The sequence below is a fragment of the Marmota monax genome, unplaced genomic scaffold (genome assembly GCF_021218885.2).
Source record: "Marmota monax isolate L192 unplaced genomic scaffold, Marmota_monax_Labrador192_F-V1.1 WCK01_AAM20220418_F8-fsc00028, whole genome shotgun sequence".
NCBI classification, from domain to species: domain Eukaryota; kingdom Metazoa; phylum Chordata; class Mammalia; order Rodentia; family Sciuridae; genus Marmota; species Marmota monax.
Window position 1 is genome coordinate 4,464,450 of NW_026694779.1, and position 131,957 is coordinate 4,596,406.

The following is a 131,957-nucleotide window of genomic DNA, read 5'->3' on the forward strand; positions in this document are numbered from 1 at the left end:
TTGGATCATTGGGTATATCTATTTTTAATTTTTTAAGGCTCCTCCACACTATTCTCTATAATGGCTGTACTAATTTACACTCCTACTAACAATGTCTAAGAGTTGTCTTTTCTCACCAGGTATGATGATACATGTCTGTGATCCCAGAAATTTAGGAGGTTGAGGCAGGAAGATCACACATTCGAGGTTAGACTCAGCAACTTAGCAAGACCCTATCTCAAATGAAAAATAAAGGGGTCTGGGGTTGTGGATCAGTGCTAGAGAGCTTGCCTAGCATGTGTGAGGCACTGGGTTCAATCCTCAGCACCACACAAAAATATATAAAATAAAGGAATTAAGTCCATCTACAATTAAAAATATTTTTAAAAAATACAGTGCTGGGGATGTAGGTTAGTGGTAGAGCACCCCCAAGTTCCATCCCAAGTACCATCCCCCCAAAAAGTTCCCTTTTTTGCACATCCTCACCAGCATTTATTTTTGGCTTTTTTTGGACAATAGCCATTCTCCCTGGGGCGATGGTGTCCTACTGTGGTTTTGATTTCTATTTCCCCTACGCCCAGTGGCAATGAACTGTTTTCATATATTTGTTGGCCATTTGTATTTCATCTTTTGAGAAATGTCTGTCAGCTCAGTTGCCTATTTAAAGAATTGGATTGTTTGGTCTTTTGTTGTTGAGTTTTTTTGAGTATCTTATAAATTGTCAACATTAATCTTTTGGCACATGAATAGTTTACAAATATTTTCTTCCAATCTGCATCTCTTCATTCTGTTGAAAGTTTTTTCTTCTGTGCATAAGCTTCTTAGTTTGATATAATCCCGTTTGTCCATTTCTGCTGTTGTTCGATGTGTTTTTGGAGTCCTGCAAAATACCATTGCCAATACTAATGATCTGAAGTGTTCCCCATGTTTTCTTTTTCTTATTTTTTTTTGTTGTTTTGTTTTCTTTTTTGGAAGTGTGGATTAAACTTCCCCATGTCTTCTCAAAATTTCGTATTCCAGGTTTTACATTTGATTTTTGAGTGGATTTTTATATGGGATGAAAGGTGAAGATCAAGTTTCATTTTTATATGTGGATATCCAGTTTTCTCAGCCCCATTTTTTGAAGAGGTTATGCTTTATTCATGGTATATTCTCCTTCGTTGAAAAGTAGTTGGCTATAGATGTGTGGATTTATTTCTGAGATTGTTTTGTCTTCCATTTATGTGTCATTTTTTATGCCAGCAAATCAGTAATCTGCTTTAATCACTACAGCTTAGTATTCTTGTTAGGTTGTCAAAGAGCAGTAAAAAGCATAGCAGGGTCACAAGTGTTCTTTAAATTACTTTAGGGTCTTTTTTTTTTTTTGGAGGGGGTACCAAGGATTGAACTCAGGGGCACTCAACCACTGAGCCACATCCCCAGCCCTACTTTGTATTTTATTTAGAGACAGGGGCTCACTGAGTTGCTTAGCACCTCACTTTTGCTGAGGCTGGCTTTGAACTTGCAATCCTTCTGTCTCAGCCTCCCAAGCCGCTGGGATTACAGGCATGCACCACTGCGCCTGGCCTTTAGGGTCTTCTTTAAAACTACTTTCAAAGTAGACAAGAAAGCAAAGCATGGTAGTTAATTTGTAAAAAATAAACAGAAGTAAAGGAACTAATGGGAAAATACATCATAAGAAAAGGATTAATGGGACTAACTCTTGATAAGGGTCCATTGATGTTGATGTGAAGCTAGGAATTATGGCTATAGGTGTCTCCATTTGTCTGGGAAGAAAGATTCCTTTAGTAGTGCACGTGCTCTACAATAACTTCTGACCAGCTACTGACCCCAGTGCCTGCATATGAATAGGGGATTGACTTGTAGGTGAAGCACCTCTAAATAGTATGGCCACCATGAAAGTTCCAGAGGGGACCAACAAAGGTCAAAAACTCCACCACCCAACGTGAAGGAGTTTAACACCTGATTGTCACAGAGCACAGAAGGTGGTCTCTAGTTCTCCGGATAAACATCAAACACTCATAAATTTAGAGACAGAGTTGTCTCCTTTGTCATTCTCAGCTCTGAGACAGCACTCACTCTCTCTTGAGAGTGCTTTCTGCTTAAGCCTCACTTTGTTTTTTACTTTACTTTCACTTATAACTAAGTTCCCTTGCATGACTTTTTGTGTCTGACTTTAAATATTCTTTCATTGGAACACAAGGACCAAGGTTTGGAGTTTCAGCTTCCTGCTTTGTTCTGGCAGTCTGGCCTGAGATCATGTTTTGTGATTGTCTGGTTTAGGCATTTGGCATATGTTACCTCTTTAACTCTCACATCACGTAAGATAAGAACTTGCACCAAATAAAGTTTAATTTATTTTTTGTAGTTGGTACCGTGTCAGAAGTAATTATTTTGATGGCATCATCCTTTTTCAATCGGTTCTTTGTAGTTACACATGAGAGCAGAGTCCATTTTGATATATTGAACAGATAAATGGACATCTTCTTTTTGATCCTTCTCATGAGTCAGAGTCACCCCAGACTTTATAAAAGAAAAAAAAAAATCAGAGTAAGGGTGAAAGGCGAGTGACTCACCCAAGACAGAGATTCAACCAAGAGATTTTATTGGGGGGCTGCCGAAGGGGAAGAAAAGGAGAGGAAGAGAGCAGAGAGAGGAGAGGAGGAGGGCAGAGAGAGGAGAGAAAGAAGAGGAAGAGGGCAGAGAGCAGAAAGCGTGAGATTGCAAGTTTTGGCTTAAGAAGGGTTGCGTAGGTGATGTGGCGGGTGCTGATTGTCAGGGTGACTCAGGAATGGCAAGTGGACATTGTGGGTATTGGTCAAGAAAACCTTTGAATTTGGCTCTCTTCGGCTTGGCGCCCTTCAGAGAGGTTGGGGAGGGGTAAGGGATTCGTGATGTTCTCGCGAGATGGAAACTTAACTTCATCCGGGAGTTTCCCACACACCCAACAAACAGAATTCTGGGAAGATGGCGGAGTAGTTGAGGTGGTTTTCCCAGCTGCTCCTGAAGTGAGACCAAGATAGCAGATATATAGCTTCTCTGTGAGGTGGGTGAAAGAGGGATTTCACTGGGATTTAGTACTGGACACTCAGAGCAGCTTGGGGACTCAGAAGGTTGGAGATAATAAAACAAAGAAGGTGGTCCACTGTTGCTGGGGGCTGCCGGAGCCAACCCTGCGCAGGCGAAGGTGGTGGGGGGTGGGGGGCAGCTAGAGAAAACCACATTTGAGGCGTCAGTGGCACCCTCGGGGGTCTCCTGTGGAGAAACTTGAGACCAAAAATACTGCCTGCAGCTGGGGATAGAGCTCAGTTGGTAGAGTGCTTGCCTAGCATGGACAGGGCCCTGGGTTCAAGCCCCAGCACCACCAAAAAACAAACAAACCACTGCCTGAACTTATCTGAAACAAGAGGCAGCAAACCCTGAGGGTCCTTGACAAGCACGCTCAGGTGTTAAATAAGCGCATGCTGCCACCTGACTGGTGGGGAGAGCTGAGGTGGGAACCATCTTGGGGCAGTTGTGCCTACTGTGCTATCAGGAGATCAGAAAACAGAACAAAACAAAACACCCTCCCCCGCCAGCCACAGTATCCTGGCAGCTGCCTAGTGAGGGACCTAAGTGTTATCTAGCATAACATGAGAGGTGTGTGTGTGTGTGTGTGTGTGTGTGTGTGTGTTGGACTGTCCCTAGGGTGACTTGAGTTGGAAAGGCCAAGGATAACTTGGCAGCTCATATGACCAGCCGAGGAGGTTTGGGAGTCAGAGTGGGCAAGGGTGATACACTCAGACACTACCTCTGGGAAAGCTGAACTCCTGGGCAAAAGCCAGTGTGGGATTGGCCCCCCGTCCCACAAAAGGACTTCTCTGAGAACCAAACCCATAGAAGTGATTGGCCAAAGTCTGCCCTATGGGCTGATTAACCTTGTCTCTCCAAAGAAGGCAGCTTTCAAGCTAGCCTGACTAGACCTGAGGCCCAAACAGATCTCAGTGCCACCTGTCAGATGTCCCTTCACAGAATGTGCTGCAGAACCTGTAGCCTGGGAGTGCTTGGATCAGGTACAAAGGGTAAAAATGCAAGACAACTGTGCATCTTAACCCATCCCACCTCATAATGGCAGGAAGGGAAACTGAGTCTTATATCAAATAGATTCAATCTTAGGCCACTCTAATTGGTAACTCAGAGAGCCGCACAATAACAGGAAGGGGTTAATAGCCCCCACCTCTTTTTCTATCAGTACTTTACTCAAGAATAATTGATAGCAAAGACTACTGGACACAGATAGTGACCACGCATTCTGGTTAAATATTTCGACCACTTCAGTGGAGAAGGTCCCTTTATTGTACAACAAGATATTGTACTTTTTTCCTTCTCTTTTTAGTTTAATTTTTTTTTTTTTTTGCACCAGGAATTGAACTCAGGGACACTCAACCACTGAGCCACATCCCCAGCCCTATTTTGTATTTTATTTAGAGACAGGGTCTCACTGAGTTGCTTAGCGCCTCACTTTTGCTAAGCCTGGCTTTGAACTGGTGATCCTCCTGCTTCAGCCTCCCGAGCTGCTAGGATTACAGCATGTGCCACCATGACCGGCTTATTTTTATTTTTTAAATACATATGTATCTTTTAATTAATTTTTTTCTTATTCCTTCCGTGTGTGTGTGTGTATGTGTGTGTAAGTGTGAGTATGTGTGAGATCATGTGAATTCTGGCTGTCCCAATTTCTTCAGGGACATTTGTCTTTTTTTTTTTCTCATATTCAGCATTTTTAAAAAACATAATTACATTTTTCTAGCACAGTCTTATGAGGGTTTGGGATCATTGAAATCTTAGTTTATCTTAGTATGTCTTAGTTTGATTTTGTATTATTTTCATGTGTTTATTTCTCTTTCAATCTTATCTTCTGCTATTGACCTAATTCTGTTGTTCTTTCTCCCTCTCTCTCAATACTGTTCTTCTATTTTTTCCCTCCTTTTGTATAAACATTGCCTGCTACTGTTCTTCTGCATTCTCTGTTCACTTTGTGAAACTATAAATTCTTTTGTAACTTCCTAACACATTTCCTTTCCCTCATTAATTGTATTTTAACCATTATTCAGAACTAAATGGTTTATATGATCCCTGCTCCCACCATTAATACAAATCATTGCCACTGTGTGTAATATAGCTGATCCTTGTTATTTGCTTTAAAGCCAGAGCTAGTTCATAGTTACTGTTTTTACTGCTCACAATTGCTAAACCCACTATTCCTGTTTATTGGTGACAATTAATGTTGAATACATTAATAAATTAATTACTCATAGCAGGAGGGGCTGGGGTTATGGGTCAATGGTTGAATGCTTACCTGGCACCTGTGAGGCACTGGGTTCCATCATCAGCACCGCATTTTAAAAAATAAATAAATAAAATGAAGGTATTGTGTCCATTTGCAACTAAAAAAATATTGAAAAGTCCTAGGATCTTTACTTTAAACACTGTTTACTTTTTGTTGTTTGCAACAGTTTTTACTATTGTTCACTTTGCCCCCATTCTTTGAGGTATTGGGAACCTACAGGGATACTAAAAGGTCACAGGTTAGAGATTTTGCTGCAGAACTTAACATTCCCTCACATTATTCCAACTCAAAGAAGGGAGGAGACAAAAAGCCCCCAACCATCAAGAAGGACCTAAGGAGGAACAACCAGATAGGAAACTTAGGCCCTACCCATTCACATCTACTCATACTTCAAAAACAGAAGTCCCAGAACAAATAATCAATATACAAAAAGACATGTACAAAAAATAGGTAAAGGAATCCACTTCAATTGATGTGCAGGACCAAGACCTCTGAAAACAAGAGTTTATAGGCAAATATCTTCTCCAAATTCACAATCCTCCAAGGAAGGAACCCACTGATAATAAGGTAGTTGAAAACCCAGAGAAAGATTATGAAACATTGATTATCAAAATGTTTAATGAACTAAAAGAAGATCTAAGAAAAGAATTAAGAGCAATTACAGGAGATGAAAGACCACTTTAATGAATAAATAGAAATAGTGAAAAATCAATCAGAACTCCTAGAAATGAAAGATAAGATCAATCAAATTGCAAACTCCCTTGAAGGCATCAATAATAGACTAGATGGTGTAGAAAACAGAACCTCAGCCCTTGAAGACAGAACTTCAGACATTGAAGACAGGCTATATGATCTCAAATATACAGAAGGCCAGTAGAAGGAAAGAAATTCTAGAACATGACCAGAATATATAATAACTCTAGGTCAACTTGAAAAGACCAAACCTGAGACTCATTTGGATAGAATAGAACATGGTGATACGAACTAAAGGCTTTATAAAGAACATTTTCAAAAAGAGTTATGGAAAACTTCTCCTATAGCAGAAACAAGATGGATTTCCACATGCAGCAGCCTTATAGGACCCCCAAATAGACCCAGCCAAATGAGAACCTCACCAAGATATATCATAATCAAATGCCTAATATAGCAAACAAGGAAAGAATATTAAAAGCCAGAAGAGAGAAACAACAGTTCACATTTAGAGACAAACCAATAAGGTTTTCTTCTGTTTTCTCTGCTCAGACCCTAAAATCAATTAGGGCCTGGAGTGCTACATTCCAAATCCTAAAAGAATACAAGTGTCAGCCAAGGTTACTAAACCCAGCAAAATAGTTTCAAACTTGGTGGGGAAATAAAAATATTCCATGACAAGAATAAACTGAAGGGGCTTCAATTGTGGCTCAGTGGTAGAGCACTTGCCTAGCATGTGTGGGGCACTGGGTTCAATCCTCAGCACCACAAAAGTAAATAAAATAAAGGTATTGTGTCCATCTACAACTAAAAAATGTTTTTAAAAGAATCAACTAAAAGAATCCATGAGCACCAAACCAGCACTACAAAGAATACTCAGAGTAACTAAAAATCAATTCCCAAAGTTCACAGAGGAAGTTCAATAGAATAATAACCACCAAAATGAGATAATCCAAACAGGATAAAATATAGCAAAGAACCAAAATGACAGGAAACCACCACACATATCATACTAATGCTGAATGTTAATGGTCTGAACTCCCCAATTAAAAAACACAGATTAACTGAATGGGTCAAAAAATAAAATCTTACTATATGCTATTCATCAGAGACCCATCTCATAGGCAAAGACAACCCACAGGCTGAAAGTAAAAGGATGGCAAAAAAAAAAAAATATTCCAGGCATGTTTTCCAAGAAAACAAGCAGGAGTATCTATTCTCCTGTCTGACAAAGTAGATTTAAGCAAAATTTAGAAGAGACAAAGAAGACCATTTCATCCTAGCAGAGGTAACAACCCGACAAGAATAGATAACCATTGTAAGCATTTATGCCCCAAATATCAATGCACTCAATTACAAGGAAAATAATACTCCATGACGTTAAATTACACATAGATCTAAACATAATAATACTGGGGGTTTCAATACAGCCTTATCACCAACAGGTCATAAAAACAAAAAAAAATCAACAATAATATCTCCAACCTAAATTAAAGGCCTAAGGGATAACTATATATTAAATGGTCCTAAGGGACATCTACAGAATATTCTACCCCAAAACAGCTAAATTTACCTTTTTTTTTCCCAAAATAGACCCTCCTCTAGGTCGAAGAGCAAATCTTAGCAACATAAAAAATTGATTTAATCCCATGTATCCTATCAGATCATAATGGAACGAAACCAGAAATCAACAGCAAGAAAAGTAATAGAAACCACATAAACACATGGAGATTGAACAGTACTCTTTTGAATGCAGAATGGATCAAACATTGAATGGATCAATCAAGACTCTCCTACCTAGGTCATGAAAATCATGTCTGAAATAGTTTATTTTCTAATAAAAAAAATAAGAACTTCACAATGTGGAAGATACTCATGAAATCTGTGAACCTGAGCATCAGAAAAATTTCACTTGGGAAGAGAATAACAAATAAATTCCAGAGCATTGTTTCATCTGATTTTATACTCAAATGCTGAAAAGATGGCTTGCTGAGAAAAATAAAAGTTTCAAGGTTCATTCATCATCGAAAAAGGAAAATTGTGCTCACCACTTGTTTATGCATGCTCCATTTATAAAGAAACTGTTCCCAAGCCCTGCAGACCATGCCTTCAGTTGGTGATATTTGTGAAGCATAGTCAAAATTCTTGGAAGTAATGGGCTTAGAGAAGAGAGAAAGAGAAAGGGAGATTGGGCATATTTTTTGTTGCTATTACAGCATCACTTGGTTCAAGATCAACATTATGGCCAAAGATGCAAAAAAGGCTTAATTTTTTAGGGTGTCCTGTCACTGCCCAGCATTGGAGTAGAAAACTCCATTACAGCAGCTCACTACCCACTGTCCCCCACCAAGATCCCAGCCTGGTGGAAGTCCTGTGCTGAAGGCACCAGCCTTTTCATGGTGAGGTATGAATGCTGATCCCAGAATACCCAGGTGCTTCTATTGCCACGGGGATATTTAACTTGGCTGCAATGAACAAAGACCACAGTTGCTCTGAGTTTGGGAAAACCAGGAAAAGACCTTTCCAATTTTTCAAAAATGTTAATGTTCCCTGTAGCTGGGTATAGCAGACACTCAGGGCTCTTTACCTACAGCTCCCACGTCTCCTTTACCAATTACAAATGTTCATCTTACTGGTGTTCCTGCTTCTTCTTTTATCATATACTCTGTGTGCAGACCATATATATATATATATATATATATATATATATATATATATATATGAATGAATGTGTGTGTGTGTATACACACATATATATATGAATATATTTATATGTGTGTATATAGTCACAGTTATATATATGTATTATGTATTACATTCCACCCTCAGTATCTGTGAGTTCTCCATATAACAAAACACTGATTAAAAATAATCAGAAAGGTTGCTGGGCACAGTGGTGCAATCCTGTAATCCTAGCAGCTTGGGAGGCTGAGACTGGAGGATTGTGAGTTCCAAGCCAGCCTCAGCAACTTAGCAAGGCCCTAAGAAACTTAGTGAGACCCTATATCTAAGTAAAAATAAAAAGAGCTGGGGATGCAATTAAGTGCTCCTGGGTTCAATCCCTGGTACCAATTTAAAAAAAATCAGAAAAAAAAGGGCTGGTACTGTGGCTCAGTGGTAGAGTGCTTGCCTGGCACATGTGAAGTGCTGGGTTCGATCCTCAGCACACATAAAAATAAATAAAATAAAGATATTATGTTCAACTACAACTAAAAAAAATTAAAAATCAGAAAAAAGGTTGCATCCATATTGAACCTTTGTCATCATTTCCTAAATAATGAAACATAATAGCCATTTACACAGCATTAAGTTGTATTAGGTACATTAGTCATCTAGAAGTCATTTAAAGTTTACAGGAGGATGTGCATAGTTTCTATGCAAATGGTACACCATTTATAAAGGGACTTGAGCATCCTCACATTTTGGTGTTTGCAGGGAGGAGGAGGGAGTATCCTGGCTCCAGTCCCTCAAGAATACACAGGGATGACTGTGAATTTGTTTTAAATTGATACATAATATTTGTACCTGTTTATGGAGGTAAAATGTGATGTTTCAATACATGTCTATATTGTGTCATGATTAAGATATGTTATCTGCATATCTATCACCTTAAACATTTATTATTCCTTTGGGGTGAGAACATTAAAAATTCTCTTTCAGCTGGGTGTGGTGGCGCACGCCTATAATCCCAGCAGCTCGGGAGGCTGAGGCAGGAGGATCATGAGTTCAAAGCCAGCCTCAGCAAAATTGAAGCTCTAAGCGACTCAGTGAGAACCTGTCTCTAAATAAAATACAAAATAGGGCTGGGGATGTGGCTCAGTGGTGGAGTTCCCCTGAGTTCAATCCCTGCTACTAAAAAAAAATCATCTTTCAGCTATTTTGATATATAGGACATTAGTGTTTGGTATATGTGCCCACTATCTTCTTCCAGGACCATCTTTGGGTTACTAGGATCCCTTGTCTATGTCCCTTGGCATGGCCATAGACAATGACTGTAGGGGCTGGGTATAAAAACCTCTATAAGCCAGCTTCTTCAGTGGATGGGTGGGGGGAAGCATTTAGAGTATATCTCACCTTCCAGAAATAGCTGTCTAACTTGGCTTCCCTCCTTCCTTTGCCCTACTTCCTCACTCCTTACAGGTTTCTCCACTATAAACCCCTTACAGCTGCATCTTCCCCTAGAATTTGCTTCTTGGGAACCTGGCCTGAGATAGTTGACCTACTTAGCAAATGCATTTGAAACTTTGAGAATATTGATTGAGAAATTAGAAGAAGGAAACACACACCTCATTTCTCAGTATTGCATAGGTCAAGAGATTATAACATATTTATCTATAGATATATCACACAAATATTAAGCATTTCTTTTTAGTGTTTGGATTTGGTGGTGTTCTTGCTTTCAAGGAAACAAAACTGAGTCATCTAATGTGCCTGCAGGATAGATTCAAGATGTACTTTCCCCCCCCTGACACTGCTATGATTTGAGTGTGTCCCACAACAGTTCTTGTGTTAGAGCCTCAATTCTTCCATGTAGCAGTGTTGGGAGGTGGAGCCTAGTGGGATATATTTAGGTCACAGAGGCAGAACCTTCATGAATGGATTACTGCTTTTCTCCCTGAAATATGTTAGCTATTGAGGGAATGTAACCCCTTTTCTTCTCTGCCTTATTTCCCTTTCTGACTTCAGCTGCCAAGACGCATCTACCCCATCTTGGACTTCCAGCTTCCAGAACCATGACCTGAATAAACTTCTTTCCTTTATATATTACCCCATCTTGGGCATTCTCTTATAGCATCAGAAAACTGGTGAAGATAGATATTGAAAATCATGTTTGAAATTCTGCAAGGAAACCCTTTCTCACCAGCATTCTATTTTTGCCAGATTCCCCAGAGGTATTCTTGGAACTCAGGTTTGACTAAAGATTCTTTGGAGGTGAATTATCCCCTTTATCTTTGAACATAAGTAAGCATCCATTGTACATCATTTCTCACAGTAGTCACCATTAAAAAAAAAAAGATAAGTCAATAGCCTTAATGTTAAAAGTGATGTCACCTGCCACTTTTGATCAAAGAGAGAGGACTTGGGGCATAGAAACAGATTGATAATATGTGAATAAAATAAAGATTCTATTCTTCTTGTAGGAAAAATGCAATTTTTGTCTAAAATTGCCTTAACCTTGTTTCACTTGAGTTATGATATTTAATTTGTTCAAACATTTCATGTAACAATAAAGGATGTGGATATTTTTTGTTAGGTTGGTTTTTCTTTAGGTTAATGGTTTAGAGGTTTCCCTTAATGATCTCCATGTTCATTTTCTTCTTAGCAAAGATTTAATCTCAGACTCAGACTGCCCTTTTCCTTAAGTAGGAGTTGTTGAGGAGGTTACATTACATTTTGGCTTCACCGTGGAGTTTGGTTTCAACAGACGGTGCTAATCAACAGTCTTCTTTGATTGTTATGGATCCTAAGGGAGAGAAAATGAATCAATGAACCAGGGTACATTTTCGCAGTATTTTCTCCCTCTCTCCAACATCCGTGGTTCCTCCTTTCTTCCCCTTATTCTTTCACTCCTTTTCTCTGACTTCATTTTCCTAATAATTTTGCTTGTCTACTTTTTCTCTTTTTCACTCTTTCTCTTGTGGTAACGGAAATGTACTATTCCAAAGTAATTGCCGTCAGCTGCTGCTTATCTTTTTGACATAAACATTGTCGAAGGTCAAAGCAAAAGGACCCTCATAGTTGAAAGTGAAGTGGAAATCCAGTAGAAAAGAAGCAGCAGTATAGAGGGCAGGAATGGTTTTTTTATTATTTATTTTTTAGGTGTAGATGGACACAACACAACGCCTTTATTTTTATGTGGTGCTGAGGATCAAACCCGAGTCCTGCCCTTGCGAGGAGAGTGCTGTACTGCTGAGCCACAATCCCAGCCCCAGGAATGGTTCTTATTTGAGGGTTATTAACAAGAAGGGATTTTGAAAGGGTGAGGTGTATAGACATCTGATGCCAAAGAGAATACATTCGCAGTGTATTAGATGACAGTTCACATTCAGAAATGACTTGCAAGAATAAGAAGATGCCGTTTTGAGAAATGTTTGAGTTGAGTCACTATTGATCTTAACTATTCTTTAGTGACCTCAGTTTGCATTTTTGTGAATTGGGAGCAATGATATTAATATCTTTCCTTAGGTTGGAGGTAGTATAGAGGTGACTGGACCATTGGCAGGTGACGTGGTAAGCAGACCGGGGTCCTGAGCCAGGAATCAGGAGTTGGGGCTTAGACTCTGCTCTGCTGTTCTCTAGGTTTGTAATGCTCAATGTGTAAAGAACTTTGGAAGATCTCAGTTTCCTCATCTGTGAAATGAGACAGTTGGGTTTCTCAAAATGGGATGCATTTCCTCCATTCAAATATATCCAAATACAGTTTTGCCCCTCCAAATTTTTGACTAAATGTTTATAAAAAGCAAGACCCAGCTAGGGTATGGAAAAAAGCAGTTGCTTAGGAATATCCTGGGATGAATGGATGGATGGCTGCTCTCAGTTAAGGCCTTCAAGTGTGGTTGAGCAGACCATGCCATATGCAGATTCAAGGGAGAAGGGAGACACTTCTCATGAAGATGATAATGGGAATCAATGTCCTTGGAGTTGTGCAATATGGTGGCCTGCTCCCAGTGAACAAGCATTCAATGACCTGAAATTGCCTAGAAAAATGTGAGGCTTGGATTGTGGCTTAGTGGTAGAGCGCTTGTCTAGCACATGTGAGGCACTGATTTCTATCCCCAGTACCACATTAAAAAAAAAAAACTAAATAAACAAAATAAAGGTATTGTGTCCCTCTACAACTAAAAAAATATATATGTATATTTTTAAAATGTGAGGCTCTTGGGAGATGTGACATCCCCTATATCCCTCCATCACTTCATTTTCTGGGAGTTGCAAAACAAACCTTGTGTTCTCCTGTCTCTCTCACCCTGTGGGAACAGGGTAATGCTTTCTATGTTGGCAGCAGCCACAGAGCTCTGGGACCTGCAGAGAGCTCCTGCAGGGCATGTGGGTCAGCAGATAACCTTCCAGTGACACGGCTGGAGACTTTATTAATTAGAAGCTGTTTTGGAAGTTAAAAAAGCCCCCAAATCTCTCACTTTCTAACCAGAGAAAAAACATACCCAAGTGTTTTTTGTTTTGTTTTTGCCAATTGCAGCTAGAAGAAAACACAGTTTTCTTAGGATACTCAGAATTAGTTTTAAAATCTTGGTAAGTGCACCTCCTGCAGTTATTTTGTGTGTCCTTACTGGTACTCCTGTGACCCACTCATCAGGTAACCCTGTAAGAGCATCTCTGGGTGGAAGACTTTGGGCTGAGGCTGCTTAATCAGTTCATAAATTCATAGCACCCCCTGGTGGACATCACTGCTCTAACTGACTGGAATTCTTGGACTTGACAGAATTGGAAATAACATTTCCAGCCAAGATACTAGCCACCCCCATGCCACTGCTGTGATCCCCACCCCACCCCTGCTCTCAAACACAGCTTCTTCATTTCCTCTGCATTTTTATATCATTTTGTGCTTGTTTCTAAGTCCCCGTGAAACTATCAGAGAACAAAGAGTGAGGGGCACCAGTCCGGATTCAGTTTAGGAGTTTTGATTTTAGGACTTCCTTGGCCTCAGTACATACACTGTGGTTGTCCCACCCTTTGTTCTTCTGTGTGTTGAATGAGAGGGGTAGCTGATTCCCAAGGCTCCTCGTGACAGAATGATGTAGTGTGATCAAGCTTTGGCTTTGGACTCAGGCATGCTTAGAATTTGAGGCAAATTGTTTTGCCTCCATGAACTTTAGCTTTCCATCTGTAAAATGGAGATTTTACAGATGGAGGTATGCCAAGGCTCAAATAGAATTACTATGCAAAGCCCAGGCTGGTACATTTTTTATCATGCTCAGTTTGTGGCAAGGGCTACTTTTATTAATACTGCTATGATCTTCCAATGCTCTGGTTCGTGAGATGCCTGTTGAAGAGAGTACATGAATTTCTAAATGATAATAGGAATAGTAGCCTGGATATGGCCTTGGGATTTATTTTGCATTTGGAAAGAATCTCAAATGATTCATTTAGCTCTTGTTGTTTTTTTTTAGTGGGTTATGATTTGCCCCAAATCAGGACCACTGGAACCTGGGGACATCTTCAGCCATGTGGATATCATCCCATCCCATCTGTGATTTGGGATAGCGAACAGAATCAATGGTGTGGAAAATTGTATCTGCCTAAGTGGTCCAGGCAGAACAGGGGGAAAGGAGGGCTGGGTGGCCAGTGATGTTCTCTGACTTTTTGTAGCTGTAATTCTACTGCCTGTTCCTGAGAAGTGCCAGGCCCTTCCTGTCCGTGTACTTAGCTTCTCTCTCTCTCTTTTTTTTCTGTTTATGTGTCCTTTCCCCCTTCTCTCTCTCTTTCCTTCCTTCCTTTTTGCTCACACCTATAGCACTTATTGTGTGCCCACCAAAATGCTTTACAGGGATGAGCTGTCTTCCCAGTCACCTGGTATCACTATGCCCCTTTCACAGATGGGGACAACAGGGTTACCCTGGGTCTCAGCATCCCCTGGAAGGCAGACCTCAGGAAGCTCAAGGCTCTGGCTGCTTTCTCAGTACTGATATTTGGTACTAGGAAGGCAGACTGAGACCCAGGTGTGTATTTCACATTTAATACTCACCCACCAGGTTACATTAGGAGACAGTTCCCCACGGGCCTCTCTCATTTCAGCACTTCTTACAAGCAAAGGCATGTTTGTGCATACTAGCCTCCCTTGGGAGACAGGTAGTGTCTCCCACTGGAACAAAAAGCAGGTGTGCTTACTTCCACTTGTGAAATATTTGAGTTCATGAGGCCATCTTGCTCTCCTATAACACAGCTCACTGCATATACAAGTATTATCTAGCCCTCTTCAGTCCTGTAGGGATTGGGGCTCAGGGAACAGGTGCAAAATTGCTGATCATCTAGCTACTGCTGTTGCTGTGAATAATAAAATCCTCTGTCTCTGACCCTTCTGCCAGCATCCATGGAACTGTCAGGTGAATATGCAAATTGGATTGCCTCAGCCCATTCACACTTCTTCTCAGGTTCAAGGTTCATGACTTACAGGAGGCAGAAGTTCACATTTTAAAGACGAATCAGCCATTGCCCCCAACTCTTTGCTCAAAGACTAGTGAAGCCAAGTGCAGTGGCACACGCCTGTAATCCCAGTGGCTTGAGAGGCTGAGGCAGGAGTATTGTGAGTTCCAAGCCAGCCTCAGCAAATTAGTAAGATCCTCAGCAACTCAGTGAGACCCGGTCTCTAAATAAAATACAAAAAATTGGTCTGGGAATGTGGCTCAGTGGTTAAGCGCTCCTGGGTTCAATCCCTGGTTAAAAAAAAAAAAAAGTGGAAATGAAGGGCAAGAAGACACAGGAGAGAATGATATAAGCATTAAAAGATAATTGTATACCAGCAGATAAGGAAAAGGCAGAGTTTAAGTGTGCCTTGCAGGGGAAATAGGATTTTGATGGACTAGGAGGTTGGGTAAGAAAGTCCCAGACAGAGGGAACAGAATAAGTGAAGGCACAGAGGCGTGAAGGCCAAGGGTGGATTCAGGCGACAGTGATAATCCATGAGCATGGGAGCCACGAATGCTGACCAGATGTGCAGGACAGCTCCTCCTGCCCCTCCAGAGTCACTCTTTACCCTCCTACCCTGGCTCACTAACCTGGTTCCTTCTCTCTGGCTGGGTTGGCCCAGTGGTGGGGAACTACCTGGGCACTGGAGGTGGAAGGAGAGTGAGGACAGGTTATGGAGCCCCTTGGCTCCCTGCTTTTGAGTTTGCCTCTGGCTGCCTGTATCCTTTGGCAGAAAGCCACTGTTCACTCAAGGGAGACATTCCCCAGCTCTGTCCTTCTGCATTACTGTAAACATCCCCTGCTGGGAGCCATTAGCCAAGTAGGTATGACAATTTCCTTGCCAGCGTACCCCATGTTGCTGACATGTTGCAGTGACATTGAATGTAAGTGACCTTGCTCAAGGACCAAGGCAGATTAGGGTGTTCCCAGTTTTAAGATAATCTTGTTTAGGGCGTTCCCAGTTTAGGTTCCAGGTTTAAAGTTTAAGATTATTCCTGCTGGGAATAGGGCGTATCCTGCTGCCTGAGTTCCCCTTGAGTTCTCACGGGATTCAGACAGTATATTTTGGAGATAGAAGCCCAGAGAAGGTGGATTTGGGCAGAGAACGCGGATTTGGGAGAGAACGTGGATTTCCCCAGAACGTGATTGTAGACGGCTGGTGTGAGTTCGGGAATAAAGAGTTGCTGTTTGAATCTACAAGCTGTGTGGTGGCTCGTGATTGTGTGCCCAGCCAGACTGCGGCATTTGTGCCCAGCCAGACTGCGGCAATCCCCCATCTTTTCAGGGGGTGGTAACATCTGCATTGCAACTAGCCAGGTGACCACACTCTCCTCTGTGTTTCCCCCACCCACCCCTTTATTAATGATTGTCTCTATGAAAACAAACACTTATGGTGGCATCCTGATGGCAAGCCAGCTTTCCTTACTGGGATCCAACTGGTACGACAGTTGAGGGGTTGAGTTGGAGAGGATGTTAGGTCAGACCTTAGAGGAAATGTCTTTAGGCCTGTCTGAGGAATGGCCTCCTCATGTCACCCAGTTAACCTCCATTAAAATCCAGCTCAGGTGTCTCCTTGGCTGGGAGGACTCCCATGATACCTTTCCTCCCATACCATGTATGGACTATATTTTTAATTCCCTCTTCCTTCTCTGTCTCTCTCTCCCCTGTGATTATAGGTTTATGGTTAATTTCCATATCTTACACTTACCGGCAATAAATACCAATTAGATGAATAGATAAGTGGATGGGTGGATATGGATTGGTAGTACTTGGGTAGATGGATGAATTTGAGTGGACACACTGTAGCACCATGGCAGTTCCTGCCCTCCTGCACCTTCTAACAACCCAGACGGGAAGATATGGCTTGGACCTGTGAAGTCTCTAACCTCTAAGTCCTCGTCTGCTGTGGTGTCCCATGTTCCTCGATGGTGGGTGGCACAGGATATCAGATAGGAAGGAACCCTCTCTGCTCTGGGCAGAGTCGGGGAATCAGGCAGGACTGCCTGGCAGAAGTGGGGCTGGATGGGGAGAGTTAGATGGATTGAGAGGAAGAGGGAACAGATGGACCCAGGTAAGACAGGAACAAGAAGACCAAGAATTAAAAGTAAAGATGTTAAGATTTTTGTCAGAAGAAGAGAGGAGGCCATTGAGGTAGGAAAAATGGCTCCAGGAAGCTATTAAAAATGTTTCAGTGCAGTTTGTTACTTTAAACAAAACAAAGAAAAGCAGGAGATAGCCAAGCTTTCTTCTCTAAGGCATCAGGAGAAATGAGTGAGGGAGGAGCCCAGAGTTCAGAGTTAGGGCCGATTGGGCTTAGATGACCACCTTGCTGATTTTTAACTGTGTGACCTTGAGAAGGTTATGTCACCTCTCTGAAGTTTGATTTTTCTCTTCCTGAAGAGGGAACTTGTCATATGCACCTCCTGGGGCTGCTGTGATCAGATGACCCTGTGAAAGAAACGGGCCTGCCGTGGCATTTTATGTTATGGTAAATGATCTGTTTGTATTCCTGTAACTACTGCCGCCTTTTCAAGTTGTGTTTTGTTTGAGGGAACGTGACATTTCAGAGTCCTGTGCATTGTCCCTGGTGGTACTGGCAGCTGTGATGGTGGGTAACAGAAGGGCAGATGCAGCCACAGAGCTTTTTTTCTTTCTCTCTCTCTCTCTTTTTTTTTTCTGGCCTGAAAGAATGAGATAGTGAATTATTAATACCGCAATCTAGAGTCTGACACTGGGGCCTGGCGGGGGCTTGTTTTTACTGCCCAAAATAGTCTGGTATTTGCCTTTCCAGTGGGCAGGCAGCCAGGCCAACGAGTGAGTAAACTATCCAGCCGAACAAAGCAAAACTATTTTTACCCTGGGGAGCCCAAGAATGTATCATAGAGTCCCCAAGAGCCTGCCCCACCCAAGCCAGTCATCAGTCACCAATAGAGGCAAATCTGCAGGCATCCAGGGGCCAAGAGGCCAGAGATCCCAGAAAGGCCCAAATGCTGCTCTTCCTCCCTCTACTGGGAGCGAGGTACCAGAAACTCTCCCTCAGAGCACTTCTGAAATGGTCAGGAAAGAAGCAGTAAGGATTTAGTGTTGTCCTCAAATGCAATAGGAATAAAAGCAATCCAGTTAATAGTAACCCCAACTTATTGAGATCCCACCATATACCAGACACCGTGTTGACTTTGTTCATGTCCCTTATCCCATAATGTTTCTATGACAGACATCCCCCTTTTCCAGTTGTGGAAACCAAGGCTCAGAGAGGTGAAGTGACTTGCCTAGCATCACCCAGCTAGGAAGCCGATATGTCCCCAAGCACACTGACTGCAGAGCAGGTCTCCTTGGTGCCTCCTCAGCTGCCTGTCCCTGTAGAGGGATGAGAGCAGAGAGGAGTAGGGGCAGCCACTTCAGACCTGGTCCTGCCCCTGATGCAGATCTCACCTCTCGAGGCTCTGCTTGCTTCAGAGTTTTGCTGGGGAAGCATGGAAGCAGAGGAGAGATCAGAAGAGCCCCCGCAGCATGTCCAATATGCTCCAGGGTGACAGTGTCACTACACATGATTCTTTGGAAAAGAAGAGACAGGTTGGGTGTCAGGAGTCTGTAGAGCAGAGTCCTCTGTGAATGACTTCAGGAAAGGCATTTTCTCCTTCTTCTCTTCCTTTCTCCCTTCCTCTGTACTCTCCTCTTGGTGGAATGTGGTGGAAAGGGCATGGTGTTGATACTCAACCTTCCTTCCCTCCTCTTCTCCATCTGTCTAACTCTTGCCATCCTCTGTACTCCTCTCTAGCCCCACCTCCTCCAGGCAGTCTTCCCTGACTTCTCCCCTGCTGAGAGCAGAGTGGGGTCTCTTGCATCTGACTTCCTGTTTTATCTTTACCCACTGTCTGTTAAGATGGGGTTGCTTAGTGGCATTGGCCTTTAGAGATATTTCATGTGTCCGTGCTGGACCTTCCTAACTGGATCAAAAGCTTCTTGAGGGTTGAGATTGAATCTTGTGCTTCTTTAGAGATATTTCGCTCTCCTTCTCCTAAACCTTTAATGACTCTTTACTCTCCATAAGTTCCATCTATTCATCTATTCCCCATTGACCCATCTGTGTGTCTCTCCATCTACAAATCCATCTATCCACCCATCTGTGCATCCTCCCACCAACCAGCCAATCATCCATCCATCCTATATACTCACCTATTTTTCTGATCACCTGTCCACCCCTCCACCCACTCATTCAACAAATACTCACCAAGTGCAGCATTAGGGGTGTGGAGCTACATTAGACACCACGGAGTCTGGAGTTAAGTGGGGGAAGATGGATAAGAAAAGAAAGCGGGGCTGGGGGTGTAGCTGAGTGGTAGATCACTTGCTAACCACATGCAAAGCCCTGGGTTCAATCCCCAGCACTGCACAAAATAAAAAATAGAAGGAAGCAATTACAAATTAGGATAGTAAATCCTGTGGAAGAGGAGGTACATAAGTTGTGAGAGCTACAGAAGCCTACATTCTCATCATGGCGCCATCATTTCCAAGCTATAAGAACTTGGTCCAGTCTCTTTTCTCCCCATGCCTCAGTTTCCTTATCAACAAACTGGGAATCATAATTACTCTCATCCCACAGGGTTGTAGTGAGGACTAAATGAGATATGAGTAAAGCTCATGGCTCTTCCTTTTGTGACAGTTCCTTCCGGGAAGGGGCCATGTCTCCCTTGCTTCCTACAGCGTCCTTGGCCTTGGGAGCCCGAGGGAGGGCAGGATTACTGTTTGTGGAATGGCTGCTTCTTCATCTGTGAATCACAGTCATCACTTCCGTCACAGCCTATCATTGTCCAAAGGGTCCAGATCCTGAGCATTGGAATGAATGTTCAATCAACAAACATGTTTTGTGCCACTATGACCCCAAATACACCCCGACTCAAACTTCACCTGAAGTGTTCCATTTCTCATCCTCTAGTTTGCATCATTTATTTGTCTATCTATTTACTTATTTACTTTTTGGTGGGGGTAGTTTCGGGAGTTCGCCTTCCCTGACCCAGCCCCAAGCTTCATGTCACAAGCAGAGAAACTGAAGCCGAGAGCAAGAACCAGGATTGAGAAAAATGTAGAAAGCTGTAGAGAAAAAGGCACACTCATATATTGCTGTTGGCACTGTAAATTGGTACAACCACTATGGAAAGCAGTATGGAGATTCCTTAAAAGACTTGGAATGGAAACACCATTTGACCCAGCTATCCCACTCCTTGGTCTAACTTAAAATCAGCATACTATAGTAACACAGCCACATTAATGTTCATAGAGGCTCAATTCACAATAGCTAAATTGTGCAACCACCCTAAATGACCTTCAATAGATGAATGGATAAAGAAACTGTGGTATATATACACAATGGAATATTGCTCAGCATTAAAAGAGAATAAAATTATGGCATTTGCAGGATGGAGTTGGAGAATATCATGCTAAGCGAAATAAGCCACTCCCCAAAAACCAAAGGCCAAAATGTTCTGTCTGATAAATGGATGCTGATCCATTATTGCAGGAGGGGGGCATGGGGAAAATGGAGGAACTTTGATTGGGCAAAGAGGAGGGTGGGGAGAGGAGGGGGCGTGGAGGTAGGAAAGATGGTGGAATGAGATGGACATCATATCCTAGGTACATGTATGACTGCACATGTGGTATGACTATATGTCATATACAACCAGAGAAATGAAAAGCTGTGCTCCATTTATGTACAATGAATTCAAATGCATTCTGCTATCATGTATAAATAATAATAATAATAATAATAATAATAATAATAATAATAATAGAGAATCGGGATTGCTACCCAGCAATGTTTAATACTTGGATCCCAGTTCTGGTTCATCATTTGCTCTTTCTGGAAGATGATGGCAAAATCACCAGGGGCTTAGCTGTTTACATCCCTGTTCTCCCTACCAACTCCTTTTTTCCAAAGGACATTCACCCCACCTGGGGCCCAAACACACTGGGCCACAGCTCCCAGTACCTGGAAGGCTACCCACTGTGACTCGGGGAGTAAGCTTGAGGAAGCTGCATGCTGCAATTTTGGTTCATTTTTGGAATTACACCTTCTAAATGAAGGGTAGGAGAGTGACTTGTGGTCCGGAGCTATGGGAACAAAGAGGTCTGGGGACTCAGGACAGGGGAGTGATGGTGGGGTAGAAGAAGAAAGTGAGGTTCTAGGAGGTCTCACTGCCATGTGTTCTAGGAATAAACAGAAAATGTGTCCTAGACAGACCCTTTGTTCCATTTTCTTCTAGACTCACTCATGGGAAGTTTGTTTCATAGGCAATGAAACAGGGGGAGGCATACATTCCCAGAGGTTTAAGTTTCTAAATTTTGAGCCTATATATGAGGCCTTTTGAGTTGTATCTTCCATTCAAGATTTGCATAAACCTGGTCTCTCTGTCTCTTTTAAACTCTTGTTTCCATGATTTTTGTCTAAGTGGAACATGAATTATTAAAAACAAAACCAAGCAGGGCACGGGTGGTGCATGCCTGTAATCCCCGTGGCTGGGGAGGCTGAGACAGGAGGATTGCAAATTCAAAGCCAGCCTCAGCAACATTGAGGTGCTAAGCAACTCAGTGAGACCCTGTCCCTAAATAAAGTACAAAATAGGGTTGGGGATGTGGCTCAGTCAAAGGTCGAGTGTCCCTGAGTTCAATCCCTGGTACCCTCTCCTACCACATTCCCCCGCCAAAAAACCAAAAAAACCGAACAGCTGAGAACCTTGTTCTTGTGGCAGCACAGGCTTATATTTATTTAGAATAATATTCCTTTGAAACTAAATTTCCCCTGCTCCAGAGTGTTACAAGGGGAAGAAAAAGAAGTGGGGAAATGTAAAAATTTCCCAGCGTCTTGAAACTTGGAGAAGAACAGATTGTACTTCTGAAATCATGGCCTGTGTTTGTCTGCCCCGAGGCTTCCTGTTACCCATCAATGGGGGTCTCCAGCTTCCAAAACCATCTAGCATTTTGCTGACAACAGCTGAATGGCTACCAGGCTGTGTTATTGGGTGCCCATTCTGCTGTGCGCAAAGGAATGATAGTGTTGTCTCTTGAGCTGTCAGATTGCTGATGTCACTCAGAAATTGGTTTGAGGCATGATTGGGATACTAACTAGAGTATGTGTGACTAATGCCAAGTGAGTTTTCAGTGGAATCAAGCAAGGATAGTAGTGTAGACAGGCAGGGATGGAAAGTCAGGGACCTCTGTTGCTAGCTCTCTATGCCACCCACCCCCTGTCCCTTGGGGAGGTTCCCACTGTGACCGTGGAGAGGCTGTGTACTGAGACCTTGAGGTGTTCATTTTCCCCTGAGACCCTGCACCTGTCTGGCAGTGAGGCAGTCACAGCAATTCATTTTATACTCACCTGCCCTGTGGAAACATGTTCACATGTTCAGGACTATGTGTAAGGGTAGTTTAAAACTCCAACACTATAGTTTGAAAAAGTGTCCATTAAGAGGAGACTAGTTGGGCTGGGGTTGTGGCTCAGTGGCAGAGTGCTTGCCTGGCATGTGTGAAGCGCTAGGTTTGATCCTCAGCAACACATGAAAATAAAAAAAAAATCAAAAGCATTGTGTCCATCTACAACTAAGAAAATATTTTTTAGAAAAGAGAATAGTTCAATGCATCCTAGTATATTTCCACAATGGGATACTAAAATGGGTTAAAAATAAACAAGACTGAGGCAACATGAGAGATTCTTACAAACATAATGCTGAAGCCAGAGCCTAAAGAGTAGGGCTTAGGGGCTGAATTGTGTCCCCCCTCCCGAAACTCATACGTTGAAGCCCTAACCACCACGGTGGTGAGGGCATGGCATTCAGAGGTGGGGTCGGTCTTTGGCAGATAAGCAGGGTTAGAAGAGGTTGTTGAGGTGGGACCCTCGTGGGGTTAGTGTCCTTAGAGGAAGAGACCAATATCTCTCTTTGTCTTTCTTTTGATGTCTCTATGTCTCTGTCTCTTTCTCTGTGTGTGTGTCTCTGTTTAGATAGTGAGAAGATGGCTGTCCGAAACCTGGGACTGCATCCCTCACCTGAACCTGACCATGCCAGATCCTGACCTATAAGAAAATAAAATTCTGTTGTTTCAACCACCTAGCCTGCAGCCTGAGCTGACTCTTGTAAGTACCTACTGTGTGCATCTGCATAAAGTTCAACAGTAGGCAATTCTGAACTATGGTGTTTTGAGTCAGGGGAATGGTTATCAGTCATGGGGGAGGCGGACAATGGAAAGAGAACCAAGATGGGCTCAGGATTCATTCATGTTCTGTTCTTGATTGGTGTGTTGGTACCATGGGTGCATTTACCCTTTGAGAATTTATCATGTTGTATGATTAGGATCTGTGCAGCTTCATGATAACATATTTCAATAAAACTTACAAAACTGCTCGAGTTGGTATTAAGAATAATTAGGAGCCAGCTGGACGTGGTGGCTCACGCCTGTAATCCCAGTGGCTTGGGAGGCTGAGGCAGGAGGATCCTGAGTTCAAAGCCAGCCACAGCAAAATCAAGGCGCTAAGCAACTCAGTGAGACCCTGTTTCTAAATAAAATACAAAATAGGGCTGGGGATGTGGCTCAGTTCAGTGGTCAAGTGCCCTTGAGTTCAATCCATGGTACCCCACCTCAAAAAAAAAAAAAAAAAACTTACAAAACTAAAAGAATTCCTTCCAAATATAAAATAATGATTATCAATAAAAGCAAAAGGCTTGTGAGTGATATTTTAATTATTTCTGTGCCTAGTGCCTGGACTTTAGCCAGGTGTGGGCTACATGTAAGATTTGCTACCAAAACAGCCACAACATGAACAAGGTCAAACCATATATATATGTTGACAGAGAAAAATATATGTAGCATTTTTTCGTTTTTTAAACAAAAGATTCCAAGCAGTATTTATAATATATCATTTGTGGTTTTTTAAAATTTATTTTTTAGTTTTTGGTGGACACAAAATCTTTTTTTTTTTTTTTTTAGAGAGAGAGAGAGAATTTTTTTTTTAATATTTATTTTTTAGTTTTCGGCGGACATAACATCTTTGTTTGTATGTGGTGCTGAGGATCGAACCCGGGCTGCACGCACGCCAGGCAAGCGTGCTACCACTTGAACCACATCCCCAGCCCCAACACAAAATCTTTATTTTTATGTGGTACTGAAGGTCAAACCCAGTGCCCTGCACATGCCAGGTGAGCGCGCTACCGCTTGAGCCACATCCCCAGCCCCTCATTTGTGTTTTTAAAAAGGCTAGGTGTGCAAATAAAAATAATGCAAGTATTTATACATTTATAATGTAGATCTACATGCAAATTTACATATAAATTTACGTTAAAGTCAGGTGGCCATTATTGTTTAACTTTTAAACTTTCTTCTGTTTGACGTATTTTATAGTATTAGGGTATTTATGTAAATAAAAAAGAATAGTGAAGATAAATCCAAGAGGAAAGGAATAAAGAGTTTGGAGCAGATGGGCAGGTGACATCTGAGTACCCCCCTCACCTTTCTCTGGGGTCTGTGATTATGTGGAACCCCAAGTCCAGCAACATTGATAGGTTTGAGTTGGGTGGCTACAAAACTCCATTTTTGGTTCTTAATCTAGAGCTGCAGATACGTTTCACCTCGTCCATTTCTGTGGCTGTCATTTTGGGGTTTTGTTGTGAATTCCTTTTCTCCACGTCAAGTGTGATGTGGAGCCAGCTCTGGAACTGAGACATAATAGTCCAGGGTGTCCATTTCAGGTAGTCGATCTCTAGGAGAAGTTGGAGACAAAGCAGGAAGGAACCACAGGAGGGAGGCTTCCCCTGGACTCCCAGGAGTGACAGTGAGTTACATGCTTGTTGTTGGCATAGTTACCGCCATCTTCCTTTCCCCACCCCCACTTTATGAATACTGTTCTTATTCTCAAGAAATAGAAACTTGCCTGAGATAAAAACTTACCGGTCTGCAGATGTTTCAGTCTCTCTCTTCTCTCCTTGAAATATAAAAGACCTGCCCATCTCTGTTCCCAAGAAACAGAAACTTGCCTTCTGCAAAATCAGGTGATGCTTGCTAGGCCGGTCACAAGGGCTAAACCTGCCCCAACCGGGGGTCCATGATTCTGGCTTATAAAAGGTAATGCTCAAGGGGGAGCTGCTCCTGCTCCCCCTCTCCGGCTGCTCTCCTTTGATTGCTGCTCTTTCACTCATATCCATAAATAACACTCCTGTGAACAGTGGCCTAGGGACAGAGCAGATAGAACAATTGGGTCTGCTTGGGGAAATCAAGGTTTTCAAGGGGAAGGGGCTTGTGAGATGGTCCTTGCAGGATGAGTAGGAGTTTGACAGAAAATAGAGAAGGAAAATGTTCAGAATAGGGGGAACTATATGCACAAAGGCTTGGGACTGTGATTGAGTGTGCATGTTGGGGGCGTATAGGACTGTGTTGTGAGTAAGCACTCAGGGCATGGGTAAGTGACTCAACAGAGAAAGGAAAGAGTGTTTAAAAAAAATTTTTTTAGATGTTAATGGACCTTTATTTAATTTATTTATTTATATGTAGTGCTCAGAATTGAACCCAGTGCCTCACTTATGCTAGGTGAGCGCTCTTCCACTAAGTCACCACCCCAACCCCAGGAAAGGATGTTTTGTATCATCCTCTAGAGCCCAAGTGTAATGATCTCTGGTTACTCCATTTTCCTTCTAGTGATGGATCATTTACCTCCACCTGTTCCTGGTCACCACCTGCAGATTAGAATAGCTCCTCCTGGCTGGAGATACTAAGCAGATAAGTGGAGGCAGAGGGCCAGGATGCTTTCTGGGTGGTGAGGCCCAGCAGGAGGCAGTCACCATGGAGATGGAGGGAGGGGAGATTGGCAGGCGGATGAGCAGAGGCTTCCAGTTGGTGTGGCTGGTGAAGAGGAAAGGAGGGGTTGGCCTGCAGAGGAGAATGAATTTGTTAAAGCCATTGGGAACTCATCCATCCTTCCTGAGTGCTGTCTTTCTAGTTTGACATGAGACAAGAGGTCTAATGTAAGATGGGAAGTTGTTTCTTACCTGGGGACGTCAGTGCAAAATGCAGTGTATTTATGTGGGAGAAATCGTGGCCTGTGGCTGGCTACTCGCTGCCATGTAACCCTGGGCAGATCCCTCCCTTACCTTCTATCAGCTTGCATTTTCCCTGTATACAGTGAGAAAGTAGGACCAGAGGATTTCTGAGGTCCCAGCAAGTATCCTCCACCTGGGGTGATGACCCAGGGCAGACTCAAAGCATTTGGAAGAACCCCCCCGCCCCCTGCAAACATAAGGCTTGAAGCTGGTTCCATCTGTGCTCTGGAAAGATTGTCGGCGCCTTGCAAAGCAAATTGAATTTGTAGTTGGAAATTTAAGTGACCAAAGAGACTGGCCTTTTAAAATTCCAAATTGGTTTTGGAGACAAATGGATCAGGAAGGGAGGGAGAAATGGAGGGACAGGGCAACGTGGGTGGAATGGCTGGCAGGCAGCCTTCAGCCTTATGAGATTAGCATCTCTGGGTTGCTGGTGACAAGCCACTTTGTTCTCCTTGCCTGCCAGCAGCCCCAAAATGCAAACCTCCCCCATTTCCTAGACCAGCGAGGAGAGCAGCCAGAGCTGTAGGAATTGGCTCTGGTTGATTTACAATGAAGTGCCCAGGCCGGGCCTCTAGTTGGACCTACCAAAAAGCAAAATGAGCAATGGCCTTCTGAGGCCATGGTGAGGAGCTGGAGCTGTCACAGGACGGTTTTCAGACCCTGCAGGAGCAGAACTTTCCATACTCCCAGCTTCTAGCGAGGAAGCATCCTTAGTCAAGCAAGTGAGTCCCAGGCCACTCTGAGTTACTTTCTGTTGTCCCTGTGTAGAGGCACTCTGAGACTGGATCCCTGTTTTTTGGAATCATGAATATCTAGAAACAGGGATATTTGAAAGTTATGGATAGTCTTTATTTTCCCATCGCTTCTGTTCAGAAATCCAGGACAATGGGAAGATAAAGAATCCAGATAATATTATAGAATGCATTTTTATTCTGTTCATTACATGTTTCCAGAGCATCTCTTATCTGCTGGGTCCTGTTTAGGTATTAAGTGGATAGCAGGCACTAAATGGACAAAAAGTTATTGATTTTTTGGCCTATATTATGATTATAGGGTGGTGAAAAACATATTAGGCAAAGCAAATAGTAAGACAGTTGATGGGTTGGATCATAATAATTCCTATGAAGACAGACAAAAGCTGGAAAATTCCCTTGTTGGGGACTTAGTAGTGGCAATGTGTTCAATTTTAAGCAAAAGGGACAGAACTGAAGAATGTTATGAGACCATCCAGAAACATAAGGAAAACTATGACATGCACCTCTCACATGTGGAAGCTGAGAGTGGATCTTCAAGGAGAAGGAGTAGAATAGTGATTGCTAGAGGCTGGGAAGGGAGGAGGGAAGAGTCTGGAGAGAGGATGGATAACTGGTACCATGGCACAGTTACATGGAAGTAAGAAGTTCTGGTGTTCTGTAGCACCAGTTCTATGTGATTCACCAGACACTGATACGTATTTTATGAAGAACTAGAAGAGAGGGGCTTGAGTCTCCAAATATAAAGAAATGCTAAGGAGAGAGAAAGAGGTTCATTTTTTTTTTAAGTTTAATTTTTTGTTTTTAGTTGTTGATGGACCTTTGTTTTATTTATTTATGTGTGGTACTGAGAATTGAACCCAGTGCCTCACACATGCTAGGCAAGCGCTCTACCACTGAGCCACAACCCCAACCCCAAGAGAGGTTAATTTTTGATCAGTGCACATTGTATACATGTATTGAAATTCCACCTTATGTCCCACAAATATGTACAGTTATTCTGTGTTAACTTAAGAGAGAAAATTAAATGAAAGAATTTGAATAAAGGGCCAGGAACATCTTCACTGGGAAGGTGACACTGGAGCAAAAACCTGAAGGGGACAAGGGACCAAGTCATTTGGAGATCCAGAAGGGAATTCCAGACAAATGGCACTGCAGAGGCACTGAGGTGGGACTGTGCCCAGTGTGGCTTAGAGCAAGGAGGAGGCTGCTGATGCTGGGTCGGGGGCAGAGGGAGAGGGGGGCAGAGACCACACTGGGGGAGGGAGGCAAGGCTATGACAAAGACTTAGTTTTTCTTCCAAGTGAGATGGCAGCCGGGAAGGGTCTGAACAGGGTGAGTTTGTCATCTGACTTACAACTTTAAAGGGATCAGTCTGAGCTGGGTGTGGTGGTGCATACCTGTAATTCCAGCCACCCAGGAGGCTGAGGCAGAAGGATCTCAAGTTTGAGGTCAGCTTCAGCAACTTAGTGAGGCCCTAAGTAACTTAGTGAGAACCTGATTCAAAATAAAAAAGGGCTGGGGATGTAGCTTAGTTTAGTCCCCAGTACCAGAAAATCCATTGGAGCTCTGTGTTGAGCAGTTTCTATCAGGGCAAGGGAAGCTGCTGGGACACCAATGAGTAGCCACGGCAAGGACCCAGGTGAGAGGCTATGGGGCTCAGATGGTGATTCAATCTTCTGACATTGGATGGAGGTATAGGAAACCCAGGGGAATTGGGGAGGAGGATGCAGCTCAGGAGCACAGTGTCAGACAGGAGGGGTTTAGGATGCCTGTTGGCCATCCAAACGGCAATGTCCTAGCTACTGGAGGAGTTTGAGCTCAGAATAGAGGCCAAGCAGAGGTGGGATTCTTGAATTGTCAATGCACAATGTTGGGTGAGTCACTGGGGGTGTAAGCAATGATGGAGACGAGCTGTGTCCAAGCACCCCAGTGTTAGAGATCATGGGTAAGAAGGTCCACCCCACTTTATGCACCCCCAGGAACTGAGGGTGAGGAGAAGTTTGGTTCCTACCCTCTTCCCACCTATGGCTGGATATGGTGAAAGATCCTGCCACAGGCAGCATTCCCTGGAAGGAAGAGTCCGAGGAGGAGGGGATTTAGTTGGGGAGATTTAGTTTGGTTATATATAGGAAGTTAGTTGGGGGTACTCTTGGGGTCAAGTCCTATGAGGGAGCAAAGGCAGCAAGCAGGGTTGGTGGAGGAGGATGTTGAATCACAACTTAGTTGCTACAAAGACCTCAGTGGATTCTGTGGATGCTGAGGAGCTGGGGCTCTTCAGACAGAGCAGCCTTGCATGGACGAGTCATTGGCTGTGGGCATCCACGAAGGGGTGGGCAAAACCTTGGCAAGGCAGCTCCTTTGGGTCCAGGGCAATTTAGAGAAGGACATGGCTCTGGTCCTTGACTGGCTGATGATGCTGGGAGCTTAGCAATGACTGTTTCAGTCCCCAAAGGGATGACCCAGTGCTCATTAGGCCTTTATAAGAGGGTAGAAGGTCAGGAGCTATTCAGAGAGGATGGGATTCCCTGGGAATTCAGGATGGTGGGATCCAGGTGCTGCAGGCTGAGTTCAGGTTTGCGCCCCAAAATCTTCCCCATTGAATTTTGGGAAGCCAGACTTGGAGAACGGGCCTCACTTATCTCAAAGTGGTGTGGGAAGAGGAGCAGAGGCCTGGGGGGGGGTGGTGGTCAGAGAAGAGGCTAAGAGCTGCAGAGCACAGTGACAGAATGCAGTGGTGCATGGGTGAGCACTTCTCAGGAGCTTCCAGAAAGACTCAGGAGTTGATACCAGCTTAAGCGTGGCTTTGCTATTAATGATGATGTGGTGCAGACTCTCACTTGCTAATAAGGCGAAGAGAGGAAGGATGACTGTCCTGAATGCCAAGACCCTGTGGACACCAGAATTTCACAGCTTTCCTCCATTGTTTTCCTGTTCAGTTAATTGGGTAGTAGTCAGACTTACCAGGGTCCAGCCCTTTTCTAGGTAGGACAATGAAAACCATGTCATTCCCCCTTTCCCCAGCTTCTTATAAAAACATAACTGCACAAAATTATTGGTAGTCTGCATTAGGGCCTTGATGCTAACAGGTCTTGCTTAAATCCTGGCTCTGAGCTGTGTGACTTTGGGGAAGTCATTCAACCTCTCTGAGCTGTTTTCTCACATTTAAAGATAATGACATCTACTTTATGGGGTTGTTGTGGAGGCTTTGTGTGGAAGCACCTATGAAAGCATTTCATTTCATCCCTGGGACTTGGGGAGGTGTCAAAAGATCTCAGTCCCTCTTCCATCCAGGCAGTTAGAAGCCCCTAACTTGGGCCTGAAGAGATATGCCCATTTCCCTGGCTCCAGAGAAAGGAGGGTACTTGGGGGCAATTTCCAGGAATCTCCACTTGAACAAGTTTCTTATTTGTGCCAAGACCATTCTCTTGTTCCTGCAGGGCTACCACTGACTGCTCTCCATGCACCCAGCCTGCAGATAAGCCATTACAATGTTATCTTGGCTGCCAGGCCCTGCGGGCAGAATTCCTTTGTTGGGCCTTTTGGCTTCTGCAGGCATTCTGGGTGGATCTGGGTTAGTTAGAAGGGCAGCCTGGCGGTCCTGGGGCGGGACCTGGCTCCTAGATGCCCAGGGAGTGCTCCCTGGAGTGAGGGACTCTGCTCACCAGAGGAGGCTCAGCCTGGCTTCCTGCTGTGTGACCTTGGGCAAGTCACTTAACCTCTTTGAGCCATTTCAAATGTTTGTCAAGTAGAGACAATAATAGCAATCTGTGAACAGAAAGACAGGTGTGGGTGGCCATGGAGAGATGTTGGAACTGCTGGGCACTCTCAGTGGGAATACAAAGTGATGCAGCTGCTCCAAGAAAGAGTGTGGCTCAAAAAAAAAAAAAAAAAAAAAAAGGCGCAGGGTTATCCTGTGACCCAGCAGTCTCACTACTCGTTATCCAGGCAAAAGAATTGAAAGCTGGGTCTCCAAGAGATGTTGGTACATAACATTTATGTACATATCATTTATCATCATTGAAAGACCCCTTAGTGATCCGGGTTCACTTAGTATCTCACAGCATGTTCATAGCAGCATTATTCCCAAGAGCCAAAGGGCAGAAGCCACTTGAGTGTCCAAAAATAGAGAGATGGATGGATAAAAACATGGTGTATACATAAAATATATGGTGGGCCCTGGTGACCTTTGAAAATAAGTAAAATAAAACCAAAAGCACAAATACCGGGTGCCTCCACTTAGATGAGGCCCCTGGGGTAGTCAGACACACAGAAAAGAAAGTGGGATGCTGGTTTCTGGGCGTTTGGGGAAGGGGAGTGGGAGGTCATGTTCAACGGTTACAGAATTTCAGTTTGCTTTTTTCTTTTTTTGATACTTGGGATTGAACCCAGGGGTGCTTGATCACTGAGCCACATCCCCAGCCCTTTTTCTTTTTAATTCTGAGACAGGATCTCACTGAGTTGCTGAGGCTGGCCTTGAACTTGCAATCCTTGAGCCTCAGCCTCCTGAGTTGCTGAGGCTGGCCTCAAACTTTTGATCCTCCTGCCTCAGCTAGGATTACAGGCATGCACCATAACACCCAGCAGGTGGTCTACACTTTAAACACTGCCATAGGGAATCTGTTCAGCACAATTCAACAACGTAACTTTTTATTTCTCTGAAGAGTCATTTTGACAAGCAACCAATAGAAGTTTGACAAGGTTGATGCATTCACCATTTTGGATTTTTTTCCTTCTTTATGGAAGGGACTTTCTTGGATCCAGATGAAGTTTTCTTAGAATATTCTGTGAAACACTTTACTTCTCATTAAAGCACAGGGAGAACACCTTTGTTTCCCTCCTTCAGAACACTAACAAGGATAAAAATAATAAAGAGAATTGGAGAAGAACCATTAAATGTCTCAGTGGGTGACAGCTTCGGTTTGAGAAAGTCTAGGACATTTGAAGAAAGATGCCAACTATTCTACGTCTCCTCTCACTCCTGACCCCTTAATGCCACCATGACTATCTAATAAGTTGATGGCATTGTGAATTCACCCAGAATTTTCAACTTTTTCAAGATTTAGCCATTGATATTATAAGTTGGCAGATGGAAAGTCTCAATTCCAATAAGTGATCCCCATAAAATTGACTGTGTATATATGCACTTTGTAAAAAAAAATGATACTGCAATAAAATGCACATAACATTTATCATCTTATCATAACATTTTTAAGGGTTCAGTTCCATGCCACTAAGAATACTCACATTGGGGGCTGGGGTTGTGGCTCCATGATAAAGTGCTTACCTAGCATGTGTGAGGCATTGGGTTCTCAGCACCACATAAAAATTTAAAAATAAAATAAATGTATGATGTCCCTCTACAATTTTATATATATATGTACACACACACACACACACACTGTTGTGCAGCCATTACATCACTGCCACCCATCTCCAGAACCTTTTCCAGTTAAAAAACTGAAATTATCAACCAGGAACAATGGCGCATGCCTGCCTGGGTCCTAGCATTAGTGATGGTTGCTCCTGTTGATGGCATGAATGCATGGAATGATGGCTACATTATTTGTCTTGAGTCATGCAAGTATAATGTTGCATGCAATATTCCCGTACTGAGGCCTAAGCACAGCTAGAAAGGTCTAGAAGTTGCTTAATTCATCTCCCATGCATTTTATTTTATTTTATTTTTATTTTTTTAATTTTTTATTGTGGGTTGTTCAAAACATTACAAATTTCTTGACATATCATATTCCACACTTTGATTCTAGTGGGTTATGAACTCCCACCTTCACCCCATACACAGATTGCAGATTCACATCAGTTACACATCCATTGATTTACAAATTGCCATACTAGTGTCTGTTGTGCTCCGCTGCCTTTCCCATCATCCACCCTCCCCCCTCCCCACCTCTCCCCTCCCCTCCCCTCCTCTCTCTCTACCCCCTCCACTGTATAACCCTGAGGGTCTCCTTCCATTACCGTGCAATTTACCTTCTCTCTCCCTTTCCCTCCCACCTCTCATCCCTGTTAAATGTTAATCTTCTTCTCCTGTTCTTCGTCCCTACTCTGTTCTTAGTTACTTTCCTTATATCAAAGAAGACATTTGGCATTTGTTTTTTAGGGATTGGCTAGCTTCACTTAGCATAATCTGATCTAATGCCATCCATTTCCCTGTAAATTCTATGATTTTGTCATTTTTTAATGCAGAGTAATACTCCATTGTGTATAAATGCCACATTTTTTTTATCCATTCGTCTATTGAAGGGCATCTAGGTTGGTTCCACAGTCTTGCTATTGTGAACTGTGCTGCTATGAACATCGATGTAGCAGTGTCCCTGTAGCATGCTCTTTTTAGGTCTTTAGGGAATAGACCAAGAAGGGGAATAGCTGGGTCAAATGGTGGCTCCATTCCCAGCTTTCCAAGAAATCTCCATACTGCTTTCCAAATTGGCTGCACCAATCTGCAGTCCCACCAGCAATGTACAAGTGTACCCTTTTCCCCACATCCTCGCCAGCACTTGTTGTTGTTTGACTTCCTAATGGCTGCCAATCTTACTGGAGTGAGATGGTATCTTAGGGTGGTTTTGATTTGCATTTCTCTGACAGCTAGAGATGTTGAGCATTTTTTCATGTACTTGTTGATTGACTGTATGTCCTCCTCTGTGAAGTGTCTGTTCAGGTCCTTGGCCCATTTGTTGATTGGGTTGTTTGTTCTCTTATTGTCTAATTTTTTGAGTTCTTTGTATACTCTGGATATTAGGGCTCTATCTGAAGTGTGAGGAGTAAAGATTTGTTCCCAGGATGTAGGCTCCCTATTTACCTCTCTTATTGTTTCTTTTGCTGAGAAAAAACTTCTTAGTTTGAGTAAGTCCCATTTGTTGATTCTAGTTATTAACTTTTGTGCTATGGGTGTCCTATTGAGGAATTTGGAGCCCGACCCCACCGACTGTAGATCGTAGCCAACTTTTTCTTCTATCAGACGGCGCGTCTCTGATTTGATATCAAGTTCCTTGATCCATTTTGAATTCACTTTTGTGCATGGCGAGAGAAAGGGATTCAGTTTCATTTTGTTGCATATGGATTTCCAGTTTTCCCAGCACCATTTGTTGAAGATGCTATCCTTCCTCCATTGCATGCTTTTAGCCCCTTTATCAAATATAAGATAGTTGTAGTTTTGTGGATTGGTTTCTGTGTCCTCTATTCTGTACCATTGGTCCACACGCCTGTTTTGGTACCAGTACCATGCTGTTTTTGTTACTATTGCTCTGTAGTATAGTTTGAAGTCTGGTATCGCTATACCGCCTGATTCACACTTCTTGCTTAGCATTGTTTTTGCTATTCTGGGTCTTTTATTTTTCCATATGAATTTCATGATTGCTTTCTCTATTTCTACAAGAAATGCCATTGGGATTTTGATTGGCATTGCATTAAACCTATAGAGAACTTTTGGTAATATCGCCATTTTGATGATGTTAGTTCTGCCTATCCATGAACAGGGTATATTTTTCCATCTTCTAAGATCTTCTTCTATTTCTCTCTTTAGGGTTCTGTAGTTTTCATTGTATAAGTCTTTCACCTCTTTTGTTAGGTTGATTCCCAAGTATTTTATTTTTTTTGAAGATATTTTGAATGGAGTGGTTGTCCTCATTTCCATTTCAGAGGATTTGTCGCTGATATACAGGAATGCCTTTGATTTATGCGTGTTGATTTTAAATCCTGCCACTTTGCTGAATTCATTTATTAGCTCTAATAGTTTCTTTGTAGAGCCTTTTGGGTCTGCTAGATATAGAATCATATCATCTGCAAATAGTGATAATTTAATTTCTTCTTTTCCTATTTTTATGCCTTTAATTTCTTTCGTCTGTCTAATTGCTCTGGCCAGTGTTTCGAGAACTATGTTGAAGAGAAGTGGAGAGAGAGGGCATCCCTGTCTTGTTCCAGATTTTAGAGGGAATGCCTTCAGTTTTTCTCCATTCAGAATAATGCTAGCCTGAGGCTTAGCATAGATTGCTTTTACAATATTGAGGTATGTTCCTGTTATCCCTAGTTTTTCTAGAGTTTTGAACATAAAGGGATGCTGTACTTTGTCAAATGCTTTTTCCGCATCTATCGAGATGATCATATGGTTCTTATTTTTAAGTCTATTGATGTGGTGAATAATATTTATTGATTTCCGTATATTGAACCAGCCTTGCATCCCAGGGATGAATCCTACTTGATCATGGTGTACAATTTTTTTTATATGTTTTTGTATCCGATTCGCCAGAATTTTATTGAGGATTTTTGCATCTAGGTTCATTAGAGATATTGGTCTGTAGTTTTCTTTCTTTGAAGTGTCTTTGTCTGGTTTAGGTATCAGGGTGATGTTGGCCTCATAGAATGAATTTGGAAGTTCTCCCTCCTTTTCTATTTCCTGAAGTAGCTTGAAAAGTATTGGTATTAGTTCTTCTTTAAAGGTTTTGTAAAATTCTGCTGTATACCCATCGGGACCTGGGCTTTTCTTAGTTGGTAGTCTTTTGATGGTTTCTTCTATCTCCTCAATTGATATTGGTCTGTTTAGGTTTTCTATATCCTCCTGACTCAATCTGGGCAGATCATATGACTTAAGAAATTTATCTATGCCTTCACTATCTTCTAATTTATTGGAGTATAAGGATTCAAAATAGTTTTTGATTATCTTCTGTATTTCTGAAGTGTCTGTTGTGATATTGCCTTTTTCATCCCGTATGCTAGTAATTTGAGTTCTCTCTCTTCTTCTCTTCACTAGCATCGCTAAGGGTCTGTCGATTTTGTTTATTTTTTCAAAGAACCAACTTTTAGTTTTGTCAATTTTTTCAATTGTTTCTTTTGTTTCGATTTCATTAATTTCAGCTCTGATTTTAATTATTTCTTGCCTTCTACTTCTTTTGCTGTTGTTTTGCTCTTCTTTTTCAAGGATTTTGAGATGAAGTATGAGATCATTTATTTGTTGGTTTTTTCTTTTTTTAAGGAATGAACTCCAAGCAATGAATTTTCCTCTTAGAACTGCTTTCAATGTGTCCCATAGATTCCGATATGTTGTGTCTGTGTTTTCATTTATCTCTAAGAATTTTTTAATTTCCTCCTTGATGTCTTCTATAACCCATTGATCATTCAGTAACCTATTGTTCATTCTCCAATTGATGTATGCTTTTTCCTTCCTTCTTTTATCGTTGATTTTCAGTTTCATTCCATTATGATCAGATAAGATGCATGGTAATATCTCTACTCCTTTATATTGTCTAAGAGTTGCCCTGTGACATAATATATGATCTATTTTTGAGAAGGATCCATGTGCTGCTGAGAAAAAAGTGTAACTGCTTGATGTTGGGTGGTATACTCTATATATGTCAATTAGGTCTAGGTTATTAATAGTGTTATTGAGTTCTATAGTTTCCTTATTCAACTTTTGTTTGGAAGATCTGTCCAGTGGCGAGAGAGGTGTGTTGAAGTCTCCCATGATTATGGTGTGGTGGTCTATTAGACTCTTGAACTTGAGAAGAGTTTGTTTGACGAACATAGCTGCACCATTGTTTGGGGCATAAATATTTATGATTGTTATGTCTTGTTGGTGTATGGTTCCCTTAAGCAGTATGTAGTGTCCCTCTTTATCTCTTTTGATTAACTTTGGCTTGAAATCTATTTTATTTGATATGAGTATGGACACGCCTGCTTGTTTCCGAAGTCCATATGAGTGATATGATTTTTCCCAACCTTTCACCTTCAGCCTATGTATGTCTTTTCCTATCAAATGCGTCTCCTGTAGGCAGCATATTGTTGGGTCTTGTTTTGTGATCCATTCTACTAGCCTGTGTCTCTTAATTGGTGAGTTTAAGCCATTAACATTTAGGGTTATTATTGAGATATGGGTTGTTCTTCCAGCCATATTTGTTTATTTCTGTTACTAAACATTGTTTGTTTTCCTCTTTGATTGTTTCCCCCCCCCCCCTTTACTGTCCTACCTCCCACTGTTGGTTTTCATTGTTATTTTCCATTTCCTCTTCCTGTAATACTTTGGCTAGGATGTTTTGAAGAGATGGTTTTCTAGCTGCGAATTCTTTAAACTTTTGTTTATCGTGGAAGGTTTTAATTTCATTCTCCATCCTGAAGCTTAATTTCGCTGGATACACAATTCTTGGTTGGAACCCATTATCTTTCAGTGTTTGAAATATGTTATTCCAGGATCTTCTAGCTTTCAGAGTCTGTGTTGAAAGATCAGCTGTTATCCTGATTGGCTTGCCCCTAAATGTAATCTGCTTCCTTTCTCTTGTAGCTTTTAAAATTCTCTCCTTATTCTGTATGTTGGGCATCTTCATTATAATGTGTCTAGGTGTGGATCTCTTATGATTTTGCACATTCGGCGTCCTGTAGGCTTCTAGGATTTGGGATTCTGTCTCATTCTTCAAGTCTGGGAAGTTTTCTTGTATTATTTCATGGAATAGACTGCTCATTCCTTTGGTTTGGAGCTCTGTACCTTCCTGTATCCCAATGACTCTTAAGTTTGGTCTCTTAATGTTATCCCATATTTCTTGGATGTTCTGCTCATGGTTTCTTAACAGTCTTGCTGAGCTGTCTATGTTCTTTTCCAGTTGAAATACTTTGTCTTCATTGTCTGATGTTCTATCTTCTAAGTGTTCTACTCTGTTGGTAGTATTCTCCATTGAGTTTTTAAGTTGGTTTAATGCTTCCTGCATTTCTAGGATTTCTGATTGCTTGTTTTTTATAACCTCTATCTCCCTGTATAGTTGATCCTTTGCTTCCTGGATTTGTTTGCGTAATTCGTTGTCGAAGTGATCTTTCATTGTCTGATTTTGCTGTTTAATGTCTTCCTTGATACTCCAGATCATCTGAAGCATGTATATCCTGAATTCTTTATCTGACATTCCATCTGCTGCAGCTGTTACCTCTTCTAAAGTTGCGTTGACCTGCATTGCTTGTGGTCCTTTCTTTCCTTGTCTTTTCATACTGCTTGCGTATCTTTCCTGCAGGTGCGGGCGGCGGCTCTGCTCTCTCCTTATTCCAATTGGGGTGTCGTGGCTACCACGCCGGCAGGTCACTGGGCCTGTTCTGGGAGCTGGTGGCGGCTCTGTTCTGCCCCTACTCCAATTGGGGTGTCGTGTCTGTCGTACCAGCAGGCCACTGGGCCTGTCCTGCTGGTCGGTCGCAGATCTGCCCACCTTTCAGGCACGAGTGGAGGCTCTGCTTTGCCCCTATTCCAATTGGGGTGTCGTGACTACCCCGCCTGCAGGATGCTGGGTCTGTTCCTGGCAAGGGAGGCGACTCTGCTCTGTCCCTACTCCAATTAGGGTGGTGTTTGTACCCCGCCGGCAGGCTCCTGGGCCTGATCCGCTGGTCTGTTGTAGGTCTGCCTACCTTGAAGGCGCTGGCGGCGGATCTGCCCTGCCCCTCCTACCACGCCTGCGGACCCCTGGGCCTGATCTGCAGGTTGATCACTGGTCTGCTCACCCTGCGGGCACGGGTGGCGGTTCCGCTCCACCCCCACTCCAATTGGGGTCACGTGACCACCACACCGGCAGGGCCTGATCCGGGCGTGGGATAAGGATCTGCTCTGCCCCTACTCGAGTTGGGGTGACGTGTGTACCACACTGGCAGGCCACTGGGCCTGACCCGCCAGGCTGTCACAGGTCTGTTTACCTTGCAAGCGCGAAGGGCGGCTCTGCCCTGCCCCTCCTACCACGCCCATGTACTACTGGGTCGTGGGTCTGCCCACCTGGTGGGTGTGGGTGGCGGCTCCGCTCCGCCCCCTCTCCAATTGGGGTCACGCGGTCACCACGCTGGCGAGCCGCTGGGCCTGCTCCGGGGGCTGGCGGCGGCCCGGCTCCTTCCCTCCGGCTCGAGGACAAATTGAGGAGACTCGGGTGACTGAGCCTCACCCCCCTTACCAGAAGACCAACTGCTTATGTCACCGCTGGTATTGATGAAGATCTCTCCTCCACCGCTTTCTGCTGACATCAGATCTCTGCCATGTTGGTATCCTATGCGAATGGCAGCATTTCGTTCCCCTTGCCAGGCAACCCAAGCAATGGGTGAGTCCTGACCTGCCCTCAGCAGGACCCGGACCGAGACACAGTTTCCGCGGGCTCCTAGCCCCGGTCCAGGGAAGTTCCGGGAGCCGGAACTCGGCCGCTCCGTGCTCGGTGTAAGCTCCTATAAGTGTAGGCTCCAAGAAGCAGCCCCCGCGGGCTCAGTTCCGGGAGCCGGAATTCGGCCGCTTAGTGTTTGGTGTATGCTCTGATAGTAGCAGGGTCCAAGAAGCAGCCTCCGCGGGCTCCGCAGCCCTGAGCCAGGGCGGTTCCGGGACGGTTCCGGGAGCCGGAACTCGGCCGCTCTGTGCTCGGTGTAAGCTCCTATAAGTGTAAGCTCCAAGAAGCAGTCCCCGCGGGCTCAGTTCCGGGAGCTGGAATTCGGCTTCTTGGTGTTTCGTGTTTGCTCTGATATTAGCAGGGTCCAAGAAGCAGCCTCCGCAGGCTCCGCAGCCCGGAGCCAGGGCGGTTCCGGGACGGTTCCGGGAGCCGGGACTTGGCCGCCCCGGGCTCCGTGTTCACTCCGATAAGATCAGATTTTAAGAAGCCCCCAGGCGCTGAACCCTAGCAATCTGTCTGCAAGCCGCAGGCGAATTGCAGCCTGAAATTACCTGTTCTATGGCTGAATGAGCTGCGGTCAGTCAAAAACAGGTGTGGTGACGTCAGTTTACCAACATGGTGGCTGCTGGCCTCCTCTGTGGTCTGACCGGTGTGGAGAACCGAGATGGACCGCTTCCTTCCCCGTCTCGAACCCAGAATTCAGCCCTGAGTGCGGTGCTTGCGCGTCTGGCAGAAACTGCAGCGCTGTAACCCTGCGTCTCTATCCCAGCGCGCTGCAGACTCTAGCCGCGGGGCGATTTGCTGAATAAGCAGTGTTACCCTCCGTGCGACAAACCTCTCGCGTTTGAGTCCCCGTAGCCGATCCTCATGCGATGGAAATCCTTCCTCCAGGTTCCGGCGCACCCCACTATTGCTGGAAATTCCTAACAAGATATCCTTTAGACGTCCTGACTTGTCATACTCCCACACAGTGAAGCAGCACACGGGGGTAATGCACTCCCCTCGCCGCCATCTTCCCTCCTCTCCAGTGCTCCCATGCATTTTAACAGCTATTTATTAACCTACTACTATGTGGTCTAAATAATGTGAAGGATGTTTTATTCACTCAAATCACTCAATACAATTTCACTCTATAGGTTTTTAATCAAGAAAATGTCAATCCTTAGTGCTAGGCAGTGCCATAGACATAATCAATTCACAGCAAACAATTCTAGATTAATTCTAAGCATTGCAAACACACTTAATCATGACAGGCTCATGACATACATTCCCTCTGCATGCTAAGTGTCAGATCAAAAGACTCAAACCTTAGACTTTAAGTCTAGCAGATGCACACTCATTCAGACCATGGTGATCAGGTCAAGAACCAAGGCAGGCTTCTCCTGGGGTGGAGCTGACAGCTGGTGGAGGAGAGGGTCATAGGGAGAAGTTGCAGCTCTCACCAGGGTCAAGATGTGGCTGTAGGGCTTAAGAGCGGTGAGGAAAATGCAGAGAATTAGGAAATGAGGAGAAGAGTTGGGATGTCAGTCCAGGTCCCCATCAGGCTCTCAGCATGAGGGCCTCAATGTCAGCTGGCTGAATGTTTGTTCATTTGCTCCATTATTTATACCAAATTTTGGGGGCTTTTGACCCCCCCTTACAATCCCTATCAGCTGCCACCGGATCTCTCGGTTATGTCATTTACCCTGGGGTTAAAACATCTGGTCTGGTGGTCCCTACCCTGATTTTCTTGCCCTTCCCCCTTATTGGGGTCAGGACAACATGCCAGAGACTTCACTCTGAGTTTATCAGGGTGGGGAGAATTGACTTATTTGTGCCTGAGGGCCATACTGGAGGGCTCCGTTAGGTGTGCCTGGTGAGACTGCAGGTTTCAAACTGGAGTTTTAAAATGGAGTTGCTTAGGCACAGGCCTAAGGCCATCCTTACAAGGAGTACTGCTCCTCAGTGAGAGGGATGAAGGAGGGATTTCACTGAAACTCCATATTGGACAGAAGTGTCTTAGAGACTCAGAAGTTTGGGTATAAATTTAAACCAAGACGAAAGAGTACATTGGAACCCAGGAGGTTATGGCCATGGCATGGATTTAGTACAGAAGGTGAGAGAACACAGAAACACAGATTTGGAACAGAAAAACCTGAGATCAGAAAAAAAAGGCCTGAACTCAGCTGAGCTAGAGGCTGCACTATACACCAGTGCAGGAAAGGTGCCCTGTGTTTCCCAACTGGCTGCAGAGAGCTGAGGTGAAGTCACCTTGAAGCCGCTACCTGCAGCTGCTGCTGCGGAGCCCCGGACAGCCCAGCAAACACTGCCGCGCTGTTACCAGCAAGCATGGTCTATGGTGTATCTAATGGAATGGAAGTGAAACAGGCTCAGAGGAGATTGTACCCAGGAAAACTCAAGTCAGAAAAGCAAAGCGTGGTGGTGCATGTCTGTAATCCCAGCAGTTGGGGAGGCTAAAGCAAGAGGATTGCAGGGTCGAAGTCAGCCTCGGCAACTTAGCGAGGCTGGAAGCAACCTGTTGAGACCCTGTCTCAAAATAAAAATAAAAGAAAAAAAAAAAGAAAAGGTCTGGGGATGTGGCTCGGTGCTTGGGAGGCCTTTAGGATCAATCCCTGGTACATCAAAAAAAGAAAAAAAAAGACATTCGAGCATAGATAGTGACCATCTATTCTTTTTATTTTTCTTTTTATTTATTTTTTGTTGTAGATGGACAGAATGCCTTTATTTTATTTGTTTATTTTTATGTGGTGATGAGGATTGAACCCAGTGCTTCACACATGCCAGGCAAGCACTCTGCCACTGAGCTACAGCCCCGGCCCAACCATCTATTCTTGTAGACTATTTTGATCACCTCAGTGGACATGATTCTCTCATTTTTCATTATGAATCTTTTTCCTTTTTTTATGTGTGTATATATGTGTGTTCCTGCTGTCTGATTGGTTAATGGACACATAAATACACACACGTACATATATTTTTTTTTATTACTTTTAGCATTTTCTAGAAATGTAGTTATTTCTTCTTACCTTGTCTTTTGAAGCTTTGAGTTTTTCGTTTGTACATTTTGATTTTGTTTTATTTGACTGTTTCTCATTTATCTTTTCCCCTTTTCTTCTGCTGATAGCCAAATTCTATTGTTCTCTCTTTCTCCCTCCCTTTGCTTTGTTTCTCCTATTTTTGCTTCCTTCTTTATAACCATCAATCATATCCTACATCTCTTCTTTGCTCTCTCTGCTCACTTTTTGAAATTGTAAATTCTTTCACTATCACATTTTTTTCTTAAGTAACTATATTTTTACAATCTTTTTTTTTTTTTTTTTTTTTTTTGGTGGATGGGGTTGAACCCAGGGGTGCTTCACCACTGAGGCACAACCCAGCCCTATTACTTTTTATTTTGAAGCAGGGTCTCCCTAAGTTGCTTAGTACCTCCCTAAGTTGCTGAGGCTGGCTTTGAACTGGTATCCTCCTGCCTCAGCCTCCTGAGCCACTGGGATTATAGGCCAGCACCACTGAGACCAGCTATTTTTACCATCTTTTAGAACTAATTGGTTTAGGGGCTTGGCATGGTGGCACACACCTGTAATCTCAGCAACTCAGGAGGCTGAGGCAGAAGGACCGAATGTTCAAGTTCAGCCTTAGAAACTTAGCAAACTAATTGGTTTATATATTTCCTGCCCCCACCATTCATGCTGTTGAAATCATTACTGCTGCGGATGACATAGTTGTCAACTGTTATTTGCTTTAATGCCAGATCTAATTTATGGTTACTTATGTTTTTACCATTGGCAATTGCTGACCCCACCATGTTTGTTTTTTGTGGAAGATGTCATTGTAGGAACCAGGCATTTAGCTGAATGTTATATGTTGTTTGCATTGGTTGTTACTATTGCTTGTTTCTTCTTATTCTGTGAGATTCTGGAAACCTACAGGGACACTACAAATTCACAGGTTAGGGACACCACTGCTGAACTAAAGTCAATCGGAAGTCAGTGCACCTTGCCCCACAAACAAATTAATGACACTCTATCTTTAGCTATACTTCAATACAAAGAATAGAAAAGACAAAACCCCACAGTACCCAAGTAGAAACAGCTAGAGGGTGGGCCCCCAGGTTCCACCTATGGATGGAGACATCCATGACTACAGCAAAAAACAGAATTAACACAAAGACTGTGGATACCATACCTACAAAGGGGGGGTCTCAATCTGGATCATTCTAGGACACTTTGACAAGTGAACACTGTGCCCTAATAAGGCCCACACATAAGAGTGGAAGAGAAATCCTTCCCAACAGATGCATACAAACCAACAAAGAAATATGAAAAAAAACAAGATGACATGACACTTCCTAAAGTTCATGATTTATTGGCACCTGACCCCAAGATATTGAAGTGGATGAAATATCAAACAAATAATTCAAAAGAATTGTCCACAAAATAATCAATGAATTCCAAAAGAGCACAGAAAAACAATGAAAGGATTAAGGAAGTCAGTATACAATATGAATCAGAAATTCAGTGAGGAGGTAGAGATATTGAAAAAGAACCAAACAGAAAATCTTGGAAATAAAAGATAAATAAGTTAAAATTTATTTATCCACAGTCTTTGTGTTAATTCTGTTCAGTTGAAAATCTCTCTAATAGAGTAAACTGTGCTGAAGACATAATCTCAGAGCTGAAAGGCAAAGTCGTCAACCTTGAACAGTCAAACAACATTAAACAAGAGAAAATAAGTAGCCATGATCAGAATATACAATAATTCTGGGACAACAAAATTTAATAACATAATTGAGGAAGGGTGTAAGATGCAGGTTAATGGAATGGATAACCTTTTCTGGGAAATAAAAGCAGAAAATTTTCTAAACCTTCAGCATGAGATGGACATCTAGATACAGGATGCATTCAGAATCCCAAAGAGATAAGCTTAAAAAGATCCTCTTCATGACACATTTTAATTAAAGTGCCTAAGCTAGAGAACAAGGATAGAATTTTAATATCCTCAAGAGAAAATGTCAGGTCACATTTAGAAGCAAGCCCATCAGAATCACTTCTGATTTTTTGGCGTAAACTCTAAAAACTAGGAGGGCTTGGAATGATGTGTTCCAAGTCCTGAAAGAAAATAACTGTCAACCTAGATTGCCCATATCTATCATTAAAAATTGAAGGAAAAATAAAAACCTTTCATGATATGTAGAAACTAAAAGAATTCATGACTACTAAATTGGCACCACAGAACTTACTTAAAGAAATGCCCTTCCACACAGTAAAAATAAAAAGCAAACCCCAGAGCTCACAAATGAACAAAATCTCATTTGAAGAGTAATTAAATAAATTATAAAAAGGACCAAATGAAATATAATAAATAAATCAAAATGGAATTAATCACATCTCTCTATATAACATTAGATTTAAAGGGTCTCAACTCTCTAATGAAAAGAAATAGACTGGCAGAACAGATTAAAAAAACAAGACACAACTAAATGTTGTTTGTAAGAGACGCACTTTATAGGCAAAGATGGCCATAGGCTGAAAGTGAAAAGATAGAAATTGATATACTATGTGAATGGAGACCCCAAAGAACTAGAAGTAGCTATTCTCATATCTGACAAAGCAGACTTCAAACTAAAATTGATCAAAAAAGACAAGGCTACTTCATACTGGTAAAGGAAACAATACAACAAGAAGATATGACAAGGTGGGTGCAATTAATTATACAAAAGTGACACCACTCAGCTGGGTGTGGTAGCTTATGCCTATAATACCAGCAGCTTGGGAGGCTGAGGCAGGAGGATTGCAAGTTCAAAGCCAGCCTCAGAAACTTAGGGAGGCCTTAAGCAACTCAGTGAGACACTGTCTCTAAATAAAATACAAAATAGTACTGGGGATGTGCTCAGTGGTCAAGTACCCCTGAGTTCAATCCCTGGTACCAAAAACAAACAAACAAACAAACAAAAAAACAACAAAAAAAGGGACCACTCAAATTGAAGCATCAAAGAGACCCCAGTACAATAATACTGGGTGATTTTGACATACCTCTCTCACCATTGAATAGGTCACCCAGTCAAAAACTTGGTAAATACTGTTCAGACCTGAAAAATATTATGAATCAAATGGACCTAGCAGACATCTGTTTCATCCAATAACAGCTGAATACACTTTCTTTTTAGCAGCTCATGGAACCTTCTCCAAAATAGATCATATTTAGGCCACAAAGCAACTCTTAGCAAATACAAAAAAATTGATATAATTCCTTGCATCTTATTAGATCATAATGCAATTAGAAATCAACAGAACAAAACTCTGTAGAAACTTTATAAGGACATATAAAGACATAAAAACTTTATAAGGACATATAAAGTATTTTGCAATGGAGATTACAAAATACTCTTTTGAATGGTCAGTGGGTGATAGAAGAAATCAAAGGAGAAATTGAAAAATTCTTGGATTCAAATGAGAATAGTGATACAACACACCAGAACCTCTGAGTCACCATGAAGGTAGTTCTAAGAAGAAAGTTTATAGCTATGAGTACCTACGTAATAAAATCAGAAAGATTCCCAAATAAACAACCCAATCATGCATTTCAAGACCCTTGAAAAAGAAGAACAAACCAATTTTAAAACCAGTAGAAGGAAGGAAGTAATCAAGCTTGGAACTGAAATCAATGAAACAGAATTTTTTTAAAAAAAACAATACAAAGGATCAAAGAGTTGTTTCTTTGAGATGATAAACAATATTGATAAGCCCTTAGTCAAACTAGCCAAAAGAAAAAGAACATCCAAATTAATAAAATGAGAGATTTAAAAAGGAAGAATCACCACCGACATCACAGAAATCTAGCAGATCTTTATGGATTATGTTGAAAACGCATACACTAATAGATTGGAAAACCTAGAAGAAATGGATACATTTCTAGACTCCTACAAACTGCCAAAATTTAATCAAGAAGACATAGAAAACATAAACAGACCAATAACTAGTGATGAGATAGAAGCAGCAATAAAAAGTCTTCCCTATGTGACCCCAGTTTTCCTTAAGGAGCATCATGGTACATCTCCAGTAGCACATCTGGGTTGGAGAGTCTGTTTAGACTCATCTGGAGGAGAGTGATGATCTTCCAAGGGTTGCAGTTGAAGGAATTTCTCCCCTAATGCAAACGGCTTAGGAAAAGACCTTTAAAACTTTGCATATGGGGCTTGGGGCTGTAGCTCAGTGTCTCTTGGCGTGCATGAGGTCCTGGGTTCCAACCCCAGCCACTCTGCCCCTCTACAACCCACAGATTTTTCCTAGGGCCCAGGTGGGTATGGAGCCAGTAGTAATCCACAGATACGATGGTGGATCGTGCATCCTGGGTTGGCAGCCAGCTCTTGTTATGATGTGCTATGTGGTTTTGGAGCCTCACTTCATAACCCCAGCCTCTAATGAGAAAAGAGGTTGGTGCCCAAGACCTCAGTCTGGGTTCCCAAATGTTCTTACCCCCTTGGGCAGGGGATCTGCCTGTGGCTATTAAATTTTTCTATATGGCCCTGCCCATACTTGGAAACCTGCCTCCCCCAGATGTACAGTGTGCTTGGTGGTCAACTGGAGAAGCAGGTAGTCAAGGCTTTGAATCCCAGATCAGAAAAATGAGCAGAATCTGAGTGTCCCTCACACAGAACTGCAGCAATGGCCCAGGGAACTCTAGAAGCATCCAAAAGCAAGTGGCAAGCCAGAGGCTCTTGTGGGGAGGAACCCCAAGCACCTGTGGAGTGGGTGCCAGGCAGCCTCTCTGATGGACACGGTGGCTTTGCCTCTGTTGTATGCAAATCAGGTAACAATGGGCCTGACGTTCTGGGAGGGGCCCAAGGGTGGCCCCTTAGATTCCTGCAGCTGGCCTTCAGGAACGCAGACACTGTCTTGACTGGAGGTCTAGACCATGGACAGGGACCTGAGTGAAGAGGACAGTAAGTAGAGGGTCAGGGATGGTGTGGGTGCATGTCCTCTGTAGCCAGCACTGAACAAGACCCTGTGTCAGCCCTGAACATGTCTCGGGTCTGGGTCTGCATTGCCAATAACTTCCTTCTTTTCCTCCTTCCTGCTGTCATGATAAAGCTCATTTGCAGCCTGCAACCTCTTCTTCTATTGTGTGCTTCTAGACAATGAAGAAGGACCGGCAAAAATGAACAAGAACTTTTAACAAGGACCTTTCTCCCTACCCATTGGGATGATGTGCAGCCTCGTGCTCTTTCTTTTTCCTTTCTCTGGCTCTCACCTCCCCCCAACCCCAGCCAAACATAAGCCTGAATATCGGGGTTCTTACTTCGATCACATTCTTAGATGAGGTTAATTTCGTAGACACGGTTAATTTTTGTAGTAAAGTCTTTATGTAGGACCTGCCTGTAGCAAAAGTCTGCTTGTTCATGAGTGCTGGGGAAACACAGCCCCGGTGACCCCATTCTGTCATCCCTAGGACAGAAGTACAATGGAATTTAAAGACTAATTTAAAACATAAGGAAGGAAATGGTATTTTAGGAAGAAATGTGCTATGTTTAAAACAGGAAATTTTTCATACTGTTTTGGAATGGGTAATGAGACAGAACATAAAGCACGGACACTGGGGGACTGGGAGGCCAGGTTCAAGTCCTGGTTCTGATTTAAAGGGGTTCTGTTATCTTGGGCAAGTCATTTTACTTATCAGAGTCTCAGTCCCCCCAACTACAGAAAGGATCAGGAGTCCTTAATTTGAGGACCCCAAGGGTGGGGACAAGATGTCATGTAAATGTAGTATTTGCAGAGTGTTGAGGGGTCTGTGTCTTTCATCTGAATCCTACAGGGGCCTGTGACACAAATACATTGTCATTGTCACTGGACCTGATGACCTTGAAGGTCCTTTGCAGGTCTGACACTCCATTGTCTTTAATGTTGGTATGTTTTAAGATTGAAGTAGAGCCAGGTGCGGTAGTGCATGCCTGTAATCTCAACAGCTCAGGAGGCTGAGGCAGGAGGATCAGGAGTTGAAAGCCAGCCTCTCAGCCAAAGCGAGGAGCTGAGCATCTCAGTGAGACTCTGTCTCTAAATAAAATACAAAAAAAATAGGGCTGGGGATGTGGCACAGTGGTCAAGTGCCCCTGGGTTCAATCCCTGCTCCGCCCCCCCCCCCCAAAAAAAAGATTGAAATAGAATGTAAAGTTAAGCTATGCTAATCTTGGAGATAACTCAGTTTAAATTTTGTTGGATTCCTTTTTCATATTGAACTAGGAGACAGTATAGAGATATTTTTCCAAGTATTTGAGGAAGACCTAACGTAATCTCTGATCTACTGAAATGATGTGTCCATAGTCTTATTTTGATCAGTTTGTGGATGTTTATTTTACAAATATTCTGATGAAATCTTTTATCTTCAAACCATTTTTCATTAGCAGATTTTTCAAGGTATAATTGGAGTTTCTCTTAGTATCCATGGACTACATCAGATGTAGATTCCAATTCAAGCTCTTCCTCCCTAATGGTTGGGTAACTAGGATCAAGTCATTTAACCTCTCTGAGCTTTATTTTCCTTAACAGAAACAGAGATGGTGTCATTCTGCAGGGCTGGTGGAGGATTCATTGGTTATAAAGTGTCTAATACATCACCAGGGCCAGAGTAGGCATGGAGTAAACACTGACTGTCAGAAGTGACCAGATGATGTCCCCAGAGCTTCAAAAATTAAACTGCTATTAACAGCAATTATTATCACCTGTGAGGTTTTTGTCTGGGCCTCACACCTTTTGGTAGGCTCAGTGAGAACTAATGAAGGATTTGGTTCCCTCATTGTCCTCCAAGCCCAGGGTCTGTCATAGGGTTGCCCTGTATGTTGGCTTCAAACACCATGGGGCTAAGGTCAGAAGTTGGGGTATCTGGGTTCACCCAGAAAAGATTTTAGAAATAAGTGGGTGAATTATGAAACTAGGCACTTTTTTCCAGGAAGGGGACCCTACTCTAATACTTACGTATGTGACTTTTAAGGTGAGCAGTGTATCCCAGTTCATCTTAGGGCTTTCCCTTCTTGTCACTCAGTATTTGATCCCTTAATTTGGGGGTCCCTAATATAGGTGGCCTCAGAGAGACAGGAAAACTTCCTTCCTTCAAAGTGGATATGGATGAAGACATCCTGGGCTGTGGCATCCAGGTGGAGATTGCCCTGAAGGCCTTTTAGCCTCCCTGCCTCTCTGCAGCATCCCTGACCAGGGCAGGTGCCTTCCTCCAGTGGCTGCCACATTCCATTGCTGAGCTTGTCCCCCTCTTATCTCTGAGAATATTTCTTTCTTAAATTGGAGTGACATCTCTTCTACTCTTGCTCTTGATCTTAGGTGTCAAGGCTACTTGGAACAAGGGTGTTCCTTATTTAAAACAAGAGCCCTTCAAAGTCTTTTCTTCTGCTTAACTTGTCACTGGTGACTTCAACAACTTTTGCTTAACCAGCTCCTGCTTCTTCAGCAATCCCAGGTGGGAAGTGGTTTTGATTTCTAAGAGCACCATGTCCTAGCACAGAGCACAGGAGGAAAGATCTCCTCCCTTATTTTATACACCATATGTCCTATAATATAACTTCCTTTGTTGCAGACTGAACACCCCTCCCCAAAAATGGAGAACAAGAGCTTCTTCAAGTAAGAGAGGCTTTCATTAGAGCCCCTGGTAATTTTAGGAGAGGGCTTCTCTGGCCTATAAGACCTAGGTTGTACCTCCTGACCTCTGGGAATTGGTCCCCTGGAGGAGGAGAGGTTTTGAAGTCACAAGTGACTGACCTGAGGCCACCCCACCATCACCTTCAGTGGCCCAGTGCTGAACAGATGGGGCTCTCCCTTTTGGATCACAGGCCAGCTCTGTTTCCAAAAGGACCAACAAAATCCTGAGCTGAAGATATGAGACTGGATTTGAGGCTGCTTGTGGTGGGAAAGGATGCTGGACTTCCCACAAGGGGCCCAGAGGCCAGCATCCCTGATGACTGACATGGGGCCTCAGTGTTTTGCACACATCCTAGTGATGGAGCCACAGCCACCAGGAATCCTGGCCTCACCTGCTGGGTCAGCCATGGCCTCATGGGGCCTGTTCAGTGTTTCCTGCACGCTGCCACATTGCTGGAGGGGATGGTGGGTCCAGTAACTCCTAACAGCAGGATAGCACATCTGACCTGCGAAGCCTGTAAGAAATAAACAGCTTGAGTGAAGTCATATAGAGCTTAGCAGGGCTCTCCAGGTCAGCTGTGGAGCCCTCTCTAAGGGCTGTTCCTGCCAGTATTCCCTAAGACTTCTTTTTAGGGAAAGGAAATTAAAGCCCTAAAATTAAATGACTTCGCCCCCAACACTACCTGGTGGGCTAGGTATTTTGCGCTAAGCTCGGGTCTGCAGAATGAGGGTAGATCAAACACCTCCTACCTCACGGTGCTCAAAGTCTGGTGGGACCGGACCCCAAGTGGACATTTTATAAAGAATGTGTTGGAACAAATTATGAGCACACATGAACTACTATGTATAAATTAGAATGTGCTGATAAAATTGTTTTTAAAAAAAGAATTCTTAAAAACCATCTAGCAAAAGCAACAACAGGAAGGGAGAGAAAATACTGAAGGGGTGCCTGGGGGCGCCAAGGACAGGAACAGCCAGAGCAAAGCTGGGAGGAATGGTCTGCATACCAGTGAGGGCAAATGCAAATGCCAGTGTCACAAAGTCACAGATCACTCTTGGAAAAGCAGGGACAGACCATAGAAAATCCAGCTGCCTCCTCCATGGCCCTATCTTGGCAAAGTGGAGCTCTTTCCAGTGCATGGGTTTTGCATCCCAGATAGCTGTAAAGCAGCTGCAAATCATAATCCCAAATAATTTTTTAAAATCACAAATCATGAGCATTCATAATTAAAACAAAATATTGTGATGTTTGCCTCGTTTTCTCCTGCAGTTGCAGAGACCTACCCAGTGTAGAGCCCTTGTCTTAGTTCCCCATTTCTCTTCATTTTGCTCTTGGAATTTTGGTCTTGCCATATGGTGGGCATTTGCTCCTGAAAATGTTTTCCCGGTGTCTCCCACCCCAAAGCACCTACACTTCTCTCTCTGGCCTCAAGCAAGCCTACCTCCCTCCTTCCATCTTTCTGCATTTATCTTTATTGCCATCTCCCTTTTCCTCACCCTGGTCTGGACAACGTAGGAAGACTTTTCCCTGGCATGTGGACAGATGAGAATCCCCTTTTCCTGTCCCTAGGTAGGGGCCCAAGTAGGGGCCTAGGTAGTGTCAAGCTCAGGGGTTCAGTAATCATGAGCCTCTGCAGGGTTCAAATGAAGGGGTGCCGTGGTCAGGTTTCTTAGCCTCTCCAAGAAGTCCTTTAAATATCGTGGCTAATCGTTTGCTCATTTGTTCTTCTTTGCAAAACAGATCTCCTTTCTTTCTTCTTCTTTTTCTTTATAATGTTTCAATCATTGGAAATCTGCTTTTAAAATCATTTTTATCTGTGGTAAAATATACACAACATAACTTTTGCCATCTTCGCGGTTTTTTTGTTTTTTTGGAGGGGGAGGGTTTACTGAGGATTGATGTGGCTCTTAACCACTGGGCCACATCCCCAGCCCTTTTTATTTTTTATTTTGAGATAGAGTTTCACTAAGTTGTTGAGGGCCTGATTAAATTGCTAGGGCTGGTCTTGAACTTGTCATCTTCCTGCCTCAGGGTCCCAAGTTGCTGGGATTACAGGACTATGCCACCATGACTGGCTCCCATCCAGTTTTAAAGGTAGAGTTTAGGGCATTCACACTGTCCATTTCTAGAAGGCTTTTTGTCTTGCAAAACAAAAACTCTGGACTCATTAAACAAAAATTCCCCATTCCTTACCCTTCCCCCAGGCCCTTGGCAACCACCATTTTACTTTTCTCTCTGTGAATTTTTTTTTTATTGTTGTTTATTTGTTTGATTGATTTTGCTTTGGTACTAGGAATTGAATCCAGGGGTGCTTAACCACTGAGCCACATCCCCAACTCTATTTTGTATTTTATTTAGAGACATGGTCTCAATCAGTTTCTTAGGGCCTCCCTAAATGGCTGGGGCTGGCTTTGAACTCGCCATGCTCCTGCCTCAGCCTCACGAGCTGCTGGGATGACAGGCATGTATCACCAGGCCCAACTTCTCTGTGAATTTGACCATCAGACTATTTCTTGCACAATTTTAAGTATAATTCAAGTCATAACGCATTTTTGAACACCAGCTGAATGTCCACCTTGTTTGACCCTGTGTGCACAGAACACTTGTATGTCTCTACTGCATGCCTACCCTTTGTTGGGGTATACAAGAGAGGCCTCTGTCTCAAAGGGGCTGTCATACCTGTTAAAGGAGATGAACTATGAAACAAACTAGAACAAGATGGTAGTGGTGGGGCCATTGGAGCATGATGTCAGTGTTTTTAAGATGATTAGTTTGAAATCAGGGGCAAAGGGCATGGATTCCCTTTTTCATCTGAAGGAAAGACAATGACATTTTAAAAAAGAAAAGGTTAAAGGAGTTATCCATTAATTATGTCTTCCCCACAAGAAAAAAAATCCTTTTATAAAAAAGAAAAATAGCTGGCGACTGGTGAGCAGAAACACTCCCTTTTCAGATGTCCTTGCAAAGTTTTCTCAAAAACCACTTGATGCCATTGCCATGGAGACTTGGAGACACACAGAGTGAAGTTCAGTAGCAAGGTCTTTGGGCTTGGAGTCAGGTCTGAGTTCTAGACTCTATTTCTGTCTCTGCCATGAACGTGCCAGCTAGTTTAGCCAAATCACATCTCTGAGCCTCTTTTTGTTCTTCTCTGAAATGGGGGACACTGGTGACCTTGAAAGTGCAGAAGAGGTCATATCTGCAGCCTTCCTCTGTGAGCCACGGGTTGCAACGTCTATTTCAGGGTGGGGTGGACCAACTGGACCACTGCCCAACACCATGGGTACAGTGACGTGGCTGGAAGCCCCCATCCGAGTGCCCTACGTTAGGAGTTGCACAATGGCCAGTGACGTCCACGGTCCTGTTGTGCCTGTTGGTTTTTGCACAGGAAATGACGCATCCTTCTGGGGGTCAGTCTGGAGTCCTTTATTTTTGCACATAGCATAATGGTGAGATTAATTTAGCTCTGATGAATTGCAACTGCCCCAGAGGTTAGGGCGGCTCCTGGTTGATGGATAGAGCTCTGAATTTCCCACCCCTCATTCTTTCCCCCTTCCTGCTTCTTTTGTTTGGTTCCCAGCCATATGGCATTTCTCAACGATAGTATTAATACCCCAGCCAACCCCAAGACTGCTCTGCAGGCAGGAGCCATCCCAGGGGATGTGATTGTCTTTCTTTCTACACTTGACATTTTCTTTGTTTTCCTCTGATTTAAAAGAACACAAAGAAAGAGGAAGTCCCACCCTCCTCAAATCCAAGGCGTTCACTGAGCACTGCTTATACGCCAGGCACGGGACTAGAGACGGCTCAGACATCGACTCATTATACGGCACAAATGTGATTTGCTCCATTATAAGGTCCAAAGTCTGAAATATTTCCTGCCTGGCTCTTGACAGCAAATGGTTGCTGTCAGGGTCCCCTCTAGCTGCATTTCTTCAAATGCTCATAAGATCACTCAAAGCAAACAGTATAGAAAACCAAGGTTTTAATAAAAATTCCAGAAGAATGATCATGTTGGGGACTTTCGTGTACATTGTCTGGCCTCCATGTGAGGTTTTGGGATGATGTCACTTTGCATCACCATCATACCTGGTCCTGCCTAGAAAGACTCTCTCTTTATCTGCAAACGTTCTTCTTCTCACTTTCATTGGTAGGTTTCCTGTAAGAGAAAACTACCTTCTCAATGTCAGAGGACAAGGGCATTCCTAACTTTGAAGGGGCGGCTGAGGGGCCGTGTTCATTTGTCTTAACGACAACTCCTCTTTCCTCTGCCTTCCCCCCCCCCACACACATTTCAGGATTTCAGTCTTCCTCATTCCTTGACTTTCAGATAAACCTGGGTTGCTCTCATTTAGAACAAGATCTGCTGATTAGTCTGACCTTCATTTTTACTAAACTTGAAAGCATGGGGCATGCCATTCTCTTATTTTTGTGGAAGTAACGATATGTAGGCTTTCAAGCAGGGGATCGGCTGGGAAGTGCATCAGGTAGGGAAGTCTGACCTGAGTATAGTAAACAGCACCTCCATTCCACAGCCCGCTCTTTACAGGCCTCGTAGTGAATTTCCTGTGACCGAGTTTCCTCCAAGAGCCAAGGGATTCTTGCCCCCAGCACAAGGGCTTGCGGGAACATTTTTGAGAGCTGTTCAGTGGGGCAGGCATAGCACTAAGTTCCCCCTCTAGCCCCACAGCTGTGTGATCCAGGAGTTCTGCAGTAGCCTCTCAAGTAGAATCAGAAGTCCCTGCCTTCCATTCCCCCAGGAGGCAAAGGTGTGGCAGGTGCTTCCTGAGCCCGCCATCACGTCTCACGACTTGCCTTACACTTGCCTCTGTGGACTCTGAGGGCCATCTGGATCCATGCCACATCTGGCAGGTCACCATGGGGCACTGAAAGCAGATATACATGGAATGATTTCTTAATAGTGTTTCACCTTATGAAAAGTACCCAGAAAGAGCTGGAGCCTTGGTTTGGATCAGTGCCACTCGCCGCCCGCTGGCTGGATGATCTTGGCCGAATCACAGCTTTTGGTGCCTCAGTGTCCTCCTTGGTAGAATGGGGGTGGGGGTAGTGCTCGTGTGTCAGTCTGGGTCACCTGAGGTGCAGACACCACGGTGACATGAGGCATGCCAGCAAGTCCTGGGATACACTCATGAAAGGAAAGGGCAAGGAGGGTCTTTGTACTTCAGTTGGACACCTGCAAAGGTAGAGAGGGATGGAGGGGCACTGAGCAGAGGGACCTCACACTGTAGTGTGGCTCCTAGGCAGCCTTGGCCAGGTCTGTGGGGAGTCCCAGAGCAAGGACTGCCCACTGGGAGGAGCTCAAGGTAAGCCATTGCACATCTCAGAGCCTTCAGGCAACACTGGGGTTATATCTCAGGATTTTGTGGGTCAGGAATTTGGGCAGGACCCTGCTGGGAGATTCTTTTGCTCCATGTAGGGTTGAGTAGCGTCACTCAGTGGTACTCACAGGCAGCTGGCTTGGAGGGGCCCAAGATGTTTTTGCTTACATGTGTGGTGGCTTAGCAGGAGGGCTGGACTCCAAGAAGCCTTCTCCATGCGTCTCAGGGCCTCTCCTCGTGGTTCTCTAGCAGGACAGCCTGCCTTCTCCAAGGCTCAGGACCGCTCGCTATCTTTCCGCAGGTGTGAACCTGAGTTTCGAGGCCGAGAGTCCTCTGGCACCCCCTGCTGAACTCCTGGAGAGGCTGCCCAGCTATGACTGGCTTCTTCATGGGGGCGGTGGTAAGTTCTCTTTCTGGGGCTCACGCTGGTTGGTGAGGACAATTCTGGAACAGGTTGGCTGGTGCTGAGGTAGCTCCTCTTTCTCCTGGTGGGGCTGGGAAGCCCCACATCATGGTTGGGTGGAAGCAGGCAGAAGTGGGGCATAGCCCTGTGATTATGGACGTTCCTGACTACAGCCCAGCGTACGGCCTGAATGAAGCTGGTCTTGGAATCCCCATTTGTTTGCATCAGATGCACTAAACGCCGTTCCTTTCCCTCATGTTCTTGCCCACGCTCAGGCTTTCCTCCTTTTGCCTCACAAACATCTGTTCCTTGGAGCTGCACTGTGCAGCCCCCTGGATCATTTCCTCCCTTTCCTCCAGGGCAGCAAATATTCTTCCCACCTTCGGAAGCCCCGGTGAGACCCCAGGAACCACCTTCCTGGTCCTCATTCCTGGAACACAGGTGACTTTGGGGTTCTATGTCTGCACCTGTCACTGTTGCCCTGTGAACACCCTCTGGCTGGGGTGTGAGTGTGTGTCTTAACCGGAGAGTGCATTAGGATCCATTGGATGGATTCTCTTCATCCCAGACCCGCTGAACCAGATTCTCCAGGGAAGGAGCCTTGCAATATACATTTACCAGGTTTTTCAGGTCATTTGCCTACGAAGCCAGATTTGAAAATCATAATCAATACCACAAGTTTGCAAACTTCAATCTGTGGGCCAAATCCAGTCCCCCCATTTATTTATTTATTTATTGGTACTGGGGATTGAACTCAGGGATACTTAACCACTGAGCCACATCCCCAGACCTATTTTACTGTATTTTATTTAGAGATGAGTCTCACGGAGTTGCTTAGTGCCTTGCTTTTGCTGAGGCTGGCTTTGAACTCGTGATCCTCTGGTTTCAGCCTCCTGAGCTGCTGGGCTTATAGGCATGTGCCACCACATCCCCCCGCCCCACCCTCACCATTTATTTTTATAAGTCAAGCTTTATTGGAACACAGTCACACTCATTCATCCGGCATGGTCTATGGCAGCTTTTACACTCTGATGGCAAAGTGTAGCAGTTGAGGTACAGACGATGTGGTCCATGAAATTAAAATATTTGCTAGCCGGCCCTTGGCTGCAGGAGTTTGTAAGCCCTGGGGCTAGACCCCTCACGGCCTACCTGTGTTGATTTTGAGAGTTCTCGGGTAGAGCTCTGGGTTTCTAGCCAGTTTTGTGCAGAAAGAAGGTGAAGCCCCAGGGGGCCCCTGCCCACTCTCTGGGTCCAGCCTCCCAGCTGGGCAGTTATGGCCTGCCAGATAGGAGTCTCCTGAGTGTTCCTGGTCCTCCTGCAGCCACAAACAGCTCACCTTCTCCTCTGAGCTGCCCAGCCTCTGTGCCCAGTACAAACCCTTCCTCTGTGGAGCTGCCTCTGGCCTCTGCAGCCCATGGCATCTCTGCTGCCCACTGATCTGAAGGCACATGCTGGGCCTGGTGGGTACTGGAGACACCAGGTGTCCATGTCGGGTTCAAATGGCTCCAGGGTTGCCACGGAGATCTAGCAGAGGAAGATATGAGGGCAGAGGAAGGAGAGGCCTCCTTCTTACTGGAGGGGGTGGGGACAGGAAGAGCTTAGCCAAGGACGTGGCCTGGCCTCAGGAGAGGGTTTTCCAGGAGGAGGGGAAGCTGTTCAGACAGAGGGCAGAGGATGGGCCCTAGATCTGCTTCCCTCCCTGTCATTATCCTCCAGTGCTCTGCTGCTCCAGCTCCTCCAGTCAAGGTCAAGGTCAAGGTCAAGTTCTCTTAGGGCAGAAGCCTCATCTTTTTTTTGTGTGTGGATGTTCTGAGATTCTCTGAGTCCCTCTCCTGAGCCACATACTTTCACTCACATGGCTTTGCTGTCCTTTAGAAAGACCTACCACTTCTCGCCCTGGGCATCCATTCATGCTCTTTTGCTCCAGTCACTGTCCCCAGTTGGACTCCTTGGGGCTTCACTACCACTGTTGACCTCAGGACTCTTCCCTGCTCTCTGGGCCCTTGGTGCCCAGTTGTACACCGAGGGGGCTGGCCTGGATGAGCCTGAGGGCCCTTCCCAGACCTCTACCTCTCTGGTCCCCATCAGAGTCCCTGTGGTGACAGAGGAGGTGGCCCGTGAGGCCCTTCTCAGCTTCGTGAACTCAAAATGCTGCTATGGCAGTGCAGCCGCAGATGACCTCATCATCCGGGAGCTGAGGCAGCAGACTCTCTGCAGGGTAAGGGGGCTGGGCTTAGTGGAGGCCCTGGCTAAGGGGCTGGGGCCTGGGGACTTTGGGACAGGGGATATTTATGGGAAGCCAGCCAGGAGCAAGGAGTCCTGGTGGGGGGTAGCAGGTGAATGGTAGCGACGTCCAATCCCTTCTGCACTATCTCTGGTCTGTACCTGGGAATCATAATGAAGCGAGTGAGCGCTTCAATCATCATTCAGATGTGCTGCACCTCATGGAAACGCATGGCATCAGTGTGTTGCCACACTCTCCTGGCTACCCTGCACTCTAGCCTTGTTGTCAACAGCTTGGAGAGGAAGGTGGGAGTCCTGGACAAGCAAAGTGACTTACACAGGAACATGCAGTAGAAGGGACGGAGCCTCAGTCCACACCCAGGTTGCTCATCCCAGAGCCTCACTCCAGCCTTCCACCAGGGGCGGGCTGAGAGAGGGTCCTTGGCTACCCTGACCCCAGCTCTGCTTCTCCCAGATCATGTCCACACGGCAGAATCATTCATCCATCACTCCAGGGCCATCCTGCCTCTGGCACACATTTCTGTCTCCTTCTGCATTGAAGGGGGAAGAGGGACAGCTTTTCTGTCCACATTTTTCAGTGTCATGGACACAGCTGTCCTTTGATGAGCACACATTGATGCAGAAACACAGAGCAGCTAGATCAGGGATCTAGAGGGAGCGGCCCCTTTAGAGCTGTTTGACCTTGGGCAAATCAACTGACCTCCCTGAGTCTGTTTTCTTACATGTGAAAGGAGGAGCCAAATTCTGAGATTTTGTGAATGAGGATCATCAAGAAAATTTTGACATGAGTCAGACAAATTCTTCCTAATAGGGACCCTCAGAACTGTGGACTCCAGTGGCCTGCATCTAAAGGATAACTACTGTTCCCAAACTTGACTCATAGAACATTTCTGTGTGGAGATTCCTGGGGACCTGAAATGGTTCTGAATGGGAGCCTGTCAGGGGGTTTCCCAGGGCTGCCTGAGTTCTCTGCAAATGTCTCAGGGCATCATAATAAAAATCACCATTGCCAGCCTGTTCTAAGCAACCAGAGGGCACCATGCATAGGATCCTGGGTGTCCTCAACCAACCCTGGCAGATGGGCTCTGTCTTCATAGGAACAGGAATGTGAAAGTGCTCTTTTTCCACCCTCTGCAGTATCGACTAGAGACCTTCAGTGAATCCAGGATAAGCGAGTGGACATTTCAACCTTTTACAAGTAAGTGAATCGTCTTGAAATCAGTATGACAGGTAGCAAACGAGGCAGGGGGCTGGTGGAAAATCTCAGGGCTTGGCTCAGCAGCAGACCTGGAACAAGGTGCTCATCTGCTCAGAGCCTTGGTTTCCCCATTCCCTGTAGAATGGGGGTGAGTGGTGGATGCTGATCTTGGAGCCTCTCCTGCATTGACCACAGTAAGTACATCCTGCCTCCTGGAAGTGGTTTGCAAGAGGCCTGAGGAAGTCCAGGGCTTGCTTTGGCTGCAGGCTGGTGCTGGCAGGAGGGTCCAGACACGTGATTGGCATCTGCCCGCCTCCTGTGCCACCCCAGCCCCTCTAAGACTCAAGACTGTTGTGCCGCACCCCCATCAGCTATACCTCCCACCTTCCACTGAACCCCACTAGAGGCTCATGGTTGTTTGGGAAGACTCTGTCCTGCCTCTGTTCTCGGGTGGGCCATTCTGGTCCCTTCTTCAAGATGGAGCTCATGTGTCACCTCTTCAATGAAGCCTATCAGGATTTCTTATTTGCCATCCCCTGCTCATTAGGATAGGTCCATCCTCTGAGTTCTTACAACTGTTCATACAACTCTTGCCCAAAGAACTTATCATATTTCATGACATAAAACTGAGGTTGTATGCTGTGACTCTCTGTGATCAGAGAGGAGGAAGATGGGATGGTGGAGGGGATGGTGGTGATAAGGATCAGAGCTGGTATTGATTAATCCCTCAGTATTTGGGAGCCCTGTGCTAACCATTTTATATATTTTTATATTTATTTTTCTCTACACTCCTGTAAGATAGGTGCCACTATTAGCCCCATTTTAGAAAAGAGACAGTTAAAACTCAGAGAGGTTAAACAACTTGCCTGGAGTCACACAGCTAGGAAATAGTAGAGCCAGAAATCAAACCTGGGTCTGTCCAGCCCTACAGATTGAGTTCTTAATCGTGGTCTCCAAGGGGGCTTTTTTATACCTAGCTGTGTAGCCCCAGAATCTAACCCAATGCCTGGGCATGAACTGATGGCTTGGTGTTGTTTGTTGAATAAATGGAAGTTAATTTCTGATGCTCTTGGCTGCTCTGATGATCGTTCCTTTTTGTAGACCACTCAGTAGACGGGCCACAAAGAGGCACCTCCCCCAGGCTTTGGGATATCAAGGTCCAGATCCCTCCAATGTTTCAGGAGGACACCAAGAAGTTCCAAGTCCCTCATTCTTCACTGGTGAAGGTAATGTACTTATTGGAATACGTGCCCTTCTCTCTGTGCTAATTTTTCAAGTGTGGAAAGTTTCTTTTAACTTTATCCCTTTAGAAAAGAAACCCCCAATCCAGCCTGGTGGTTCATTTGTGGGTATAAATAAGCCTCCGTTTAGAACATCCAGGGTATGGAATGTAGTCTCATACATAATTCCACACAAATTAGGGAGTGAGTCTTCACATAGCAATTTCAGAATTGTCCCCAGCCTTAAATAGTGAACAGTAACATTCCTAGACCATTTGAGTGTATTTGTATCTCTTTTTTTTGATCTGACAAAAATAACTGGAGGGGTGAGTGAAAATGACATGAAATAAAAGTCAAAAACATTATTGGGATTTTCTTGGAAGTCATAGGGAAACAGAATTTCACTTCCATCTTGTTTGATAGAAATATCATCATGGCTGGGTGCAGTGGGACATTCTTGTAATCCCAATGACTCAGGAGGCTGAAGCAGGAGGATCACAAGTTTGAGGCCTGTCTCAATAACTTAATTAGACCCTGTCTCAAATTAAAAAGTATTTTTTTAAAAAGGTCTGGGGAGGGGGCTGGGGATGTGGCTCAAGCGGTAGCACGCTCGCCTGGCATGCGTGCGGCCTGGGTTTGATCCTCAGCACCACATACCAACAAAGATGTTGTGTCCGCCGAAAAGTTAAAAAAAAAAAAAAAAAAAAAAAGGGCTGGGGAGAGAGTGAAGCTCAGTGGTAGAGCACTCCTAGGTTCAATCCCCAGAACAGAAATATAATCATGGCATGGAGTGAGGGGAACCTGGAACAGGTATTTTATATTCTCTTCTCATCTAATTCCTGCCTGTTTTCACCTAAGGACTTGACTGAATATGTAATTTTATTCTCCTGAGTTTTTATAGAGTTATGAGATGAAGAGGTCGCAGAAAGGTCAAAAAAAACATTCCATTCTTTTTTTCGAGGGTGGAAAAGCTATTTTCATTCAGTGATGAAGTTCCAGTAGCTCTCTCATGGCCTTTCACAAACATGGCGTCCATTCTGTGTGGCCCCTCTTCCTGAAGACCACTTTTAGCCATGATAGGCAGCTGTCATCAGACTTTGCAGTGTAGCCTGGTGGGAAGTTGTGGGGTGTGGGTTAGCCCAGAGTAAACTCTGAGAGCCCCCTTATTGGCCCACAGGATGGAGGGGCCGGGGCCTGCAGGCAGTGATAACGCAGGGTCCTTGACTTGGCCTTGAAAACCTTTGGGGATCCTGGTCAAATGGGAAGGACCGTACCTTCCTCATCCTGTCTTCCTATCCCTGTTCTCAATGGGCACTTCTATTCAAGATGGTGACATCACGGGGCAGGGGGCTGGTGCTTGGGAAACTGGACCTAAGGAGAGCATCTCACTTTCAGGAATGTCACAAATGTCATGGGCATGGGCGGTACAAGTGCAGTGGCTGCCACGGGTCCGGCATGGTGAGTCACATATGGGCCACTGGTGAGTGAGAACTTGTGTGTGGGAGGGAGGGACATGGGAGAGGAGGGCTGGGCTGGGGCTGTGGGGCTCCCTGTGCATCATCTTCCCTTTCTGGGCCTCCATTTTTCCATCTGTCCAGTGGGAAACCTGGCTGGGGTTGTCTCTAATGACATTCACAGTTTGACATTCTAGCTGTAAGTGTTCTCTCCCGTCCGATTCATCTCCCAGTATTCACAGAGCATCTGCTTACTGCTTGGCCCTATAAGAGGACTGAGACCTGGGGTCCTTGGCATCAGGGACACCCTCTGTGGGGGACAAAGACAAGCCATCAGCATTTGTAGCCCAGGGTGATGAGGGCTTTGATAGATAAGGTAGACAGGTGCCTTGTACTGGTTCCCCAGGGCTGCTCTAACGAATTAGCACATCTGGGTGGCTTAAAACAACAGAGATCCATTGTCCCCCAGTTCTGGCAGCCAGAATTGCAAAACCCAGGCAGGGGCAGGTGTGTTCTGGAAGGCTCTGAAGGAGAGGCTGTCCATGCCTCTTTCCCAGCTGCCCACAGTCCTTGGTATCCCACTGGGTGGCTGCAGCACCGCTGTCCCTGCCTCTGTTGTCCAAAAAACTGGGATGTCTTTTCATCTTCATCTTTTCTTCTGAGGACACCAGTCATTGGAGTGGGGGCCCAGGCTGGTCTGGATGAGGCCGTTGAACCTCCTCTTAACCAAAGACATCTGCAAAGACCATTTCCAAATAAGGTCATGTGCTGCGGCTCCAGGGCACTTGAGTGGGGTTGAGTTTGAATCCAGCCCAGTGCAGGCCTGGAGCAGGTGACCAGGCTCTTGGGCCATCAGTCTTCTCCTCTGAAACTTTCAGGGCCGTGCCTGGGAGTAGAACCAGACACCCCATGTGTTCTCCGCTCTGCCAGTTCGAGTCTGATCTTTGGACACCTACTGACAACTTCATCCTAAAATACATCCAGTCAGCCCTCCACCCTTTCCGTGGCCCATTTCCTCCCGCTGGGTGCTGACCTCCCACCCACTCACACACTGTGTTTTCCAGCAGTGGCCTGTGCCTGGCTTTTCTCTGTTCCCTCCTGTGTCCTCATCCCTGCTACCTGCCTCCTTGGCTGTCCCAGGACACCCTCCCTATGGTCTTTCTGTTCCTTCCTCCACTCCTGCTCTTCCTGCTTCTCACTGGGCAATGCCTGAGCCACTTCTGGGGCCACTGTCAAAAGGGATCTCCCCCACTCCCTCTCTCCTGCCCCCAGTTCCAACACCAGGTCCCCAGCCGGCCACTCTGCTCCCAGCTCCCTGTCCACACTTGATTGGGGAAGGTATCTAGGGTTGTGGGAATCAGAGAGAAGGAGGGGACGCTGATGTCTCAGAAGAAACATCCCCAACTGAGGACGTGGAGTCTTTGAAAGCTGTAACTGGAAGGGACTGTGGCCCAGGAGGCAGGGAGTCACTTGTGCTAACGTCACCAGGCTGGTCTTGGGAGGGTCTTGGCCTTGCTGCCAGGAGCCAGTGGGGCTGAGGCTGTGATGTGTCTCTAGGTGAGGTGCCCGACCTGCAGTGGAGCCAAGCGCAAAGCCAGGCAGCCCCGGAGGTGTCAGATGTGCTCGGGCTCTGGCAGGCGCAGGTAAGAACCCGTGGGCGTCCATGGCATGCAGGCCAAGGGTCTCATGTACTGGCTTTCTTGCTTTTTACCCTCTGCTCATCTAGAAGGGGGGCAGGCGCCTGTCTTGTTCCTGCTATGTCCATAGGGGTGTATTTCTGGGATGGCTTCAGGTCGAGCTGGATCCAGGGACTTCAACAATGTCACCAGGCTGGAGTGGTGGAGGTAGCTTCAGCCTTAGGAATCCCAGTAGACAAGAATGCTCTTTTTTCTGATAATCTCAATAGTTGTCTTCGGATGCGTCTCAGTGCATCCACCTGGGTCCTGTGTTTGCTTGTATCAGTTATCATTGCCAGAGAGATGGAATGATTGACCAGGCTGGCATCCTAAGCTGGTCAAAGTAGGGTGGGAGGGCAAAGCCCAAGAACCCAGCAGACCAGGAGGGGAGGTCCCCAAAGACACCCTGCCACCAAGGTAAGGTGGGGAGATGGTGGCGGGTAAAAACGATGCAATCCCATCCTCATCTTCCTCTCTGAGGAAGGATTTGGGGATGGGGACCTCTGGAAGTCACCAGAACCCCATGACTGATTGCAGGTGCAGCACGTGCTCAGGAGGGGGGAACAAGACGTGTGCCACCTGCAAGGGGCAAAGGAGGCTGGTGCACTTCATCCAGCTGGTCGTCATGTGGTAGGTGGCAGAGCTCAGTGCTGGGCTTCAAGGAGGTGGCAGAGGACATGTCCCAGCCTGGCTGCTGCAGAGCAACTCCATGGAGCAGGGAGCTGCCAGGACATAGAAGGGGAAGAGTTCCCTGGGAGAGGCTGCGTGGGGTGGTGTGTCCACAGGATTTAGAATAGAAGGACCCAAGTTCAAATGCTGACCTTACCGCTCTGTACGCAGCAGTCCCTCAACAGCTAAGTGCCTGTGTCAGGGAACAGAATCCCGGGGCCCTAAAAGCTACAGTCTGGAAGTCAGTGCTCCAAGGCATTAAGGGTGTCACCTGGGTCCTCATAAAATAATAACTCACAGAGCCGAGCCCTCAGGTCCCCCTGTTGGACCCCTGCTGCATGGGAGCTCCCAGGCTGGGAGAGGCCCTGAACTTTCCCAGAGCCTACCAATCTGCGCATGCGCCCTTGAGCCCAGGTGTGCCTGATGCCGAAGCCTGTGTTCTTCGCACCGTGTGCATCATCCCACTCCCATGTGCTTCTAGGAGGAACAGCGTGTTTGAGTTCCTATCCCAGCACCAGCGCCACTGCCCCCGGGAGCTGCTGGCGAAGGCCAAGGGAGAAAACCTCTTTAGGGATGAAAACTCAGCGGTGAGGAGGGCTTTGTGGACAGGCGACCAAGGCAGTGGGGTTCCTTGTCCCCTCCAGCAGGAGGCAGCTGGATGGGAAGATGGGCTGTGTGGGGAAAGGCTAGGAAAGAGGCTCTGGGACCCCAGGGGCTGCCGGCTCCCAGTTGAATTTCAGTCCTGGACACTTTGTCCCTGTTTCTGTCCTTTGTACTGTCTTCCTTCCTCTATTCCTCTCCCCATCTATTCCCCTTTCTCTTCCACGAGGTTTGAGGATTCAAGTGCACAAACAAAGCAGTGGTCTGGTGCTGGGGATTTCATGGCAAAAAAAAAAAAAAAAAAGCAAAGTCCTGTCCTCAGGGCTCTTACAGTCTGGAGGGGGAAATAATGGCTGTTGCCAGGTGGTGGTAGGTCTGGTTATGGTGGAACACTCAGGAAGGGTGAGGGAGCAGGCTGGGAGGGGTAGTTGCCTTAGCTGGGGTCAGGGAAGGCCTCTCTGTAGAAGGGACCTTGGGTAGAAACCTGCACACCCAGTGCATTGGGGAGTAGACTGCGTGATCATGGGAGCCAGGGGACAGCTGGGCATGGCAGAGGGCAGAGAGCAGGGCTGAGAGAGAAGCCTGGGCCTGACAGGTACCTGACAGCCAGAGCACGAAGGATCTTACAGCCCAGAGGTCTGCAGATCTGGCCCACTGCCTGCTGTTATAAATCAAGGTTTTTATTTATTTATTTTTTTACCAGGGATTTAACCCAGGGGTGCTTAACCACTGAGCCACATCCCAGCTATATCTTATTTAGTGAAAGGGTCTCGCTGAGTTTGTTTGGGCCTTGCTAAGTTGCTGAGGCTGGCTTTGAACTCAGGATCCTCCTGTCTCAGCCTCCCAAGCTACTGGGATTACAGGCATGTGCCACCATCCCTGGCTATAAAGTTTTATTGGAACACAGCTCTCCATTTGTTTATTTATTGTCTTTGGCTGTGTTCCTGCTTCTGGGGTAGAGTTGAGTTAAAACAGACTATGTGGGCTGCAAAGCCTTCCTGTCATGGCCTTTGCACAAAATGCTGAGGGCTGGGGTGGTGGCTCAGTGCTAGAGCACTTGCCTAGCACGTGTGAGGCACTGGGTTCCATCCTCAGCACCATGTAAAAATAAATAAATGTTAAAAAAAAAGAAAAAACACAATTATTAAAAAAAAAATGTGGGCTGGGGTTGCGGCTCAGTGGTGGAGCGCTCGCCTAGCATGCACGGGGCACTGGGTTCGATCCTCAGCACCACATAGATGTAAGATAAAGATGTTGTGTCCACCTAAAACTAAAAAATAAATATTAAAAAAAATGTTTGCTGTCCTCGCTGCAGGGACTTTGTTGGCAGACCGAAAGCTACTTGAGGTGACTTTAGCACATCCTCAGGCTGGCAGACAGAGCCTGGCACTCAGTAGGCAGTTCCACTATTGAGTGAGAAATCACTCAAGTGAGCTTTCCAGCTGCCTGTGTCTGTGACCAAGGCAAATGTGGTCCCTACTGCCTCCCCGCCCCTAGCACGATGTCTGGCACACAGTAGGCACTCAGCAAGGGTTTTCTGGGGGAACGTAGGCTTCAGGTGAAGGGGTCCTCTTCCTGATCACAGATCTCCTCCTCTCTGTGTTGACCTTCGTGGGCTTCTAAGGTGTGTGTGGGAAGAGGCTTCCTGTGTGGCCCTGGGCTCCCCCACTACCTCTCTGGGCCTCCTCCTCTGTGTGGCTCAGTTCAGTCCCAGTGACTTCCAAACCTCCGGGTTCTAATGCTCTGAATCTGAGAAAGTGAACTGGTCTCTCTCTGTCCCCCAGGTGTACCCCATTGTTGACTTCCCCCTGAGGGAGATCTCTCTGGCCTCCCAGAGGGGCATCACAGAGCACAGCGCTTCCCTGGCCTCCTGCGCCCGCATCCTACAGCAGGTGAGCTGGAAGGGAACCTGGGGTGAGGCCTGGAGGGGCTGCCTGGCTCTGACCTCTCTTCCTGGGGCCGGTGACCTTTTGGGGATTGGACCTGGGGCTGTTGAAGGGGAGGCTCCCAGGGCCAGGCCTGGGCACTTCCTGAGCTCAACAAAAAGGGGAACCTAAGCCCTTTTCTCTGCCTGGAGGCCTTCCTGAGAATGTCAGAGTGGACCAACCAGGAGGCCAAGGGGAGGAGTCGCAGGTGAGGAACACCTGGATGCCAACCTGAACCAGTGCGGCTAATAGGGCAGACACAATGGTCAGGACCATAGGCTACCCAGAGAGGCTGAGGGTTTTATTCTGAGACATTAGAAGTTGTTGGCAGGGTTTCACGCACACAAGAGGCCTAGTGTGATTTAGATTGGGACTCCCTGGAATTCAGATAAAGGAATGGGTTGGAGAATCAGGTCATAGGCTGCTGGTGGCCACTAGATGGTGCTGGTGCCTGCCCTTTCTCTGGGTATAACTGAGCTTGGAGCAGGGGTCTGGCTCTGGAGCTCCTGTGATAGCCATGGCCTGCACCTTGCAGTCAGGGTCAGACCCTGGGTCTTCATCTTGATGTGACCCTGGGCCAGCTACTTCATCCTCCTTTGAGTCTAGTTTTTCACTGGTACACCACCTTGGGGGTAGGGGGGTTTGCAGAGAGAAGATACTTTGCTTAAAGTGGTTGGCAATTGGTGCTTGAAATGTCCCTTTTCTTCCCCTCTGCAATGAACATTTATACTGCCTCCTTCCCTTTCTCTTACCTCTCTTTCTCTCTCTGCACATCTATCTTTTTTGCATGAGAGAAAAGAATGCATTTAGTAAAAATTAACAAGGGCCATTGGGATCTAGAAGGGAACTTTGAAATCATGCAGGTGGTCATATGCATGGGAGAGCCCCGCATCTAAAGGGGCCAATAACCCCACAGCTTTGTGCAGGCACAGTGCCCAGAGTGTCTAAACTTTCCCATGTCCATATTTTTACATGAGACTTTCAAATTTTTAAATATTCACAACAGAATCCTAACAAAGCTATGAGCCTCGCGTGGGCAGATAGGGTCACTTGGGGCTTCTGATCCAAATGCATGACTTTTCCCATAAATGAGAGGAAGCCCAGAGAGGAGAAGGACTTTGCCAGGGTCACACAGCAGCTTAGTAGTCACTCAGAAAGCTACTGTTGACTTGGTATGTGTGTCACCTGCCAGCGGGATATGGGATTTAGATCCCCTTTCATGGGACCTGGTGCTGCAGGGACGATTAACTTATGGGGTTAGCACCTCCTCCTAGCTCTGACACTCACTCGTGATTTTGATCCCCCTTTTCCCTTCCTTGGGCCTCGATGTCCTTGCTTATCAAAGGAGAGGCATTGGCTCTTGTTTTGGGTTGGGCTCTGCAGAAGCGGAAACGAGGACTTGCATGCACATCATTTTGGGGGGAAACTGAGAAGGAGGGGGGGTGGGGGGGAGGAAGAAGCCAAGAAAAGGTCCCAGTTCAGGTGACAACCTGGCCTTCTGTGACCCCACTCCAAGCTTAAATCACCCCCAGAAATCACCCCTTGCCTGTCCACCTGCAGGCAAGGGAGTGGACTGTATTCTTGGGAATGTGCAGTCATTGGACGCATCTTCCCAGGCACTATCTGGCCCTTGTGTAGGAGGTGAGCTCTGTACCTCCAGGTCAGGACTTGGGAACATGGGGCTGTGGACAGCTGGACACCAGACATGAGGGGTGGTGAAACAGACTGGGGGAAGCCTGGGGAGGGGGTGGCACGAGGACAACCTACTGAATGGTCTCAAGGTGGTTGGCTCTTACAGTACAGGTGAGCTATGACTTAGTTACAATTAGAGCCCCAAATCTTGAGGCATCTCCTCTGGGAATGGGCAGAGGGTTCACAGGCTCTAAGGAAGTGAGGAGACTTGGTGTTAACCAGCGACTTCAAGAGGGGGAAATCTGAGTCCTCTTTGGATGGTCAGCAGGGGAAACTGAGGCCCAAGGAAAAGAGGTCAGTCACCTGCCTAAGATCATACAATGTGAGTCTCCTGGGTCGTGTCTCCCCCCCCCCCCCCCCCCGTGATATGAACCACCTGTGGACAAATTCTGGAGCCAGAAAGGGTCAACCAGGCGATGTTTAAAAGGGAACATAATAGTTTAAGAGATCAATTCCGTGAAACATTTTTGTTCATCAGCCTTGGGTCCTGGAACCGAAGATAAAGATTCACATTGACATTTTACTGAAGATGCAGAAGGTGGCAGGTGGAATCCAAACATGTGGAAACATCTGCCATTGCGCGGTGCCACGGCTGTGACGCAGAAACCTGGCATCTGTTTCCTACGGGGCATGGCCAAGCCATCAAATGACAAGATGACTACCTGATGGCCACTGATCTCTTGAGCAATTTGTGGTCTCAAAGTCAGATACCCATCAATCCTGTAATAGATAGAGGCCGGTGGAGGTGGGGATGGTGTTTCTCTGTTCTTCTTTGATCTTAGTAGAAAATTCTGGAAGCCAGAGGGGTCCTGACCCCGCTGTCCAGGCTTTCTGAGCAGTGATGTCAATTCTCATTTCCTCATGCCCCTGAGTTGGGACCATTTACGATGAAATTTCAAGAGAAATCTTCTGCCTTGTGTTTCCAAAGTCATGATTTGGATACCAGTTTCTGGCATGAGAAGAAAACTCAGTCCTCGGATTTCCTTTGGTTGTGTCAACGACACTGTGAAGTAGTTTTCATTCCCTTTTCACAGAGGAGGAAACTGAGGCTCAGAGAAACAGGGTGCAAGATCACAAAGAGAGCTTAACAGACATTTCCCTCCCTGACCCGGATTCCCCTCTTCTTTCCCCATTGGCACACTGCCCTGGCTCCTCTTCTAGTAAGAGTTGAGAGCCTGCTTCTTTTTCTTTTTTAATTTTTAAAAAATATTTTTTAGTTGTAGAGCCTGCTTCTTGAACCCCCCGCCTGCCCCATTCTCCTGGGTCAGGTTTGTTCCTGTGCAAAGAGAAGTCAAGATACTGTGTGGTTTGAGCCTGAGATCCCTCCCAGCCCCTTTCCCCAGGGCCTCTGTCCCATCAGCTATCAAAGGAGTGCTCTGGGCTCATTTCCCAGCAGGGAGAAATTCCTGCAAGTAGTGGGTGACTGACCCTGGGCCAGTCCCACTACCTCTCCCTGTGTTTGGCATCCCCAAATCTTAGTGTGGGACTTAGGACCACTCTGTGGTCAGGGGAGAGCACTCCACATTCTGTTATGGGGCATTTAAAAAGAGGCAGTTGTTGCTGGGTATAGTGGCACATGTCTGTGATCCCAGCGACTTAGGAGGCTAAGGACCACAAGTTGGAGGCCAGCCTCAGCAACTTCGTAAGGCCCTAAGCAATGTAGCGAGAACTTGCCTCAAAAAGGGATGGGCATGTGGCTCAGTGGTTAAGTCCTCCTGGGTTCAGTCCCCCAGAAAGGGCTGGTACCCAAAACAAAACAAGACAAAACAAAACCAGATGTAGGGTGAGGGAATTTGAGCCTTAAATGAATACAGCTTTGGTGAGCAGACAGGGCTTGAACTGGGGTAATTCACACCGAAAACTTCATGAGCCCATGGGCCTCTGTTTCCCCATTTATAAAAAGAAGGGAACATTTGCGGAAGACTGCTGCAGGCAGGGTCAATCCGAAACTGTGGCAGTGGTGGGGAGGGAGGTCTGAGGACATAGCCCGACACAGCTTACCAAACTTGGAAGTTTCTTTGGTACCAATGTTTTATCTTAAAATTTAATTCAGAATTTATAAATGCCTCCCTACTATCCCTATGGTTGTTTTAATATATAAATCTTTTTAAAAAATCACTTTATCCTCCACCTTCCCCTAGCACCTTGACTAAAAATTAATGCCTCTGGAAGATGTTGTGTTTCGCTGATAGCTTTTCATGTACCATAGAACTTCCCCAAAGATGCCTCTGTCCTGCTTGGTGAAACTCAGAAGTGGATGGTGGCTAAAGATGAGGCATCAATTTTGCCCAAAGCTTAGATTATGGGAAGAAGCATGATAGGGGATATAGGCACCAACTCTAGAGTGCATGCCAACTTCAGAGAATGAACTTTATTCCATAGGCAGTAGGGAGCCACTGAAGATTCTTGAGCAGGTGAGTGACATGAACAGAACACTGAAGTTTTTGTTTTTGTTGTGGCCATTTGTTTCCTTAGCGCCAGACCATCGAGTTGATCCCCCTCACAGAAGTTCACTACTGGTACCAAGGAAAGACTTATGTCTACTACATCTATGGCACCGACCACCAGGTGTATGTGGCAGATTACCCTGAACGATACTGCTGTGGCTGTACAATTATCTGACACAGTGGCACAGCTGTCCCCAGAGCCCACCATTCACACTTGCCCAGGAGGACAACTGAGGTCTCTGAGTTTTCTCTGCATTGGCTGAACTGAACAATCACACACAAACCCTGAATATCCTTCTAGAAAACTCAGTCATCTATCAAGCATCAACTGTTCTCTGGTAAAATCCATATTTAACCTCCAAGAATACAACTGCACATATTTCTTTAGAACAAATGACAGAAACACACAATACACACACACACACACACACACATATTTTGGCACTCAGATTGAACCCAGGGAGGCTCAACCACTGAGCCACATTTTATTTTTTGAGAGAGGGTCTTGCTAAGTTGCTTAGGGCCTCACTAAGTTGCTGAGGCTGGCCTTGAACTTGCAATTCTCCTGCCTCAGCCTCCTGATTTCCTGGGATTACAGGCGTGCGCCACTAGGCTGGCTGAGAGAAATAATTTAAATGGCAGGGGCTTTGCCTCTGGTGTCCAGACTGATGCCCCTGTGGAGCTCGTGGCTTTATTTTGCTGTTCCTTCTGTTATCTGGGTTCTGCAGGGCTGCATCTAGTGTGACCCTCATGCCAAGTGAACATTATTGAAATGCTTAAAGATACATACAAGTTGGCTGCCCCTAATCCAAGTAGTGCCATGTTTTACTACCTGTTCTATGGGTGAGGAATTTAGGGATGGTTTATTTGTGCCCCATGAGATATGGGACCTCACCCGGAAGATTCCAAGGCTGGAGTGGCCCAAGGAAAGGATTGAAGCCATTTAAATGTTGTTTTATTCAGACATCTGGTGATTGGTGGTGATGGATGGCTGAGGCACCTCTTCATGTAGCCTGGGCTTCCTCCCAGCATGGCAGCTCTGATGGTGCGCATTCCTTGTGCATGCCTCAGTTGAAAAAAATACAGATTTTTCCCAAACCAGAGAACAAACAGGCTGCATTGGATGGACTGAGACTCTATTTGCTGATCCCTAGCCTGGGGCCCATGCAAGGGAGTTTAGAGAGTGATTTTGAGTAGATACAGTTTTTGATGCCACAGGTGGCAGCCATGGAACCTGCCCATTGAGCAAGATGAACTGGGTGTGCCCTGCATGCAGGCACTGGTGGATCAAGGCTGAGAAGATGGATGGATGCCCTGAGGACACAGTGCCGTGTCAGCTTTGGAGAGGATGTGTTCCGCTGGTCACTGTGTACATGGTTGTAGGGAACTGAAGGCCCCTATCATCTGGTGACTCCTGCCTTGGATGCAGAAGAAGATGCTACAGAGGGAGTGACCTCTAGCAGCCGACCTGGGTAGGGCCAGTTGGTATCCTGTCTTGATGTCCAAGCTGCAGCCATCCTGCCCTCTACCGGCTGAACCCACCCTAGGAATGCATGTGGATCTGGGAGGCCTGGTTGGGAGATGTTAAGGGGATACAAACCATCTCCCTGGGCATCCCTGATAAACCACTTGGCTACTGTTTAGATGTTGCTGTTTCCTTGGGCCTGACTGAGCCACACACTGGAAAGACCTGACGGACAGGTCCTGCTTGTTGACAAGAGCAGCAGGTTCCAGGATGGGAGGGGTGGTTTCTGACTCCATCAGGACTGCACAGTGGATTAATCCACTGTTTAGGTTACACGTCCCATAATCCAGTCATTTCACCTCTAAACTTTCTTGCATTATATCACAAAAGAGCTTTTGGGGGACACCTCATATCTAAACCATAACACAGTGTGTATAATCATCCGCCGATTTCATAATAGGAATGTCCTCACGTGACTTTACAGATTGAAATACATGTATTTTAAAAAATGACTGTCTTTTCATTTCTGTCTTATATTTAAGTTTGGACATTAACTTGCTTTTTATAAAATGGTATATAAGTGGGCTATATGTACATCTTATTTTAGGATAGAAAGGAAGTGCTGAGAATGTCAAGGTTGACACCAAATGGCACTTACACACTGTTGGCTTGGGAACCCAACAGGAGCAGTCCAGCCAGAATGAAGTGGGCTCTCAAGTGAGCAGCAAGCACCGGGAGCCAGCCACCAGCCAAGGAGTCCTTAGCTGAGATGATTTGGGAACAGAACTCAAATGGACCGTGGGCCCTCCTGCCAGTTGCAGATTTTTTGCTACTGGATCCTCCTGTTTTCATGCTCTTTGCTATGGCCAGGATTGGACTTATTTGCTATTTCTGCTGCTCCCTACTGTTGAGTGGATTTGCTGATACTGTGTAGCCCTAGACCCAGCTGAAGTCACTGGGGGTAGAGAGTAGAACAGCGGACACTCCAATCCTATGTCCTTTGTCCTAAATGATATCTTATCTCTCCTAAGTCCTGCATTTCTCTTCCCTGTGTTTGTTGGGGTTGCAGGTTGCTATTCTGCTATATTTTGATGATTAGAAATGAGAACTTGGGCTGACCTTGGGATTCCTGTGGCTCTCAGGAGAGGCACAGGGTCTGGAACGAGAGAGAGTGTGTGTGTGTAGGTGCAAGTGTGTGTGCATGGGGTGTGCATGTTTGCCAGGTGGCAGGGTCACTTCCTAGAAAGCTGAAGGGACATCTCCCCCCCATACTCTGGGTTTATTCCCCTCAAAGTTCTCTGTAATTCTCAGTGCCTTGGCCTTCAACAACTCAATTTGTAGTTTCGGTAGTGCTTTTATGGATAAATGATGAAAGAACTGTGTTTTTGCAGTCAGGGCAAATACAACTCCAGTTCTAGATCCATTTCCTAGAACCTTCTAGAACTTCTTGACACAGTAGCTTGGATCCTGCAGGTTTACACTCGGATTTTCAATATCTCCTCTGCCTTCTTTCTTCCTTCTTCCCTTTCTCCTTCCCTCACTCCCTCCTTTCTTTCCTTTCCTTCAGTTGAAACTAGGAATGTTCTAACTTTAAGCTACATCCCCACCCCTTTTATTTTGAGACTTCTAGTAGCTAGAACCTTGCAGAAGCTTCTACATACAGTAGCTTGAATTCTGCTAGTTTACCTTCAGGTTTTCAATGTCTCCCTATCCTTTGGATATTTTGGGTTTTTTTTTTTTTTTGAGCGGAGAATTGAACCCCAGGTACTTTACCACTGAACAACATCCTTGGTCTTTTTAAATTTTATTTTGAGGCAGGGCCTTACTAATTTCCTGAGGCTGGCCTTGAACTTACATCCTCCTGCTTCAGCCTTCTGAGTTGCTGGGATTAAAAGCATGTGCCACTACACTTGGCTTCAATGTCTCCCTATTTGTATGTAACATTCTGGAATTGTGGAAAGAACTTGGGCTTGGAAATCAGACATACTTGGGTTCCAATTTTGGCCCTGTCTATCTGAAGCTCTGTGATATTTAGGATTCTCAGTTGACCTTGCCAAGCCTATTTTCTCATCTGTGCAGTGGGATGATGTCATTTGCTTTGCAGGATGGGGAGGAAAGATCCAGAGGCCAGGATCTCAGAGGCCAGCCTCAGGAGGGCCTGGGTACCTAGAAGAGCCCACTTCTTCCTGGATTTAGTTTCTGGGGATAGGTCAGTGCAGATCACCTGTCCCAGGGGCTCTCCAGGGGGCTGATGAGCTGGCCATGTGCACTGCTGTGGCCTTATGTCCCCTGCTGGGTCCCCTCTTCACTCATCTTTCAGCTTCCTTGGGGAAGTGTCCCCTCACTCTTTGCTCTGGTCAGATGCTGTTGCCCTTCCCCAGAGCTCGCCTCCTGGCGCCCATGGTACATATACTTGTCTTGTGTCTGCCTCTTCCACTGAAATGTGGGTCTCACAGGCTGCAGGGCTGTGTTTTGCTTGTCCCTGTGTCCCGGTTCCCGAACACTACCAAGTACGGATGAATGGCTGGATGAAGACGCAGGGTGTGGGTTTAACGCAGAGTGTGATTTTAAAGCCAGCCTGGCCTCTACAGCTCTGCCATCCTCAGTGTGTTCTTTCATCTCAGGTTTCCTTTTTTTGTGGTAGAAGGAATTGGGTGGAATCCCATTTCCCCCTCCTTTTTTTTTTCTTAGTAAGGGAAACTTTTCTCCTCTTTCAAATAAAGTATTATGTGGGACATGGACATATAGATTGCCTCAAGTGGAGCTGGAGCCGGAGGTGGAGGTGTGGTAAGGGGACCTGGCTCCCCTGCTCCCAACACCCAGCCCTTCTCACATCTAGCCCTCAGCTTCTAGGAACCCACTGAACACAGCCAGACCAGAGTCACTGTGCAGCCTTGGTGTCCCAGAGGTTGTCCTGTGGGTCAAAGAGGTGGGCTGCAACTCTTGTAGACCACAATCTTCTGGAAGTTTTTTCTTTTTCTCTTCTTCTTCTTTTTCTTCCTCTTCCTCTTTCTTTTCCACATCCTCCTCCTTCAAGAGTTAAACTCTTGGCACAAACTGAATTTCTCAATGACGAATGTTTAGAACTACAGAAAGTTCAGCTGAGGAATACTCTGGGCAGCTGACAGCTTTACTGCACTTTATCTGGAGCAGAAGGGGCCTGGAGCATCCAGATTTGGGGTCCCTCTCTTTCTCCTGGTCACCAAGGTGAACAGTGCTTCTTGTATGCTTGTCTTCAAGCCCTGAACATTTCTTTGCTTTCCCCAACCCCATTAGCTGGCAGAACTGAAATCCAGCTAAAAGAACAATATAGCCAGCTGCAGTGATTCACACCTGTAATCTCAGCTGCTCAGGAGGCAGAGGTAGGAGGATCGTGAGTTCAAAGCCAGCCTCAGTAAAAGTGAGGCACTGAGCAACTCAGTGAGACCTGCCTCTAAATAAAATACAAAAAAAAAAAAAAAATAAGGCTATGGATGTGGCTCTATGGCTGAGGGCACCTGAGTTCAATCCCCGGTACCTTCCCACCACCCAAAAAAGAAAGATGTGGTTTGGGAATGGGGTGGGGGCTTGTGCTAATCTATTAGGTGAAAATCAGTCACAGTTCTTTTTAGTAATAGTTTCCATCCCATGATCAGAAAATAGGAAAGGAGGTTTAGGGGACTAGAACACAGGATGGAGACTTTTCTAGGGAAGACAGAATAGTAGGCTCCAAAGACGGACTGAGTGTGGCCTCTGTGATCACAGCCTGGTGTTCCCATCCTGGCTCAGCCGAGTATCACTGCTTGATCTCAGACACCTCTGCTTGCCCACTCCGTGCATGGGGGTCCCAGTGACTCTTGGAACCATGCTAGAGACCCAGTGCACTGGCCTGTGGGACAGGACCTCTTAACTGTTAGTCATGTGAGGGGCCACAGGGAAGTCAAGTGTTAGAGAGAGGTCAGGTCCTCAGGCATTGACAATAGAGCAGAAGGTGCTCATTTGCACCAGACTCACCTGGAAAGTTTGTCAGAATGCATATTCCATCTCTCTCCTAAGCCCTTGGGGCAGGGGTGGATAATGATGGCTGATATTCTGATTTCATCTGTGAAATGGGGGATAATCCCTAGCTTTGGTAATGATGGCTGATATTCTGTAGTTTTAACCAGTGTCCTTAGGGGATTTATATGCCCCCTCAGAATGGGAAACTAGAATCAAAGGAATTGGGCTTTGGAATCACAGTATTAACTAAGCTTGTACTCATTAGCTTTGTGTTATATCAACAGAATACCTGAGGCAACCAACCTTATTATAAAGAGAAAAGGTTTATTTAATGCATAGTTTGGAGGTTTGAAAGTCTGAGGTTGGGCAGGGGTTTACGTAGGTTTTGGCCTCTAGTCAGAGAGCAGTGGTCTCAAACGAGGCAGGGGGGGGGGATCCTCTTCAAGGGCACACTCTCAAATATCTGAGGACCACCTCCTAGTGGTTGCCCCACCTCCCAATAGCGCCTTGTGCAGATTAAGCCTTTAATCGTGGAGGAAAATATCAAAGCCTTAAATGTCGATCCTAGCTCACCTTGCCTGGTCTCCTTCAAGCCTCAGTGGCTTCGTCTCTGAAATGAAGATAATCCCTGGCTACTTTGCCTGGCTGTTTTAGGGCTCACACAGGCACTGAATGAGAAAGCCCTTTGTAAATCAAAGCAATATTTGGAAAACAAACATTTTCCCCCTGATTTGGGAAGATGACTTCCAAGGCTCCCTGCTGTTTTGGACTTTGTCCACCAGGGGGCAGGTGATACCCGCACAAGAAATATGCCCACCATTCTACAGAAGCTCAAAGCCCGTGTCACATCTCTTTTTAGTCATGGAGCCCCTGGGCAGGGATCAGAGCCTCAGGGAAATCGAGGTAGCTCTGGAAAATTTGTTCAGGAATGGGTTTAGTATGTTCTCTATTATTTGGAGACTGCAGTTAAAGTGTTTCATCCTCCCAAAGAAGAACCTGAGGGAAGTCATAGTGCCCATCCAGGTAAGCTGCAGTGGCTATTTAATCCAATCCCTTCATTCATTCATTAGATTTGAACTGAGCCCCTTCTCTGTGCTGGGCACCAACTAGGTCAGACTCTGGGGAGACTAAGGCCACGCAGGTGCTGATCTTGCCTTGATGATTCTGGATCTTGAAATGTCTGGGGACCACCCCTGGGGCAGGTATTGTTCCTGACATGAGTCCTGTGAGTTAGGCATTATTCTTCCCTCCCTTTGATAAAGGAGGGAACTGAGTCCTGATGAAGTTGACTCAAGGTCACCCATGTGGGTAGGGGAAGGGATTTGGAGACAGATCCTTGAATTGCCACACTCTCTCTGGGTTAGTAGGGAAGCAGATGTATAAAAAAGTCACTGAGGCCTGAGCCACATGTGATTCCCAGGCATGCTGCTGCTTTTTCACTTTGAGCCCCTGGTCTGTCCATCTGCCACTTTCTTCACTTTCTTCCTGTGGACAGTGCAGGGAAGTAGGGGTATTGCCCCTGGGAGTGACCCTCAGCCAGTGACTCCAGCTCCTACAGTAGGTCAGTTCAGTAGCATGTTCTTTACTGCCTCCTAGTGTCTCCCAGTGGGACTTCACTCCAGGTGTCCACAGGGTTACCCCATTCAATACTGTATCCTCCCTGGCTCCCTTTCCTATATTCCTACCATTGCTTCCTGAGATTGCCTTCCAAATAAATTATTCCCATTGAAGATCTTGGTGCATGGAGCCCAGCCTGTGACACTGTATCTTTCAGAATTTTCTATCTTTTTTTTTTTTTCAAGTTGTAGATGGGTACACTATCTTTATTTACCTATTTATTATTATGCGGTGCTGAGAATCGGACCCAGGGCCTCATAACTGTGAGGCAAGTGCTCTACCACTGAGCTACAGTCTCAACCCCAGAATTTCCTATCTTTTAAAGAACAAAGAGTTCAGCCTTAGTTTTAGCTGTAGTCCAGCCCAGTAGGGACAAACAGAGTGGAATCAGACTCACTACAGACATTTGGGGGCATTGCTTTATGCCCATGCGGTGTGTGGGGGGGTAGAGAAGGCCTCTCAAAGGGATGACATTTGAGTTGCTAGTTCTGAACACTTCCCGCCCCTGCTGAACCTCCTATTAAAGGGGGTCCTCTCTCTGATTTCCTCTTTCTCTTTAGAATTCATGCATTTCTCTGAAGTCATAGGAAGCCAGGAACCAGCCTTCTAGAGTCCCCGTACCCTCTTTGCCTGGACTTTTATTCTTTTTTATTTTTAATATTTCTTATAGATGGACACTTTATTTTACTTATTTATTTTTATGTGGTGCTGAGGATTGAACCTAGTGCCTCACACATGCTAGGCAAGCGCTCTACCACTGAACTATAGCCCCAGCCGCTGGACTTTTATTCTTGCAATGTATTTATCAGACATATTAAACAGTTGGCTGCTTCTACTCAACTTTTCTGTAGCCATTTGAGGCCACAGATATTCTCCTAGAGCCTTATTCCTGTGTCAGTAAAGTGGAGATGATAAGCCCTCCCTCACAAAGGGCTCAAGAGTCTCCAGTGAGAGGTTGGGAACAGCTCAGGGTTTCCCTGAATGGAGACCTCAGCCCTCCCTGCCCCTGGCTGTGGGCTGTGTCTGGGTCAGCCTTGGTGCCCAAAGGTAGCAGCTCAGTCACTAGTTGCTTATATCTTCAGCCCTGCTCTGAAGTTGGACACTTTTTCAGTCTCATTCTTGACCCCCTTTATGGTTTCCTGAGTTTCTAGAAGAGCCAGAAGAGATGTTCTACTTCTTTCTCATCTTTTTCATGTCCCTAGACCTCCAGAAGAAATCAAGTACCTCCTTTGAAGGACTCAGGTCCAAGCAGACTCCCTGACACCACGCCAATTTCTGTTGGGCCTCCCCACCTTGTTTTTTTTTATTGATTCCTGCATGTAATCTTCTGAAAAAAATTTTATTGGTCAGATAACAATTATACAGAATTGTGGCATATTTGTCCATGTACATTATAGAATTTGAACAATTGCATTCCCCCTTCCTTTCCTTTCCTTTCTCCTTCCCACTAACCTCTTCCTCCGTTTTATTGGTTTTCCTTCTATTCTCATGTGATTCCTTTTTTTTAAAAACATTTTTATCTCTAGCTTCCACATACGAGAGGAAACATTTGACCCTTGCATTTCTGAATGTGGCTTATTTTGCTTAACATGATGCCCTTCAGTTCCATCCATTTTCCTCCAAATGACACAATTTCATTCTTTCTAGTGGCTGAATAAAACTCTATTGTGTATTTGTTACAAAACACACTTTCTTTATCCATTCATGTACTGATGGGCACCAAGGCTGATTCCATAATTTGGCTGTTGAGAGCTTTGCTGCTATAAACATGGGTATGCATGTATCACTGCAGTATGCTGACTTTAATTCTTCAGGATAAGTATTAAAGTCTGGTATAGCTGGGTCACATGGTGTTTCTATGCCTAGTCTTTTTTTTTTTCCTCTGGGGAAGGGGGGTACCAGGGATTAGACTCAGGGGCACTCAACCACTGAGCCACATCCCAAGCCCTATTTTGTATTTCATTTAGAGACAGGGTCTCACTGAGTTGCTTAGTGCCTTGCTATTGCTGAGGCTAGTTTGAACTCAGGATCCTCCTGCCTCAGCCTCCTGAGCTGCTGGGATTACAGGCATGCACACTTCCACAAACTTCATACTGATTTCCAAAGTGATCATACTGACTTAATTTGCCAACACTGGTCTATCAGAGTTTCTTTTCCCTGCCAGCACTTATTGTTATTTATATTCTTGATGACTGCCATTCTGACTGCAATGAGATGGAATCTCAGTGTAGTTTTGACTTGGATTCCCCTGGTTGCTAAAAATGTTGAATATTTTTCATATATTTATTGGCCATTTGTGTTTCTTTTGAAAAGTGTCTGTTTACTTAATTAATTTACTGCCTACTTACTGATTTTTTTTTTGGGGGGGGGTGTGAAGTTTTTTGAGTTCATTATAAATCTTGCATATTAATCCTCTGTGGGAAGAGCAGCTGGCAAAGATTTTTCTCCCATTCTGTAAGCTTTCTCTTCACACTCTTATTTCCTTTGATATGCAGAAGGTTTTTAATTGGTATCATCCCTTCTGTTGATTCTTGGTAATATTTCCCGAGCTATAGGAGTCCTATTGAAGAGATTGTGGCCTGCATCTCTATGTTGGAGAGTTTCCCTTATGTTTTCTACTAGGAGTTGCTACGTTTCTGGTCTTCCTGCAGATAATCCTAACGGCAAACATTTATTAATTCTTCCTCAGTTGCTAAGTGCCATTTGAACCATTTTATGAGGGAGACCCTCCTCTTCACAATGATCTTATGAAACAGGTACTTTTTTCATTCCCATTTTACAGATGTGGAGATTGAGGTCCAGAGAGTTTAAGTCACTTGCCAAAAGTTAGGGAGCTGACAGTTGCAGAGCCTGACTTTCTTGGCTTTGAATCTTGTGTGAATGTTATATGAGAAAAGTTGACTCCCAGGGATGCCCAGGGATGAATGTGCAGATCAGCAGACAGGGACAGTAGACTCCCCTAACCTCCAGAGCCTGGTGGGGGACCCTGGGGCCAGTAGCGAAGCATCCCTGCCAGGAACTTCTGTGACAGCTAGGAGGCCCCAGCTGGCAGCTGCTGAGTGGAACTGGGTCGATCTCCTTGGGCAAAAATTTGGGGCTCCTTTGCTTGGTTTTCAAGGCTGGCTTGGCTTCTGGCAAGGTGGACTGGGCCCAGGTACCCTCTTTAGCCACACTTGAGATTAGAAAGATCTTCATTTTGGAAGGCAAGCCACAGGTCTCCCCACCACTTCCTGTTGATGTCATTGCCCAGGGTGGGATTGACTAGCAAAGCTCTGTGTGGATCATCTCCCTGTCAATTGTGTGTCTGACTAGACCTCCTGGAAACTTATATTATGAAAGATATATTATACAACATATGAGTGTGAAAATTCTCTTTTCACAATCTGAGAATATGATAAAGTGGCCATTTGCCCAAGACATATACATGTATGTAGATATATATAATAAGTTTTATATTTATATATAACATATTGTAAGATGGCACTTATCTTTGAATGCATCTTGGTTCTTCCTTTTCCCAGTCCCCAGACGTTGACTTCTCAATCCCTCTGAACTTGGTATGCTCATCTGCAAAATGGGCATATGAGTAGTATCAATAGGTATTGCTCCTAGACCTGCTGTGAGGACTAGCAACAAGAGTGTATGAAAGTGCTTTAGAGCAGAGCCGCACACCTGCTAAGCTCTCAGTAATTGTGACCATTGCTAATCAAACGTTGAATAGCATTGTCATTATTACTGTTACTTTTTTTCTTGCAAAATGGCCATGGGATTTCAATGAGACAGTGCCTGGCGCAGAGTAAGTGTTCATTAGTGGGTGATCTATTAAATTGCTGCTGTGATTGTGTTTCATAAAGTTCTTTTTCCCTCCTTTGAGCCCCACTCCAGATCTGAGGGGAAGCTAGGATTCATTTTTCTCATATGAAAATTATTGAAAAAGATGCACACAAAAAAGCAAAATGTCTCATCACAGGTTTCTTGAACAGTAAGCTGTGATTGAAATTTGGATATGTGGGCTCAAAATTCCATGTCCTTCTTCCTAACCACCAGGAATTCCCAGTCAGGGCTAAGGTCTTGAAGGCCTTCCTCAGACTGTCCCCCTGTTATATAGGAATATAGCCTTCTACCAGCTACTAACTGCCTCTTATGGACCCAGATGTTGTCCTTGCAACATTCATGTGCCAAAACCTAATCCCCGTTGTGATGGGGTGTGAGTGTGAGTGACGGTGCCCTTTGGAAGTGATTAGGTCACAAGGGTGGAGCACTAGGGGATGGGCTTAGTGAGAGTCCTTGTAGGAAAGGGGAGAGAGAAGGAGGGAGGGAGGGAGGGAGGAGGAGGAGGAGGGAGGGAGGGAGGGAGGAGGAGGAGAAGCAGGAGGAGAAGGAGAAGAAGAAGAGAAGGAGAAAGGGAGGAGGAGGAAGAGAAGGAGCAGGAAGATGAAGAAGAGGAGGGAGGAGTGAGGAGTAGTACTCATTGTGAGGATACAAGGAGGTGCCATCTGTCTGCTAATTGGAAGAGAACCTTCTCAGAACCCTCCCATGCTGGCTCCCTGGTCACCTACTTCTGGCCTCCAGAACAGTGAGAAAGACATTTCCATTTATATAAGCCCCCTAACTTCAGTGCATGCTATTTTGTTACAGAAGACAAAATGGATTTATAAAACACCGTCCCATCCACCATCCTTGTTTAATACTCTGGTGACTCCTTTGAGGCTCCTTTAGTTTGAGACCCATTTCAGACAAGAAACCTGACGTTCCAGGAGGTTGAGCATTCTGCTCAAAGTCACCCCATGAGTTGGGCCGGAACTGGATTCTTTGGTTCTCTCTTTACTGAAGAGAGCCCCTCTGTGTCTAGCAGAGGCTTGGGGTATTCCAGGGAGTGCCACCTCCATAGATGGTGGCTTTCCCTCCCCATCCTGGCTCTCAAGTAGCTCCTGTGGTGTGGGAGGGCCAGCTTCTGATTGTGGCCTCTGTCCCTTCTTCTAATTGATGCCTCCTGGTAGCAGGCTGTGCCTTAGAATTCAGCACACCTAGCTTTTCACAGCTCAAAGTGGGGAACTTCCTAAGAGCCTGTGTCACCATTTGACCCCTGGTTGTCCCTGGGTACTGCTCCCCTGTTCTCACCTCAGACCTGCTAGCACACAGTCACCTGTCCACCACATAGCCAGTCAAGGGCTCTCACCCACCACACCCTGCTGTCTCCAGAAACATATGCACAGGATGGATGTTGTTAACATTGCCAGCAAGGAGTGAAACAGAAAGAAAAAGGAGATCTCCCACATGGTCATTAGGATACTGGTTGCAAGTGACAGAAACCCAGCTCACCTGAGGGAGGCAGATGATTGGCCTGCGGAACAGTCTGGGCATCCTTCCAGCTCTGGGCCTGGTTGTTCCTAGAGGTTCAAACAATGGTGTCAGGAACCAGCCTTTTGCCACCTTTTGCCAGCTTCTTTCCCTGCTGGTGGCAAGATGTCTACATTTAGTTCTGGACTCAGGGTGACATTCTCAGCCCTCCAGCAGCCAAGCTCATGTGGCTTTCCTGGTTGCTCTAGAAATGGTTCTGCAACTGAGACTTGTTGGGCCCAATGGTCTGGCTTGGCCTTGCGGTGAAATGAGTGATTAGCCAGAGAATGGCATCAGCTACATCCAACTCTCCTGGATCAAGCAGCAGGGAAAACTGGCTTTGCAGGACAATGCAAAGCCACCACCAACCAGAGCAGCTTTTGTGCGTGCACTAGCCCAATGGGTTCCTCAGCTTATCTCTTTCATTATAAGGATGTAAGCTTGGGTCTGTTCAAGGTCACTCATGAACTTGAGAAGAAGCCACTGTGTGTTCCTCTGAGGATGCAGGAACTGGACTGCAGATTCCCTGTCTACACCAGCTTGAGTCCAGTCTGAAGCTGGTCAGGAGCAGCAGGCTCCCAACCTCCCTTCCTCCCTGAGGTCTGCAGCATCTATGGATATGACCCTGCCTGCTGGGGGAGGGTTGCTGAGGAAAACAGATGCTGGTTGTTTCTAAGGGACATACAGTGCTCTCTTCTTGGGTATAGAAAATGGATTCTTCACTAGAGTGAATGAGAACATGCCAGGCTGCAGGAGCCAATGTGGTCTACCCTCAGGGAATCAATGTGCAGACACGGGTAGGTGGCTTTGAGTCCGTGATTGTTTGTGAGCACAAGGGAATCCAAACTCTTGCCGAGGAACAGATCTGATCCGATTATAGAAACGTGAAAATCCTCCTGGCTCCAAGCATCTGCTTATTTTTCTCGTTCCCCAGCTTGGCTCAGAGATAGTTTTCTCAAAGAAGCTCCACTGAGAGGCTGCCCCTTACAATTAAAGAAAAGCCTTCATTTCCTCCCCCTGAAGCACATCTCTGTAAATGCAGCAAATGATCCACGAAGGGATGGGATTTGTATTGATATACACATGTTTATCCAGATCAATTAGGGAAAATCATTTTCTTCCCCACACTCCCCAAACAGGATTTTGAAGCTAATAATGATTTTGAGCTGTGCAACATGAATGCCAAAAAATGTGTGATGAGATGAGAAAGCTGTTTGCCAGATTGCCTGTTGGGAAGACAGGGTATGGTATGGGGAAGAAATGCCCCCATGGCGTGGATGCCTGGGAACAGAGGGCAGGGTGCTCTCTAAATCGCTCTGCATAATTAAGGAGGGAGAAGTTCAATGTCAGGGAGGGAGCCATGGGATTTAGCAAAGCAGACCACTATGTGGAGGGAGGGCAGGGGAAAGGGAAAATACCGACACTGTGGAGGGAAAAGGGGCCTAGGGAATGTTGATGTTTTCAGGTGGGAAATGTTGGAGGGAAGTCCAGGATACTGGGTGATGCACACTTAAAGTCAATAAAAACTGTTAAGAAATCTCCAGGGGCTGGGGTTATGGCTCAGTGGTAGAGTGCTTGCCAAGCATGTATGAGGCAGTGGGTTGGATTCTCAGTACCACAAATAAATAAATAAATAAACAATAAAGGCCCATCAACAACTAAAAAAAAAAAAGAAATCTCCAAATGTTTGGTGGGCTGAATCTTGTAATTTTGTCTCCAGAGACACTCTCCACTTCTCATTAGGTCTGAGCATTGGAAGGTGGTTCTGCAGGGACTCCTCTGCCCCCTGCCCACTACTCCCATGTTCCTTTCGGCTCAATCAATGAGAACCCTCATTTGGATTTGACTGACAAAGACATTTTGAGTCTGACCAAGGGGGAGGGCCATGCAGTAAATACCTCCTGCCTCCCAAATTCAATGGTGAAATCCTACCCCTACCCCCAAGATGATGGTATTATGTTATGAGGGTGGGGATTCATGCCCTGGATGGAGTTTGCTAGGGTCTTTCTTCAAGGCCTTGGTCCCACCCCCAGACCCTGGCTTCACCCCCCAGATCTGGCCATGGCACCAAATCCTACCTCTATTGATCTTCGTGTGTTTTTATTATAATTAACACATTAATTGTACAGATTAATGGAATTCACTGTGATATTCCATACATGCCTACATCATGCATTGGTCATGTGTACTTTGCCTTCTTCTGCCTGCCCTCCAAGCCCCCTCTCACCCCCTACTCCAGTCCCTAGTAATCCTCCCATTTTCAGATTGAAATTTTTTGTTTCCACATATGAGAAGATACTTGTCTTTCTGTGTCTGACTTCACTGAAGGTGATGTTTTCTAGTTCCATTCGTTCTCCTGTAAATGACAGGACTTCATTCTTCAGTACTGGACAGTACTCCATTGTGTAGATCTATAATATTTTCTTTACCTGTTCATCAATGGCCAGATACCCAGGCTGGTTCCATATCTGAGCTACCTTGAAAAGTACACCTGTAGCCATGAGAATTCAGGTATCTCTTTTGTATGCTGACTTCATTTCCTTTCAATATGTACCTAGAAGTGAGATAGCTGGATCACATGATCAATCTATTTTTAGACTTTTTAAAACTTTAAAAAAATTTTTAAAATTTGTTTTAATTAGTTATATATAACAGTAGAATGCATTTATGCACTTTGATATATCATACATAGATGGGGTATAACTTCTCACTTTTCTGATTGTACATATTGTAGAATCACATTGGTCATGCTGTCATGCACGCGCGCACACACACACACATACACACACAAGGTAATAATGTTTGTTTCATTCTACTATCCTTCCTATCCCCACATCCCTTCCCCTCCCCTCCCTTCACTCTCCTCTACCTAACCTAACATAACTCTATTCTTCCCTAGTGCCCCCCCTTATTGTGAATTAGCATTCATATATTAGAGAAAACATTTGGCCTTTGGTTTTTTGGTTTATTATTTGGGATTGGCTTATTTCGCTTAGCATGATATTTTCCAACTCCATCCATTTACAGCAAATGCCATAATTTCATTCTTCTTTAAAACTGAGTGATAGATCATTGAATGTATACACCACATTTTTCTTTTTTTTATTTAATTTTTTATTGTTGGCTGTTCAAAACATTACATAGTTCTTGATATATCATATTTCACACTTTGATTCAAGTGGGTTATGAGCTCCCATTTTTACCCCATATACAGATTGCAGAATTACATCAGTTACACATCCATTGATTTACATGTTGCCATACTAGTGTCTGTTGTGTTCTGCTGCCTTTCCTATCCTCTACTATCCCCCCTCCCCTCCCCTCCCCTCCCCTCTTCTCTCTCTGCCCCCTCTACTGGCATTCATTTGTCCCCCTTGTATTATTTTTCCCTTTCCCCTCACTTCCTCTTGTATGTAATTTTGTATAACTCTGAGGGTCTCCTTCCATTTCCATGCAATTTCCCTTCTCTCTCCCTTTCCCTCCCACCTCTCATCCCTGTTTAATGTTAATCTTCTTCTCATGCTCTTCGACCCTACTCTGTTCTTAGTTACTCTCCTTATATCAAAGAAGACATTTGGCATTTGTTTTTTAGGGATTGGCTAGCTTCACTTAGCATAATCTGCTCTAATGCCATCCATTTCCCTGTAAATTCTATGATTTTGTCCTTTTTTAATGCAGAGTAATACTCCATTGTGTATAAATGCCACATTTTTTTTATCCATTCATCTATTGAAGGGCATCTAGGTTGGTTCCACAGTCTTGCTATTGTGAATTGTGCTGCTATGAACATCGATGTAGCAGTGTCCCTGTAGCATGCTCTTTTTAGGTCTTTAGGGAATAGACCGAGAAGGGGAATAGCTGGGTCAAATGGTGGCTCCATTCCCAGCTTTCCAAGAAATCTCCATACTGCTTTCCAAATTGGCTGCACCAATTTGCAGTCCCACCAGCAATGTACAAGTGTACCCTTTTCCCCACATCCTCGCCAGCACTTGTTGTTGTTTGACTTCATGATGGCTGCCAATCTAACTGGAGTGAGATGGTATCTTAGGGTGGTTTTGATTTGCATTTCTCTGACTGCTAGAGATGGTGAGCATTTTTTCATGTACTTGTTGATTGATTGTATGTCCTCCTCTGAGAAGTGTCTGTTCAGGTCCTTGGCCCATTTGTTGATTGGGTTGTTTGTTCTCTTATTGTCTAATGTTTTGAGTTCTTTGTATACTCTGGATATTAGGGCTCTATCTGAAGTGTGAGGAGTAAAGATTTGTTCCCAGGATGTAGGCTCTCTATTTACCTCTCTTATTGTTTCTTTTGCTGAGAAAAAACTTTTTAGTTTGAGTAAGTCCCATTTGTTGATTCTAGTTATTAACTTTTGTGCTATGGGTGTCCTATTGAGGAATTTGGAGCCCGACCCCACCGACTGTAGATCGTAGCCAACTTTTTCTTCTATCAGACGGCGTGTCTCTGATTTGATATCAAGCTCCTTGATCCATTTTGAATTCACTTTTGTGCATGGCGAGAGAAAGGGATTCAGTTTCATTTTGTTGCATATGGATTTCCAGTTTTCCCAGCACCATTTGTTGAAGATGCTATCCTTCCTCCATTGCATGCTTTTAGCCCCTTTATCAAATATAAGGTAGTTGAAGTTTTGTGGATTGGTTTCTGTGTCCTCTATTCTGTACCATTGGTCCACCCGCCTGTTTTGGTACCAGTACCATGCTGTTTTTGTTACTATTACTCTGTAGTATAGTTTGAAGTCTGGTATCGCTATACTGCCTGATTCACACTTCCTGCTTAGCATTGTTTTTGCTATTCTGGGTCTTTTATTTTTCCATATGAATTTCATGATTGCTTTCTCTATTTCTACAAGAAATGCCATTGGGATTTTGATTGGCATTGCATTAAACCTATAGAGAACTTTTGGTAATATCGCCAGTTTGATGATGTTAGTTCTGCCTATCCATGAACAGGGTATATTTTTCCATCTTGTAAGATCTTCTTCTATTTCTCTCTTGAGGGTTCTGTAGTTTTCATTGTATAAGTCTTTCACCTCTTTTGTTAGGTTGATTCCCAAGTATTTTATTTTTTTTGAAGATATTGTGAATGGAGTGGTTGTCCTCATTTCCATTTCAGAGGATTTGTCGCTGATATACAGGAATGCCTTTGATTTATGCATGTTGATTTTATATCCTGCCACTTTGCTGAATTCATTTATTAGCTCTAATAGTTTCTTTGTAGACCCTTTTGGGTCTGCTAGGTATAGAATCATGTCATCTGCAAATAGTGATAATTTAAGTTCTTCTTTTCCTATTTTGATGCCTTTAATTTCTTTCGTCTGTCTAATTGCTCTGGCCAGTGTTTCGAGAACTATGTTGAACAGAAGTGGAGAGAGAGGGCATCCCTGTCTTGTTCCAGATTTTAGAGGGAATGCCATCAGTTTTTCTCCATTCAGAATGATGCTAGCCTGAGGCTTAGCATAGATTGCTTTTACAATATTGAGGTATGTTCCTGTTATCCCTAGTTTTTCTAGAGTTTTGAACATAAAGGGATGCTGTACTTTGTCGAATGCTTTTTCCGCATCTATCGAGATGATCATATGGTTCTTATTTTTAAGTCTATTGATGTGGTGAATAACATTTATTGATTTCCGTATATTGAACCAGCCTTGCATCCCAGGGATGAATCCTACTTGATCATGGTGCACAATTTTTTTGATAAGTTTTTGTATCCGAGTGGCCAGAATTTTATTGAGGATTTTTGCATCTAGGTTCATTAGAGATATTGGTCTGTAGTTTTCTTTCTTTGAAGTATCTTTGTCTGGTTTAGGTATCAGGGTGATGTTGGCCTCGTAGAATGAATTTGGAAGTTCTCCCTCTTTTTCTATTTCCTGAAGTAGCTTGAAAAGTATTGGTATTAGTTCCTCTTTAAAGGTTTTGTAAAACTCTGCTGTATACCCATCCGGTCCTGGGCTTTTCTTAGTTGGTAGTCTTTTGATGGTTTCTTCTATTTCCTCAGTTGATATTGGTCTGTTTAGGTTGTCTATATCCTCCTGACTCAATCTGGGCAGACCATATGACTTAAGAAATTTATCGATGCCTTCACTATCTTCTAATTTATTGGAGTATAAGGATTCAAAATAATTTTTGATTATCTTCTGTATATCTGAGGTGTCTGTTGTGATATTGCCTTTTTCATCCCGTATGCTAGTAATTTGAGTTCTCTCTCTTCTTCTCTTCGCTAGCATGGCTAAGGGTCTGTCGATTTTGTTTATTTTTTCAAAGAACCAACTTTTAGTTTTGTCAATTTTTTCATTTGTTTCTTTTGTTTCGATTTCATTAATTTCAGCTCTGATTTTAATTATTTCTTGCCTTCTACTTCTTTTGCTGTTGTTTTGCTCTTCTTTTTCAAGGATTTTGAGATGAAGTATGAGATCATTTATTTGTTGGTTTTTTCTTTTTTTAATAAATGAACTCCAAGCAATGAATTTTCCTCTTAGAACTGCTTTCAATGTGTCCCATAGATTCCGATATGTTGTGTCAGTGTTTTCATTAATCTCTAAGAATTTTTTAATTTCCTCCTTGATGTCTTCTATAACCCATTGATCATTCAGTAACCTATTGTTCATTCTCCAAGTGATGTATTCTTTTTCCTTCCTTCTTTTATCGTTGATTTTCAGTTCCATTCCATTATGATCAGATAGGATGCATGCTATTATCTCTACTCCTTTATATTGTCTAAGAGTTGCCCTGTGACATAATATATGATCTATTTTTGAGAAGGATCCATGTGCTGCTGAGAAAAAAGTGTAACTGCTTGATGTTGGGTGGTATATTCTATATATGTCAATTAAGTCTAGGTTATTAATTGTGTTATTGAGTTCTATAGTTTCCTTATTCAACTTTTGTTTGGAAGATCTGTCCAGTGGCGAGAGAGGTGTGTTGAAGTCTCCCATGATTATTGTATGGTGGTCTATTAGACTCTTGAACTTGAGAAGAGTTTGTTTGATGAACATAGCTGCACCATTGTTTGGGGCATATATATTTATGATTGTTATGTCTTGTTGGTGTATGGTTCCCTTAAGCAGTATGTAGTGTCCCTCTTTATCCCTTTTGATTAACTTTGGCTTGAAATCTATTTTATTTGATATGAGTATGGACACTCCTGCTTGTTTCCGAAGTCCATATGAGTGATATGATTTTTCCCAACCTTTCACCTTCAGCCTATGTATGTCTTTTCCTATCAAATGCGTCTCCTGTAGGCAGCATATTGTTGGGTCTTGTTTTGTGATCCATTCTACTAGCCTGTGTCTCTTGGTTGGTGAGTTTAAGCCATTAACATTTAGGGTTATTATTGAGATATGGGTTGTTCTTCCAGCCATATTTGTTTATTTATGTTACTAAACATGGTTTGTTTTCCTCTTTGATTATTTTTCCCCCCTTTACTGTCCTACCTCCCACTGTTGGTTTTCATTGTTATTTTCCATTTCCTCTTCCTGTAATGTTTTGCCAAGGATGTTTTGAAGAGATGGTTTTCTAGCTGCAAATTCTTTTAACTTTTGTTTATCGTGGAAGGTTTTAATTTCATCTTCCATCCTGAAGCTTAATTTCGCTGGATACACAATTCTTGGTTGGAACCCATTTTCTTTCAGTGTTTGAAATATGTTATTCCAGGATCTTCTAGCTTTCAGAGTCTGTGTTGAAAGATCAGCTGTTATCCTGATTGGCTTACCCCTAAATGTGATCTGCTTCCTTTCTCTTGTAGCTTTTAAAATTCTCTCCTTATTCTGTATGTTGGGCATCTTCATTATAATGTGTCTAGGTGTGGGTCTCTTATCATTTTGCACATTCGGCGTCCTGTAGGCTTCTAGGATTTGGGATTCTGTCTCATTCTTCAAGTCTGGGAAGTTTTCTCGTATTATTTCATTGAATAGATTGCTCATTCCTTTTGTTTGAAACTCTGTCCCTTCCTGTATCCCAATGACTCTTAAATTTGGTCTCTTGATGTTATCCCATATTTCTTGGATGTTCTGCTCATGGTTTCTTAACAGTCTTGCTGAGCTGTCTATGTTCTTTTCAAGTTGAAATACTTTATCTTCATTGTCTGATGTTCTATCTTCTAAGTGTTCTACTCTGCTGGTAGTATTCTCCATTGAGTTTTTAAGTTGGTTTATTGCTTCCTGCATTTCTAGGATTTCTGTTTGTTTGTTTTTTATAACCTCTATCTCCCTATAAAGTTGATCTTTTGCTTCTTGGATTTGTTTATGTAATTCATTATTGAAGTGATCTTTCATTGTCTCATTTTGCTGTCTGATGTCTTCCTTGAGACTCCAGATCATCTGAAGCATGTATATCCTGAATTCTTTATCTGACATTCCATCTGCTGCAGCTATTACCTCTTCTAACGTTGAGTTGACCTGCATTGCTTGTGGTCCTTTCTTTCCTTGTCCCTTCATACTGTTCGCGTTCCTTTCTACTTGGTGAAACTATTGTGCTATTGAATTTTCCCCCTATATATTTATATTGGTCTTGTATATTTGCAAAGTCTCCCTCGCAGGCGCGGGCGGCAGCTCTGCCCCTCCTCCAATTGGGGCAATGTGCCTACCACGCCGGCAGGCCACTGGGCCTGCTCTGCCGGTCGGTAGCAGGTCCGCCTACCTTGCAGGCGCGGGCGGCGGCTCTGTCCCTCTGTGGGCCGCTAGGCTTGTTCTGTCGGTGGTCGAAGTTCTGCCTACTTTGCAGGTGCAGGCAGCGGCACTGCCCCTCTGCAGGCCTCTGGGGCTGTTCTGCCAGTGGGTCGCAGGTCCGCCTACCTTGCAGGTGCGGGGGGCGGGGCGGCTCTACCCTTCCTCAGGCCACTGGGCCTGTTCTGTCTGTCGGTTGCAGGTCTGGCCTGTTCTGATGGTGGTCACAGTTCCGTCTACCTTGCAGGCGCGGGGGGAGGGGGCGGCTCTGCCTCTCAGCAGGCCGCTGCTCGTCTTCTGCCGGTGGGTTGTAGGCCCGCCTACCTTGCAGGAGTGATTGGAAGCTCTGTCCCGCCGCGGGCCACTGGGCCTTTTCTGACAGTGGTCACAGTTCCGCCTACCTGGCAGGCGCGGGGGGTGGGGGGCGGCTCTGCCCCTCAGCAGGCTGCTGGGCCTGCTCTGTGGGTGGTCACAGTTCCCTCTACCTTGCCGGCGCAGGAGGAGGGGGCGGCTCTGCCTCTCAGCAGGCCGCTGCTCCTCTTCTGCTGGTGGGTCGCAGGCCCGCCTACCTTGCAGGAGTGATTGGAAGCTCACCACCACATTTTTCTTTATCCATTCATCTGTTAAATGACACCTAGGGTTGGTTCCATAGTTTAGCTATTGTGAATTGAGCTGCTATAAACCTTGACATGGCTGTGTCAATGCAGTATGCTGATTTAAAAAATTTGTTCTAAATAGTTATACATGACATTAGAATGCATTTTGACACATCATACTGAAATGGAGTATAACTTATTCTTCTGATTGTATGTGATGTAGAATTATTCCAGTTGTGTAATCATATATGCACATAGAGTCAAATGTTTGATTCATTCTACTATCCTTCCTCCTCCCATATCCCCCTTCCTTTTTTCTCCCCTCTATCTAATACAAAGTACCTCTATTCTTCTCTAGGACTACCTGCCCTTATTGTGAATTAGCATCTGCATATCAGAGAAAATATTCTGCTTTTGTTTCTTTGAGATTGGATTATTTTGCTTAGCATGATATTCTCTAGCTTTATCCATTTACTGCCAAATGCCATAGTTTCATTTTTCTTTAAGGCTGAGTAATATCCCATTGTGTATATATACCACATTTTCTTTATCCATTTATCTGTTGAAGGACATCTATTGTTGGTTCCACAGTTTAGCTGTTGTGAATTGAGCAGCTATAAACATTGATGTGGCTACATCATGGCAATATGCTGATTTTAAGTCCTTTGGGTGTAAACCAAGGAGTGGGATAGCTGGGTCAAGTGGTGGTTCCATTCCAAGTTTTCTAAGGAATTTCCATACCTTCCATAGTGGTTGCACCAATTTTCAGTCTCACCAGCAATGTATGAGTCTCCTTTTTTTCCTACATCCTCGTTAACATTTATTGTTGCTTGTGTTCTTGATAATTGTCATTCTGACTGGAATGAGGTGAAATCTTACAGTAGTTTTTATTTGCATTTCTTTAATTGCTAGAGATTTAAAACATTTTTTATATGTTTGTTGATCACTTGTATTTCTTCTTCTATGAAGTATCTATTCAGTTCCTTTGTCCATTTATTGATTGGGTTTTTTTTTTTTTGGTGTTAGGTTTTTTTGAATTCTTTCTTTCTTTCTTTCTGAGAGAGAGAGAGAGAGAGAGAGAGAGAGAGAGAGAGAGAGAGAGAGAGAATTTTATTATTTTATTTTTTAGTTTTCGGCAGACACAACATTTTTATTTGTATGTGGTGCTGAGGATCGAACCCAGGCCGCACGCATGCCAGGCGAGTGCGCTACTGCTTGAGCCACATCTCCAGCCCTTTGTGAATTCTTTATATATCCAGGAGATGCTCTATCTGAGGTGCATGTGATAAAGACTTTCTCCCATTCTGTAGGCTCTCTCTTCATGTTATTGATTGTTTCCTTTGCTGATGATAAGCTTTTTAGTTTGAATCTATCCCATTTAATGATTCTTGATTTTACTTCTTATGCTTTAGGCGTCTTGTTAAGGAAGTCAGTTCCTAAGCTGACATAGTGAAGATTTGGGCCTACTTTTTCTTCTGTTAGGCTATGGTGCCTAAGTCTTTGATCCACTTCGAGTTGAGTTTCATGTATGGTGAGAGATAGGGGTTTAATTTCATTTTGCTACAAATGGATTACCAGTTTTCCCAGCACCATTTGTTGAAGAGGCTATCTTTTCTCCAATGCGTGTTTTTGGTGCCTTTGTATGAGGTAACTATATTTATATAGGTTTGTCTGTGTTTTCTATTGTGTACCATTGGCCTATGTGTTTGTTTTGGTGCCAATATCATGCTGTTTTTGTTATTGTGGCTCTGTAGTATAGTTTAAGGTCTGGTATTGAGATGCTACCTGCTTCACTCTTCTTGTTAAGGATTGCTTTGACTATTCTGGGTCTCTTATTTTTCCAAATGAATTTTGTGATTATTTTTTCTAATTCTGTGAAGAACATCATTGGGATTTTAATAAGAATTGTATTAAACCTGTATAAAGCTGTTGGTAGTATGGCCATTTTGACAATGTTAATTCTGCCTATTCAAGATCATGGGAGATCTGTCCATCTTCTAAGGTCTTCTTCAATTTCTTTCTTTAGTGTTCTGTAGTTTTCATTGTAGAGGTCATTCACCTCTTCTGTTTTTGTTTTTTTTTTGATGGGGGAGGCTATTGTGAATGGGGTAGTTTTCTAATTTTTCTTTCAGTGGATTCATCACTGATGTATAGGAACATGTTTTATCTATAGGTGTTGATTTTATATCCTGCTACTTTGGCTGAATTCATTTATTAGTTATAGAAATTTTCAAGGAACTTCCATACCCTTTGTATAGTGGCTACACTAATTAATATTGCCACCAACAATGTGTAAGGGTTCTTTTTCTTCCTTATCAGCATTTGTTATTTTTGGATAAGGCCATTCTAACTGAGGTGAGATGGTATCTCATCCTAGTTTTGATCTGCATTTCCCTGATGACTGATGATAATGGAACATTTTAAATATATTTATTGACCATTTGTATTTTGAGAAATGTTTATTCAGATCATTTGCCCATTTTAAAAGTGTGATTGCTCAATTTGTTTTTAATGTTTTTCTTAAAAGTTTTTTGAGTTCTTTATATAATTTAGAAGTTAACCCTGGGTCAGATGAGTAGTTGGCAAACATTTTCTGCTGTTCTGTAGGTTGTCTCTTTACTTTGTTGATTGTTTCCTTTGCTATGAAGGAGATTTTTAGTTTGATGGAATCCCATTTATCAGTTTTTACTTTTGTTTCTTGTGCTTTTGGGGTCCCATCCGCAAAATCATTGCCAGTACCTATATCTTAAAAGTGTTTTTCTCCTTGTAGTTTCAGAGTCTCAGGTTTTACATTAAGGTTCTTGGTCAATTTTGAGTTGATTTTTATATAAGATGAGAGATAAGTATCTAGTTTTGATATTCTATGCGAACACCTAGTTTTCCCAGCACTATTTATTCAAGAGACTGTCTTTTTTCAAGGTGTTTTGGCAACTTTATCAAGAATCTGTTGGCTGTAGATGTGTGGATTTATTTTTGGGTTCTCTGTTCTGTTCCAATGGTGGATGCATCTGTTTTTATGCCAATACCATGCTGTGTTGGTTACTATGGCTCTGTAGTCTTGGAATAAGATATTATGTTGCCTCTAGCTTTGCTCTTTTTGCTCAGGATTGCTTGGGTTGGTCAGGGTCTTTTGGGCTTCCTCATGAATTTTAGGATTGCCTTCTACATTGCTTTGGGAAGTGTGCATATTTTACCAGCCTTAATTTTTCTATCCCATGAGCATGTGAGGACTTTCCACATTTAAATGTTGTTTTTGATAATTAGCAGGTTTGTGTTTTGTAATTTTCATCGTAGAGCTCTTTCACTTCCTAACTTCAGTCCTAGGTTATTTATTTTTGTGGTTATTGTGAATGGAATTCCTTTTATGAATTTTTCTCAGGAAATTTATTATTTATTATTAATATATCAAAAACCTATTGGATTTTGTAAATTGATTTTTTATACTGTTATTTTACTGGATTCTCTCTCTCTCTTTTTTTTTTTTTTGGTACTGGGTATTGAACTTGGGGGCACTCAACCACTGAGCCACATCCCCAGTCCTATTGTATTTTATTTAGAGATAGGGTCTCACTGAGTTGCCTAGTGCCTGGCTTTTGCTAAGGCTGGCTTTGAACTCACAATCTTCCTATCTCAGCCTCCTGAGCTACTGAGATTATAGTGGATTTTTTTTAAAAAATCAGTTCTTATAGTGTTTTCGTGGCGTTTTCAGGATTTTCTATGTATAGAATCCTATCATCTGCATGTAGGAGTGATTTGGCTTCCTCCTTCCCCATTCTAATATGCCTTTTATTCCTTTCTCTTGCCTAATTGCTTATGCTAAAATTTCTAGTGCTATACTGAGTAAGGGTAGTCAGAATGGACACCTTTGTCTTGTTTCTGAACTTAGAGGAAATCTGGTGTTTTATCCATTCAGTATGATGTTGTCTATGGGCCTATTATATTGAGGACTTATCCTTCTATCTAATTTATTCAGGGATTTTCTCAGGAAGGGATGTTGAATTTTTATCAAATGCTTTCTTTGCAGGTATCATGATGGACATGTCTTTTTTACCCTTCATTCTATTTATGTGCTGTATTACATATATTGATTTGTGTATATTGAACTATCATTGCTTCTCTGGAATGAAACTAACTTGATCATGGTGTCTGATCTTTTTGATGTGCTGCTAAGTTCAATTTACAAGTATTTTGTTGAGGATTTTTGCATCTATATTTTCAGGGATATTACTCTATGGTTTTGTTGTCTCCTTGTAAGGTTTTGGTAACCACATAATGCTGGCATCCTAGAGTGAATCTGGAAGGGTCCTTTCCCTTTGAATTCTATAGAATAGTTTGGGAAGTATTGGTATTGATTATTCTTTAAAAATTTGGTAAAATTTAGCAGTGAAGCCATTTGGTTCTAGCCCTTTTTTGGTGGGGCAGGGGCTTTTATTGCTGATTTGATCTCATTTCTTATTCTTGGTTCAATTTTGGTAGGTCACATGTATCCCCAAATGAGTCCATTTCTTCTATATTTTCTAATTTATAAGCATATACTATTTCACAATATTCCCCAATAATTAAGCTTGGCATGGTAACTTGTGCCGGTAATCCCAGCATCTTGGGAGGCTGAGACAGGAGGATAGTGAGTTCAAAGCCAGCCTCAGCAATGGCGAGGCACTAAGCCACTCAGTGAGACCCTGTCCCTAAATGAAACACAGAATAGGGATGGGGATGTGGCTCAGTAGTTGAGTGCCCCTGAATTCAGTCCTAGTACACCCTCACATTGATGATAGTGATTATGATAAGATTGTCCCTAATAATCTTCTGAATTTCTTTAGTATTATTTGCAATGTCTCCTTTCTCATCTCTTATTATTTGGGTCTTCTCTCTCTCTCTCTCTTTTTGTCCACATTAGCCTAACTAAAGGTATGTCAGTTTTGTGATTTTGTATATCTTTTGAAGCAACCAGAAGTTTTTTGGCTTTTTTGGTATCAGGGATTGAACCCAAGGTGTTTAACCACTGAATCACATCTCCAGCCTTTTTAAAATATATTTTATTTAGAGGCAGGGTCTTTCTAAATTGCTTAGGGATTCACTAAGCTGCTGGGATTACAGGCATACACCACTGTGCCTAGTCCAACAGTTTTTCTATTGATCCTTTGTATTGTTCTTTTGGAACACTTCATATATTTATGCTCTGATCTTTATTGTTTATTTCTTACTAATTTGGGGTATGCCTTGTTCTTGCTTTCATAGGAACTTGTCCTACCTCCACTGATCTTAAAGACAAGCCCAATGTTAGTGAATACCTGTCGTGCATGAGGGCTTCTCTGGTTTCAGAGTAATAGGTGCTTATTTTCTACTTTCCAGATGCTTTCCCCCTCTATTCCACCACTCCTGCAGAAAAGGATCTATTCCACCACTCCTCTGGGATCTATTCCACCACTCCCTGGAAAATGATGTGATGACATTGGGCTTCAGCCCAAGGAGCACAGGAGAGTTTTGGCAGGTTCATGGTATGTTGGTGCCAATCCATTTAGAGCAAAAACACTGTAGGTTGCATGGATATGGAAGAGCATATGGATTCAGAGCTATCACAGCCTCCCTCAAGAGACTCCTTGGGTAGTAAGATCACCTTGGAGGAGAGTGAACAGGATGTGTTTGAGAAAGGATTTACATCATGTGGTGCTGACAGGTATAGATATTCAGCAGGTAAGCAGATCTGGAGCTGTGGCTCTGTAGAGACCACCCATACCAAGTCAGTTCTTGCACGAGAAATGGATATCTCATTCAGTAGTCAGGGGTTCCTCATTTGTGTGTGTTAGTGTTAGAACTTTCTTAGGGCCTTTATCTCTGAGTTCAGATTGGGCTCATATAAGTGCACAAACATATACAATGTATCCCAAGTTTATGTTCTGTTGTATTGTCCATTGTGGGTGATAGATGATGTCTGTGGATCTGTTTAGGGCTGCTTAGAGCCTCTGGTACCCAGTAAGCAAGTATTAATGAAGTCCAGGAAAGCAATATGGAACCTCTAAGCTAGGTCATTAAATCCAAGGCTGAATGGCATAGTGATGAAGAGTTGAACTCTTAACGCTAGACTGGGTTCATATCCTGACTATGTTGCTTACTTGGTGTGTAAAGATGGGTGAGTCATGCAACCTCTCCAGGTTTTCATCATCTGTAAGATAAGCTGGATCACAACATCTCTGCTAATGAGGCCACCAAAATAACTAAAACAGAGTCTAAGCTCTTAGTATGCAGTAAGTGCTATTAGTTAATGATGGTGATGATGGTAGTGGTGATGTTGATAATGATGGTGATGATTGATGCTAATGGATGGTGTTGATGATGTAATAGTAATGATAATGTTGATAATGGTGACATAATGATAATAGTGATGGGATGGTAATGACATTGAGACTGGTGATAATGATGACATTGATGATAGTGATTATGATAAGATTGTGATGGTGGTGGTGGTGGTGATGTGGTGATGGTGGTTGTGTTGATGGTGGTGATAGTGATAGCAGTGGTGATGGTGACAGCGATGGTGATGGAGGTTGATGATAATAATGGTGAGGATGGTAATGATGATGGTGTAGCAGTGACAGTGATGATGATGATGGTGACAATAGTAATGACAGTGGGATGATGACAGTAATGGTGGTTAAAGATAGAAGGGATGGAGATGATCAGTGGGATTTGGCAGGGAGTCAAGGCTGGCTCCCAGAATTCTAGGGCAGAATGACTAGAAGAGCCCTTTAAAAAAAAGCACACAAAATATGTTCCTATATTTGCATACTTTTGTACAAATAGAAAAGTTGGCCTTGTCCATTGCAGGGGCTCAGCTGCCTTCACTTTTCACTCTCACTTCCTCCCCTCTTCTTCCTCTCTGCTGTCTCTTGGGTTGGGTTCTCTTGGGGCCACTCCCCCACGGTCCCCTGCAAACTTCATTAGCTCTGTGTTAAATCTATCTCTGTTCCCTCACAATTTGCAGAATGTGCGACTTGTATTTACTTAACATTTCTAACACTGTCTTATGGTTGTACAAGGGAAACCAACATCATTTCCATAGATAGATTTGGGTTTAGAACTACAAACGATGGTGATCAAGCCAGATTATTCAGTATTGGGTTGATACTCTTACCTATAGATACCCCCAAATTGAGACCTACTTGGTTTTGATGAAACTGGAGATTAGCTAATATTAGCAAGGTGGGAGGGACGGGTACCCAAGTAAGACTCTCTCCTTGACGTAACCATCAAATCATGAAAAGAACTGATGATAGTGTATGGTGAAGTCTGGGTTTCCCCCACACTGTGGACAGCCCTGCCCCAAAGATAGGCTGTCATAGCTCATGCCATGTGACCTCACTATTCAGAACCTGTGGAAACTGACATCAACAGGTGGACACAGGTAAAAATTAGCTCATAGCTAATCAGCCTGGCCTCTCCGCCTGGCTCCTGCAGAAAGGCAAATGGGGAGGCATTATCAAACAGGGCTTCTATTTCGAGAAGGCATCTGAGCAGCTGGGCTGTGGAATGGGCCAGACTCTGCAGAGGGGCTGCTTGATCTGCAAAGCAGACTTGCTATGGGTGGGGTGTCGCTGCAGCCAGTGGGCATTCGCCCAGCTCAGAGGTCACTGTGAAGCACTTCCAAGCATAAGAAAAGCTCCCCTCTAGGGCCATGTGCAGTGAGGAAGAGGAAGCCCCTGCAATGAAGAAGGCAAAAGCCAGTAGATAGATCTTTCAGAAAAGAGGCGGGAAGTGAGAACAAGCGACATTTTTTGCGATGTTTTTTATGAGTGTGCTTCTCACACTCCCGGTCTTTCCCAGTAGCCGTTTGCTCAAATGACTTCCAGGGAGACTAATGAGCTCTAGAGTAATTCTGGACACCCAAACCCGGCCTTGGCTGAATATTCACATCCTCTTATGACTCTCTTTCTAGGCAGTGGCGTTGGCAACAGGGCTCAAAATATTGGCACCATCTCCTTCTTTTATTTTTAATTATAGAAAATTTCAAACACACTGAGAATAGTCAGAATCATGAGCCCCCCTCATCTCCAGTCCCCTGTTTCAGTAATTATGAACTCAAGGCATTACAGCCCCTGTCATCTCTCCCCATTAGGTTATTTTGAAGGAAGTCCTAGCATCGTGTGCATTCATCCGCAAATACAGGCTGTGTGAGACAAGTGCATTTAAAGTGGAATTATTTCTTTGGAAGAGGATTCAAACATAGCTCACTTATTTTGACAGCACCTTCATCTCTGACTTTCTTCCTGGGTCCCCTCCGTTTACAGTCACCCTCAAGAGCGGACATTTGAGAAGGAGGCACATTTGACCTTAGAGCTCCCAAGCTCCTCTGGACCTTGACTTCTCTCTGTGGGATTTCTATCCAATCCCTTTAGGCATTCAGAAATTGTCTATTTTCTTCCTATTTTTCATTATCTATTTATTTTTTCTATCTGACTTATTTTTCATTTTCATATTTTCTTCTTCTTTAAGAATTTTTATTTTCAGCAAATCATAATTCCCTGAATAAAGAGTTTCCTATGGTAAGAGGAGAACCAGTGGTTGGGGGTGGGGTGTAGAGGCCTCCTAGTCATTCAAGGCCTGGGGGCTGACATTTCTAAGAAAACTTTGAGGGTGGGAGGAGACCTGGGTCTGACCCTCAGCCTTGCCGTTACTCTGTGACCCTGGCTAACTCACTCAACTTCTCTGGGCTCTGGTATCTTCATATGCAACAAGAGGGAATGTTTGTTCACTTATTATTTCCTTTCTTTTCCCATCAGAGTTGAGGCTGATGTCTCACATATCATGGGCACATGCTCATACCTACTAAGTAGGGGTCCTGCTGTCCACCATGGTTAAGACTCTAGCCAGGCCTGCCTGTCTCGACATGTTTCATTCCTTACTCAGGGCTGGATACTACCTCTCATCCTGGACTATGTTTGGCTGGTTGAATGGAGGGAGAAGTGTACGGGGCAGTGGAGGCCACTTCTTTTTGTCCTTGACTGAGTGTCCGCTTTCTGGGCAACAACCTGGGTCCCATTGCTCATCTCTATTTTGGTCATCATTTGGCATGAATCACTGCGGCTTGGGCCCTCAGGGACAAAAGTCCAAAATCTGCTATAAGAATGGTAATTTGAGGAAACCTGGCCCCCTGCCCCTGGGGCTTCGCTGTTCTCTGGGACAAGCGGCATGCTGATATCAGGGACTTAATTACTTTCTGCATAGGGCCCTTGTCTCTGGGCTCCAGCAGTGTGAGGACCCAGGGAGCCTAATTTAGGAAAAGGAATCAGTGGGATAGCAGCTGTTTAAAGTGCTTGGCTTCTCTCTTTAGCTGGAGAATTTAAGAAACAGGTGCTTGGAGACACCTTGCTGCAGAGACAGGTCTCTCCTGAGGCTTCTGAGGAAAAGGCTCAGTTCTTGGAGAGGAGAGGCCTGCAGAGGTCATCCGGGCTAGTTAATACCTCCGTCTTCCATAGAGGTGCTCGTTCTGCCTGTGCGTGGTTACATCCAGTGACAGGGAGCTCAGTCTCTCCAGAGATAACAATTTCATCATGGGATCACGGTGTTAGTCGGCACCACGTGACTTCTACCTAGCCTAAATAAGTCTCCATGTCACTTTGCTGCCCTGGCTTCACCCTGTGGTGCCAGAGAGAACAAGGTTAAGTTCCTCTTCCTTGTAATGGCTCTTCAGATACTTGAAAGCAGCTCTCCTGTCCCTCCCTGAGTGTCCCCAGGCTAAACATAGCTCTTTCAGCATGGCACACATGACATGGCTCCAGTCCCCCTTACTGTCCTCATCAGTTTCTATAGGACAGGAGCCAGTTTTCACTGTCCTCCTTAAAGCCTGGGACCCCAGAGTCTCTGTTCAGAGCTAAGGCAAGTAGAACACCCCACTTTTTCCAGAGCCTCCCACGTCTGTGATCGCAGCTCAGCTTGGCAGACGACGTGTACTCTGGACACACAACAGAGTCCCCTACTACTTTCTCACACATGCCGCTGTGAAGCAGCGCCACCCACTCTGAGATTTGGCAGCTGCATTTCAGGGCCCAGCACTAGAGCTTTCCACCATCTGTCCCTGTTAAAGCTTGGTCTTGTTGGACCCGTGCTGTGTTGTTCCAGACTGTCTGGGTGTTTTGCAGTCCTGATGCTCTCATTCAACGTTTGGCAGCTCCTCTCAGTTCTGTGCCACCAACACCGTCCATTTACAGGCGGCCCATTTCCCTCTAACTCAGCTGTGTTGGGCTTGGGTGTGGCTTTTGGGCTGTCATTCAGCACCCTCTGGGGGATGGTCGTGCTGCACAATACAGGTCGTACGATGACACAGCTCCCATTTCTTCACCTACCCGTACAAGAGTGTTTGGGAATCCTGATTGCAAACCAGATACTCCATAGCAACACAAGACCCCTGACCAGGGTGCCCCATCTTAGTATTAAAAGCGATGAGTTGAGTCACCCATATCCTAGGCTGGGTTAACCCCTGCTGCCTCCTAGTAATTGCTCCATCTCGTTAGGGAGTCAGCAGAACTCTGGGTTGCCCTGGAAGCAGAAGAGAGCAAGCCACGAGGTAGCAATGATGGTCTGGGGTCAGGGACACTGATAAGCAGGTGGTGAAGACTCCTGGCTCCTGTTCCAAGTCACTAGGAAGACTGAGTTTTGGGTGACAAATGGAGGGAAAGGGGATCCTTTTTCCTCCTCTGTAGGTCAGCTCCAGAAACATTTTCAGAGGCTGGGCTCAGTGGTTTTTCTCATTAGAGGGGGTGATAGGACTCATTTCTGTGCTCAGTCTTCCTTCTTCTTCCCCTCCCTTTCCTCCTCTCTCTGGATTCCTTTCCTTCCCTCCTTCCTGTTGATAGTTGTTCATATTTACCATTGCCCCGGAGGCCTCTGTGTCTGGTTCACAAGCCACTGGGTGAGACATGTGTCAATCATCAACCTCCATGTCTGTGCTCAGAGGCTGATCCAAAGCACACCAGGGGATTCATGGGAGCATGGTGGTGCTGGGTACTCCCCACTGTGGACACCAGTCATTGACCTGCCCCAGGAAAGAACACACGCGTTGGAAGCCAAATGACAACTTCTCAGATTGGCTTTCATACATGGAGGAGAATAAAATTCCTCTGTTGGATTTTGAGTTTGTTTTTCAGTTTGGAAAATGTATCTCCATATTAGGTGAACTTCAAGTTAGCTCAGGTCATTTTGAGAGTCAAGATGCCGTTGAATTTGTTGGGGACCCACCAACCCAGAGTCCAAATGATAAAGAGGAACTAAGGCCAGCTATGGGCTAGGAGTGTGAGAGGACTCAGTACCTTCTGGCAAGAGGTTAAACTCATATCGGATGGTCCTGGGTTTGTATGGTGGTGGTTCTTATCTCTGTCTGTTGGCCTTGAGCTTCTTAGTATCTCTGGGCTTCAGTCTTCCCCATCTATAAAGTAGCGGGTGGTACATAGCAGGGTTATTGTAAGGATTTGTTGAATGAGCATAGTACCCGGGCATCCATTAGACTATTCCGTTTATTCACTTTTCTGTCTTGAATAGTACGATGGCTTCTTTTAAAAAAACCCATGACTCTTCTGAAAAGAGAAAGGTAGATCACGTGAATAATATAGGTTCCATAGGTGTTTCATAATGAGTTCTAATTTGTGTTTCTCACCTAGGTACATTTTGTGAGTTCACCTTTCTTTGCCATTAGGTTTTATTAGAAAGTCTTTTCAGAAGGGAAAATTCAGCTGCATTTCATAAGTAAAATCCTCTATACCCTGCCTTTGTTTGGTACTGCTGGGCCCCACAAAGTGAGGGGTCTGGTCTTACTGAACAGGGACGCGAGGGTGGGCCTGCCTTGCTCTGTGCTCCTTGCTCCAGGGAGCCTCCCGGAGTGCTGAGTTGGAAGTACTTACGTATGGCTAGCACAAGAGGATTAAACCAGGGCCATAGAGTGACATGCAAGAGGGACAGGTGGCTTTGCCACTCACTTCTCATGGCTTCTGGCCAGGATTCAGTGTTGAGGAGACTCAAAGTTGGGGAGGTTCCTCCTGCTCCTCTGACTTCCCTCCCCCTTCCCATCTTCGGGGCCAAGACCTTGAAGTTCCATGTTCTTCATCCCAGTCACTGTCCCCTTTTATTTCCTGGCAGGACTCAGGCCAGCCCTGAAGCCAGTTCCCTGCAGGTCAACGTGACCCTTGCCTGATGATAATTTCTCTCCTGGACAGGTCTCCGTTCTTCGTCCCTGCTCCTGAGTCCCAACACTGTGCGATTTCATTAGGATTTCCCAACTCCGCATTCCTATGACGTCCTTCCACAAAGAGGTAGGTCAGCAGATTTTATCCTATTTATAGACTGACGCCACGGCCTGGCAGACCTGGTGCCATGTCTGATGGCCTGGCAGCCGTGGTAGAGTTTCTTTTCTTTTCTTCCTTTATTCTCTAAAGGTTTAAAGGTAACTATTCTCATAAGTAATACACAGATACAGTCTCACTTGGAAAAGATTTTAAAAATAGAAAAATACAGGAAGCACCTGTAAAGTGACATATTTAGGTTCTTCTTCATTCGTTTCTCATTTAATGGTATGGTTATGTGTTTGGGTCATTTTCTTTTTGGTTGTGACCAAAGAACAACTTTGGAGGTGGATATTTTATTTGGCGCTCGAGATTTCAGAGCTCTCAGTCTATAAATGGCCAAATCCATTGCTTTGGACACAAGATGAGGCAGAACATCATGACAGAAGAGTTGGTGGAGGAAAGCAGCTCAGGACATGGTAGGCAGGAAGCAGAGAGAGCTCTGCTCACTAAGAACAAAATATAAACCCCAAGGCGTGTCCCCAGTGGCCCATCTCCTCCAACCACACCCTACCTGCTTATAGTGGCCACTCAGTTAATCCGTATCAGAGAATTAATGCATGAATGTTTGGGGTTACCATATATCCAAACCATAATGGTATGTTTCATTTCAGTTTTATTTTTCTGCATTTATGTGCAACTTACATTGTCAGCCTAAACACAAATGTGAATATGTATGCATGGGTGCAGTTAAGAGTTTTGCCTAAAAGGAAGTCTGGCCTTTGGCCTCTACTCCTGGCAGGTGGTTTTTGTTTGCCTGGGGGTTTGGTCTGCCTGGACAGTGATTTCTGGTGGGGCTGAGCCAAAAGAGAGACCACATGTGATTTAGGGTGGGTGGGGGCTTTGTGTCAGGCACTGTCCGTGGACCTGGAGAGCAGGTCAGTCACATGGGTGATCTGTCTGTCCATTCATCCTTCATGCCTGGGTGAGGTAAGGTGAGGTAAGCCCCCCAAACCTTCTGAGCACCTACACTCAGGTGAACTTTCCTGTCTAGTGATGCTCCATGCATATGGCCACACAGGGATGCCAGGAGAGGATATGGTGTCCCCGAGTCTGTGGGGAAAAAACACAGGGAGCTCCACATTTGAGACTTCCCCTGGATTCTGCCTGAAGAACTTCTCTCGGCTGATTTTCATCTGCGTCATTCTCTGTAATAAACTAGGCTGTAGGAGCATAGCTGCTTTCAGTGAGGACTCCGAGTTCTTCTAGAAGATGACTGGACATGAGGGTTTGAGAACCACACCCTGAATGTGCAGTTGGTATCGGGAGGGCAGGTGGTCTTGGGGAACAGGGCCTTCTAACTTGAAAATTGGTCTAAACTCATAAATTGCATAACAGGGAACTCTATTCATGGCCCTTGGGTTCAAGTTTTGCTTTTCGTCTGCTCAGAGGCTTGCTGTAATTATTTTGTGCCTCAGTGTCCTCATGTGCAAAATGCAGTTGATAAATAGCACATGCATCCAGAGGGCTGTTTTGAGGAATGAATGAATACACATAGAGGTCTTAGGACAGTACCTGCCATGGGCTTAGGGCTACAGAGTGCAGATAATGATCTCCATACCAGCCCTTACTGCTTTTAATCACTGAAGGGACTTCACTTAGTCACCTGTGGGCCTTAGAGAGTATTTGGGCACCAAAGTGCTTTGCAGGAAATGACTCTTGGGCTGCATGACAGAGTTTAGTAAGTTAGTCAGCTCGTCTACAACAAGTATTTATTGAGCACCAGGTATTACCTAGACAACACTAATTTGGCACACACTATATACAGGGCCCTGCCCTCAGAACCATAGGGTTACAAAAACAAGTATATTGGTAAAAGAGAAAAGAAAAAAGTAAACATCTATGTGACCATCTACTAATTTTCTGTTTCTGTCAGTTTATTATTTCATTTAATCCTCATGCCAACCCCAGAGGAAAATTACCATTTTCTAGAAAATAGGTTAAAACTCTTGCCCAAGGTTACATAGCCAACATGCTGAAGGTAGAAAGTAAGCCCTGTTATGCTTCATTTCAAAGCCTGTTCATCTTGAGTGTGTTTCAATGCTGGACAAGATGTGGAAAGGGAACTTCTTTTCTGTTTGGAAGGGGGTGGTGGAGTTGGGAAAGAGGAGACATAAAGCCATCATAAAAGGCTCAGACTTTAGTAAGCACTTCCCCATTTGACACAATTGCTTTGTGACTCTGTGCAAATTAGTCAGCTTATGAAGAGTAAAGATTTACTTTAGTTTCACAGTTTTGTGATTTCATTTTGGTTGGTTTGGGCCTGTGGCAAGGCAGTGCATCCCATGGTGGGGAGCACAGGCAGAGGAAGCCTGTCCACCTTATGGCTACAGGTGAAAGAGAGAGGAAGAGGAAGGGGATGGATTCCCACAGTCCCCTTTGAAGGCACACCCCCAATAACCTGACATCCTCCCACTAGGCTCCACCTCTTAAAGGCTCCACTACCTCCCAATGGCATGAACCTGGAGCCCAAGTCTATAAAACAGCAATATGTCATTGCAGTTTTCAGGACAATTCTGAAATAAGCAAGCATTATAATGTACACTTATTTGTGGGCATAAGAGACAGTTGCCTCTGTACTGTCAATAATAAGGGTACTTCCATAATAAGTGATCTTTTTCTTGAAGAGGAAGATAGGGTGCAGTTCCCTAACACCTTTGCACCAAGCCTTGGAAGGTAGTTCGCCTACTGTGTGACTCAGTGCCTACCTACCTGGGAGTCATTGTGAAACTGCAAACATATCCCTTTAGGCTTTGGGTCATGTAATATTCCAAAATTGAACCTGAACTAAAAACAAGAGCCTTAATTAGTTTCCTTTGCATCTTTATCTGCAACCAAGTACATGGCTGCCTCTGGAGAGTTTGCTTCAATTTTCCAGGTCTGAGTCATCAGGGCAGCCTAATGTCTGCAGAGCATTTAAGCTCTGCTGAGTAAAGTAGAAAAAAATTCAAGTTCAATCCAGAGATGGCCACAGGGCATTCAGTGAGTGACTTAGGATGCCTTGCTTCATTACCCAAGTGTGCGCTTCAGCAGAGTGGCAGAGCTCTGAGCTGGCAGAATAAGGTCATAAATGATATTGACATTTATTTTTCTAAGTAAACTTCAATTTATGACCCACTGGTTGGATTTACATTCCCTGTAGAGAAGGCCTCATGTGCAGGGGTGGGCCCAGTTTGGGGGAAGACACTGTCCCTAGTCCCAATCTGCAGCTGTGTCCTAATCCCTCTGGAATCTGGGATCTGTCTTTATTCTTCAGAATTCCAGATGAACAAGGAGCATATATTGTAACCATCTGCAGGTTCTTATCCTGAGACTCTCAAGATTCTTAGGAGCTTGAGATAATTCAGGAAGTGTCTATTCTCAGAAACCTCTACTTGGCAGAAGCAGTAGCAATTAATTTGCCCAATTCATCCAGCTACTATTAAGTGGCCACCCACTGTATCCAATCGAAGAGCTCAGAACAGGGGACACTGCTATGGGCAGAACAGACTTAGACCATTTTCCCTCCCCAGGAAGCTTGAATACAAGGCATTGCTGGATTTAGACTTTCATCATGACAAAGTGCTTGTGCAGCCACCGTCTCAACTGCCTTCCAGAAAGTGTGTGAAGGAGCCAGGTCCCATCTTTCAGGCGAGGTTACAGGTTGGAGAAGACTATGTAGGTTTGACAGTCAGAAACTGGTATTGGATCTGAGTCTTCGAGGTCACAATTCTCTAAAAGCCTGGCCTTCAAAACCAATAAACTGGTATTAGTAACACTTTTGGAAAGTAATTTCATGTTTCAGAGCCTCCATTTCCCCTGTTAGAAGATGGGGATGAGAAAATCTCTCTTACAGAGTTGCTGAGATGGTTTTGTTAGGTAATATATGTATCTTCATAGATATAGGTAGATAAAATACGTAATAGTGTGCTTAAGTACTTGAGAAATAGCTGAGAACTTAGGAATAATCCTGACTACTATGATAATACTGTCCCTTATTTATTGAGTACTAACTATGTTCTAGAAAATTTCTATTATTTTCCCTATTTTACAGCTATAAAAACCTGAGTATAAGGAGGTGAGGTTTCTTGTCCAAAGTTACATAATTCATTGATAAAGATCATAAAGAAAATATATAAAACTTATAATACAGATACATATTTTGTATAACTCAAAAGCAGTCTACCTCCTGAAGTAAGATGGAGCCTCTATTTTCTCACCTGTTCAGTGAGTAATAAATCTCTCAAGGTTGTTGTCAAAATGAAGACTGTAAGAATTACTTTGCAAGTCTGCAAGTGCTGTCCACAGAATTCCTTATTCTCGTATGTTAAGATCAGAGGGCCATAGCATAAAGGATTTGTTTAGGTTCAGATGAAAATGTATCTGCTAAGTTGACATCTCCAAAGATGGTATTTTATTGGAAATAAAGGACACCTGGTCAGCCATGTTGGAAATTTCAAGTAAACAATTTAAATTAAATACTGGTTTACTGATGACTCTCTATTCAAGCTGAAAATCTGACTTGACTCTCATTTTTTGAAGATTTGTTTGGCAATAATAAATTCTGGAGTGGATGTGGGGAAAAAAACTCACATACTGTTGTGTTTGTTATTTAGTACAATCACTATGGGAATAAGTGTGGAGGTTTCTCAAAAGACTAGGCATGGAACCACCATAGGACCCAGCTATATCCTGAAAAATTAAAGTCACCATATTACCATGATACATGCATGCTCATGTTTATAGCATCACAATTCACAGTAGCCCAACTATGGAATCAGCCTACGTGTTCATCAATGGATGAGTGGATAACGAAAATGTGGTCTATGTACACAATGAAGTTTTTTTTTTTTTTCAACCATAAAGAAAAATGGAATTATATCCTTTGCAGGAAAATGGATGGAGCTTAAGAACATTATGTTAACTGAAATAAGTCAAACTCAAGGTAAAGGATCAAATGTTTTCTCTGATTTGGGAGGTAGAGAAGAAAAAGGAAAAGGAGGTGTTGTGGTCGGGGGGAATCTCATGAAAATCAAAGGAAAATCAGAAGAGGAAAGAGACCAAGTGGGAATGGAACAGGGAAATACTGGGCAATGATATTGGCCAAAATATATTGTTGTATTGTGTGCTTGTGTGAATATGTAACAACAAATCCCGCATTATGTACAACTGTAATGCACCAATAAAAAAATCTGAAGAAAAAATTTGTTTGGAAGTTGTTTTCTGATTCTTGTTTTGCCTTTAGTAGCCTGTCTCTTATCTTAAAATAAAGGTTGGTGTCATTGTACAAGGTACATAATTCAAAGGGAGGGGAAAAAACTATAGAAAATCGAAATTTCTTATTTCTCAAGAAATGAGGAAAATTGAAATACTCTCTGCTATGACACCAATTTCCAGATGTGAAAGAGAAGAAATTTCAGGCAATAATTTCTTTTTATAGATTTTCTTTAAAAGTATTTTTTATTGTGATAAAATAGAGAAAACATAAAATTTACCATTGTAACCACTTTCAGTGTCTAGTTCAGTGACATTGAGTACATTCACAGTATCACACTGCTGTCACCACTATCCATTTCCAGAACTTTTTCATCATCCCAAAGAGAAACCTTGTGCCCAGTCAATAATGACTCCCTATCACTCCTCCCCCTAGACCTGGTATCTTCTGTTCTACTTTCTTTCTCTATGAATCTCACTACTTCTGTTAGCTCATATAATTGCAGATTTCTCCTTTTGTGTCTGCCTTATACATTTAGCTTAATGTTTTTGGGTCTCAGCCATGTGGTAGCATGTTAAGGGATGAATTATATCATTTCAGTTCCCCAAATTTATATGTTGAAGTCCTAAACCCCAGTCCCTCAGAGTGCAATCATGTTTGGAGATGAGGCCTTTATAGTGGGAATTAAGTTACAATCAACTCATTAGAGTGGGCCCTCATCCAACGAGACTGGTGTCTTTCTTAAAAGAAAAATATTGGGACACAGACATGTACAAAGAGAGATGATATGAAAATCTAAGGAGAAGGTGGCCATATGTAAGCCAAGGAGAGAGGCCTGGGACAGATCCTGCCCTCAAGACCTCTAAGAAGGAACCAACCATGCAGTACCCTGATCTGAGAATTCTAACCTCCAGAATCATGACAGACAGAAAACCAATTACTGTTGCTTATGGCACCGAATCTTTTGTATCTTGTTATGACAGCCCTGAAAAACATAGAACATATTGTAACTTTATTCCTTTTTAAGGCTGAATAATATTTCATTGTGTGGATATGGCTCATTTTGTTTATCCACTCACCTAGTTTTTATTACCAGGGATTGAATCCAGGGGTGCTTAATCACTGAACCACATCCCAGCCTTTTTTATTTTTTATTTAGAGACATGGGTTCACCTGTTAATGGATACTTGGGTTGTTTTCATCTATGGGTTGTTGTGAAGAATGCTGTTAAGAATATTTAAGCATTCTTAAATATTAAGATGTATACAAATACCATCTGGAGTCTCTGCTTTTAATTCTCTTGTGTATTTATTCAGAAGTGGACTATATCATAAAGCAATTCTACACTTAACTTTCTGAGCAACTACACAACTATCTTTCAAGGTGGTCACATCATAATACATTCCTGTTAGCACTAAGAATAGGGCCCCAGTTTCTCCATGTCCTGGTCAACACTTGTAAGTCTCCAAGTTTTGGAATGTTTGTAATTCTTATTCAATCAGAGGCATTAAAAATCAAACCAGAGAGGCCTACTTCCGGAATGGCAGAGTAGACTCCTAATAGGCCAGTCTTCCCTCAGAGAACATATACAAACTCTGGGTACAAAGTACAAAAACAATACCCAAAGTCTCTGAAAAATTCACTAAAGCCAGAAGACCTTGGAAAAGGTCAGAACTTGAAATCAGCACCGGTTAAGTTTCTAGTTTGTATGTCTTTTGCTTGAAGGCAAGATCCAGTCACGGTGAAATGAGCACTAGCTAAAACTTCAATAGAAATCCCATCCAATTTGTGGCCTGGGAACCAAAGCGCGGTTCTTCAGGGCTTCTGTAATTACTGGAAAGTGGAGGTGGAGTTCTGAGTGGAAGAGAAGAAGGGAACCCCACAAATGCCTTGGCTAAACACTTCAGATGCTTGTGCAAGCAGCTTATAGAAAGGCTAAACAAAATTAATTGTACTTGTACACTTTGGTAACAAAATTTCTAAAAATTTCTGTGTCATTAGCTTAAGAACAAATTCTACCAAAGATGCCCAAAACCTCTGCAATGAAAGACATCCACAATAAGATAAATGAAAGAAGATCTAAATAAAAGGAGTGAGATACAATATTTGTGGATTAGAAAATGCAATGTTGTCGAGATGTCAATTCTTTCTGAATAGATCTATTGACTCTATATAATCCCAATCAGAATTCTAGCAGGTGCTTTTGTAGAAATCAATGAACCCATTGTAAAATTTGTGTGGAAACACAAATGATCTAGAATCAACCAAGATAATTTTGAAAAAGAACAAAGTTGGAAGACTTACCCTCCCTGATCTCAAGATAGTACAGAACAGTAGCAGTTGAGGCAATGTGGTGTACCTGGGGGAAGATAGATATGTAGATAAGAGGAACAGAACAAAGAAGAGACTGAAGTAGATCTGCACACATCTGATCACCTGATTGTCAACAAAGGTGCCAAAATAATTCAATGGGTATTATGGTTTGGACATGAGGTGTCCCTCCAAAACTCAGGTAACAGACAATGCAGGGATGCTTCAGAGGTCAAATGACTAGATTATGAGAGCTGTAACCTCATGAGTGGATTAATTCATTTGATTGATTAATACTCTGAATGGACTGCACAGTGGTAACCGTAGGTGGTGGGGTGTGGAGGAAATGATCAATGGGGGTGTGCCCTTGGATTATATTTTGTCCCTGGTTCCTTACTGTCTCTCCCTGCTTCCTGGCTGCCATGAACTGAGAAACTGTCCTCCATCGCACCCTTCCACCATGATGTTCTGCCCCACTTCAGGCTCAGAACAATGCAGTCAGCCAACCATGGACTGAATCTCTGAAACTCTGAGCCCAAAGCAAACTTTTCCTCCTGTAAGTTGTTCTTGTCAGGTCTTTTGGTCACAATAATAAAGAGCTGACAAACACCATGTGAAAAGAATAGTCTTAGCTTTCTATTGGGCCAAGTTTGTCATAGGGCTGATCCTGGTTATGGAGTACGAAAATAATGTCTGCCTCTTGGTGGGAGCAATAGCAAAGTCACATTGCACGGGTCATGGTCACAGGAAAACATGAAGGCCTGAATGCATTTTAGAAATGCCATCCCAGGAAACCTAGACGAGCCAAGAGGACCCTTTGTCTGACAATTCTACTTGTCCACTTGTGTCTCTGCTCAGAGGCCACCCCCTCTGAGAATAGCCTTCCCAGGTCACTCTATCTCAAGGTGACCCACAGTGACTTTCCATTTCATTGTCCTGATCACTTCTGTCTTAGCTCTTCTACAATCTTGGTTTTTTGATGCTTCCTTTGTTTATTGGGTGTCTTGCTCATTAAAATACGATTGCATTTTAAGATGGTTTTGTGGTAAATGAAAAGGAACGAGGCTAGGGAAGTAGCCAGAGGCCAGGCTGGGAAGGGCTGGAATACTCCAAAAGGAGTTTATAGGCATTTTGTTGTAAAGAAACAAAGAGCCAGGGTGTGACCTGATAAAATCGGCATTTGATAATAAGACTCCTGTGGCATGGGTCCCGGAGTAGGATTCCTTGGGACCCTCTGTTGTGGGAGGTGGTATGAAGGGTGGATGGGAGAATGAGGTCACAGTGGAAACCTTTATGGAGGTGCTATTGTACCCTGAGTCAGAGAGAATGGCCTGGCTGCAGGGGGCAGTGGGAACAGGAGCTAGGTCCCTGGGGTGGCCAGACTTTCTGATTTTCTGACAGAGTACGGACATTCAGATGTTCTATGTAGACTCTAATGATTTTCCGTCACTGCCAACTAATAAACATGTTTAAATGGTGTTGTGGGGAAGGCTGTGGCCTAAGCCCCACTAGATGGCTTTGTGGAGTTGCCTGTCTCTCTGCCAACCATAATACAGTCATGATTTCACAGGCATTAATTGCAACTTCACTTGAATGCTTGACATTCAGGTTATTGCTGTGTGGTTTGCGTGTTCAACCCTAGATACAGCCCCCGAGAGATAAGACCGGGAGGTGTGGAGGACAAGAAGCAACAGGGAATTGTGAGCCCCACGGGGAGATGAGGCCCAGCTCTCTACCCTTATGTGGGACCTTGGGCTGTGACACGTGACAAATGATCAGGACGTGGCTTTGCCAATTCCTGGCTCTGCGAGCTGGCTTGGCCAAGCCACTTCTTCACTTATTAGAACTCCTGTTTCCTGCTCGGTGTTTTGGGAATAATAATCCCTTCTTCTCATAGCTGGCTTGTGAGGAAAATAAGAAAGTATAATTATTTACACAGGGTATCCTGTGCACTTCTGTGTACTTTGCCTAAATGAATTTGCTTAGTATTCATGGCGACTCTCTTGAGTTTATTATTTTCACAAAGACCCAGAGAAGTTTAGTCACTGGTCCAAATAGCCAAGGAGTGTGAGATCAGCCTTTAAACCCAGGTTTGAAAATTGGTGGCTCCACACACTGGACTATATGCATGTATGTGAAAATATCTGATGCTTAGTAGGCCCTCAGCAAATTCATTTTCCTTCTGTGTGCCAAGTATTGTGCTGGGCTCTGAGGGTTGCATGTAGACTAAAGAAATATGACTTCTCTCCTCATTTGATTTTTGTTGTTGTTTTCTTTTGGGAAATTGAACCCAGGGGCACTAAAAAACTGAGCCACATCCCTAGTCCTTTTTGTATTGTGTTTACAGACAGGGTCTTGCCAAGTTGCTTAGGGTCTCACTAAGTTGCTGAGGCTGGCTTGGAACTCATGATCCTCCTGCCTCAACCACCCAAGCCTCTGGGATTATAGGCATGTGCCACCATGCCTGGCTCCTCATTTGATCTTTGTTGAGCATTCACCGAAGGTGGGCTCTGTTTGCAGGTAGGAGCTTCATTGAAATGTAGGTTTTATTATTATTCAGGTTTGGTGAGACCAACAGATCAGGAGAAGGCTGTCTTTGAAAAATACTTTTTTTACAGTTCCCATTTCATGCCTTTGGGGACTATGTGGGGGCACCAGGGTTGGTCAGGAGGCAGAGAGAGTGAGGAGGAAACATGCACCTGAGTCTTTATTGTGAAGGAACTGGCAAGGCAGAGTTGGCTTGTTTGAATACTTTGGTAGGCTCTGGGCAATGGGAGTGGCACACAGTTGCCTGAATCCTGGTTCTGGTGTGATGTTAGGCAAGTGATGATACTTCAGCCTGCAGAAACTTTATAAAGGAGGCCATGGGGAAATATAAACGGATTTGTGGGTCTGCATGCCAGAGACATGGTGACTGGCAAGGTGTTGGCCATCTTAAAGGATTGATGAGCCCTAGGAGGGGGCAGTCCCTCTCCCGTCAGCAAGGATCCAGATGCAGACCCACGGGGAACAGACGTGAGCAGCTTGCTTTCCCCGCACCAGCCTGGGAGCCGCCTTGCCCAAACTGGTTCTCTAGTGCGTGGCTCTGTTTCTAAAAGATCTCTCCTGCTGGGTGAAACCACCGAGGCCTTTCAGGAAAGTGGCCCCACAAGAACCTTCTGAAGGACTTACAAAGCTCTGCTCTTTTATATGCCGGGTCACCTCTCCCTGGGACGAGAGCACATGGTGGAGAGTTCTGGATCGTGGACTTCCTTTTTGCTACCATTTGGGTGAAACAGGAACAGCACTCCAAGCCCCTCCAGCAGGTGCCTTGACTCTGGGTGACTCTGCCAGGGTCTTGTTGCATTTTGTCCTGACTCCTGTCACAAGTTCCAGTCGGAACATATTATATTGTGTGAAATGCCGAGGCCCCATCCTGGTCTGTAGCTTCCCGCCATTGGCTTTAGGCTTCTTACCTTTCTGAGCCTCATGGGCAAAAAATAAATAAAGGGCCCTAGTCACACCCCTGCTTCTGCATAAGTCAAAATACTGGGCCAGGGTAAGGTGCTTGGGACACACTATTTCTAGGCTGTGACTGTCCTGATATTTTTCCTATTCTAATTTTCCTTTGTGACCTGCTGAGTATCAGGTCATCTATGAAGACACCCAAGGAAGTGACACTGTTGTTTTGGAACAACAAGTGCTACTGGGAATGTCAGATTGGGGAGAAAGCAGGACCAAGCAGGTGCCCCTATTGTCCGAGCCCAGGCGCCACGGTCACAGTTCATGGGTTCATTGATGTCATTTCCTGCTCCATGGTGGTGGTTGATGGTGCAGAAAGGGGCCACCTCAGGGTGGACTTCGGTTCCTTCCCTGACCTCAGCAGCATGGGTAGGACACACGCCCCTCGTCTCCCATCCATACAGCTCTGGCATCTGCCATGGGAACCGACAGCTCCCGGGAGGAAAGGTCGCGACATCTGTCTGGGGTGGGTTAAGAAAAACAAACGCAGGGCAGTGTTTCTCTGGCCTTCTGCTCATCACCATGTGGATTGTCCAGACAGAGCATGGGTGGTGATTTTCTCTCACATCAGACATGGGAGAAGGCGGGCTTGGGCAAGCCTCGACAGTCTGCACAGATTTCCAGCCTCTTCTGTAGTCACTGGATTTTTGCAGTCTCCCATCCCCAGGAACACCCTTTTCCCTCTTCTCCCCGAGTTGAACCTTCCTGTCAAGTTGCCTGCTCTTCCTTCTCTCTTCTCTCAGAGTTTTTCCTTAAAGGACTTGCTGAAGAGTGGCCTGGCCAATAGGGAGGGACAGGGGCCATCTCCTCCTGTCTCAGGTTTATGACGCTGTCTCTAGTCAGGGATGAGCCTGTGGCTCAGTAGGTCTTGACCCTTTCCTGGCTGATCTCCAGGGTCCCTGGAGGTCTGAGAAGGGGCCTCAGAGGCTGCCACGAGAGGCAGGTGGCGGTGTCAGGGGGCAAATCTCTAACTCCGCTTTCCCTAGTTCTAGGTCCTGCTTTTATTTATTTCAAGAACCCTTCACAAAACTATTTGAGCCTGCCTGGATCTGCCCCTTGGGTGTTGCCAGAAGAATGTTCCTCTAAAACCAGATTAGGGGAAAGCCCCTACCAGGTTGTGTGTGGCTAGGACTCTTTGTCATTTACACAGCTCACTCCTCTCTGCTGTCCCATTTACTCCACCTGAGATGTCATCAGCCCATTCTAAAGGTGGCTATCAGGGCTTAGGGAGGTCTTGTGTCTTGCCGGGGTGTGGTAAAACTCAGGTCTTGGCCAGAGCTTCTTTGGTTTTATACGTAGAAACCACGAGAAGAACTAGAGAGCCCTAGGCTGCTGTGAGAGGGCCCTGGTTAGAAAAAGCCTAAACTAGCTGGGCACAGTGGCACACACCTGTGATCCCAGTGGCGCAGGAAGCTGAGGCCGGAGGATCGCAAGTTCAAAGCCAGCCTCAGCATCAAGGAGGCGCTAAACAACTCAGTGAGACCCTGTCTCTAAATAAAATACAAAATAGGGCTGGGGATGTGGCTCAGTGGTTAAATGCCTCTGGGTTTAATCCTTGGTATGAAAAAAAGAAAGAAAGAGGGAAAGGAAAGGAAAAAATAGGCCTAAGTTACTGAGCTGCAGTGCCCAGATGTCAGGGTAGCAATGGAAAGGTGCAATGAGAGAATTAGAATGGTGTTGTTGTCCTCAGGAACCTAAGAAAGTTCTTTTCATTAAGGCACCCAGGCACTGATTTAGGTGGGTTGTTTGGTGCAGGGTTATAGTATCTGCTGTTTTCTCTCTTTTCAAACCTTTTCCTGAAACGTTGTCATTGAATGTAGGAGAGAACAGCCCAGACGTCTGGGCTCAAAGGGTGTGTACATGTGTGACCCCCTTTTTGCCCTTCACAGAAAGAAAGTCTGACACTAACACCAGCTGGTTACTCGCTCAAGTCTGGGCTTTTCAAATAACTGCCCAGTTGTCTGCTGATGACTTGGTCATCTGGAAAATGCCATCATTGAAGAAAATAGCTCTAATTCTGCATTATGAAAGACAAGACACGATCCAGATTAGCTCTGTCTTTTAGGTTTATGTTTTTCCCTTTGGAAAGTTTCCTAGTATGGAAGATGCTATATTGTGTCATTAAAACCTTTGTCTGGAGCTCAGTTTGTTTTTGAACTTGGGAATGGAAACAAGTTTCTCAGAGCCAACAGTTCCCTGACCCTGAAGTGAAATCAGTCCCCAAGTCACTCTCCATAGGAAGTTAGGGCCATCAAAAGAGCCACATGTGCGTTCTCCCCAGAGGGAACCCCCTTCAAAATGGTAGAGGGCAAGGGCAATGTGGGCAAAATCTAGAGGGTCACACTGTGACTTGTGGATCAACACCCTAACTAAAACAGAAGGAAACCATACCTGAGTACAAGTCAGAAGGTGTCTGTGGGAAATTAAAAGAAAAATGGGTATCCCAGAGTTAGGCTGTGTGCAGCCAGGTATTTTTACATTTAAAGGATTCAGTTGCTCACTGCTAATAGGAATTGTCTCTGGAACTATTTAACTGTTGGTTCATCATTCCAAAATAAGGCATTTTCATTTTAGGCTGTAGGTAGGTGTTTCGTCTAGAACTTTTGGTATTTTCTTCCAGGCCCCTATTTTAACAATGCTTTGTTTTAAAAAATGCTTTCTTGACTGAGTGCAGTGGCACACACCTGTAATCCCAGCAACTTGGGAGGCTGAGGCAGGAGGATTGCAATATGTTAAATGTCCACAGGGACTCCAAAGTGAATCCCCATTTTAGAGAGCTAAGAACTTCAATTTTATATCCTTTGGAACTGAGGACTCAAGAGAACTAACTTCTAGAATATTTACTATCTGCTCTAAGGTTATAGGGGATGCAAGGCCAGCCTAAAAGCATCGAATAGGTTTCCCTAAGTATAGTGATGATGTTTTAAGAAATAGAAGAATGAGTGTGTACCAAGGTGCATGCCTGTAATCCCTGGGACTGTGGAGGCTGAGACAGGAGGATTGCCAGTTTGAGACCCACCCTTGGTAACTTAGCAAGGCCCTAACTAACTTAGTGATACCCTGTCTCAAAATTTACAAAAGTAAAAAATTTTTTAAAAAGGTCTTGGGATGTGACTCAGTGTTAAAGCACTCCTGGGTTCAATTCCCAGTACAAAAAAATAAAAATAAAATCAACAGACATTGTAATTGTAAGGAAAATGATGATAGTCACCATTATCTTACCAGTTGGTGATAACTGTTAGCATTTTAGTCTGAAGACCACTTTGAAATGTTTATTGACCATTTATTTGTATGCTGTGTGCATTTGCATGAATTATCTGTTCATAGTCTTTGTTCATTCCCTTAGAAAATTTTTATTTTTAATTGAATTCTAATACACATTAAAGAGCATTGACCCATTGTTTATAATATTTATGACAGAGCTTATTCCAGTTTGTTATTTACCTTTTAAATGGATATTTTCTATGTCTTTGAGGTTTCCTTTGGTAGTCAAATCTATCAAACTTTTTTTTTAAAATTCTATGTTGCTTTTTATGTTTAGAATCTTCCTTATTCAAGTGCTAGTAAAAAAGTCATACATGTATACATAATTCTATTTCTATAAATATATCTTTTCTCCACTTAAATTTTTCATTTAAGTCGTCAATTCATTCAAGTATTTGTAAGTTTTAGTTGCCAGTAACACTTAAAAGAGGAATTTCACATCATTACCCTAGGTACATATATAAAGACAGGAATGGTATGATTCTACTTTGTGTACAACCAGAGAAGTGAAAAATTGTGCTCCATTTGTATACCATGAACTGAAATGCATTCTGCTGTCACGTAGAACAAATTAATTAATTAATTATTTTAAAAAGGAATTTTAATGGCTAATTTTCTTGTCTTCCCTATTATATGGGAATATCCTTGAGCCAAGACATGCTTTTTGTTCAGCTTTTAATCTCAAATCTCTTTTATGAGGCTGGCATCTTATTTTCACTATATGTATGTGTGGGTGTGTTTAATTGAACAATGAGTATAATTATTAGAACAAGTGGACTACTTGTTACCTTTTAAAGTTAAAAAAAATAAAGTAATGAGCTTAGTTCCAGCTGCTGGTGCCTGGCCTGCTTCGTGCATTTACCAAACTACCTGGCTCCTGGAGGTCCGGGGATCTTGTCGTGGGCTTGGCAGATTCAGAAAGGCTGTTGGGGTGGAACTAGGGAGACCAGGTTGCAGTCTTAGCTCTGCTTGGAACTTGCTTTGCGATGCTGATAAATCTTCTCTCCTCTGGCCCTCGGTTTCCCCACTTCTTGGGGGAGAGGCAGACCGCGGGGCTCTCACCCGTCCTTCCAACACACCCCCACGATGCTCCTCCAAGTGTGGCCTCAGACCAGGAGCGATCAGGGGTACCAAGTCTCAGGCCCCAACCAGCCCCACAGAACCAGATCTGCATTTTAACGAGCCCTCTGGAGGTTTTTCATGAACACTCAGGTCACCATCCTGGAGTGACATGAGTGATAAACACTGGCTTTCATTTTGTAAACTTGAGGCCTTTGGGGATTTCAGTTCCTGAGTTTTAATCCTGCTTGGAGTGAGGCGAGATGGAGGGGACTGTGCCCTCTGTAGAGTGTTCCCCAGCCTGCTCCCAGGTGGTCTCTTGGGGCTTTATGGGGACCCACAGTGAGTCTGAAGGTCCATCCTGCTCCTTGTCATTCTTAAAATGAATCCCCCACAAATCCAGGACAGGAAGTGCTTGGCTACGAAATGGCAGGAAGATGTCACCAAAGTCAAGGGACTTTTCTACCAGCCTCAGGATTGGAATTCAGGCTGTCTAGTGCCAAAGGCTGTGCAGCTAGGGGCCATGCTGAGCTGTGCGACATGCGGATCTATATGGGGGGGTGAGGGGAAAGACCAGGCCTGGAGGATCCCTGGGAATGGAACATAGTCTAGAAATGTGCTGGGGTTCAGGCATGATGGAGTGGACAGTTGTCTGTCGGTTCCTGCTCCCATCCGAGAGACTGCAGCTCCTTTTAGGCAAGAGCCATATCTGCTTTGAAAAAAAATCAACCAGAGTGCGAATGAGTTGCCCATTGTTTGGGACACAAACTATGGAGTGTTAATACAAGTACAGTCTAAACCAGGGCCACGTCTATCATATAGTTGGTTGAGACTCTTGAGAGCTGTTAGGAACCTCTGGAGTAATCCCTGAGGGCTTCCTGGAAGAGGGAGCTTTGTGCTGAACATTAAAAACAAAGGCAGCTGTGAACAGGCTGATGGCTCTGTATTTGCAAGCTCTGGTCCCAGATGTCACAGACACCTCCCCTGTGGACTGGACCACACAGGCAATGTCCTAAACAGGCAAACATCTTCCTGCTTGGGCCTGGGGCTTGGGCCGAAGCCTGTCCTTCCATCCAGCTTTGGCACCTCGTGGTCCCAAGCTGCCTGCCCATGTGCTCCTTGCCCGCTGTTCCCTTATCAGCTGAAGACGGACTCCACAGAACTCTTCTGTCAGCTGAAGCACAAACCATTCCCTTGTAGGGCAAAAGCCTCGCGATTCCTTGTAACAATATTTCATAATTTATATATTTGATTAAAAACCGGAGCCCGTGCCAGAAGCCTGCATAATCTAGCATATTGGGATCATTAGCTGTCTGTGTCACTCTTCTATTTTAAAACTTTCCATATTTGAACGCATGGAAGCCCATCCTTCACATTTATTAAACTTTTCCCATAAAACAGTTTAGTAAGGCTCCATCATCTTTCACGGGGTTTAAAAGAGAAAAAGAAAAAGAAAAAAAAAAAAGGACCGCTATAAAACCCTCTCCATAATTCCTTTAGGGAATGCCATTTTATTTAGGCCTCTTAAAATACATTTGTCTTATCTTGCCAGTAATTAAAAAAAAAATCAAGACAAATGAGCGGTTTAGTGGCGTTGTAATTAAGATGAGCCTCGTGACTTGGCCTCCTTCTGCGCTCCAGGCAGGAGCTTCCCCAGGCTTCCTGTGAGCCTCTGTTCCCAGACCTGGGACAGGCTTCGTCTCCTTGAGTCTTCGCCCCTCTCTAATATTTTGGATTGTTTCTCTGCTTTGCTTCTGTTTGATTTATCTGAAGTTCTCTACTGTTCATTGGCAAATGGTGCCAGCTCTCCTGCCGCGTCCGGCCAAGGGAGCCGAGTCCGGCGAGGGACGGCGAGGTTAAAAGACACACAGGACACCAAGGTTTTTCATCCAGGAGTCAATAATAATCTTTATTGCTAATATACCTTTTTTTATACCCCAAGCAGCAGAAGTGGAAAACTACCCAAAAGCAGGAGGGAGGGGGGAGAAATTTAGTTTCAACATCTATTATTGTCAGGTACCGAAACCTCCCTTAACAATAAGTCCATCAGACCAGAAAAGGTCAAGGCATTCCCGTGGGATACATATGTCTCAGACGGATAAGCAGGAACAGAAAAACCGCAAGTTCGCCGTGGCCTTGTGAGCTGGCCACACTGGCATGCAGAACAAACTAGTGGAGGTAGGGCTCCAGGGGCCAAGGTGGACCTGTTGCCAACAAGTCCCCCTCTTTTGTTTTTTGCATGCCAGTGGGAATCAAGTAGCCCCTGTCTTAGGTCGTTCACAGCCCTTGCGATGCTTACCCGTCTCTGGGAAGGCCCCGATTCCCTGGCTTAGGTCGCACAGCAAGCGTGAAAGTTGCCCGTCACTGGGTACTACAAGATCAGCTCAAGGTGTTATGACCTATCAAGACATTATTGCGGTGAACGTTTAACCGTCTCCACCTACGGGACCCATGACCGTCACCGCCGAATGGCAGATGTGATTGGACCGAGAGATTAGACAGCAAAGATCCTAATACAGGAAGGCAAGAGGGAGAGGTATGCATAGAGAAAATATATGGCAGGAGTTCTTCTTTTAAGGAGGACACTCATCTTCGGATAGGTCTGAAGTATATCTCAGAGAGGCGATCATCCATCTTCAAGCGTTGATAGTGAACCTGTATTGGCTTAGAGGCTAAGATATTAATTTGATCCTTAATGAATTGTACTATCTTATTTACAATGCAGGGTCCTATTGCCACTACTAGAAGGAGGCCTAACAATGGTCCCAATAAGGGAAGAAGATAAGGCAAAAATCCATTAAGTCCAGTCCAGAGAGGGTTCTCAAATAATTCCCTCCTCCTTTTTTTTTAGGTCTTCTTGGAGTTGTTTAATTTTTGTGCGAATTATGCCAGACTTGTTAGCATAAAAATAGCACCTCTCCCCAAGGGCTAAACAAATTCCCCCTTGATTGGCAGTAAGCAAGTCTAAACCCTGCCTGTTCTGAAGAACTACTTCTGCTAGGGAGTTTATCTGGTCTTGTAGGTCTTGAAGAAGTCTCCACTTCTTAGACCCCTTTTGTATAACAAAAATAGGGGTATTCCAAGGGGAGGTAGAGGGCACCACGTGTCCTAACTTAAGCTGGTCTTGAACTAATAGGGAAGCGGCCTGTAATTTGTCCTTAGTTAGGGGCCACTGTTTTACCCACACAGGGTCATCTGATAACCAAGTAATGGACAGTGGAGGTGGCCGCACTTCAGTGGCCCCTAGGATAAACTTTCCAGTCTTCTTTGGTCTCTTCCCCGCCAGGTAACTTGTTCTGCTGGATCCACGGGTGATATTTTGCCCTTATGTCTCTTTTCTAGTCCCCTTCCAGGGATCCATCCCATGTCTAGCATTGTATCATTAACAAAGTCATTATTTCCTTTCAAAGTCTGGGTAGTGAGAATAGCCCCCATTTGATGAAGTAAGTCCCTCCCCCAAAGGTTCGTGGGGAGTCCAGTCACTACATAGGGCTGGAAATGGCCACTATGTTTTTCATCATCTCTCCATTTTAAAAAGGAGGCACTTCTTTTTGGTCGGGTCTGTCCTATCCCCTGTAATATGGCCGAGGGACTCTGGAGGGGCCAGGCAGGTGGCCATTGTTTTTCAGAAATGACAGAGACATTTGCCCCCGTATCTAGTATTCCCTTGAAAGCCTTGTCCTGTATCTCAATGGTCAGGTTGGGACATGAATCCAAATGAGCTACACAAAAGGCCTGGGGAGTTCCAGTGGAGCCAAAGCTGACGTCGCCCCGGGACCCACAGAGGGTGTGCCCAGGAATGGAAGCTAAGGGTAGCAGCAGCAATTGAGTTATATGCTCCCCGGGGGGAAGAATAACAATTCCTTGGGTAGCTTCTACTATTATTTTTATTTCTCCCTGATAATCAGCATCAATAACCCCCGTAAGAATCTTCAAGCCCCACTGAGTTGCGCTACCTCGTCCCAACACTAGTCCCATCGTCCTCTCTGGCAGGGGTCCAAAAACCCCAGTAGGCAGCATTTGAGGTCCCATTTGGGGAGTTAATACCGCTCGGGAGGTGGAACTGAGGTCCAGTCTTGCGCTTCCTGGTGTTCCCTTGGGGAGTTCCCAGATAGAAAGGGGTTGGTCAGTGGGAGGCGGCGGAGATGCCCACTCCCTGGGGCACTGTTTTGTTCCTGCATTGCCCCGTACACTTTGGCTTCCGGGGCCCGGGGCGGGCCTTTGCTCCCGTTTCCCGACGGTATTGGGTTACCCTGGATGTCAAATTTTGACCTGCACTCATTGCTCTAATGATTTCCTTTATGACATCTAGGACAAATTCCAGGCATCCCTCTGCCAGCACCCTCGCTCCTTTCCGGGCAGTTTCTCTTTATATGTCCCTTTTTCCCACATTTAAAACACCCCTTAGAGCGGGTTCCCCTGTTATCAGCTTTTTGCATTCCAGTCTTAAGGGCAGCAGCCAAAACCTGACCAGTAATATGAGGCCCATCTATATCTTTGCATGCTCGAATCATGTCATCTATACTTTTGGCCCGGGAGGACTTAATAGCATTTTGGCAGTAAGTGTTAGCGTTTTCATATGCCAGTTGTCTAATAAGTGGCATAGCCTGTTCCAGATTAGGGAATATTTTTCCAGCAGCCTGCATTAGGCGGGCTATAAAGTCTGAATAAGGTTCAGAGGGTCCTTGAGAGATCTTGGAAATTTTTGCTTCAGTCTTAGAAATGGGCAGGGCTTTCCAGGCATGAACTGCAGCTGAGGCTATTTGAGCATAAACACCTGGGTCGTAATTAATTTGTTGGCCTATGGTGGCATATTGCCCAGTTCCTGTTAACATTTTGGCATTTTGCTGTTGATGGCCCGCATTCAGGTTAATCTGAGCCAGCTCGCGGCACCTTTCATGATATTCACTTTTCCACAATAAGAAATCCCCTCCAGATAACACAGCCCTGCAAAGTTGCTGCCAATCATTAGGTATTAGTTGACTGGCTGAGAAGGACTCGAAGAGGGTCAATGTGAAAGGGGCATGAGGTCCATAATTAATGACCGCCTCCTTAAGCTGTTTTATGTCCTTGAAGGCTAGGGGGACATGGGCTCTGGCCGGCTGTCCATCAGCATCGGCGTTTTTAATCATTGGAAAAACCTGAGCCGCTCTAGAACCCCAGGGGACCCCCGCCCGTCTAGTAGGGGCGTCCTCATTCCAATCAGGATTATAGGGGGGAGGTGCGGCAATTGAGGGGGCCCTAGGCACCCTCACATTTGCCCTTTTAAGGCGATGTTTTAGTTCCTCTATCTCCCTTTCTAATCCCTCCTCTTCCTCAGAGAGAGAATTGAGGTCCTCAGGATCCTTTTTGGGCTTAGAAATCTGGAGGCGTTTCCTACCCCTTGAGCCCGAGTCCTCAAGAGGACCCTCATCCTTTAAGGATTCTGCCATTTGCTTTTCCTGCACCTGATTAAGGGCCTGTTCACATTCAGCAAGCTGATCCTTGATCTTTACTTTATCTGTTAATAAAGCATCCTTTACCAACCTCCATAAGGAAAAGGTGGCAACTGGGACACTATCCGAGCCCCGGTCCCTCAATAATTTCTGAAGGTCATGCTTCATTAGGTCCCAGTCACTATTATTAAGAAATCCTCCTGTCAGAAACCAAGGACAAGCCTGGGCAATAATTTCAACGAATTCGGTTGCAGTCTTAGTTTTTATTCCTGTTCCTTGTGTATTTAACAGCTCTTTCAGTTCGTTGGCCAGACGAACCTTCGCTGTTGAGTTACCCATGGTATGTACCCTGTCTCTTTAAAATATCTTTAAACCAATCCTCCCCCTTCCTTCTTAGAAGGTGAGCCCCGTCCGCTTACCCCTGCTTTCCGGATCTCGGTGGGACCTCCAATTGCCGCGTCCGGCCAAGGGAGCCGAGTCCGGCGAGGGACGGCGAGGTTAAAAGACACACAGGACACCAAGGTTTTTCATCCAGGAGTCAATAATAATCTTTATTGCTAATATACCTTTTTTTATACCCCAAGCAGCAGAAGTGGAAAACTACCCAAAAGCAGGAGGGAGGGGGGAGAAATTTAGTTTCAACATCTATTATTGTCAGGTACCGAAACCTCCCTTAACAATAAGTCCATCAGACCAGAAAAGGTCAAGGCATTCCCGTGGGATACATATGTCTCAGACGGATAAGCAGGAACAGAAAAACCGCAAGTTCGCCGTGGCCTTGTGAGCTGGCCACACTGGCATGCAGAACAAACTAGTGGAGGTAGGGCTCCAGGGGCCAAGGTGGACCTGTTGCCAACACTCTCCTTTGCCCAGAGGGCTTTCTCTTCCACCTCCACCCTCTGTGTTTTACAAGGAGCCTGTTGCTTGTGCTATGCAATATGGCTGCCTCTTTTAATCCTTCCCTCCCTTCCTTAGAGGTTGGCCAGTTGGCCCATTTCAAGGCAGGGCCATTCAGAGCAACCCAGCGCTATGGCACAGACATTAGGCGAGGGATGGACACATGATTCTGGTTGGGTCAAAGTCATTCATGAAAAACAGACAAGTCCTTTTCCCTTGGGCTTACTGTACCAAAAAGGACCATGGGCCTAGCTGCTGGTGGTGGCCAAGTTTGCTACCATCTGTGTGAGCCTGCCTCAGAGTGAAACCAACATGGAGGAAAACAGAGGAGAGAGAGAGAGCAAAGAAGCCAAGTTGTGACTTGTAACTTGATCTCCTGGATCTAGTTGTTCCTGAAGCTGGAAATTCTTTGACCAGAAAGTAGATTCTAGAATGTAGATCCTCTCTCACAGTTTTCTGTTTGAAATGGACTTCCTTACTTGGCAACGAGAGAGAGAGAGAGAGAGAGAGAGAGAGAGAGATTGATTGATTGATCTGGAAGTCCAAGTTCTTTTCTGTCTTTTAAGAACCAACATTGTCCCAAACTCAGGACAAAGGAATGCTTTATGCCCATACCTTCAGTTTCTATTATTATCGAACCAAGAAAGTCAGCCCAAAACTTTTTTGCTTGAAAGTAGTAGAATCTGACCAAATACAAACATTGATTAAGGAAAAACAAAAACAAAAAACCCCACACACCTCATTGACTCAGGAGGCTGAGGTAGGAGGATCTCAAGTTCAAGGCCAGCCTGAGCAACTCAGTGAGGCCCTAAGCAACTTGGTGAGACTCTGTCTCAAGATAATAAAAAGAAAGAAAGAAAGGAGGCTGGGGATGGGGCTCAGTGGTTAAGCACCCCTGCGTTCAATTCCTGGTATCAAATCAAAAAGAAAAGAAAAAAGAGGAGGAGAAGGAAGAAGAAAAAGCAGACGGTGGCAACGACCCACACAGGCAGCCTTGTCTCTGTTCTTGTCTTGTCCAAGGGCAGGGAACCATGTGAACGGCCGACCCTCCTGCTGCTGTGCAGCCTCATCTCTCCTGTAACTTTCTCACATTGGAAGCCAGACTTTTGGAGCCAAAGCATGATAACCCAGAGTATGCAGCATTCAGCGTCACTATGGCTCTTGTCCCCAGGGGACAGACTGGATTGGACGTTGCTAAGGCAATAGACTCAAAGTGTTCTCACTACGAAAAAATGGCAAGCATGTGAAAATGGCAAGTCTCAGAGATGCGGATGAGCTTGATTTAGCTGTCCCACGGTGTACGGGTGTATGCGTATGCAGCCACACGCTGCCTGAGGATGTCTCAGAGAACAGCAGGCTTCATATAGGACAGTGGTCCCGTAAGATGGCAGTGGAGCTGAAACAGTACGTGACCTAGAGATGTGGCTGCCATCGCATCGTAGTTGCATTACTCCTGTTTGTGGTGACGCTGGCACCAAACAGCCTACTGCCTCACAAGTCACATGAAAGCGGAGCACACACCATTCTGCACATACTGCTTGGTAACAACTCACGCTATCATTGGTGTAGGTATTTGCATTATTTTAGAATGTACTTCTTTTACTTTTTTAAAAAAGTTCACTGGAAGCTGGGTATGGTAGTGCACGCCTGTGATTCCAGCAACTCAGGAGGCTGAGACAGGAAGATCACAAGTTTGAGGCCAGCCTTAGCAAAGCTGAGACCCTGTGAGACTTAGTGAGACCCTGTATCAAAATGAAAAATAGAAAGGGCTGGGGTATAGCCCACTTGGGTTCAATCCCCAGCACCACTACCTCCACCAAAAAAAGAAATTTACAATAGGACACTAGGCATGCTACACTGGCCGCAGCCTCCTGCATCTCCTGTTGACCAAGTCTCTTGATTGCATCAAGAGGGTCTGTGGAGTGAGCCACCTGGGCTACCTTGGTTTATGTAAATGCACTCTATGTTTGCACAGCACCAAAATTGCCCAACAATGCAATTTCTCAGAATGTAAGCCTGTGTTAAGTGACACGTGACTGTATCACAATACCACGAGAGCATCATAAAAATTGATGATTTTTTTCCCTGTCAATTAAAAGAGTCTAAATGAACTAGGAAAATATAATGACTTCAGAGATGCATCATTCACACAAGCTACAGTGTGAAACATCTCGGGTGTCAATCACAATTCTTTTGGCTGCAATGAACAAAATCCCTACTGGTTGGGCTGGGGTTGTGGCTCAGCGGTAGAGCGCTCTCCTCACATGTGTGAGACCCTGGGTTCCATCCTCAGCACCACATTAAAAAAAAAAAAAGTGAAATAAAGGTGTTGTGTCCAACTACAACTAAAAAATAAATATTAAAAAAATCCCTACTGGTAAAAAACTATATGAAGAAGAGATGTGAAGTGATGAGAAAATGGATGAATCTTCTCAGAGCAGGGATTGTCCTGTACAACAAGTCGGGAGGCTAGTTTGCTCTCTTGGTGGTGTAACTGAGGACCTGGATCTGGGTAACCCCAAGTCCTGGTGTCCTCAGCTCCTTGGCGTGGTTCCCTTGTCTTCTCCAGGTTCTGAGATGGTCTCAGGACTTCCCACCCAACAACACCCAGCTGAAGAAGAAAGTTCTAGACCTTTGTATCACAAAAGATGTTACTGGGGTCATTGGTGACCCTCTGAGTTCCAGAGCTGGGACAAGGAAACACTAGATGAGCCTGCAGCACTTTGTCAGGCCTGAATATCAGTTGACCAAGGCATGATGGGGACAGTCGCAAGGCAGAGCAGATGACGTGAAGGTGCTTTCTTTGGCTGCATTTGGGATGATTTGAGAATTAACCCATTCTGTTCCACCAACCCAACTGTGGACCAATGGCTAACTGTGGAACCCCTTTAAAAACTTAAATGTAGTATATAATGTAGTTATATAACAATATAATTATAATTCTTATGCCAATATTAATGTAAATATCATTAACAATGATTATTATATTGTTACTATATATTAATTAGACATTATAATAAATTTATATACAAAACATAAGTATATCATATAAATATTTTAATATAATGAATAATAATAAATTAATAATTTTAATGTTTTATTTTATTTATTTTTCTGTATTTTATATCTTTTATGTGTTCCTGAGGACCGAAACCAGTTCCTCACACATGCTAGGCAAGTGCTCTTCCACTGAGCCGCAACCCCGGTCCCATAATTATTGATATTTTATATCAGTATAGCTCTAAGCTCTAGATTATGATTTTCAATCTCCTTTAATGTTCCTGTGTCAATTTTGTTGCAATACTCGCAGAACTGAAAACTTGGGACTTGATGGATTGACATAAATAGGAATAGTAATAGTCTATAATTGATATAATATATGTATTAAATAATATTTATTATAAATAATAAATAATATATATTTTGTTATAAATATAATAAAGAAATTCATAATCCCAAACCAACATAAATAAATGAATTAACAAATGGGGAGTAGAGCTTTTTCAAATAATAGAATGCTAGTTAATAAATGTTAAAGGAATGACTGGATTAGAAATATATCAGCATTTGGCAGCTGGCCTAGTAATCATTCATTCAATCAAGAAACAGCAGTGGCCAGGTGTGGTGGTGCACACCTGTAATCTCAGCAGCTCGGGAGGCAGGAGGATCGTGAGTTCAAAGTCAGTCTCAGAAACTTAGTGAGACCCTATCTCTAAATAAATAAAATTAAAAAGACTGGGGATGTGACTCAGCAGTTAAGTGCCTTGGATTCAATCTCTGGTACCAAAAAAAGGAAAAAAAAAAAAAGGAACAGCAATGGATACTGAGAGACCCTGGAATCAGTGGGTGGACTTTTTATGAGGATGAGGATATTGACATAGTTTCAAAGATCTCCCTACAAAAAACTTATTAAGTGCAAAAGGAGAAAAAAGTAACTTTCTGTGGAAAAACTTGGCAGTTACTAGCATACACAGTGTTCAAAGTTAAAATTAAACCTGTGCTTTCTGATTTGATGCAACAAAAATTCAACAGCACGACTTCTGCAATATTCCTTCCCCAAAGGAGTGACCTGAATCTCGGGATGAGCAAATATCAGACAAACCCAACTGATGGACGTTCTACTCATTAACTGGACATCCTCACATGAGTATTAAGGAAAGAACTGGGGACCAGTGGCTAAAGAGCCAAGGCAAATAAATGGAACGTATGAGAATCTGGACTGGACCTTTTTATCATAAAATATGTTACTGGGGTCATTGGTGACCCTCGACTAGGATCTGAAGGTCACATGGTCAAGGTCACATGGTAGACCTGTGTCAGTGTTGATTTCTAAATTTGATGGTTGTATTGGGGTTACAGAGGAGAATGTCCTTATTTGTAGGTATGACACATGGGACTATTAGGGGTGGGCTGGGGTGCGACTCAGTGGTAGAGTAGCATGAGTGAGATCCTGGGCTCCATCCCCAGTACCCCTCCCATAAATAAAAATGAAAAAAGAAAATATTCAGGGACGATGAGGCACCATTAGCAATGTCCTCAAATGGTTCTTTGTTCTAACTTTCTTTTGCTAAGTTTGAAATTCTATCAAAACAGAAGGTACAGGGAGTTGTGGCTCAGTGGTAGAGTGCTTGCCTAGCATGTGTGAGGTACTGGGTTCGATTCTCAGTACTGCATGTAAATAAATAAAGGTTCATGGACAATAAAAAAAAAGAAGGTAAAAAAAATGAAAGCAGGTTATTACTTCTCTTCATTAAGGAAAAAAATTTTTCTAAAGAAGCACCTGATGGAGAAGCCCCTGACCACTGCTGAGCCCTTTCTCTCACTGAAAAGGATGCTGGGAAAGCAATGGGAAGTGGGCCTTTCCCATAAGGGAAGGGGAACAGGGGTGTAGACAGGCTGCACACAGGCAGCCACCAGTGTCCCCCCTCAGTCTGGAATCTTTATGTTTGGTCTTGACCATTTGGGAATACAGCACCATTAGTATCACTATGTCCACCTTATAGCATCCACAGTAGCTATAATTTATATATATATATATATATATATATATATATATATATATATATATATATATATAAAGTTGTAGACGGACACAATGCCTTTGATTTATTTTTATGTGGTGCTGAGGATCAAACCCAGTGCCTCATGCATGCTAGGCAAGTGCTCCACCACTGAACGCCAACTCCAGTCCAACAGAGGGAGCTATTTAAGAAAAAGATCCCTGGGGTCTGGACTGAGCATCTAGGACTCTTGTCATTTGATCCTCATATCCCCAGTGGAAAATAGTTTTTTTTTTTTTTTTTTTTGGTACCAGGGGTTGAATCCAGGGGTGCTTAAGCACTGAGCCATATCCCCAGCCAGTTTTAAAATATTTTATTTGGAGACAGGATCTCACTGAGTTGCTGAGGCTGGCTTTGAACCTGGGATCCTCCTGCCTTAGCCTCCCAAATGTGTGCCACCACGCCTGGCTGATTTTTTTGTTGTCGTTGTTGTTGTTGTTTAGTAATTGTGGAAAGGAAGGAAATTAGATCGAGGGCTGTATAGAGACCACAAGAGAGAGGTTAAAATCTGGCCCCAAGGTCTCTGACATTTGCTCACTCAATCAATGATCAGTTGGCAGTTTTTAAAATTGAGAGGTTTCTCATAAGTCCCTATTTTTTAAGAGCTATGCACACTGTTTCCATGTCCCC

The 131,957-nt window shown here is 44.4% G+C and overlaps 1 protein-coding gene across 3 annotated transcripts; it reads left to right on the top strand.

Moving 5' to 3' along the window:
- Nucleotides 1-46,970: 46,970 nt before the first annotated feature.
- Nucleotides 46,971-104,630, top strand: Ssuh2 (ssu-2 homolog). Of its 3 annotated transcripts, none has more exons than XM_046425735.2 (12): nucleotides 46,971-47,039; nucleotides 55,379-55,477; nucleotides 55,840-55,921; nucleotides 57,569-57,698; nucleotides 58,862-58,922; nucleotides 60,024-60,148; nucleotides 61,538-61,600; nucleotides 63,154-63,239; nucleotides 63,810-63,902; nucleotides 64,423-64,528; nucleotides 66,326-66,433; nucleotides 104,482-104,630. In XM_046425735.2, exons 1-12 carry the CDS (start codon nucleotides 47,012-47,014, stop codon nucleotides 104,506-104,508), a joined length of 1,008 nt encoding a protein of 335 aa, XP_046281691.1. In that variant the 5' UTR covers nucleotides 46,971-47,011; the 3' UTR covers nucleotides 104,509-104,630. The 3 variants fall into 3 exon arrangements, with proteins under 3 accessions (XP_046281691.1, XP_046281689.1, XP_046281690.1); XM_046425733.2 differs by lacking the exon at nucleotides 104,482-104,630 and adding an exon at nucleotides 70,634-72,582; XM_046425734.2 differs by lacking the exon at nucleotides 104,482-104,630 and adding an exon at nucleotides 68,637-70,767.
- Nucleotides 104,631-131,957: the final 27,327 nt, after the last annotated feature.

What these genes read in the sequence shown, in the direction of transcription:
- Ssuh2 (XM_046425733.2), top strand. Translation starts at nt 47,012, where the DNA reads ATGGACAGGGACCTGAGTGAAGAGGACA. An exon ending in GGACCTGAGTGAAGAGGACA is followed by an intron (nt 47,040 to 55,378) that starts GTAAGTAGAGGG and finishes ATCTTTCCGCAG; the next exon opens with GTGTGAACCTGAGTTTCGAG. An exon ending in GACATTTCAACCTTTTACAA is followed by an intron (nt 58,923 to 60,023) that starts GTAAGTGAATCG and finishes TCCTTTTTGTAG; the next exon opens with ACCACTCAGTAGACGGGCCA.